Here is a 144179-nt window from a genome sequence, read left to right as displayed (position 1 = left end):
CTTCCAGGAAACCACAGCTCAGGTGGGAGTATATAATTTGCATACTAAAAGTCAGAGCAAGCAACTAGGTGAAAAGCAAGCATTTGAATGGTGCAGATAATTAGTGCTAGGGAAGTTGAATTCAATTCCACACATATTTGTCGAGCCCTTCAGTGTGTCAAGTACTGAGTCAGGCCCCTGGGACACAGGAATGAATAAGTTCAATTCTTTCTCTTATTGGAGCTAACTCTGCAGTAGTGATGATACAGTAATATTAGTCATATCAAATAACATTTATGAAGCCCTAATTATTATTATACATTTCTTTTTTTTTTTTTTTTTTGCGGTTGCGGCCTCTCCCATTGCTGAGCACAGGCTCCGGACGCGCAGGCTCAGCGGCCATGGCTCACAGGCCCAGCCGCTCCGCGGCACGTGGGAGCCTCCCGGACCGGGGCACGAACCTATGTCCCCTGCATCGGCAGGCGGACTCTCAACCACTGCGCCACCATGGAAGCCCTATTATTATACATTTCTATGTGCTTTCCATATAATAGCTCATTTATTGGTTAACTCTATGAGTAGGTATTAATATTATCCCCATTTTAGAGATGAGGAGACTGAGGCAGGCAAAGTAACTTTCCCAAGATCACAGAGTTAGTACGGTAGATAAGAGATTAATGAAGACTCTAACAGTTTATCAATTTTACCTGTAATAGATCTAGATATGGGAAAACTAGGTTCTTTAGGCAAAGGAGACGTGGTAATAAATGGACAGCTAGCCCACTATGGGACAAGTAGGTTAAATTGCCTACACATTCCCCCAGCACTGCTGGAACCACAGAGCCCCAGTGACGTCACTGGCCCACAGTTGTGCCTGCTGCTATGGAAAACAGAGAAGTCGGGAAAGAAAACTAGCAGAGCACCAGCTTTCTTCCATCCACATGTGCTGAGCTGAACTGAGGTTTATTGAGGACATTTGGGACATTGTGGGACACCTGGAGTTAGAATCCCATGGAAAATTACAATTGAACCAGGGTGTAAATCTCCCTAAATATGTAATCTAATTAAAGCCATCAACACCAGCCAATGAAAGACAGGAGGGTTGCTTGGCATTCTACATCAGGCTCTGCCTCCCATGGACCTGTAGGTAAATTGAGAAGTGCGGAGAAGGCAGTTTCTCATCTACATTATCTTCTCCTCTTGAGGGACTGAATACATCCCTCCTGATCCTAGCTCATCTTTTAAAAATGATAGGACCCATTAGCAGTCTTACCTTGAGGTGGCTGTGATATTGTGATTTGTAATAATAAATATATATTCAGCCTTCCTCCCCTTTCCTGGCAGAGTTCCTAAAACTCTTGGAATTCCCCCAAGTGACAAGAGTCATAAAGATGAAAAGAAAGTGTTTTGTTATTCACAAGGAGGTTCTTTCGACCACACCTGAATTTGTTAATGAGATGAGTTTGGGGAAAGCCCCTAGAGAACCACTCAACAGGTGCTGGCTGTCAGGAGAACTCACCACGATTAGAAGTTTGGAACTTTTAGCCCCTTCTCCACCTCTGTAGAGGGGAGGGTCTGGACTTTGGATCGATCACCAGTGGCCAATAATTTAATCAATTATATCTGTGTAATGAAGCGTCCATAAAAATCCCTAAGCATGAGATTCAGAGAGCTTGGTGAACAAGAATGCAACCACATGCAGGGAGAGTGGCATAGCCCAGACTCCCAGAGGACAGAAGCTCCTGTGCCAGGAATTTTTCTGGACCTCACCCTATATCTCTCTTCATATCTAAATAAGTCAGTAATAATAAAGTGTCTCCCTGAATTCTGTCAGCTAGTCTAGTAAATTATCAAACCCAGGGCTGGGGGGTGGGTAGGTCAGTCAGAGCCCAGGTGAAAACCTGGGCTTGTGGCTGGCATCTGAAGTGGGGGCAGTCCTGTGCGACTGAGCCCTTAATCTGAGATGTGATGCTGTCTCTAGGTTGATAGTCTCAGAATTGAGATAAATTGTAGGGCTCCCCTGGTGGCGCAGTGGTTGAGAGTCCGCCTGCCGATGCAGGGGACACGGATTCGTGCCCCGGTCCGGGAAGATCCCACATGCCGCAGAGCGGCTGGGCCCGTGAGCCACGGCCGCTGAGCCTGCGCATCCGGAACCTGTGCATCCGGAGCCTGTGCTCTGCAACGGGAGAGGCCGCAACAGTGAGAGGCCCGCGTACCGCCAAAAAAAAAAAAAAAAAAAAATTGTAGGACACCCAGCTAGTAGTGTTGGAGAACCACTTAGTGTGGGGAAGAACCCCTATATATTTGGAGCACAGAAGTCCTCTGTGAGTAGAGGAGGAAACAGCAGCATATGACCTACATTTGCTAGAGATTACAATCTGTCACCCGTACTAAACCACGGACAGCTCTAAAATGAGTAGTTTCTTTAGGCTGTAAGGATGTATTTCTGCCCTGGAACTGGACTCTTGAATTCAACATGATGCCCAACCTGCATGCTGTACATTTCTCTTCATTCCTGATCTATTTCATACCTCATTCTGCTGGAAGAAACCAAACCCCTACCTCATCACACCCCCCCCAAAAGTAACTTATCTATATCCCTATGTTTCTAGAGTCTTCTGATTAGAAGAATATGCTCCTCAGCCTCTTGGAAGGACCTGAGATGGACAAATAGGAAGGAGATTCAGAAAGCAAGTGATAAATTTCTCTTGAAGCATCTATTCTTCCCTCCCTCCCTTCTCTCTCTCTCTCTCTCTCTCTCTCTCTCTCTCTCTCTCTCTCTTTCTGTTTAGTGAGGCCCTACTTGGTGTGAAGCTCTGGGCCAGGCAATAGAGACACAGAGAGGAATAAGATTAACATGGTCTGTGCTCTCAGGGGTTTTCAGTCCACTGAAGGCAACAAAACGTTCAATTATAAATTAAAATAAGTGCTGCAAAGGATAAAATATAGATAATATGACAGAGACAACGAATGGGGAGCAAACCAACTATACTTTTGTGGTCAAGGAAGAAGGTTACATTTAAAGCAAGACCTGAGCCTTGACTAATCCGTTTTGGAGAATCTTTCCAGGCAGGGGAAACACTTTCCTTTGAGACACTGTGGCAAAGAGAAACTTGAGTGTTCAAGAAATTAACTAAGATGGGTTGAGGGGAAGGAGAGAATGAGGAAGTGAGACTGAAGAAGCGGGCAGGAGCCACGGGAAGGATTTTGCATTTTATTCCAAGTGCAGCGAGCAGTCCCAGGAAGGCAATGTGTAACGACACTCCCTCCTCAGAAACTACGTGACATCACTTCCAGAGCGAAGGGGAGAATGCTTGAGGGGAGAGTGATGATGGAGGAATATCTGGTTTCCTCTGAAAACTCTGGGATTTTGGAAGAACTCTGGCTATAAATGATGTTGTCACATGTGGGGTTTACAGTTCCAGTATTAGCACTATTAACGTAATGAGATGACCTTCAAAGAAGAACTTGAAGAACGGATGTTTTAAAAGGAAGTTCTGAGTGGAGTCATTGTGACATCTTCAGGTAGGACTCATTTCCCACGGAGCTTCCTCCACCGGACAGCCAGAGTGAGACAGGGTCAAAATAAATACATATGTATTGAGCAATTACTCCATGCTTAGCACTGTGGTAGATGCAGTGGTGACTCCAAAAAATGGTCCCCGTCCTCAAGGACTTTAAAAGATATTATAGGAAGGATGGTCGAAAGAGTCCATCAGAACAATCCCGTGAACAATCAGCCAAAATGTGTGTAACCTCCACCTTGGGTTTCTATTTGACATCTCACAATACAGAATTCAAAGTGGTCAAGGGATAAGGATCTCTGGAGGAGTAGTTTGCAAATCATTAGGGAGGCTTAGCCATGCACACAGGTAAGCAAGGATGCTAAGGTTCTCCTCACAGGCTGTCATTCTTTCCCACGGGATTATTCCAGACATCTGGAAGAGAGCAGCTAACTGGGGTGTCCTTTCCTTGCCCACCCTATGCTTTTATCATTAGTGGTAAACTTGTGCAAACATGCGGAATCCTGGCTTTCATGGTTACTTCCCAAACTCCGAAAGGCCAGAGGGAACAATCACTTTAGATTTCTCATAGGGATGGGGACGTGTTTCCAGTGTCATACTGCCCGTTTCTGATACCAACTCAGGATTAGGAAGAAGAAGAGGGTTGCACAGAGCTTGTGTAGAGAAACTTGGGTGCTCAGGCCTTAAATGCCACAGAGGTCGTAGGCTGGCATGGTAGAAGTCAGAGTCTGGGCCTGTCATCTCAAGAAAGACATTTGATCTCATTCTTATTCAAATGAACCATTTGCACCCGATAAACTCAGGCCAATGATGTCTCACTCCAACTAGTTCCAGATTCCAGGAGAAGTGGGGTCAACTGCTTTTCCCCTCTCCTGGTCATGAAGTAGAAAACTCAGGAGATGGCTATTAACAAAGAATTGAAGCTGTGACCCAAAGCACACAGTTGAGTGTTAAGACCGCTCTTGGAATCTCGGTTCCTTCACGTACTAGTTGTGTGATGCTGAACAAGTTAACCCAAAGTTTCCTGATCAATAGAATTAATTCATTGTCTATCTACTAGGCTATTAAAGACAGGAAAATGAAATAAAATACATGAAAGATCTGAGTAAGGCACAGAGTACTACACAGATGTGAAGTAGTCCTATCACACCTAGTGCTAAGGTAGGTGACCACTGTAACAGCTACCTTCCCCAAATCAACTACCACCAGCTCTCTATGTGGGGGTCCAGGGTCTAAAGATACACAGTTTCTCATCTTACCCATCTGATGCTGTAGGCATAGGGCCTAGTGCTTCGAATTTTTCACAGGTCTATTAAAATATTTGAGACAAGACATGGAAAAAATATACCTTCGAGACATGAGAAGGGCAATATGGAAAAAAGGAAGTGAATGTTTCAGTAAATGTCCACAGAAATGATTCTTTCAATTAGTCAACTGCAACACAACCTACTTCAAACAGAGCTGTATATCAATTGTTTAACATGTGATAAGGGTACATCTTAGTATGCTTAATATCATGTAAGGTAGGCTCTCTAAAAGGAAGTTCTTAGAGCCTGTGTGATATCCAGGCAGCCCTGTCTATGTCACTGGAGAATGTGAAGCAGGAACAAAGGCCTTTTTTTCTTTCTCTAGCTAAAACCCACATTCATCTGTTAAAAGCTGGCATCACATCTATTTTTAACTGCATCATAAATGCTCTTTTCATTTCTTTTCTTCCTCTAGTGCCCTGCAACTTATCCATAGAAGCTACAGAAGATGAACCGACTCCAGTTTTATTCAATCCAAGATTAGGCACGCCCACTTTCTGTATGTTTTCAGGAAGGTTTATGCTTCAGGAAGGTCACCTCCAATTTCCTTCTCCCCATCACCCCCTCTTGTCCTCCTATTCTTACGGTGTGTGGTACCCATGGGGCTCTGGTTATTTGCAGGTATTTATTGAATTGTGAGAAGGCTCATTGGTTAGGTGGGCCTGAGTGGGAGCTAAAAAGCTTTGAGAGAACAGGTGGACAACATACCAGGCTCCCTTCTTACCTCTGACACTTCACTGTCTGACCTTGGGCAAGGCCTTTCCCCGTCTGCTCTTCCATTGGCTTATCTGTGTAATGAGATGTGTAACATCTAAGAGAGTGGATGACCAACAAATCCAGCTTTCACGTACTGTGATTCTGATTGCAGTTCCGAATGACTCTGTCATCCAAGCGTGTGTCACAGACCCTAAGTAGGTAGACACTTCCATAACCTGCTCCATGGAACAGGTCAGGCTTCAGCTGACCTCGGCTTGTTTCTTTCTTCCAAGTTGACAAAACTTTTCAAGTTTGGAAAGCACTTTCAAGTTTGGAAGTGTTGCTTAAGTTGTATGATTAAACTCCAAATGTAATGAAACTCTTTCATCTCAGGAACCGAAAGCCACTTGACGTTTGTTTTTCCCGAGTTAATCAATCACCCGCTTTTCCTGCAGGGCTATCTGTGATGGGAGATGAGGGAAGATGGGAGTTCTGAGTTAGCCACACCATTGGCGGCCTCCCTGCTGATACCTGCTAGCTAGCTGCACTCTGCCTTGCTGACAGACCCCTGATTTGGTTTAGGTATTGGTGTCCACACTCTTCAGGGGGAAGACAGGTCCCTACCTAGCCCTGGGAGGTGGGAGAATATGGATTAGATAATTCAATCATAGTAATTCCATTTCTTTTGTCTGTAATTTTGTGCTTTAATTCCATCCAGTGCAATGTGAAGGGAAATCTGCTAGGGTGGGGGAAACCTACAGGGTAAGTTTCTCTTGTTTTTTTAAAAGGGATGCAAGGTACGATGCTCTTGATTTTCCTGCCTTCCCATGTCACTGTGTGAGTCTACAGGGCTTGGGACTGTACCAGTTATCTGGATACCATGAGCACAAATACCTACAAGCTGAGGACGGTAGAGAGAAAATGGAAAGAACCTGGGTCCTTGGTAATATCTTTGAACCACTCATTTATGTAACCTTGGGACTTCTCTGCTTTGGAAGCTCTTATGGTGAGAGAGAATCATTTGTCCTGTCGCTCAGGACCACGTCTGGTTGGGTTTGCTGTTACAAAAGCCTGCTAACAGCTGAACGAAGCTGCCTCCTCGGTGGTCACATTTCCCTTTCTGCTTGGACAGGGTTTGGAGAAAGTATCCCAAAGGCAGAGGTACCTCAGTGGGCAGCCTCACACCAGAGCTTTTCAAACCAGTCCACAACATAGGACGAAGGGGAGGGAGTCTAAATCCCTTATGGGAAGTAAAGCCTAAACCTGCAACCAAAAAGCTGAAATTTATTTGACCTCTTATGTCTTTAACTTTGAAATTCACGTGAAATTTTCATTCTGTTTCCTAATACCTTTATTTCCATGTAAAATCAATATTTTACCCACTTACCAGTTAAATTATTTAACTTCTCCTACCCTGCGAATTTTCAATGTAAATTAATGCTGGACTGACCCCTGGCAATGTGTCTCACATGATGCCAACAGGCAGAGCATCTGCTTCCAGAAGGTGTAGGTGGACAGAACCTGCAAAGGCCCATGGGATTATTGTTGCAAACGTGGAAGAGGTCAAAGCAAGAGGAAGTACATGGGGAAGTGTAGCAACTTTCCCTTCCTCTGAATCCTCAGCCTAGAAACTCTAGGCAGGCGATGGTGACACAAGCCACACACGGACCACATTCCTGCCTCAGATAAGGTTTGTGTAGGTGAATTCCTGGGCTGCGCAGGTGACTCCTGAGAGGCTTGAGTCATTAAGCCCAAGAACCCAAGTGACTTGCCCCAGGCTGCTGCTCGATTTCAGGGACAGTGTCTCAGTCCACTGTGCTTCACCCATCCTGACAGGCTGTCATTTCAATCAGATGTGAAAGGGCAAATCACTGAATCAGTTTGGGTAAGTTGTTCCTGTTTCCCTTCTGCCCAGGTCTAAACTCTCCTTTTGTGAAAGCCCCCTAGAGTATCAGCTCAGGGAAGCCAGGGACTTTGCTTCTCTTGTTCCCTGATGGATCCTCAGTGCCTCTTACTGTGTCTGGCACATAGTATATGCTTCATAAATATTTTTTGAATGACTGACTTTGAAGAAGTCGAATTAGGAACACTTGGAAGGCCATTCTATAGTAGGAGAGAGGAAAGTGCTTTGAGAGTTGAGGTGCTAGGAATGGAGAGGGACAACCAAAGATGGGACCCTGGAAACCCAGGAGCAGACCTCAGAAGGCATCCAGGGAAGGAGCTGCTGGAGGAGGTGAGGGTGTGAATCTAAGGGTGCCCCGTGGAAGAGGTGCTGCGCAAGTTCTCATGAGCCAAGCGGGAGAACTCGGTTCATCTTTACTTGTGTGAGAACCGCTGTGGGCCTGCATGGAGGGTCTAAGCCAGGCAATGCTTTTGTGGCCTAGGACAGAGCTGTGATCCATCCCCTTAGCACCCCACCCATGGCCCGGCGAGGAAGACTGAATCTGATGACAAGATTTCCTTGGTCTCTGTGCAATTAATTATCTCTTCCTCTTCAATTACCCAACAAATTCCCAGAACACCAGTCAACTCAAAGTGGGTGGTTTCCACACCCTGGCGGAAAGGTTTGGGGAATTATTGTTAGAGATCGTTTGCAGGCCCTCTGCGCCAGCCACCTGCTGCCTAGCTGTCTGTGTGGCCTTGACTTCCTCAGCTCTCTATCAGCAACAAACTGGCCTTTCTCCTCCCGGGTTCAAGAACCTCTTGAATTCTTTGGTTCTGTTCCATCTGCTCCCTCAGGTACCTTACTTCTCAAATTATATAAACCAAAGGAGGGAAAAATTTGGTCAAAGGTTCTCAGCTGATTATCCCAGCTAAGATTACCTAGGCGGTTGGGCACAGTGGTTGGACACGCAGCCCGTGGGGTCAGCCCAACTGGCTTCCACTCCTCCCGTGCCTTTCTAGCTATCAAACCCTGGGCAATTCACTTAACATATGTAGATTTTAGAATTCTTCTCCATAAAAGAGAGAGAACCTTACGGGGCTGTTCCAAGGTTTAAAAGAGATGATGTATGTAAGGCATTTAACAACAGGCTTGGCATGTAGCAAGTGATCAATAAATGTCAACTATTTTTATTTTTGCTTCTCCTTTTCATTCTTCCTTTTTATCTCTTGCCTAAATTGATAAATACTTTCATCTCCTCATGGGATGAGTGTGTTTGTGAGGAGTGAAGATAAGAATGGTAGGGGGGCAGAGACATTATTCTGTTTTATTTTTTAAGTTTTTTTTTTTTTGATGTAGACCATTTTTTGAAGTCTCTATTGAATTCGTTACAATATTGCTTCTGTTCTATGTTTTGGCTTTTTGGCCCTGAGGCATGTGGGATCTTAGCTCCCTGATCAGGGATCGAACCCGTATACCTCACATTGGAAGGCAAAGTCTTAAAGACTGGACTGCCAGGGAAGTCCCTGTCTTATTTTTTAAGTCATCAGATACACTAAAAAAATAATAATAATAGGGAGGAAGATGAAGATGGCAGAGTAGGAGGATGTGGAACTCACCTCCCCCAGCAAACACATCAGAAATATTGGGTTGGCCAAAATGTTTGTCTGGGTTTTTCCTAAGATGTCACAGAAAAACCCAAACAAACTTTTTGGCCAGCACAATACCTCTACATATGGAACCATTCTCATGGAAAACTAACTGGGAACTGGCAGAAGAATTCCTATACAACCAAAGCCGCAAGAAAGATCTCTATGTAACTGGGTAGGATGGAAAGAGGGCATTGGGTTGGGACCTGCGCCCTTGGGAGAGGTCTGAAAGGAAGAGAAGGTCCGCATGGGTGGACCCTCACCCTGGGGAGCAAGCAGGTTGAGCCACAATCTGGGCATCCCAGTCCTGGAGTCCTGCGTGGAGGAGACAAGCCACCTTGGCTTCTAGGAGAACCACTGGGGGAACTCCCCGGCAGTCCAGTGGTTAGGACTGCACGCTTTCACTGCCAAGGGGCTGCGTTCGATCCCTGGTCGGGGAACTAAGACCCCACAAGCCGTGTGGTATGGCCAAACAAACAAACAAATGAAAAAACAAAAACACAAAAAATGGTGAACCACTCGGACAGACAGAAGGGCTGAAGAACTTAGACTCTACTCACGAGGAGTGCACGTGGGCTGGTTTGCCGACAATCAGGATGGAGAGAGCCTTGCGCTGGCCGCGCCCCACCCCAATTCCTGAAGCCACAGCACCTCGGCTGCTCTACACCACAGTCTTGCACTGGATCTGGGACTAACACAACAGGGGGAGGGACACAACCTTGGGCTGCCTCTGAGCATAATCATGGACACCTGTACAGGTGGCATACACGTCCTCTGTGAGTGCACGGGCCTCACTTCCTTCAGCAATTACCTCCTTTGGGGCAGGGCACACACTCAAGGGCAACAGAGCCTGATTCAGGCTGACCCTTAGGGCTTCTACATCAACAACTGGAGAGCAGGCCTACCCCTGACAGGACAGCGAAGCTACAGAGCAGAGAGGAAGTCCCACCTCACACCCTGCACAGGCTTTAGATCCCCCCAACACCAACCATACCCACTATCAAGGGCGCAACAGCCAGCACACCCTGAAGAAAGAGGGGGTTGCAGCCATTCTGAAACCAGCCCTTGCACCAGAGATATTGGACACAAACAGTCTACACAGGGACACTGCCACATAAAAACACCCCTTGAAGACCACAGTGGGGTAACTGTTTCTCCTAAATTATACAGACAAAGTTAAGTAAAATGAAAAGGCAAAGGAAACCGTCAGTAAAACAAAAAGGCAACCTATGGAATGGGAGTAAATATTTGCAAACGATGTGACAAATAAAGGGTTAATATCCAAAATATACAAACAGCTTATGCACCTCAATATCGAAAAAACAAACAACCCAATCAAAAACTGGGGAGAAGACCTAAATAGACATTTTTCCAAAGAAGACATACAGATGGCCAACAGACACGTGAAAAGATGCTCAACATCGCTAAGTATTAGAGAAATGCAACTCAAAACTACAATGAGGTATCCCCCCACACCGGTCAGAATGGCCATCATGAAAAAGTCTGTACACAATAAATGCTGGAGTGGGTGTGGAGAAAACAGAAACTTCCTGCACTGTTGGTGGGAATGTAAATTGGTGCAGCCACTATAGAAAATAATATGGAGTTCCCTTAAAAAACCAAAAATGGAGATACCATATGATCCAGCAATCCCACTGCTAGGTACGTATCCGGAAAAAATGAAAACTCTAATTTGAAAAGACACATGCACCCCAAGAGTCATAGCAGCACTATTTACAATAGCCAAGAAACAACCCAAGTGGCCATCAACAGTCGATTAAGATGGCTTAAGATGAGGTTTATATATACATATATATATATATATATGCGCAATGGAATATTATTCAGCCATAAGAAAGAATAAAATATTGCCATTTGCAACAACATGGATGGACCTAGAGATTATTATACTTTGTGAAATAAGTCAGAGAAGGCAGATACTGTATGAGATCACTTATACGAGGAATCTAAAAAATACAAATGAATGTATACGCAAAACGGAAACAGACTCACAGACATAGAAAGCAAATTTATGATTGTCAAAAGTGGGAGCAACAAATTAGGAATATGGGACTAACAAATACAAACTGCTACACATAAAATAGATAAGGAACAAGGATTTACTGTATAGCATAGGGAAATATATGCAATAGCTTGTAATAATCTGTAATGGAATATAATCTACAAAAAAAAAATAACCTGAATCACTATGCTGTACACCTGAAACTAACGAAATATTGTAAATCAACTACACTTCAATAAAAACAAAATAATAATAATTGTCGTCACTTATTGAAGACCAGGCATTTCATATGCTGCAGTGCTTTAGAAGCACATCCAGAAAATTTTGACACTCCTTCTAAAGGAGGAGGGGTCTAATCCCTCTCCCGTTCGTTGATTTGGGTTGGCAGTTGTTACTCACTTCTAGTGGAAGTGATGTATGACTTTCGAGGCCAGACTAGTAAAGGTGATACAGTTGCACCTGTTTCTCTCTCAGGACATATGCCTTTAGAGCCCTGTTCTGCCCTGTAAGAAATCTAGTGACCCTGCAGGGGCTGTTTAGGAAGGCCAGGTGGGTAGGTCCCCTGGGGGGGTAGGGGGATATGCCGGGGGAACCCCAGCTGCTCCAGCCCCTGCCGTTTGTCTTCCCAGCCCCGGCACCAGACGTGAATGAGGAAGTCTTCAAAATGATCCCAGCTCTAGCCACCGACTGACTGCAACCTTGAGGGAGACCCCCAGTGAGAATAGCCCAGCTTAGTCGCTTTCAAATTCCTGACCTGCAAAAAGCACTAGAGCTAATAAACAGATATTGCTGTTTTGAGCCAGTAAATTTCGAGCTGATTTGTCATGCATCGATACATGATAAACATGGTATCAACTAATAACACTGGGTGATAGGTACTGGAATCTCAGTTTTACAAACAAGGAAACTAAGGTTTAGAGAACTTAAGAAACACATGTAAAGACACCACTTGGAACATGCAGAGCAGGGACACAAACGTATGTCCACGTGAGTCTAGAGTCCATGCTTGATCCACTGCACCGGGACTGCTTCATTTGACTGATCCTGGAGGAGGTTGAAAATAATGGGCAAAAATGCCTTTTCCTTATCTGCCCTACAAGCTTCTCAATATTCCAGGATAAAACACATGATCATATTGTGTTTGGAAGATCACCACCTGCTCCACACTCTCTTGGCTCATCGAAAGTAACTGGCAAAGTGAGTTTCCCAGAAGTAAACTCTCTCATTGTCAGGCATTGATCTCAGGTAAGCTTCAGAGCAGGGTTGCTAGCAGTAGTCTGCTGACCCAGAGGGCCCAGGGTGCCCCGGGGAGGCTTGTGGACAGTTAGAAAGCCTGAGTTCAGGGCAGGCAAGGAAAAGCCAGATGGTGTGTGGTGGAGGAAGACAGTACAAACAAGGCGAGGAGTGGGAGAACAGCTGAGAAGGAAATGAGAAGTGATACACTGTGACAGAAATTCCAAAGAGAAAAGAGAAAAATGTTCACGGACAGAACTGATGAGTGTTCCCTAGAGACAAACAACAAGGGCTCCTGCAGCTGCCGAAGGGACGTGATTGGCTTGATATGAGCCCCACGAGGATGTACATGCCACAGACTGCTTTAGAATCACCACCCTGACCCTTGCACCTCTAAGATGCTGCATCTCTAAGAAACAAATGTTTCTGAGAAGACAGGGTCTATTCATTCAGGTTTGAATGTCTATAAAGCACCTTTTGCCCATCAGGGACTCTTTGACAATGGAACGTATATAATATAAATAAAAACATGTTTTCTGCCCTGGTGGAGCTTGAGGTCTGGAGGGGAATACTACTTTTTTGAGACCTGTTGTGTGCCCGTCCCTATACTGGATGACTTTCTTGTTATCTCATATAATCTTGACACCAATCCTATAAAAATAGGCGTATTACCCTTACAAGAAAATGAGTGTAGAAAAATTAAATAACATGCTTAAAGTTATATACAACAAGCAAGTGCTTGGTATTTTAATCCAGGTTAGTTGAATTCTAAAGCCCATGGTTACTGTACTATAGACACTGCCTGCATCTCAGACCTTTGGGTTCATATTACCATTCTGTGTAATAGGAACTTTCAGACGGCAGAGGAGGAATAGGTTAGTTCTGCCTCAGAAGAGACCCAGGGAAGCGGTGCAGGGGTTTCACAGAAGTTATTAGATCTGGGCTGTGAAGCATGAGGAGGAGTTAAGTATTTAGAGAAGGGCATTGTAGGCAGAGGGAACAGTGTGCCAGGGAGGGAATGGAGGGAGACAGACCTGCAAAGACCAGCCGGGGCCAGGTTGTGAGGGACTCTGTTTCTTGTTAAAGGAATATGGACTTAGTCTGCAGGCAATGGGAAGCACGGAGGTTTTGAAGCAGAAAAGTTCCTTGATCAGATCTGCCTTCTAGAAAGGTCAGTCCCATAGCCTGTAGAATACTGTTAGGAACACAGAGTGCCTCTGAATTTTTACTTGGGTATTGCACTGATCCCTGAACTTCAAAATTCTCACAATGAAGTGCACGGTTCTCTTTCTCTTGCTTGCAAACCCTCACCTCCTCCTGGGGCCCCAACTTAGTGAACAGATCATATCATTCCTCTGCTCAAAACCCTGCCTTAGCCATCATCAAAAGTCTGTAAACAGTAAATACTGGAGAAGGTGTGGAGAAAAGGGAACCCTCCTACACTGTTGGTGGGAATGTAAATTGGTACAAGTCACTATGGAGAACAGTATGGAGGTTCTTTAAAAAACTACAAATAAAATTACCATATGATCCAGCAATTCCACTCCTGAGCATATATCTGGAGAAAACTACAATTCGAAAAGATACATGCACCGGAATGTTCGTGGCAGCACTATTTACAATAGCCAAGACATGGAAGCAACCTAAATGTCCACGATTGGATAAAGAAGAAGTGGTATATTTATACAATGGACTATTACTCAGCCATAAAAAAGAATGAAATAATGCCATTTGCAGCACATGGATGGACCTAGAAATTATCATACTAAGTGAAGTAAGCCAGACAAAGACACATACCATATGATATCACTTATATGTACAATCTAAAATAAAAAGATACAAATGAACTTATATACAAAACAGAAATAGACCCACAAAAGGGGAAAGGAGGAGTGGGCGGATAAATTAGGAGTTTGGGATTAACATATACACACTACTATATATAAAAGAGGTAACCAACAAGGATCAGTGCAGGGAACTATACTCAATATTTTATAATATTTTATTATAATATTATAATATACTTTATTAAAATATTTTTAAATAATATTTTATAAAAATATAATATTTTATAATAACATAATGGAAAAGAATCTAGAAAATTATATATATATATATATATATATATATATATATATGCTGTACACCTGAAACTAACACAACACTGTAAATCAACTATATTTCAATTAAAAGAGAAAAAGAACCTTGCCACAGTTTTCACTGAGAGCAAAACCCAAAATCCTTAGGATGGCCAATCCAGCAGGGCCACACGGAAACTGACCCATTCACGCTCTGAGGTTTTGCCCATCACTCTTCCATTTGCTCACACTGCTCCAACAGCACTGGGCTCCATGCTGTCCTTCACCACTGCAGGCGCACTCCCATCTCCCATCACAGGGGCTGTGCCCTAGCCTTCCCCTCTGTCTGCAGTGCCCCTCTCACAGTGCTCACCTCTTGCAAGTCTTTGCTCAAGTCTTCCCTTGTCAATGGGGCCCATCCTCAACACCATGTTTAATACTACAGCCCTCCCTTTCCTTTCCTTTCCCCTGCAGTCCTGGACCTCTTTGCCCAACTCTGCTTTTTTCTCCATTGCATCTATCACCTCTGACTTGCAATATAATTCGCTGGTTATTGTGTTTCTATTCATTTTCCATCTCTCCTCTCACTAGAATGTAAGCTCATGAGAACATGGATCTATTTGTTGTGTCTGTACACTGATGCAGGCATTATCCTTGATTTTTCCCATTTTCTTTCTCCCTCTATCCAATCCATCAGCATATCTATGGATTTTGTTCTCAAGAGCCTGGAACAGTGCCTGCTTTTTGACCATCTTGCTTACAGTTTTGTTAGCAATTTTTATCTGACTCAATCACAAAATGGTACCCAATTATGAAGCAGATAGCTGCCCTTGGGGCCAGTGGTTAAATGAAAAGGAGAAACTGCTCCAGTGGGGTTCAGCTCTCAACCCTGGCCTGAGAGGCACAGGAGTTCACGATCATACAATAGCAGTTCAACAGGAGCTCCCTTCTTCCCACCGTCGTCTCCACCCATCCTCCGCCTTTCCTTCCCACAGTGTATGCATCATCCTCATTCTTATCAAGGGCCAACCCCTCCTTGCTGCTCTGGGTCCTCAGGCAATGACCCCTATAAACACTCTTTTTCTGTCTTCTGTGTGGAGTGTCTCCCTCTCACAGGGTTGCGGCCATCAGAATGCAAACTCTATTTTCCATCTTAAATGCATATCTCGTATACTACCCATATACTTTTTCTAAATGTTTTTTTTATTGTGGTAAAAGTCACAGAATATAAAACATACTATTTTAACCATAGTTAACTGTACAGTTCAGTAGCATTAAGTACCTTCACATTGTTGTGCAACTCTCACCATCGTCCATCTTCCGAATTTTTCACCTTCCTAAACAGAAACTCTGTCTCCATTAAGCACTAACTCCCCATTCCCCCTCCCAACCCCTGGCCCCTGGCATCTACCAATGTACTTTCTGACTCTATGAATTTGACTATTCCAGGTACCTCATAAAAGTGGAATCAAACAGTATTTGTCTGCACCAAATGTATATTGGAATGCATTTTTAAGGTTAACATGTCCTGCAAGCAGATTGTACCTTCTTTCCCCCCCCCCTGTGTTATACAGTAGGCCCTCAGCAGCCTTCTACTTCATACATAATAGTGTACATACATCAGTCCCAATCTCCCAGTCCATCCCACCACTCCCCCCCCGCCCTTAGTGTACATACATTTGTTCTCTATGTCTGTGTCTCTATTTCTGCTTTGCAAATAGGTTCATCTGTACCATTTTTCTAAATTCCACATATATGTGTTAACATACGATATTTGTTTTTCTCTTTCTGACTTACTTCACTCTGTATGACAATCTCTAGGTCCATCCATGTCTCTGCAAATGGCACAACGTCATTCCTTTTTATGGCTGAGTAATATTCCATTGCAGATGTGTACCACATCTTCTTTTCCATTCCTCTGTTGATGGACATTTACGTTGCTTACATGTCCTGGCTATTGTAAATAATGCTACAATGAATATTGGGGTACATGTACCTTTTGGAATTATGGTTTTCTCTGGGTATATGCCCAAGAGTGGGATTGCTGGGTCATAATGGGCAGAAGGCCTAAATAGACTTTCCTCCAAAGAAGACATACAGATGGCCAAGAGGCACATGAAAAGATGCTCAACATCATTAATTATTAGAGAAATACAATCAAAACTACAGAGAGATACCACCTCACACTGGTCAGAATGGCCATCATCAAAAAAATCTACAAACAATAAATGCTGGAGAGGGTGTGGAGAAAAGAGAACCTTCCTACACTGTTGATGGGAATGTAAATTGATACAGCCACTATGGAGAACAGTATGGAGGTTCCTTAAAAAACTAAAAATAGAACTACCATATATTACCCATATACTTTTGGGTAAGACACCAGGAAAAAAAAAAAAAACTGACTTTAATTCATGTGTCCATTTCCTCACCTCGTGTCTCCTTAGCCAACTCCAATAAAGCTTTGTCCTCCCCACTGCACTGGAACTGCCCTTGTCAAACTCACCAGTACCCTGCATCTTGCCAAATGCAATGATCACTATTCTATCCTTATTCTATTTTACCTTTTGGCAGCTTCCTACACATTTGTCCCTCTTTCTTGATAAGCTTTCTTCCTTTACTTTCTGTAAATTTATTGACTGAGTTTTCTCCTTAAACACTGGCCATTCTTTTTCATTGCATTTTTGGGATCCACTCCCCGCTCCTTCCATCAGACCTCTAAATATTAACCTCCCCTCCCCTCTTTCCCCTCTGCTCTCTCACCTTTACCCGTTGGTTCCCCTCTTTCCACCCTCCCCACCTCTTCTCTTATCAACACCTTCTCCTTAGTAATCCTATCTAATTTGGGTCTTCAGATACCACCTATGTGCCATTAACTGCCTGACCATGCCATTGATCTCCAGAGCAGTTTATCCAGCTGCCTTTCTGACCTATCTACCAGGTTGTTTAATAAGCATTCCAAACTTTTCTTAGGCACCTTAACTTTTCCACTTAAACTCTTTTTCCCGCCATTTTTCCTCCATATCAGCGAATGGACTCTACCACCCCCAGGATGACTAAGCCCCAAACCTTGAGAATCAAGGCATATTTTTGATTCATCTCATTTCCTCTCTCCCTATAGTCAATCCATCAGCAAGTTGAGTTGATTCTACCTCCAAGATGTAACCTGAATCTGTCTGCTTCTCTCCATCTTCATTGCTGCCAGCCTGACCCAACTTTCACCATCTCTGCTAGATCACTCCAATAAAGGTTGAAACTCCAATAAGGGTTGATCTCTACTTTCTCTTTTGCCCCATCAGGAATCTAGTCTCTACTAAGCTGCTAAAGTATCATCTACAAATTTAAATCAGATCCCACCACTCACTGCTTAAAAATACATGAATGGCTTCCAATAGTGCTATGAATAAAATATAGACCCATTGGCACGGCCTACAAAGCCACATGAACTGTCCCTGCCTCTCCCTGAGCTCACGTCACTCACATGCCCCTGAACTCTGTGCTCCAGTAATCTGGCCTTCTTTCTTTTCCTTAAACAGGAACAGGTTTATTCCAGCCTTAAGGCCTTTGAGTTCGCTGTTCCCTCTTCCTGAAATTGCCGAATCCTTTTCAGAGTTCAGACTTCATCCTGTCTTTACCTCCTTTGGGGAAATTTCCCCCAACACTGTAACGAAAGTAGCACAACAACAGATCCCCAACCCCTGGAACTCTGTTTTTTATCCTGTTTTATTTTCTTTATAGCACTTATTGCTTTCTGAATTTGTCTTCTGTGTTTATTTATTTACTGTTTCTTTCAAAGAGTAGAATAGAAGTTTTGTGAAAGCAGGGATTTTGTCTGCCTTGGTCACTGCTATGTTCTCAGTTCCTAAAACAGTGCTTGGCACTTATTAGAGTCTCAGTGGTTTATGTGTTGAATGAATGAATGAATGAAAACAGAGATAGAAGAATACATAGCTGCTTATACGGATGGTGAAAAATTCATAGCTGCTTTGAAGGATGGTGAAAAGACCTTTCTTTCCCCACAAATCTTTCCATCTTGCCTCCTGCTAATATCTGAAGTTCCATTTTTAAAGAACAACAACTGACTTTTATTTCTGGTTATGACTTAGCTATACAGGACTCTCATGCCGAAAACATACATAAAACCTGAGTAAAATTTATAAAGCAATTTTTCTCTCTCCTCTTTGGTATTCTTTGTGTATCCAGAAGCTGAGGATTCATGCTTTTCACCAATTCTAGGAAAATCCTTGGTCGTTATCCATTAGATACTGTCTTCCCCATTCTCTCTGTCCTCTATCTTGTCGGACACATGTCGAAACTTCATATCCTAGTATTACGTTGTTTTCCTTCTCTTTCATTTTTTTTTATTTTTGGCTGTGTTGGGTCTTCATTTCTCTGTGAGGGCTTTCTCTAGTTGCGGCAAGCAGGGGCCACTCTTCATCGCGGTGTGCGGGCCTCTCACTATCGCGGCCTCTCTTGTTGCGGAGCACAGGCTCCAGACGCGCAGGCTCAGTAGTTGTGGCTCACGGGCCTAGTTGCTCCGCGGCATGTGGGATCTTCCCAGACCAGGGCTCGAACCCGTGTCTCCTGTATTGGCAGGCAGGTTCTCAACCACTGCACCACCAGGGAAGCCCTCTCTTTCATATTTTTAAGCTCTTTCTCTGTGCTGAATTCTGGATTTTGTCTTCAGCTCTATCTTGGTTGACTAATTCTTTCTGCGGGTGTGTTTAATCTGCTCTTTATTTTAGCTTTAAATTTAATCATACCATTTTTCCCTTCTAGGAGTTAAATTTTTCTGAAATTGCTTGTTTCTTGATAGTTACTTTTTCACGCTTTAAATGTTATCATTAATTTATTAATAATTTACAAACATTTTTATAATTTAACCAATAATTGCATTATCTCAATTCTTCGGAATCAGATTGAGCTCTTTTGTTTTTGCTGACTCTGACTTATGGTGGCTTAGTCACTCATGCTCTTTATGTGTTCACTTTTGAGCTCATGTTCAACTTGGCTTTATCTGTGGGATTCTGTGGAAACTGTGTTGAGTATCTATCCCTCCAGGTATGATTTATTTTGGCATTTGCTAAAAGTTTGATTTTGTTAATAACCTAGGATCATTTTATATTCCTTTCTTATCTTGGGTTTCTGAGACTATACAGATAGTGTAAACATGAACCCCTAATTCACATGAGGGCAGGTTGGGGTTATGAACTCTCAGAGGAGACTTTTTTCCAAAGAGTCCCGGACAATATGTCAAGTATTGTTTTATGCCCCCTTTGTCGGTGGGCAGATATTTTTCTTGTTCCCCTTCATTGAGGATATTTCAATGTTCTTGGCTTTATGCAGGGGTCTTGGATTCAGCCCTCCACCTTGTGCATTTCAAGGAATTGTCTCCTGTTCTCATGTTTTTCCATGGGTAAAGAGAATGAAAGTTATCCTCAGGATACTCTTTTCTTCAGTACTCTCTGGGGAGTTCCCTTCTTTCCATGGAAGGTCAGCTATACATCTCAGAGCCTTGCCATATGTGATCCAGCAATTTTAAGTGCTTTTTGTTGGGAAGATTTGTATAGTATATAGCCTACCATATTTTCAGAGATAGAAGTCATACATTTTCTGTAACCCATGTATTAGTTAATTCTTCATGTCTTTATATACTGTCTACCAATTATTGATAATAATCTTATCTCTTTAGATAATTTTTTTTTTTTTTTTTTTTTTTTACGGTACACGGGCCTCTCACTGTTGTGGCCTCTCCCGTTGCAGAGCACAGGCTCCGGACGCACAGGCTCAGCAGCCATGGCTCACGGGCTCAGCCGCTCTGCGGCATGTGGGTTCTTCCCGGACCGGGGCACGAACCCGTGTCCCCTGCATCGGCAGGCGGACTCTCAACCACTGCGCCACCAGGGAAGCCCCTCTTTAGATAATTTTAAAGCTCAAATCCTTTTCATACTTATTCTCCCATACGAATCATTGCTTTCTTTTTCTAAATATGAAAACTGGGCTCAGAGTTAAGTGAGTTGTCTAATAATAACTATCATTTTTTTGACATCTACTCTGTGTCAGGCACTATAAATATATTATGGAAAATGCTTACAGCAGACCCATGAAGTGGTTATCGTTTTCTGTGGTTGAGAAAGCTAAGTGTCAAATGTGTATGCAACTGGACTAAGGTCCCATAGCTCATCATACTCAGGCCTGCCTGATTCCAGAGCCTGTTCTCTTTCTAGTGCTGTCTCTGTTTATTCCATTTCCCCAGGCTGCTCTCCTAGATGTGGGCTTAATGAGGGCATTTATGCATTTTAGTGAGAATATTTACTTAGCAAGTTCTTTACTAATAAATGTGTTTAGTAGTAACAATGGTTCATTGGTTTGTTGCAAGTGTGCACTATGTACCTTTTCAATCTCAGTTACATCTTGGAGATAAGCTCTTTTGGAGTCTTAAATGACTCAAATGAACCCAGATACTACCATTTATTGTTGTGACCTTTTCACGGTGTAGATATCTCGTCTAAAGGTTACTAGCTGGTACCTCAAGCTGTGGTTTTTAATCCTTTTCTTTTTGAGCCATGAATTTATTTTTCAAATGATGTTTTACACAGAATCCTAATACAAATCAGAGAATTAGTGGCCCTTCCTGAGGAGTACATAAAGACCTGCCATCACAGTTCACTTCTTGAAAAATTAGTCACCTTGTAAAAAAACATGTATAAACAAGTACAAACAAATAAAAATCATCAGCTATGACAAATAAATTCAACTATCTGTGAATACAGCTCTTGATTCTTAGTTTTCAGTTTCCATTATTTTTGTCCATATAATTATGGGAGCCTGTGCTCTTGAAAAACCACGTCTCTAAGAAAAATGAAATTGTTTGTACATTGAACCTGATATGCTGTACCAGCTCTCTTCAATTCAGTCCAACATTCTTAATTTGTCAGTTTCAATGAAACAACATAGTGTCCATCAGCCAAAATCAAAGGAAGGGAATGTGAGACTTCAAAAGAAATCTCTCTTCCCAGTAGCCACTTTGTATTTTCTCCAGGAATGCATTTTTTTCTCTGCCAATCTGGGTACTTCCATGTAAAAGGTCTAGGAGGGCCTGCCTCAGGTTGGAGGTTTGAACTCTAAAACCAGGGGTCTTTCCACTGTACAACAGCCTTCCCTGGTCCTCCCTCTTTTTCCCAGCCTGGCCAAAATAATTCCATTTTTTATTTGAAACAAAAATCAAGTCTCATTTTCCTTCAGAAGCAACCCTTGGTTGTCTCTGTTCATAAAGATTTTTCTGTCCTTTGAACTTAGAGCTGATATAGGATTACAATTCCACTCAAAATATATATCTTGGATACCTTTTCTATCTATCTACCCCATTCCTTTAAAGGCTATATGGTACCTTATTATTTGTATAGTATACTTTGTTTAGTTCCATACTGAAAGACTTTTATTTTGTTATCACATTTTGGTATTACAAATAATTTTGTAATGATTTCATGGTACTTTCATCTTGGCATATTTGTTCCAATAGATATGTAAAATAAATTCTTACTATCAAAGCGGTTGGGTTAAAAGGTATAGACAACATATGTTTTTGATAGTTATTAGCAATTGTATGAGAATGACTGTGCACACCCTCACCATCACTTGGTGTCATAAAAATTTAGATAGAATAATTTGGTTTACCTATGTTAGGTTAGGTACATACACAGCTAGTGAGGCACTTAACAAATATATGTGCACCCTTCTCTTTTTTCTCTAGAGAAAGAGTTTTTTAGGTGTTGTGGCTTTGAACAAATTTCATCTAAGTCTCAGTTTTCTTATCTGAGAAATGGGGTTAACAAAACCTTAAGAATACATATAAAGTTGTTGTCAGGATGAAATCATACAAAGCAAATAAAGTACTTGACCCAATATTTGACAATGCTCACTACATGGCAGGAACTTTCTCTTTGTGTTTTCTGCAGTACTGGGTACATATGACACTCAGTGAAAACAAGGGGAGGAAAATTCCTTCATCATCATCATACCCAACATCTGCTAAATACTGACCACACGTGCTACCACTGTACTTCTTTACTTAAATTTTTATCCTATTTTACACCAACTTAAAGGTACAAGTTAATTAGGTGTGGATCAGAGATCTAAACCTACCCAGTCTGAATGTAGAAAGTGTTCCACCTTTTGGAAATCAGATGCTGTATGCAAAAGGTTGCTCACCTCTTGTTTCTCTCAGGCCGATGTGCTGTCCCTGGAGCTGCCATCTTGCTAAAGCCAGTCGGCTTCCTCGGCTGGCTTTACCATTCCTGCCTGGACGTGATAGCACGTTTATAAGGGTCACCTGTTGTGGTTCAACAAAAACACTGTAGTTAAAGAGGACAGACAGAGAAAACAATAAGCATGTTTATTTCAACAAAGTAAAAAAAAAAAAAAAAATCACAATTTATTTATCCAAAGACTGGTTTGATTTCTATTGAATACTATATAAAGCCCTACATCTAAAGATAAGCCCAGGTGGATCTCCAACAGCTAAAATGTTACACTAGGACTTTATCAGTGTGTGTTTAATAAGTCATGGGTTGTGTGTTTTCAGGTGAGTATTTAAAATGGCATTTTGAAATAAGTGTAAGTATTCATTGTTTGCTTCGCTTTTTATAATTTCTTTGCTCAGCGGCCATGGCTCACGGGCCAGCCGCTCCGCGGCATGTGGGATCCTCCCGGACCGGGGCACGAACCTGTGTCCCCTGCATCGGCAGGCGGACTCCCAACCACTGCGCCACCAGGGAAGCCCACTTTTTATAATTTCTGTGTTGATATCATCAGTGAAGGATTGTAATAAGAACTGGGCACCTTAATTTTGAAAGAGAAAACATCCCCTACAGCCCAACGGATATAGGTAATTTTGTTTTACATAAAGGTAGGCTGATAGACAATGGTGATCTTCTCATTTTACAAATGAACATTGAGGCCAGGAGTGTCAGAAACTTGAACTTTTGCTGTGCTATTAGGACAAACAGGGGTAGGTCTGTGGGGTGCAGCCTTGGGCTTTCAAAAGGGGTCCTGCTTTGTGCATTAAAAAAGTGTGTAACAATCACATAGAGAAAAAAATCTGGAAGGTTATACAGCACAATGTTAACTCCATGTGGTGGGATCAGAGAATATTTTTACATTTTAAAAGTATCTTTCTAAATAGCCTGAAATTTTTAAAAATGAAAATCTTTTATAATCAGGAAAATGAAGAAGCCATTAATGAATAAAGAAACAAATCTGACGGAAAGCAAAGAAAGCTCTGCCTTTCCTGGTTCCTCTGAAACTTGGGAATCTAGGCTGGGCTCCCTACTCTCCTGTCCGTCCTTCCAGATCTCATCCAGATTAGTGGGCATACTTGGGCTCTTCCTCTCACTCTGGCTCAGATGTGGTGTCTTGTTTTTCTGTTTCATTCTGTGAACTGAGGGGGGTCTTGGAGTTATCATTCAAATGAAGTTCTAGTCAGTTGTCCTCTGCTATCTGACCTTAGTCTCTCTCTCCAGTACTCCACACAATATCTCAGATGAATAACTTTTCACCCTGCTGCGTGGAATTGTGGAGAAGGAAGCTTTCAGAATTGGATAGCTGGGCATTCAGGTCATCTAACCAGCCTGAGTTTCAGTTTCCTTATCTGTAGAGTACAGATAATAATCCTACCCTCTTTTTGTTTGCTTTAAGTACTAGAGATGATATAAAAATAGTGTTCACCAAAGTACCTGTCATTCCCTCATTCAACAACAGCTATTTATTGTGTACCTATTTATGCCATGCACTCCTCTGGACACTGGTGATACACAGAATCTACATATTTTTTTAGATGAATATGTATTTTTCATCTCTTAATTTTAGTATAGAACATCCTCTATGACCTTTCAACTTACTAATTTTATAGATACAGAGCTATGCATATAAACTCTGCCCCCACCAACAGATGTTATCAGCAGTCCCCTGTGGCCATTATAGTTTTGCCATCAGTCATGGCTTAAGGTGCGTTTGCTGGGTTTTGCTTTTTTTGAAAGGCAAAGCAAAACACAAAGAGTGAGCTAAAAAACTGTAGTATCTAATACCACTTTGATATTATAGCCATTAAGTTTTATGAAAAAGATAGTTTCACTGTTCAGATATCAGAATCCTAACTTTATGAAAATGTCCATAGTTGTTGAGAGATTTATGTAAATGTCCACAGTTGTTGAAGACCTAGTCTCTTATAAATTTTATATGCAGTGAAAATAAAGATAAAATAAGAGCATCTTTTTAAGAGATCTGAAATGAAGAAGAGTTGGAACTGAAGCCATCAATATCTACAGTTCTCTGAAGAAATTTAAGCTTGTATAGCTAACAGTGTTGACAATTATTGAACACTTTTTAATGTGTCAGGTACTGTTCTAAGTGTAGGAATGAATTTAATTCTCACATCAAAGAGCTATTATTATCATTCCCCCCCCCACCCCACATCTTAAAGATGAGAAAACTGAGGCACAGAGAGTTTATGTAGCCAGGTTGCAGGTAATAAACGGCAGAGTTGGGATTTGAACCCAGGTAGGTGGGCTCTATTGTACTGATATATGCACATTGGTTACCATGTAGCTTCACTGTAGACTTATGTACAAATGGACTTATTAACAATTCTTTGAAATCTAATCTGCTCAGTGGTAGAGAAATTCCTGACTAGACACTTAACTACTAACTGCGGTTGTGGGGATGCCAGAGATGGAATTGTTGGGTCAGAATCATTCATGGGAAACCCAATATTCTATTTTTTAAAGATCTCCCAATACTTGGAAAATCTGAGGAAGAAAAGAGAAGAATTCGCTTTCAGTGGGGAATCTATTTCATACCTCCATTTAAAAATTTTTTATCAAACACTGGCTGATGTTTAAATTGAACTGAAATGTTAAACTAAAAAGAGCAAAGACCCTTTAGGATGCCTAGAAGGGACTGGTAGTTACTGAACTCACTGGTAGTCTGGGACTGAGAAAGAAGTCAAAGGAGTGAGAAATAAAACATAAACTGAGTTACCATGAGTAGTCCCTTTCTCACTGGTGAGATAATCAAGGGCAGGTTCTGCCTATCTGACTCCAGGTTCTTTGCTTTTCTTCCATGACTTGAACCATGAGGAGGGAATTTTTCTAATACTGATAGTTTTTTCAATACTGAGTCTATTGGTGCCTTAATTCTGATGCTAGTAAACAGCTAAAGAGCTAACATAATTGTGACCAGCTGGTCAAAGTCTTGTGACTCTCAAGCAAAACCAACTCTAGTTTTGATGTCCCATCAGATTTGCAAGACTTCTGCAGAACTGGGTTTAGGCTCAATGCACAACTCAGGCTTAGAAGACTTACTGAATTGTGGTTAAATTAGTAAATCTAGTGACAGAAAGCATTTGACCTTGATGTTTGTATTTCTTTAGTTCATTCTCCAGGTTTGATCTCTGTGTTTATATTTTGGGAATAAGTTAAATAGCTCATTGCCTTAGGTAAAAATAGAGGAAATCTGAATAAAGCACAGACTTTAGTTAATAATAATGTATCAATATTGGTTAATAAGTTGTAACAAATGTACCACACTAATGTAAGATATTAGCATTACAGGAAACAGTATAGGCTATCTGGGGGGCTCTGCATTATCTTTCCAAATTTTCTGTAAATTACAAGTTATCATAAAATAAAAAGTTTACTTTTTAAAACAAACAAACAAAAAACTCATTGCCTTATCCTTTATATAAACATTGAGTTGTATTTTAAAAAACAGTGGAATTTTTATTAAAATTTTTGACTTCAGAGGTAATAATCACCAAGCTTAAGATGAATATACCTAGAGAGCATGACTTACTTAAAGAAACAACTCTTAACTATAATTAAGTACTTTCCCCCCAAATCCTTAATCTAATGATTCTAAATTATTTCTCTTTCTTTCTTTTTCTTCCTTCCTTCCTTCCTTCCTTCCTTCCTTTCTTTCTTTCATTCTTAATGTAAGCCATCCATTTTGGAAACTTCTGAGACTATGATAGTGTCAAATCCATCATGGCTCAAAGCAGTTCCATTACAAGCATTGGTGACCTTGCTGTATACCGCACTGCATAATTATTCACCCTCTGCTCTTTTCCTCCTGTCACTGTGGAAGAGATGTTTCTTCTCTAGTTCCTGGGTATGGACCCTCTTTCTTCCCATACTTGCTGGGATGCTGCCTCATGCCTACTATCTTTTCTGGATTGTCCGTCTCTCCTTTTTTATTGATTTATTGCCCTGGTTTCACGCAGGCGTCTCTACTCTACTCTGAGCAACTTGGGAGAAGGGACGTGGATCACTTATTTCTGTATCTCCCAGCCTATCTAGCACACTGTAGGAGATCAAAATAAAATTATTTTTAACATTAAGATGTAATGATAAAGACAATAACCTTTTCTCTATTTTTCCTCTTATTCTGAGTTGATGAAGAAACAACAACGAACCTTAAGCAGAGCTTGGCTCCACGGTTCACTGAGTGTTCAAGTCCCTTCATGAGGATAGCTATGACTTAGTTTTAGCTCCTTTGCTACCACAGGATTGACTGTGTTGGTGTGGACATCAGGAGGGACGAGTAGACCAACCAGATCATTCCTTTCTGTCAATCTTGTGCCTAAATTTTTCCCTGAGGCAGAAGCAGAAAGAGAACTACCATCTCTGCATTGTCCATCCATATGTTGGCCACACAAGTCCCATGCTCTCTTACCAGTCAGATTTCTCTGTCAATTCACCTTTTCAGGTCCTCTACTGAGTGCTTACTGTACCACTGTGCTCCCTGCAACGTAGTTTTCCTTGGCGAGGAATCCTGTGAATATACCAGGCAAGCCAGGCAGTCTAGGACTGACCAAGAAGTCAAAGGAGTGAGAAATAAAATGTAAACTGAGTTACCATGAGTAATCTCTTTCTCATTGGTGAGATAATCAAGGGCAGGTGCTGCCTTTCCAGCTCCAGGTTCTTCGCTTTTCCCCTGCAGCTTGAGCTGTGAGGAGGGAATGTTTCTGATACGGGTAGCTCTGGAGTCTATTGGTATCTTTATTCTGATGACGGTAAACTGTTGTCAAGACCTTGGAGTGAAAGAATCTCAGCATATACCAGCCTCTGTTTCCTAGGACAGTTGGTATCTCTTCCACGACAAGCTATTTTAGTTAGGCTAACTGGAAAACAGATTTTCTAAAACTACTATTTAATGTATCACACATAAAATCACACATACGCCATGAGTTGTTAAAGCAAACTTGAAGGTAATCGCCTCTGACTAAAAGAAGCAAGAAGAAAAAAACGCAAACCTGATCCCTGAGTCTGGGAAGACAAAATGGGGATTGTAATATTTGGTTCACTTGAGAGAGAGAGAGGGAGGAGTACAATAATCTTATCTGTCTCTAACAGTCCTGTTCCTCAAGGTCATGCACATACAGAGATTTTTTTTTTTTTTTAATTCAACAGAACTACGCAACACTCTTTCGGCTCCACAGTGTCCTGACTGAGGCCACCTCTCTAGGCTACTCTCCCCAGGCTTTTAAGTCACAGTGAGATTTGCCACAGGCATGAGATCAGGTCCACAGAACCTGAGCTGAGCAGTGACCCACAGGTGCGGGATTGCTGGGATTTGCACCAGATGATGCATGCAGGTGATAAACGAAGGAAAGGAAAATGTGTCCTGAGGGACACTGAAATCTGAGAATCGTTCTGCTCTAGTGACTCCCTAATTTGGTGGTTGATGGCAGTTATTCCTAGCAGTGCTAACCCCTTGTCTTGCATTTCCCTTGGCCGAACATCAAACGAATGAAGAGAAATGCCAGAGAATGTCAACTTGAATTCCATTATCTTAGCACCCCTAATTTCATTTAATTAATTTATTTTTATATCAATATATTCTCTTCCGGAACTCATCTTTTAATCTACTGAACACACTAGTTAATGATGTAAAAAGAAGCAGAATCCCTTATTTGAATTTTCCTATTTAGTCAAGGATGAAGAAGATATTTTCACGTGGGTAGGAAAATTTTGGAAATTTGGGGGTGTCTGAATCTTTGGCTTTCTGGCTTCTGCTTAGTTGGTACCTTATTTAACATTTTTCTTTGTGACCTTGGGAAAGTTACCTCATCTTGCTGAGCCTTGCCAAAAATGGGTAGTAAAAAGCTTTGCTTCAGCCTGCAGAAAGGATGACCCAACATATCTGGGGGAGTGTTGATATGAATAATTAACATGGTACATACTACTCATTCTTTATAGTTGCGAATATTTTCTGTAACCCTTTCTAAAAAAATTCAAACCTACAGAAAATTTGCAAGAATAGTACAATGAATGCCCATTTACCCTTTATCTAGATTTACCAATTAACATTTTGCCACATTTGCTTTATCTCTTTCTTTCCACACGTATGCACATTCACACAAGTATATTTTTGGTAAGCCATTTGAGAGTTCTTTTCACAGAGAATTCAGTTACTATTATTCTAAATATCTTAACACGTTTTCTAAAAAAAGGACATCCTCCTACATGACAACCATAAAAGTATCACATTCAGGAAATCTCACAATTGAAAACATATTATCTACTATACAGACCAAATTCAAACATCCTCAATTGTCTCAATATTTAGAAAAGATACATCCACCCCTATGTTCATTGTACCATTATTTACAATACCCAAGATATAGAAGCAACCCAAGCACCCATCAACAGATGAGATAAACACACACACACACACACACACACACACACACACAATGGAATATTACTCAGCCATAAAAAAAGAATTAAATCTTGCCATTTGCAACAACATGGATGGACCTAGGGGGTATTATGCTAAATGAAATGTCAGACAGAGAAAGACAGATATTGTATGATTTCACTTATATGTGGAATCTAAAAAACAAATGAACAAACGAAACAAAACAGAAACAGAGTTCTAGATACAGAGAACAAACAGGTGGTTGCCAGAGGGGAGGGTGTGGGGCGGAGGGAAGAAAAAGGTGAGGGAGATTAAGAAGTACAAACTTCCAGATGCAAAATAAATGAGTCATAGGTATGAAATATACAGTGTGGGGAATATAGTTAATAACTATGTTATCTTTGTATGATGACATAGCATAGCTGGACTTACCGTGGTGATCATTTTGAAATGTACAGAAATACCAGATCACCACGTTGTGTAACAGGAACTAATAGTGTTGTAGGTGAGTTATACTTCAAAAACGAACAACAAACAGACAAACAAACTCATAGCAAAAGAGATTATATTTGCGGTTACCAGAGGTGAGGTGTGGAGTGAGGGGAAATTGGATGAAGGCAGTCAAAATGTACAAACGTCCAGTTATAAGATAAATAAGTACTCAGGATGTAATGTACAACATGATAAACATAATTAACACTGCTGTAAGTTATATATGAAAGTTGTTAAGAGTGTAAATCCTGAGTTCACAACACAAGCAATTTTTATTTCTTTAATTCTGTATCTATACGAGATGATGATCACCATGCTTATTGTGGTAATTGTTTCATGATATATGTAAGTCAAATCATTATGCTGTACACCTTAAACTTTTACAGTGCTGTATGTCAATTATACCTTAATAAAACTGGAAGAAAAAAAATTTGTTTTTCAATCCAGGATAGAATTAAGATCATTCATTCCATTAGTTGTCCAGTTTTTTTTTTAAATCTAGATCAGTTTCTGAACCTTTAAAAAATTATCTTATCACCTTGATAATTCTGAAGAGCTCAAGCCAGTTGTTTTGTAAAATGTCCCTCAATTTGGATTTACCTGATTGTTTCCTCACGCTTAGATTCAGATTAAATTTGGGGGGTGGGGCAGGAGTACTGCATATGTAATATTGTATCCTTTTCAGTACATCATATCAGGAGGTGTCAGATGGCAGACAGTCCCATTATCGATGCTGTAAACTTTTATCACTTAGTTAAGTTGGTATCCACCACATTTCTCCATTTAGAGGTTTTTTTTTTTCTCTTTTTAATAAATAAGCAACTTGTGGAGTGGTATTTTAAAATTGTTCACTGTTGGTGGATTCTCGTATGCTCATCTTTGTTATTGGAACCAATATTTCATTAATTATTTTATTCATAACAATACTGTTTTTTTCATCTACAACTCCAATTGCAATTCTATATCTATCCTCACTAGTGGCACGGCTTCTAGCATGCTTGGTCATCTTCATTAGTCCTCTACTTGAGCTTAATAAGAAAGTCCTATAGTCTAACTTGGTGAAACTTCGCTCCAAAGAGGGTTTGACTTTGACTTCTGCCCATGGAAGCATCACTTCCAGCCCTCCTTGTGGCTTTTGACTTTGAATGGAAAGGTGGGCTCAGCTTCCCGACCTCACTCCTCTTCCAAGATTCACGACCCTCACTGCAGAGAAGTTCTTAGAACCTTGCCTCTTTCTCTGTTTAATAATATGGCTTAAAAGAGTCTTAAGGGTGTTGCCCCACAGCAGCCTCACAGGGAGCTGAAGGTCAAGAAAGACCTATCTCCAAGCATTTGTGGCTGTGGCTTTTTGCCTAGTGGAGTAAATTATAAATCGATACCTAAAAGTTCACAGAGTTTTAAAAAGAATTGTATTGGCTTAGATTGAAAGTGACAAACAGCGTGAAATGAAAGAACTTTGGACCCCTCAATCACTATAGACAAGGAGCTGGTTGAGAAAACTACTCAGCTGCTAACTCAGACCAATCTTATTGCAACGGAATGATGACTCAAAGGGCAGAACCAGGAGCCCCAAGGGAAGAGCTAAGAGCCACAGAAAAAGCAGCAGAGCTGAACCCACAACAAAAACTGGCCCCATGTGCCCAGCTGGCTTTCAGGATTGCTTACAGACCTGTGATTGCTGTGTGCCTCTTGTTTTCCCCCCTTTTGCACAATAGTGTCCACATTGGTTAGATTCCCCTCATTGTATATTGGCTGTGTAGGGGCCAAAGCTAATTCTCTGGTATTTAGATTGGAGAAGTGGAGCCTAAATTGCTGCATCTGGGGAATTCACGCACACATGGACCTGAATGAAATGACTTGAGCTGGTGTCATGATGAGCTGGGACTTGGTGGTCTTGGGGGAGGGGATCGGTATAGTTTGCAGGTGGGAGGATGTGAATGAAGTATTGTGGTCTGAGGATGTGCTGTCGTGACTGTATTTTCCAAAGATGACCACAACAGTATTTCCTGTCTTCCTACAACATGATCTTGCCATTTCTCTTGCTGGGGAGGGGCAGGGTCTACGTTCCCTTTTCTTGAATTTGGGCAGATTTATGACCACAGTGGAAGTGAGGCTAGATCATACATGGTGATATAGTGTCCTGCCTGGTTCCCTTGGGATCGCATTCTTAAAACCCAGGCACTTTGCACTGAAGTCCAAGCAGCCACGTGGACAGGACACGTATAGGTGTCCCAGCCAACAGCCAGTATCGACTACAAGACATGTGAGCAGTGAGCCTTCAGATGGTTCTGATTGTTCAAGTCTTCCCAGCTGAGTCCAGACATTGTTGTACAGTGATAAGCTCTCCCTCTCTGAATTCCTGACCCACAGAACATGTGGGCATAATCAAATGTTTTTGTTTTGTTTTGTTTTTGCCATAAGTTCAGGGTCATATGCATCACAGCGAGAGTAACTGGAACGTTGAATAGAGCTTGCATCTCACTGGGGACTATTCCGCATTGTCTCTGCAGTTACTCTTGTTCTCCTCAGTGCCTCCAAATAGAAGGTAGCTGGGGGAGCTCTTTAATTTTTAGTAAACTAGAAGCAAGGAACGAGGCATTCCGGAGATGAGGCAGGATGCCAGATATTGCCTGAAGAAAAAAAAGTTGCGGGGAGGAGCAATCTTATTTCAAAGCTGGACTCAAGGAGTTTATCTCAAACATTCTGCTGAGCACCAGGGCATGGAACAAATGGAAAGGACGAGCCTGGGGACATATACCATCAACAGTTCAGCACTTCTTCCTATGTCCAACTGCCTGCTTCTTTTTATATTTTCCACTCCAAGTTCTCAAGAAGGAATATGATTTTTCTACGTAATTACCATTATTCTTCACTGGACAGAGTTTTCCTATCAAGCCACTTGATGGCCTGCTGACTAACCTATGGACTGTCTGCCTTTGGGTCAGCCATCTGCCCACTTTAAGCTTTTGTGATTGAGGTGATTGGAACTGTTTGGGGCTGAATTGTATCCCCTCAAAATTCATACATTGAAGCCCTTTATTTGGAGATATTTGGAATGTGACTCTATTTGGAGACAGGGCCTTTAAAGCAGCAATTAAATAAACACGAGGCCGTTAGGGTGGGCCTTAATCCAACCTGACTGGTGTTCTTATAAGAGGAGGAGATTTGGACATACAGAAGGGCACCAGGCACGCAGCAAAGAGGAAAGGCCATGTGAGGACACAGTGAGAAGGTGGCCATCTGCAAGCCAAGGAAAGAGGCTTTAGAAGAAACCAAACCTGCTGACATCCTGATCTTGCTTCTATACTTTAAAACATACATCATCTTCTTTGTAAGGAATTAGAGATACTCCAATAGAGAGGTGTGAAATATTACACATATAACTTAACAAATTGACATCAACTTCAAAGTAGGTCGTAAAGCACAAAGTTCGTTCTTAAAATGTGCCTTTAAACAGGCAAAACACTTCTACAGTCTAACATGTATCGATAGAGGAGGAAGGAACTGGGGGCAAGGTTTTTGGTCTCTGAAAACAGAATCTATCAGCGGGACCAGGATGGGCATCACATTTCAGGAGAATAGAAGGATTCTTCCAGGTGAAAGGATCCTTGAAGATTGTCTGACTTAACCTTCCACACCACAGATGAGAATCCTGTCATTCAGGGAGCCTCTGCCAGCCTCCCGGATTCCTGCAGAATCGGCCCATCTCTGGAGCCCAGCTTTTGCAGACATGGTCCAAGGCAGTTCAGTTCCAAAGCTGAATATTTAAAATGTCAAATTCTGAGAGTAACTGCCTCGGAGTCTTCTGTGCCACAAGGTGCCCCCCTAACAACAAGGGACAGCATTTCCCAACATCTTCATCAGAAGCTCTTGGGCCGTTTGTTAAAAAAGAACACCAACAAAACGGATTTCCAGGACACTGCCCAGATGTAAAGACTCAGAACTCTGGTATAGGAATCTGTGTTTTAACAAGCATCCCAAGTGATTTTTATTTACATTAAAATTTGAGACCCACTAGCCCAGGACAAGTACAGAAGTCTGAGATCGTCCCTGGTGATCATCTTTTCCTTTTGGTCGCCAGCCCCGATGTCTCTGGCTCAGTGCTTTGCTGGGCCTCCCCAGACCACACGCCCCCTGCAGCGTTCTTGCTTCCCCCATGCTCCTTTTCATCTTTCCACTGCCCAGGCATTTTCCTGTTCCTTTTCTCTTTCCTTCTTTTCGTTGCTCTTCTTTGCTCTTCTTGTTGTCTCCCTTTCTTCTTCCTGTATTTTATTTCCTCTCTCCCTGGCTTCTACCCACCCTACTCCCTGCCCCACCCAGCCCCTTCCAAAGTGGTGCTGGAGCACTGACAGGATCTAGAGGCAAGGAAGCTCCAGGTCACAGAGAGCAGAGTTCTGATCAGAGATGACAGCTCAGGAAGCACCTGGGGAGGCCAGAGACAGACTCTGTATAGCTGCAGGGGATGTGGGAGGAAAGAAGGGAGGGAGGGAGGGAGGGAGGGTGCAGATTTACAGCACAGGAAATGCCAGGAGGAAGTAGATCAAGGATCCCAAAGTGCCGGGCGGGGCTGGGCAGAGCGAACTTGTGCACACCTGCTCACTCTCTTCCTAGTGACCTGTGTGTGGGTGCGCTGATGAGCAACTGAGAATCAGGTGTGCACTACCGCATAGCCCCTTCACCAGACATGTTCCCAAGTGCTCACTCTACCTGCCAGGAGGGGTTTGTTCTCATTTTTCAGATTCAAGATTTTTTTTTTGTAGTATGTTGATTTGTGTCGTATTTTTTTAAATAGATTTTTTAAAAATTAATTAATTTATTTTTGGCTGCATTGGGTCTTCGTTGCTGCTCTCAGGCTTTCTCTAGTTGCGGCGAGCGGGGGCTACTCTTTGTTGCAGTGCACGGGCTCTAGGCACAGGGGCTTCAGTAGTTGTGGCACATGGGCTCAGTAGTTGTGGCTCTTGGGCTCTAGAGTGCAGGCTCAGCAGTTGTGGCACACGGGCTTAGTTGCTCCGTAGCATGTGGGATCTTCCTGGACCAGGTATCAAACCCGTGTCCCCTGCATTGGCAGGTGAATTCTTGCCACTGTGCCACCAGGGAAGTCCCACGATTTTTAAGGAAAGCCGTGAACACACTTTAAAGATGTGGGACCTTAAGCATATGGCAACTGGAGGCTTGCTCCACGCATCCCTCACGCACAGAGGCCCGGAAGGCAGGATTCTACCTGAGTGTCCGATGCACTCTGCCTTGGGTGAGATTGAGAAATGAAGTTGGTCTTGTTTATTCAGTATAATCTAACAAGCCGGTATAGAAGCACTTACAGTTATGTGTATGTGAATAAATATTACTTATACTCTGGCACGGAGTAAGTAAGCACTCACTGCATGTTGGCTATTATTTATTTTTTGCAAATAGTCTTATATCTGCCATACGCCAGCATTTACTTCCCACTCAGGGTGGCGGTAGGCCTAGCATTTTGAAAGCTCTCACGAGGGGGCCCAGAACACCTGGAAGGACAACTGGAGGCCATTTCTCCTTCTACTGGACAGACAAGATGCCATCCCCATCGGGTGTGGGCTGGGCTCTTCGGAGGCCCAGGAAGTACCACCGCTGACAAAAGAGACCTGCACCTGTTGCGTGTAGGTGTGGCATGTTCCATAAACCCCATGGGGCAGGACAGTGCCTCGGGAGCAGAAGGGTCCTCACCCAGGAGCCCTCCTCTCCAGGATGGAGCTCCCCCAAAAATGCTGTCTGGGTAGGTCAGCAGCACCTGAGGCAGGAACTCAGGGAGGCTCTCTTGTTGGTCTGGATCAGCCAGAAAGCAGCCTCATTTCCTTACTTCCTTTCTTTGGACTCCCAGGTATCTCCCCTCAGAGGGTTGTATTCCTTAAGGCTAGGACACCCTTGGTGATAGGGGCTGCCCTGCCATTCTGTTCTCGTCTTCCAGGGCAGGGGATCTTATTGGGCATTTCTTCTAGAGGCTGTATCTGAATTTGAATGTGAGTTTCTCCATCCTTTGTGAGCTGCCTTCTAGAATCACAGGGTGAGCCCTACACATTCGGGGCCGGCCTTAGCCTCCTTTAGCTGACCCATTCATTCTTTCATTCATTCCTTCTCCTGTGCCCGCCCTGATCACTCTTCCTAAAGCAGGAAGCCCCTGCTGATGCTGATCAAAGTACCTTGTTTATTTTCTTCTTGACCTTACTACTGATCTACAATTATTTGTCTATCTCCCTCATTAGGATACAGGTTCCTTGAGGACAGAGGTCTCATCTGTCTTTGCTCTAGTGTCTTCAGCACCAAGTACTGGGCCTGCTCCAGTATTTAGGGAATGAACCAATGAGTGAGCAAACGTACATTTCACTGGTTCTGGGTAAAGGACAGGAGGTACAAAAGAAGTGAGCCAGAACTTTTGTTTTCAGTAGGCTTGCTCACAAATGGGGAAGCTGATGATACCACAAGGCAGAATGATAAAAGCTGACAGAGCAGAACACAGGAGCTCATGGGAAGGCGGAGGACTAACCCAGACTGCGGAGGAGGTGGGTGTGGCTGGGAAGTGCCACATTTGTGTGGGTTCCTGAACACGAGCAAAAGTTGGCCAGGCCGGGCTTCCCTGGTGGCGCAGTGGTTGAGAGTCCGCCTGCCGATGCAGGGGACACGGGTTCGTGCCCCCGTCCGGGAGGATCCCACATGCCACAGAGCGGCTAGGCCCGTGAGTCATGGCCGCTGAGCCTGCGCGTCTGGAGCCTGTGCTCCGCAACGGGAGAGGCCACGGTAGTGAGAGGGCTGCGTACCGCAAAAAATAAATAAATAAAAGTTGGCCAGGCCAAGGGGGGTTGGGAAGGCCATTCTAGGGAGGTGAGGCACATGTGCACAAAGCCCAGTGGGAGAGAATGGGAGATGGAAGAAGTGCAGTAGTAGGCCACAGAGGAACTGGCCTCTTGCAGGGTGGCTGGCTGTTCTGGGTGGGCGGGACTCTACTTCCTTCAGCTCTGGGCCAACACGCAGACACCAAGGCCTGAAGAAAGTGAAGTGCTGCATGCCCGGATAACCCCAGTCTTTCCCCACTCAGGCTTTTCTCTCCGTGGGATCCCAGGAGGCAGAGGACAGAAAGGCAGTTCTAGGGCGACCCTGCCTAGCGGCCGTGCAGGCAGCAGGCTTTGCACAGGGCCCTCCCTGAAGGGCACACGGCTCTGAGGAAGCCGGTCCAGGGAGGGCAGTGTAAGGCAAACGGTGCTGAGTCAGCAGGAGTAAGAGAAACGCAGAGGAAGAACCAGGGCTCTGGTTCCTGAAAGAAGGCAGAGGACAAACTCCAGGAAGCTTCTTTTCAAGACTCTGTGGGATATACACACTACTATATATAAAATAGGTAACCAACAAGAGCCTACTGTATAGCACAGGGAACTCTATTCAATATTTAGTAACAACCTATAAGGGAAAAGAATCTGAAAAAAATAATGTATGTATAACTGAATGACTTTGTTGTACACCTGAAACTAACACAACATTGTAAATCAACGATACTTTGATTTTTTTTAAAAAAAGATGGAAAGAAAAAAATAAATAAGAAAGTAGGGGGAAAAAGTCTTCTGTGGATACTCTTGAGCTAGAACCTTCGGGGGCGCCGTTTGAGATGCAAGAGAGGGAGGGTGACAGCTGGCCTGTTTACTGCCCTCCTTTCTTCCTTTCCACTAATAACGGGTGTCTATTATTTGCAGGGAATGTTCTAGTCATTGGAAGTAGGACATCGAGCCAAGCAGTCAACGTCCATGCTCTCACAGAGCTTACATTCTAGGTGTGTGTGGTAGACACATATAAGAAAAAAACCACATGTGTAATGCATGTCAGGTGATACGAGTGATGAAGAAAAATAAAGGAGGATGAGAGAAAAAGGGTGATGAGGATGGGTGTGTGCTGTTTGAGAGACGGGGCCAGGGATGACCTCACTGGAGAGGTGACATTTGGACAGAAACCTGAATGAAGTGAGGGAGAGAGCTGTGTGTGTTTCTGGCTAAAGTGTGTAACTCTGTTAAATGAGGGTCTTGTTCTCTGTGGAGGTGGTCTGGTCTAGCAGGGTGAACAGGGCTGGAAATACTCCCCCATTCATGAATGACAGAGAAATATAATACATGATATATATATATATAATACATGTGCTGTTATAGTATTATAATAAATAATTATATTAATTATGTGATATAATACATTATCATATGTTATGATGATATATTATTATATAACATGGTAGTGCTAAGATTTATTTTTTTATTGGAGTATAACTGCCTTACAGTGTTGTGTTAGTTTCTGCTGTAGAACAAAGTGCATCAGCTATATGCATACATATATCCCCATATCCCCTCCCTCCTGAGCCTCCCTCCCCTGCCCCCAATCCCACCCTTCTAGGTCATCACAGAGCACCGCGTTGAGCTCCCTGTGCTATTCTGCAGCTTCCCACTAGCTATCTATTTTACACATGCTAGAGTATATACGTCAGTGCTACTCTCTCACTTCATCCCACCCTCCCCTTCCCCCCCTGAGTGGTAGTGGTAAGATTTAGAATAAAATACTTGAGGATTTTTCTCCCTTTGCAATTCCTGGATTTACGCTCTCTTCATTCAGTAGTGTGATTATATTGGGCAGGGATTTCCCAAAATACAGACAGCAGAGAATCAAATTCTTGGCTTTTGTGTTCCAAAATGGGCTGACTTCATTCTTATAATAATTTCCCTGTAAAAGTAAGTATAATTATGTCCATATTTTTGAGGCAAGAAATCAGAGGCTTAGGAATTCTTAAAACTTAAAGCAGAAACAGTGGTCTGAAAGGCCACGGTTTTGACTTGCAAGAGTCGAATCACTAAATAATCCGCTCAAAAACAACAGATTGTTAAGGGAAGCACTGAGCCACGAGGGGTCCTGGCCCTGGCCTGGAGACTAGTTGAGAGGGGAGTGAGATGGGAAGCAGGAGACCTGAGAGGCAAGGTCAGCGTCCCTGGAAAAGGGCTCCGTGTTGGCCTTCCCTCTCTGGGCTGAGATGGAGCCAGTGGCTGGAAGTCTGAGAGTCAAGGCCACCTTCTGCTGTAGGAGGCGGCCACCAAGCCTCTGCAAGGGGAGTAGAGGGAGAGAGAGGGTTTGCATAGCATCACAACGGATGGGTCTGATGCTGCATTTCAGTCTCCTGCCTGGAAGGTCCATCAGGAGGAAGGGCTCTGATATCCTTTGGGGCAGCGAGGAGGGGCTCAAATGTGCTGAGTGATGGCCTGTGTACCTTGAAACCTGGATGAGGGAAAACAGAAAGACTCCTTGTGGACCAAGGACTGGAAACCAGATGGAGTCTGAGACTTTCCAGCAAGCGCCTGTGAGAACAGGTGCCCATAATGGAATGATGGTAGCATAAACAGCTGCCACTTAGGCATGAGGAAGATGGAGGAGGGGGATGTGGAAATGACTCTGTTTAAACTTGAAGTGAATACCATTTTTCCCTCAAGGGACTGGATCGAGATTTCTGCCAATGGCCAGAATCAGTGCATGAAACAGAAGTTGAGTCATAGAAGAGTAAACAGAGCTTTTTTTGTTGTTGCTTTTTAGGGGCACATTTGAATCCTGTAGTTTGCAAACTAAGCATTTTTACCCACTCCACTAATGTTGACAAGGTAGCAGACAGATATGCAGAGTTCTCTAGGAGATTTTCCAGCAGAAAATCCATTAACAGTCTTTGTGTCCTCTGAACCCAGAAAATGTGATCAATTCTCCTCTGCTGAAAAAACTGTGAGAGTTTCCTCAGGCTTAAAAGCCTTGTGGTTCAGAGAGGGAAGTCGGTCTCCTTCTTGCTTTTCTACAAATACCGTGATGTTATTTATACCTCATCTGACTTCAGCAGCCCTGCTCAGTCTTGTGCCTTTGAAATCCCAGGCACAGGTCTTTATGGGATGCTCCCTGTTAATATTTTCATTTTCATGGGAATCTCCAAGCCTGGTGTTTTGGAACAGCACAAAGGAAGTTTCAGGGTTAGAATCGAGTGTGGCCTCAGGGGCCAGGTAGGAAGAAAAAAAGAGAAGTTAGAATCAGATAGATTTTGGCTTTGCCACTTGCTGGCTGTGTGACCTCTGGAAAGTTACTTTCCCTTTCTAAGCCTCTGATTCATCACCTTGAGAATGGACATTTATACCCACTTTTACATAAATATTATAAAAAAAAAAATGAGGTAGTGTATTAGTTTGCCAGGGCTGCCATGACAAAATACCACAGACTGGGAGGCTTAAACAGAGGTCACTTATTTTCCTCACAGTTCCTGAGGCCAGAAATCTGAGATCAAGTTGGCAGCAGGGTTGGTTTCTTAAGGCCTCTCTCCTTGGATTGCAGATGGTTACCCATCAGTCTGTGTCCTAACATTAATTTTTTTTAATTAATTTTTTTTAAATTGAAGTATAGTTGATTTACGATGCTGTGTTTCAGGTGTATAGCAAAGTGATTCAGTTATACATACATATATATCTATTTTTTTCAGATTTTTTTCCCTTATAGGTTATTACAAAATATTGAGTACAGTTCCCTGTGCTATACAGTAGGCCCTTGTTGGTTATCTATTTTTTTTAAATAATTCTACAGCATTTCCATTGATTTATTGACTGATGGATTGGCTGTGTCGGGTCTTCGTTTCTGTGCGAGGGCTTTCTCTAGTTGTGGTGAGCTGGGGCCACTCTTCGTCGTGGTGCGCGGGCCTCTCACTGTCGTGACCTCTCTTGTTGCGGAGCACAAGCTCCAGACGCGCAGGCTCAGTAGTTGTGGCTCACGGGCCCAGTTGCTCCATGGCATGTGGGATCTTCCGGGACCAGGGCTCGAACCCGTGTCCCCTGCACCGGCAGGCAGACTCTCAACCACTGCGCCACCAGGGAAGCCCAGTTATCTATTTACATATAGTAGTGTGTATATGTTAATCCCAAACTCTGAATTTATCCCTCCCCGCCCCTTCCCCTTTGGTACCCATAAGTTTGTTTTCTTTGTCTGTGGGTTTATTTCTGTTTTGTATATAAGTTCATTTGTATTGTGGGGTTTTTTTTGGTTGTTGTTGTTTGTTTTTGTTTTAGATTTCACATATAAGTGATACCATATGATATTTGTCTTTCTCTGTCTGGCTTACTTCACTTAGTATAATTATCTCTAGGTCCATCCATATTGCTGCAAATGACATTATTACCACCACATTAAAAAGAATAAAATACCTAGGTGCTGGGAAAACTGGACAGCTACATGTAAAAGAATGAAATTAGAACACTCCCTAACACCATACACAAAAATACACTCAAAATGGATTCGAGACCTAAATGTAAGACGAGACACTATCAAACTCTTAGAGGAAAACATAGGAAGAACACTCTTTGACATAAATCACAACAAGATCTTTTTTGATCCACCTCCTAGAGTAATGGAAATAAAAACAAAAATAAACAAATGGGACCTAATGAAACTTCAAAGCTTTTGCACAGCAAAGGAAACCATAAACAAGACGAAAAGACAACCCTCAGAATGGGAGAAAATATTTGCAAACGAATCAATGGACAAAGGGTTAATCTCCAAAATATATAAACAGCTCATGCAGCTCAATATTAAAAAAACAAACAACCCAATCCAAAAATGGGCAGAAGACCTAAATAGAACTCTCTCCAAAGAAGACATACAGATGGCCAAGAAGCACATGAAAAGCTGCTCAACATCACTAATTATTAGAGAAATGCAAATCAAAACTACAATGAGGTATCACCTCACACCAGTTAGAATGGGCATCATCAAAAAATCTACAAACAACAAATGCTGGAGAGGGTGTGGAGAAAAAGGAGCCCTCTTGCACTGTTGGTGGGAATGTAAATTGATACAGCCACTATGGAGAACAGTATGGAGATTCCTTAAAAATCTAAAAATAGAATTACCATATGACCCAGCAATCCCACTACTGGGCATATACCCAGAGAAAACCATAATTCAAAAAGACACATGCGGGCTTCCCTGGTGGCGCAGTGGTTGAGCGTCCGCCTGCCGATGCAGGGGACACGGGTTCGTGCCCCGATCCGGGAAGATCCCACATGCCGCGGAGCGGCTGGGCCCGTGAGCCATGGCCGCTGAGCCTGCGCGTCCGGAGCCTGTGCTCCGCAACGGGAGAGGCCACAACAGTGAGAGGCCCACATACCGCAAAAAAAAAAAAAAAAGACACATGCACCCCAATGTTCATTGCAGTACTATTTACAATAGCCAGGTCATGGAAGCAACCTAAATGCCCATCGACAGACAAAGGGATAAAGATGTGGTACATATATGCAATGGAATATTACTTAGCCATCAAAAGGAATGAAACTGGGTCATTTGTAGAGATGTGGTTGGATCTAGAGACTGTCATACAGAGCAAAGCAAGTCAGAAAGAGAAAAACAAATATCGTATATTAACACGTATATGTGGAACCTAGAAAAATGCTACAGATGACCCGGTTTGCAGGGCAGAAACTGAGACACAGATGTAGAGAACAAACGTATGGACACCAAAGGGGGAAAGCCACTGGGGGGGGGGGGGGTGTGATGAATTGGGAGATTGGGATTGACATGTATACACTGACGTGTATAAAATGGATGACTAATAAGAATCTGCTGTATAAAAAAATAAATAAAATTCAAAAATAGTTACAAGGATATATTGTACAAACTGGGGAACATAGCCAATATTTTATAATAACTATAACTGGAGCATAACCTTTAAAAATTGTGAAACACTATATTATACACTTGTAACATATAATATTGTACCTCAACTATACTTCAATAATAAAAAAATTTTAATTAAAAAAAAAGAAGTAAGGCCCTTTTAAAATAGATAGCTAGTGGGAAGCAGCTGCATAGCACAGGGAGATCAGCTCGGTGCTTTGTGACCACCTAGAGGGGTGGGATAGGGAGGGTGGGAGGGAGATGCAAGAGAGGGGAGATATGGGGATATATGTATATGTATAGCTGATTCATTCTGTTATAAAGCAGAAACTAACACACCATTGTAAAGCAATTATACTCCAATAAAGATGTTAAAAAAATAAAGAATACCTAGGAATAAACTTACCTAAGGAGGCAAAAAACGTAACCTCTTCTTATGAGGACACCCATATGACCTCATTTTACCTTGATTACTTCTGTAAAGCCCCTATCTCCAAATACAGTCACATTCTGTGTTATACTTGAAGTTAGGCCATTAACATATGAATTTAGTGGGGACACAATTCAGCCTTTGGCCATACAGGTAGTGTATGCTCTACCGTTAGTGTATGAAAGGGCTCAGCACGTCCAAGATGCTCAATTAATGTGAATTCCTCTCACTGTCTCTTCAGATTGCAGTATGAGACTCAGACTATTAATGACATCTGCTCTAAAGAGATGTTCCCCTCTGAGGTTGCCCATGGGCAAATGGCTTAGAGGCAATATACTGAATATAGGAGATTTAATAGTTTTAACAGAAAATGTAATTCCACTGATACTCTTCAGACGTTTGAATTTGAACCAAACCCATGATTTCACTTCCTGACAATAACAACTAGCTAACAGGGTGGATATCAAAATTATAACAAAGCGATAGCTCTGAAAGTGCCTAGTACACTGCTTGACTTCTGTTAGGTGTGTCATAAACATTTCTTCAGTTGGACATGGAGGTTTTTGGTAAAGTCCTCAGTGTTAAACAAATGTGAGATACTATATTCTCCTGCTGCCATGACTTTTGAGCTCCACTTTGGGAAGTGGAAATACCCACAGGTTATAAAAAACCCAGATTTGCTTATCTCTTTCATGCTGTTTCTCAGGCGACTGGCTCCCTAGATGTTTGGGGCTGGGTTTGCTCCCCCACAGGTACTACCTGAAGGGGATGTTCCAGGTAGTTGCTGTTCTCCAAGGTTCTGAGGGAGGAACTGGTGTGCTTGTTCCTTCTGTTTTCACTCCTATTGTGTGGGAATCAGTGGGAGAGCCCTGCAGGCCTCCTCTCAGGTTTCTCTGCACCTTCTCCTAAAAAGACACACACAATGTTCCACGCCCCTAGTAACCAAATGTGCTTCAAGCTCCCATACTGACTGGCTTTCTTGAAGGCAGAGCCAGGTGTGGACTTCTCACCACAGGTGCCTGTCATCCCGTCTGACAAATGGTTCGTGCTCAGTGTTAACTCAGTGGATGCCACCTTTCCCTATTCTCAGCTGAATGGCCTTCACAAGTAGTAGAAATCCCTCTCGGGCTTTCATAGTTCCCAGAACCTTCTCCATCTCCATAGAGATACTGTCCTGGTGAGGGCTTCCCTCAGCTGTCTGATCCCCATGGGAAGGGGGAGGGTTCATGGAAGAGAGAAATTTCAATTTGTGTGCTTCAGCAAGAAACTGCAGGGACAAGAGTCAGCCTGTAGTTGTCTGGTGATCTCATTTCTCTCCAAGCCAGCTCTTTTTGCTTTCTATTTTTGTTTTCTTTGTCCTCGGAGGCCTTACCCATCCAAATGCTCTTGTTATGAAGTCCAGAATGTGAGTCAAATGGCTGTTTTGGGCCCATAGGGGATTGCCTGCCCTTTCTTGATGGGAGATCAGCGTGGGGAATAAATCACAAATTCAGTTCTGCTTGGAAAGGCTGGCGTGGACATTCAGTGAGCAAACGCATTTGAAGGATATGATTGACCAGTCCCATTTGTTGAGGTTTTCCTTTACAGTCAGCAGAGATGCTTTTAGGCTCCCAGAACCATCTGGAAGGCCCAGTGACGTCAAAAGGAGAAAGATTTTATTGGATTTTTCCCTTCAAAGGAAAATTTGGTTTATGTGTGGTATCCTAAATAGCACTTCATTTTTATTTTTAGAAAAACCTCATTTGGTTATAGTGATTTCTCTGTAGTGGTCAATATTGACTCTCTTGAGTAGACAGGTGATTATTTTAATTTGTTAGCACAGGGGAAGCCATTTTTCCCAAAAAGTTGGTTTAATTGAGGTGATGTTTACATGCTGATATAGTGTACCTGGGGAAAAAAATGGGTCCCAATGAGATTTCCTGACACATGGTATATATAGATTATTGCTGTAGCTGGGTGGCCCTGCTTCTGCTCTGGAAATAGGTGTCCTTATTCTGAAAAGGAAAGGGATTTATTCCTATAGTGATGATAGCTAAATAGGAGGGCATATTATGGCTCCTTGCAGACAACGAAGGATATTAATGGCTACTTTGCTTTTAATATATTTATTCCCTGCAATTACTCAGTGAGTCCTATCAATTTTCCAATCACAGGCATACCTCAGATATTATGGGTTTGGTTCCAGACAACCCCAATAAAGGGAATACGGCAATAAAGCAAGTCACATAAATTTTTTGGTTTCCCAGTACATATAGAGGTTATGTTTACACCATACTGAAATCTATTCAGAGTGCAATAGAATTATGTCTAAAAAACTCAATGTACATGCCTAATTAAAAATAATTTATTGCTAAAAAATCACAGCCATCATCTGAGCCTTCAGTGAGTCATAGTCGTTTGTGGGTGGAGGGTCATGCCTCAATATTGATGGCTGCTGAGTGATCAGGGTGGTGGTTGCTGAAGGCTGGGGTGGGTGTGGTGATTTCTTAAAATAACACAATGATGTTTGCTCCATCAATTGACTCTTCTTTTCACAAATGATTTCTCTGTAGCATCAATGCTATTTGATAGCATTTTAACCACAATAGAACTTCTTTCAAAATTGGAGTCACTACTCTTAAGACCTACTGCTTCTTTGTCAACTGTTTATGTAATATTCTAAATCCTGTTGTCATTTCAGTAGTCTTCACAGCATCTTCACCAGAGTAGCTTCCATCTCAAGAAACCACCTTCTCTGCTCATCTGATGCAATTCCTCATCTGTTAAAGTTTTTTCATGAGATTACAACAATTCAGTTACAGCTTCGAGCTCCATTTCTTTTACTGTTTCCACCACATCTTCAGGTACTTCCTCCACGGGAGTTGTGAAGCCCTCAAAGTCATCCATGAGGATTGGAATCAACTTCTTCCAAACTACTGTTCATGTTCATATTTTGACCTTTTCCCATGAATCATGAATTTTCTTAATGGCACCTAGAATGGTGAATCCTTACCAGAAGGTTTTCAATTGACTTCGCTCAGATCCATCATAGGAATCCTTATTTATGGCAGCTATCACCTTACGAAATGTATTTCTTAAACACTAAGACTTGAAATTGAAATGTCTCCTTGATCCACGGGCTGAAGAATGGATGTTGTGTTAGTAGACATGAAAACAACATTCATTTCATTGTACATCTCCATCAGAGCTCTTGGGTGACCAGGTGCATTGTCAATGAGCAGTAATACTTTGAAAGGAATTTTCTTCTTCTGAGCAGTAGGTCTCAATAGAGGGGCTGAAAATATTCAGTAAACCATGTTATAAAACAGATGTGCTATCATCCAGGTTTTGTGGCTCCATTTACAGAGCACAGGCAGAGGAGATTTAGCATAATTCTTAAGGGCCCTAGGATTTTCAGAATGGTAAGTGAGCACTGACTTCAACTTAAAGGCACCAGCTGCATGAGCCCCTAACAAGAGAGTCAGCCTGTCCTTTGAAGCTTTGAAGCCAAGCACTGACTTCTATCTATGAGAGTCTTAGATGGCATCTTCTATCCAATAGAAAGCTAATTCATCCACACTGAAAGTCTGTTGTTTAGTGTAGCCGCCTTCATTAATTACGTTAGCTACATCCTCTGGATAACGTGCTGCAGGTTGTACATCAGCACTTGCTGCCCCCCCCAGCACTTTCATGTGATGAAGACAGCTTCTTTCCTTAATCCTCATCATTAACCTAGTTTCCTTGAAGGAACCTCTGCTAGCTTCAGACTTTTCTTCTGTTGCTTCCTCACCTCTCTCAGCCTTCACAGAACTGAAGAGAGTTGGGACCTTGCTCTGGATTAGACTTTGGTTTAAGAGAACATTGTGGATGGTTTAACCTTCTATCCAGAACACTAAAATTTTCTCCATATCAGCGACAGGGCTCTTTATTTCTTATCATTCATATGTTCACTGGAGTAGCACTTTTAATTTCCTTCAAGAACTTTTCCTTCGCATTCACAACTTGGCTAATTGGCACAAGAGACCTAGCTCTTGGTCTGTCTCAGCTTTTGAGATGTCTTCCTCACTGAGCTTAAGCACGTCTACCTTTTGATTTACAGTGAGAGATGTGTGACTCTTCCTTTCACTTGAACACTTAGAGGCCATTGCAAGGGTTACTCATTGGCCTAATTTCAATACTGTTGTGTCTCAGGGAATAGGAAGGCCCAAGAAGCGGGAGAGAGACAGGGGAAGGCTGGTGGGTGGAGCAGTCAGAACACACACAACATTTATCCCTTAAATTGGCTGTCTTATAGGGGCACGATTTGTGGTGCCCCAAAACAATTACAGTAGTAATATCAAAGATCAATGGTCACAGATCACCATAACAAATATAATAATAATTTAGAATCTGAAATATTGTGAGAATTACCAAAATGTGATACAGAGACATGAAGTAAACAAATGCTGTTGGAAAAATAGCATCAATAGACTTGCTTTACGCAGGGTTGCTACAAACCTTCGGTTTGTAAAACATGGAATAAATGTGAGGTGCAATAAAGTGAAGCACAATAAAATGAGGTGTGCCTGTCTACAGATGAGGAAACCTGCTTAAATACCCACAGCCAGAATATAAAGGAACTGAAATTCAAACTTAGGTCTAATCTGATTTTAAAGCTTTTGCCCTTAAGTGCTACATTCTCCTGCATCTCAATTTAGGGGTTATCTAATCAGAATGTCCCTACAGTAGCTCTCAAAGTATGGTCCCGAGGCCAGTATTATTAGCATTACCTGGACACTTGTCAGAATTGCAAATTCTCAAGCTACCTCAAGTGATTACATCAGAAATTCTGGGGGCTCAAGCTTGAGTATCACTGCCCCAAAACATTCCAAACAGGTAGTTATATAACCTCTCCGTGTGGCTCTTACATCCCATAATGCAGTCATTCTCTCTGCTCTGCTTGTTTAACTGCACCAATCATTAGAAAGTTCTTCCTTATACTGGAGTATAATTTGCTTCTCTTCATTGTTCACTCTTTGGTTCTGGTTCTGCTGTTTGTCTCGTCAACAAAATAGCTGAATGTAGCTATTGAAACTCACATGATCAACAACAGGAAATTGCTAAGGTATTAAAAAGAGCTTGTCTGATGGAACATGTGAAGTTTGAATGCCAGCTTCCTTTTTTTGTACATTTACAACAGATGCTTTATTCTTTGTCTCACAAATAAGATAGAAGCGGAACATTTTTGAAAAGGGGAAAAAAGAAAGACTGAGGAGTCAGGGTTCAAGGCTCCGCTATGTCTTTAGGATATAGCCCTTCTAGTAGCTCTGGACCTGGAAGATGTTCTGTTTCCTCCAAAGTCATAGGTCAGATATAAAATCTCTCATGATGAGCAAAGTGGATCACTGAAACTTGAGGGAGTTTCAGAGCAGGGTGAGACTAGTTTGGTTAGAGTTGCTGTAAGTCAGAGTGGAAGGAGAGTTTAGAAGACCAGAAATCATATGTGATGAGCAGATGATTGAATCTTTGCCCTTGGAACTAAAGGTGAAGTTCATGTACTTCTTTCTTAACTTGGCTACCCCAGAAAACAAAGCTTCCATGCTATGGCTGCATTACATGCTATCTTGGGGGGGAAAGGAGTGAGGGGAAAGGGATGTGATTCAAGAATAGAGGGAAAGCCAACACAACAATGCGTCACTGAGTTATCTTCTACTCCGTATGAGTACGTGCTTGATTCTGCTGGACCGGCTTTTCAAAGCTAGATTGTTATTCTTGGGGGAGAAAGAAAATTTATTCACTGGTTTCCATCTACCACCTGTTAAAAGTTCCACCCACAGAGTCTTAACTTCCCCAAACTCTGGGTCATGCATGTGTGGGCCCCATGTTGGGTCCTACACCATCCCATGCCTCATGGTCAATGGGATGGGAGGCGAGAGGCACTTGGCATAGGCATGAGATGAGGTACTGTCAGGTTTTACCTGTGTGAAATTGGTCAGAACCCAGGCAGAACTGATGGCCACAGTGGTGGCTAGAGCAAGAGTCAAGTGAGGCTGAGAGGCTCTGAAATTGCACAGAAGAGGTTTCTGATATAACACCCTTAAAGTAATTTTGAAAAAAAAAAAGAACATCCTTTTACATTATAAGGTCGATGTCTAAGTTTTTTTTGTCATTAGTTTAAAGAATGGCAAAGGATAGCATTCCTAGCTTATCATAAATGCTGATTAACATTTTAAAACAAAATTGGGTTCTGGTTTCAGGTATGATGACTAAGACTCTACTGGATGACCACTCAACTTCCATCCACGTAGAAAATAGCTGCAAAGTCTGGACCTAACACCAAACCAAACCAAACAACCAAAAAACCAGAAAATCAGTATCTGAAGGTACTGGAGAGCAAGTAGAAGTATACCAACTCTGGTGGGAAGTTCACACTTGTTTGGAGAGGGAAGACTGAATTAAATAAATAAATTTCTGTCTCTGCGGCATTTAGCTTGAGGCTAAGTACAGCCTGCATGTGGCAACAGCACACGTGACAAAACCTGCAATCTTTCAAGCCTGGAGAATAAGAAAATTGAAGTTAGGAAACTTACTAACTTTAATACTAAAGAGCGTGGGTAAATTCTGGAAGGGAAGAACCAGAGTGGGGACCCCCAAATGCTATCTATCCACATCTCTGATAGGACTCCTGAACTACGCATGGGCAGAACAGACTCAAAGCAGCCAGCTAAAGATGAAAAAGATCTGAAGAGACCCAAGTTGCCATATAAGAAACAGAGTTTGCAATTCAAGCCCAGCCACGGAAAAATACCTGCTAAAACAAATTTCCTCTTTGGAGAAAAATAACAGAATCCATATTTTCCACACTATGGCATTCATAATGTTCGGCATAGAATTCCAAGTTACGTTTCACATGAAGGAACAAGGAAATAAAGCATATTCTCAAAAGAAAAGAACATGAAGCGGATCCGACGCTGAGATTAAATGGATGTTGGAACTAACAGACAATGATTTTAAAGTAGCTATTATAATTATTCTCAATAAAGTAAAACAACGTATGTTTTTAATAAAGGAAAGTCTCAGTAAATACAAAATTATTATATCATTCTTTTCACCATATCCATTTGAATTTTAATATTATAGTGATTAAATATTAAAAAATTGCACAAACATTTCTTTTTTAATGGTCATAAATTTTACATTTTTTTCTCCTTGAAATAAAAATTTCATTTTACTAGTCCCACAGAATATTATCTAAATATAAAATAATATGGTTCAAATATTTTGATTATTATCATAATTCTCTTAAAATACATTTAAAATTTGCTTTTTTTTTTTTTCTTTTCTTGTAGTTTAGAATCTTTAGTCACACAACATCAAGAATAGGTTAGTTCCAGGGCAGTGCGCCATTCCATCACCTGAGACCTTCTCTCCCCCCTGCACACTCCACAACGCAGTATAATCAAACGGCGCCTTCGTCTAGAATAGAATGTTTAAATGATACCTGTTCAATAACTGTCCTTGCTTCTTTGTGGTGTTGGGAAAGGAAAAAAAAGAAACAAAACCCAAAAAAACAAGAAAGCAACAGAACCCAAACCCTTTGCAAGCCGCTTGGTACCTATATTCCCAGGGCATTTTTAGTGGAGTTTCTTCTGGGCCCTGACCTCTGCCCTACTACATCAGTGAGGACAGAGGCCGTGGGACAGGTTTGGGCATCCGTACTGGAGTAGAAAGAGAAAACAAACACAAGTCGGGCCACAAGTGGATTCTGGCACATTTTTAGATGAGGTTAAAAATGTCATGGCGTGCACAGGGAGCAGGCAAAGGACTTTTCCGTGGGAGGTAATGCCTGTAGGCAGAATAAACTGTCCAGTCTACTCTTGGGGAGGAGCTCCCTGCGGTAAGAACAGAGGAACGAGGGGGCCTCGAGGAAGGTGTTGGCTCGGAAGATGGAGGAGACGATCTTGCCGGTGGCGTTGATGGTGCCTTCGCTGTCTGAGCTGGACTCAGAGTCGCTGCTCCCAGAGTAGGCGCCCAAACCTGGGAGGATGCCGATACATACAGCAGCGGAGGGGCAGTCGACGGAGGGAGGGACCACTCAGAGATGTGCTTCCACGAGACAAGCAGGATGGGGCTTATTGATTCTTGTCATCTGGGTCAGGGTCCGATTGCAGTCTTTTCACACTGTTGCCACTCTCTGAGCTCTTATGCTTCAGAGCTCCTGCCGACAGCTTTGCCTGGGAGAACTTGGTCTTGGTTTCTGTGGGTTTCACAGCCACTTTCTTCTCCACTTCCTTCTTGTTTTCTTGAGAAATTCCAACCTTGTTGAGATTACTTCTGTATTCCTTCAGTGCTTTCAGTTCTTCTCTTCCCTGCTTTTCTATTAGTTCCTGCTGCCGAGAAACCTCATCAAGGAAGTTGGTCTCATCTTCGTCCAAGCCTCTTACCATGTTTTTCAATTTGAACTGTTCTTCATACTCTTGCTGCTTCCTATCTTTCTGTTCCTGTTAGCCTTTCATACAGAGACCGAGGATCATAAACGTCCTCCGGGCATTCTCCTGGATCTTCAGGTTTTCGAACTTTTCGAACTTTCTCCCATTCTTCTTGCCTCCTTTTGTGCCGTTCATCTAATTCTGCCTCAGACACAAACCTCTTTTTGATAACAAAGGTTACCATCATCCCCTCCACCTATAATGGAACAATCAGTCTACCAGCGTGCAGGAGGCGAGACCCCCTCACCTTGACGGTGCCCACCCCAAACTGCCACCACAAGGGCCGCTCGCTCTTAAGGAAAAAGAAAAAGAAAGTAAAAACAGCCATTTAAAATTTTTGTTTTATGTACTAGCATAAGGTTCTAGGTGTTAAAAGTCTATTTTAAATTGAATCATTATTCTCGATAGTATTACTATAGAATTGGTCAAAACAATGCAAGTATATTACACATTTTTATAGCTATTCAATGGAATACAATTTTATTGCAAATGCATATCTTGATAAAACAGATGAGGTTATTTTATTTTTTCTGTTTGTTTCTGTGTTCTTGGATGGATATTACTTACTGCTAGTGTAAGTTAATGTTTTTATTTTTTATAGGTATAAATATTGAGAAACTGCATTCATATAAGTAAGTGGACAGAACTGAAAGGGGGATTATATCAGCAGCAGTCAATAGTTATTGTTCACTAAAAATGATTCTTAATGAGCCATCAACTAACATCTTCCATTTTGTAGAAAGCAAAGCATTGGAAACCACCTGATTTATGAATATTCTTTTCCCTAGTTCATTAGAGACACTCACTTTCTTATCACAAACACAATATTTAATTGTTGCATTTTTAGTGCCCTGTTTTTTTTTTTTTTTTTTTAACACTCTGGGGCAATGCATTGAAGTAAGTTTAGAATGGATGAGAGGTGAGTTTTTCTTTCATTAAGTTGGACAGGGATAATTAGTGGTCCAGGAAAACTCAGCTTGAGCAACTATGTTGTCACCCATATCAATGAGGAATGAGTTTAAACAGAAATTGAAGATCTAGAAACTGATCCTGTTGAAATTGTGCACTAATATGTACTTCCTGGAAACTCTTTATGTATGTGAATGCGTGCTCTAGTTTGCAGATCACTGATTTAGATAATCAGGGTGCTGGAAACCACCCACTGGTTAAGAGACCTCAAAGGGAGGGAGTGTAAGAATCAGTTTTTTCTTTTTTACCTGAAAAGGTGAGAAAGGATCTCAGACTAACACTAGCCAACAGATTAATGTGAAACAGGAAAAACTTGAGGTGGTACAGACTAACACAGTATCCAAAGTGCAGCTAACAACAGTGAAATCTTGGATTTCTCAAGGAGCTGGAGAAAAAAATTTCTCATCTGAGCAGTGTAATGCAGTGAATACGTGCATAAAAATACAAAGAAACAAAGATGGAGAAGATCATCAGATGTGATAAAAGTAGCAGTACCAGCAGCACTTGTAGTTAAGGATAGAAAGTCATTTTTAGTAGATGCTGGATTTGAGTGAGTGCACTGGAGTCTGAGGAAGCCTGTGGAAATAGCCTACTTCTAGAGGTATTAATAATAACAGAACAAAACCGTCAGTTTCAGGCAGGTTCAACTGAGGACTTACTTAAATACAAGGTGAAATAAGAAGCTATTTAGAACTGAAATAGTGATGGCACATGACTGAGTTCACTAAATGTAGTTACTTTTGACAGCACTGGTGAAGAAAGCAGGGTTCAGTCTTATGCTATCACATCCTTTCTACACCTGCCTCTTGCTGTATCATGTGACCAAAGAGTTTAATGGAGATTAGACCAGATAATTGCTAAACTTCCTTCTAGTTCTAACATCCTATGGAAGAACACTCTGCAAATGTTCATAGCAGCATTATTCATAAAAGTAAAAAAGTGGAAATAATGAATGGGACAAAAATAAAGGTGGAATAATGAATGGACAAATAAATGTGGTATATCCACTCAATGGAATATTCTTCGGCAATAAAAAGGAATGAAGGGGGCTTCCCTGGTGGCGCAGTGGTTGAGAGTCCGCCTGCTGATGCAGGGGGCGCGGGTTCGTGCCCCGGTCTGGGAGGATCCCACATGCCGCGGAGCGGCTGGGCCCGTGAGCCATGGCCGCTGAGCCTGCGCGTCCGGAGCCTGTGCTCTGCAGCGGGAGAGGCCACAACAGTGAGAGGCCCGCTTACCGCAAAATTAAAAAAAAAAAAAAAGGAATGAAGGGCTTCCCTGGTGGCGCAGTGGTTGAGAGTCCGCCTGGCGATGCAGGAGACACGGGTTTGTGCCCCGATCCGGGAAGATCCCACATGCCGCGGAGCGGCTGGGCCCGTGAGCCATGGCCGCTGAGCCTGCGCGTCCGGAGCCTGTGCTCCACAAGCGGAGAGGCCACAACAGTGAGAGGCCCAGTACCGAAAAAAAAAAAAAAAAAAAAAGGAATGAAGTACTGATATATGCTACAATATGGATGAACCTTGAATACATTATAATAAGTGAAAAAAGCCTGACAAAAAAAGACCACATATTGTATGATTCCATTCATGTAAAATGTTCATAACAGGCGAATCTATATAGACAGAAAGTTGATTAGTAGTTGCTTCAGCTTAGGGGTTGGGGAGAAATGGGGATGACTGCTAATGGGTACCAGGTTTGTTTCTAAGATGATAAAAAGTGATTGTGATTATTACACAACTCTGTGACTATAGTAAAAAAACAACTGAAATATACTTTTAAATGGGTAAATTGCATGGTATGTGAATTATATCTCAATAAAGTTTTAATTTTTTTTCAAAAGAACATTATGAAAGAATTTTTAAGAAGAGAAAAGAGCTTGGATCCTGGCACAGACATAGGACTGTTCTGTTTTGACAGAGATTCTAAAAGGAGAAAAAGGCCAGGAGTAAGTAGGGATGAGGGGCTAATTAGGGAGGTTAGGGCAGACAGCCAGTAGCCTGAGGAGAATGGGCATTTGGTGGTAGGGGAGGATGCTGGCGAGATGTCCTGAAATGGAAAAGGAGGGTATCTTAAGGCAGACTCTCTGCCTCAAGCCTTGTCTTTTGCCACATTTGCACCTGGGCATGTCTTTCTAAATGGACCCCGCTTGGCCCTCTACCCCCATATTCATATCCAGGCAGCTAAAGACACAACTTTTCTCTCAGTTCTTTTAAACTCTTGTTAAAATGTCTTCATCTTCCCTAGCTTCTGCCTCTTTTGACATAAAGTCCTTCTCCTCTTTTCATTGGGTGCATACCGGGTACTTTCTCTCTCCTAGGTTTTGACTTTTATATTTCATTTATTCTTCCCTTGGGTCTTTTGTGACCTTATCATAAGGTTTATTACATATAAATGTGAAGATTCACTAATACACTTAAGATGAGGGAAACCAATGTAGCAATTGCTGATAAGATGAAACACTGTATACAATAAAAATAAGAACAAAGCTATCTGACATTTATTTTCAATAATTTACACAATAAAGAAATTGAGAGCCACCTTAAATTTTTTTTTTCTGTATTCTCATTTATTCTCTAACCAGTAAGGACACAGTTTTATGTCTTATCCAGGGTTTAGCCAAAGTATCATCTAACTTTTTACACAACTAAAACTAATGCTAGATTTCACATTCATTCATTAATCTAATCATTCATTCACTCATTTAACAAATATTTATTGAGCATCTACTATGGACTAGGCATCTTGCTAGATGCTAGAAATATAATGATGAAAAAAGGGGCAGAGTTCTCCTGGCTCTTGACACATACAATCCAGCATGAGAGACAGACGTTAAGCAAATAATCACACAACTTCCATAAATAATGATATAATTTAAATTATGATGTTTTATAAAGGATAAATATAAGGTAATGTTATATATTGGGTTGGTCAAAAAGTGCCTTCAGTTTTTTTTTTTAATTAACTAATTTATTTTTATTTTTGGCTGTCTTGGGTCTTCATTGCTGCTCGCGGGCTTTCTCTAGTTGCGGCGAGTGGGGGCTACCCTTTGTTGCGGTGTGCGGGCTTCTCACTGTGGTGGCTTCTCTTGTTGTGGAGCACGGGCTGTAAGCTCACGGGCCTCAGCAGCTGTGGCACACGGGCTTCAGCAGTTGTGGCTCGTGGGCTCTAGAGCGCAGGCTCAGTAGTTACAGCGCAAGGGTTTAGTTGCTCCACGGCACGCGGGATCTTCCCAGACCAGGGCGCGAACCCATGTCTCCTGCATTGGCAGGCGGATTCCTAACCACTGTGCCACCAGGGAAGCCCAGTGCCTTCGGTTTTTAAGTAAAAATAAAAGACACATTTTTCATTTTCACCAAGAACTTTACTGAACAATGTATTCACCCTTTTGTTCCACTACCTTCTGCCATTTTCCAGGCAACTTCATAATTCCATCTTCCCAAAACTTTTTATCTTTTTCAGCAAAGAACTGTTCCAGGTGCCTTTTGCAGTCTTCCAGGGAATTGAAATGTTTTCCATTAAGAGAATTTTGTAAAGACTGAAATAAATGGAAATCCAAAGGTGCCGTATCCGGTGAATATGGCAGATGAATCAGAACTTCCCAGCCAAGCTGTAACAGTTTTTGCCTGGTCATCAAAGAAACATGCAGTCTTGTGTTATCCTGATGGAAGATTACACATTTTCTGTTGACTAAGTCTGGACACTTTTCATCGAGTGCTGCTTTCAGTTGGTCTAACCGGGAGCAGTACTTGTTGGAATTAATCATTTGGTTTTCTGGAAGGAGCTCATAATAGAGGACTCCCTTCCAATCCAACCATATATACATCACCTTCTTTGGATGAAGACTGGCCTTTGGTGTGGTTGATGGTGCTTCATTTTGCTTGCCCCGCAATGTCTCCTGTTCCACATTATTGTACAGTATCCATTTTTCATCACCCGTCAAAATTTGTTTTAAAAACAGAATGTTTTCGTTACATTTAAGTAGAGAATGGCATGTGGAAATATGGTCAAGAAGGTTTTTGTTCTCTTAACTTATGTGCAACGCAAACTTCAAAGTGATTAACATAACCAAGCTGGTGTAAATGATTTTCAGTGCTTGATTTGGACATTTTGAGTATGTCAGCTATCTCCTGCATGGTATAATGTTGATTGTTCTCAGTTAATGACTCAATTTGATCACTATCAACTTCAACTGATCTACCTGACCATGGAGCTCTGTCCAGCAAGAAATCTCCAGCACAAAACTTCCCAAACCACTTTTGACACGTTCGATCAATCACCACACCTTCTCCATACACTGCACAAATCTTTGTGTTTCAGGTGCATTTTTACCTTTCTTGAAATAAAAAAGCATAATATGCTGAAAATGTTTTCTTCCATCTTCAATATTAAAATGGCTACACAAAAATTCATGAATTTTGATGTTTTTTTAAAAAAATGCACGTTGATATGACAGCTGTTGTAATAAAATCTAACAAAATTGTTTCAAATGAAGTTCGAAGAACTAAGCACTACTAGAGCCATCTTACGGGAAAAAATGAACGAAACTTTTGGCCAAACCCAATATAACAGGGCTCCTTCTTTCTTGATTTTCTTCCTGCACTTATTTGATAAAGAAGCCCATGAAAATATGGGAGGGGATTTTCAAGTTACTGAATATTTTAAAAGATATTAAAATTTAAATCTTTCAAGTAAGTGCTTTAATTAACTCAAGTAGAGCTGGCTTTAGTTTAGTGAATAGATCACTCACTTGTAAAGCAACATTAAAAAGTTTTAATAACTTTTAATTTAAGTATAACCTACGTAGGGAAAAGTATGGAGATCATATGTATACAACTCAATGATTTTTTACAGACTGAACACACCTGTGTAACCAGACCCTAAATCAAGAAACATTATTAGAACCTCAGAAGTTCCATACATGCCTACTTTTCTTCACCAAATTCAGTTTACAAGAGGACTAGTAGCTTTGAGCACTTGTTATGTGCTAGGCTCAATGCAAAGTCTTTTATAGACCCCATATTATGTGAAGAGCAGTTTTTTTCTCTCTTTTGTTTTAAATTATTCCCTGAGAATCTAATTGACATCCATCATTTAATTAGCAAATTCATCCTTTTCAGATAGCCAGAACAGTATCCTTCAGCCCAGCACAGATAGGACTCTGCAGTTCTGCTTTCCTGGAGACTTTCCACAAGTGCAGGAAATTTCCATGATGGCAGTGGCCTTGGAGCCCATGAATAGAAGCAGGGAAGTAGCAGTTTATCTGGATGGCTGTGTGCCAGGCCCTTAAGCAATCGGGTGCCAGGATTTCTTAATTTGCTGTTCCATATCTCTTCCTTCCCCAAGGAGAAGAGTCAGCCTGCGTGCCTCTCTCCAATCCCCTCACCATAAAGTCCTCCTTAAGGATAACTAAGATTGATTTGCTAACTTCTCTGAATAGTGAAGGTCACTGTAAGGTGAGCATCTCTTAGCCAACTGTAATCACTCAAAGCTCTGAAGAAATTTATATCTAGTATTTGGGACACCATCTCTTTGAATTCTAGGGGCTTGTGGAAGGGGATTGCAGTGGGGTTTTAAGGAGTCTGGCTGGAAAAGAAAAACAAAGGAATCCAAAGGACTCTGGGAGAAATAGAGACAGAAAAAGTTACCTACTGCCCAAAGGAGGTTTGGACCTCTAGGAACAATACTAAGAAAGTTTACAAGCAGTTTTGTGGGGTTTTTTTGTTTTTTTGTTTTTTTTTTTGCTTTAGAGACCAATCTAGATGAGAAAGCAGGAACAGGAACCAAGGACTTAATATTGTTATCAATTATCCTAGGAGCTATAGGGGACAAAATGTATTGGTGAGGTTATACCTACCAGAAACTGTGCTGGTGAGACCTAGCCTATTTAGATGATAAGGTGGCTGCATACTTCTTATTATGGTACATGCTAGGTTGGGAGGAGTAGTGTGATCTCTGGAGATTAATAAAGTACCATGGGCAGGACACGCCTTGGGCACTGGTGAAAGGGAAAGCCATCTCTGTGGTTTCTCCAAGACATAATAAACATCTCCTTATTATAAAAACAAATATGTGAACAAACAATAAGAAAACTACTTCTAACTGATCCTGACAAGTTCCAAAGTCCCCTAATAATTTGCCTCTTTGTGCGAGGCACTGAAATCCCCAGAAACAATGTGGGTGTCTTGTAGCTGGTGAGATCTCAGAATTTCTGACTAGGTCTTCTATAAAACCTAGGCTTCTCCTAGGCCCTTGGTGCTTTTTGAGTATGTGCTGATTTTCCACCATTGTTCTTTCTGGCGATGTGAAAGGCTGTGTCATATCTCTCCCACCTCCACCCCAACCTCAATCTCATGTTTTTTCCATTGTGGGGAGACAACTTTGCTTTTCCTTTGCTGAGAATCTTGAGGTCACCATGCAAGGTCTTCCTTACTTTCTCTCACTTCTCTCCTCTGCCCCTCAGCACAGTCTTTTCACATGGGCTTTGTTGATTTTTCTCCTGTTTCAAAGGACAAAACTCCTTCTTGCATCCCAAAGCCATTCTCTGTGCTTCTTCTCTGGGACTGTGTTCCTCAATAATTTCATTTCTCTCATAATTTTGTTTTAAACTTTTATTGTAACATTTTCCAAACATATACAAAAGTAGAGAGAATAGAATGATTCCCTCATATACCCTTCACCCACATTCAAAAAATTATCAACATTTTTGCCCACTTACTTTATCACTTTTTCCCTTCTCTCTTTGCATCGTATCTTGAAGCAAATTCCATCATTGTCTCAGAATGTCTTTTTACAATTGGTTTGTTTAAATTCGGATTCAAACAGGGCTTACATATATTTGAGTGCTGTGTCACTTCATTTTTATCTAATCCAAACATTTCCCCAGCCCCCTTCTATTTTCTGCCATGTTATTGACTAGTGAGGAAAGCAGATCAGTTCTACAAAATGTGCCACAATCTGAATTTTTCTGATTGCTTCTTGGTGTTATTTAACTAGGTGCTCAATCGCCTGTATCTTCTATAGCCTGGAAATTAGACTTAAAGGCTGATTAGTTTCAGGGTCTCCCCTACCCTCTTACTTCTCTTGTTTTATGATCTCTGTCACGCTCAAATAGCTCATGACTATTCATTATAAAGTGTTTGCTTTTCTCTCTGTGCCCAGACGGCCTCTGTCCCATCATTGCTCCATATATAGAGCAAACAGTCTGCATCAATTTTCTCTCCTATTCACATACATTTCCCCCCTAACGCTTTTATATGGCCTCTGCCCCTATCAACTACAGAAATAATTCTTTCAGAGATCACTGAACATTCTTTAACACAAAACCCAATGACTTCTTGTTAGTATTATAATTAATGATTATCATCATTAGTTGCCAACTCCCATTTGTAGCCTTATAACAACCTATAAAATGCTTTTTGTCACTACTCTTTTTTTTTGGTCCTCCTCCTTTATGACCTCATTCCTCTTTCTTGACTTTTTTATTTTCACTGTTTAATACTATTTATTTCTTTTTATATAATGCTAAGGGCATTTTTTTCTGTTTTCCTTTACTTATTGCATTATCTCCTCCCACCAACAAACATCCGTGATTGTTTTTCAAAGTACTGTCTTTTTCCGTTATTGGTTTCAGGAACCTCAGGGCTTCATTGCTTAACTTCACGTGATGGCTCTGCATCTCTATCTGTAGCTCTGACCAAATCCAATGAGCTCCAAGCCCACAGCTCCTTTTTCCTAATGGGCAATTTTTCCTCTAAATGATTCACCAACACTTGAAACTCAGTTGATTTCAGTCATGTCATTTTCCCCTCAAATGAACTGCTTCTTCTAATTTCTCATCTTTCATAATGATATTGCTGTAAGTACTTCTGCTTGGAAGTCATTTTTACTTCTTCCTTTTTTTTTTTTTTTGCTGCCATTTCTAATCTATTGACAGCCTAGCCCAGCCTGATCTGCAATATCTGTCCCAATCATTTCTTATTTTCCATCTTTTCGGTGCCCATTTTCTCCATTTAGTCTTCTCTACCTAGTTAAGACATTGTTAATCTCATGTCCTGCATATTCTATTGAAAAGTGAGCCACCACTACATTTCATATCCTTTTCCATGCTTAATTTTTCTCCATAGCATGTAACAAATTTGTTTTACTATGTATTTTGTATATGTTTTTTAAAATTGTCTGTCTCCCTTGACGGGAATATAGGCAAGGTAGGATTTTTGTTTTGGACAGAGAGGAGGTACTCCACAAATATTTATCAAAAAGACAATGTAGAGCCTGAATCATATAATTGGATTCAATTTAAACAATCTTTATTATGTAAACTTATGATAATGCTAAACTGATTTTCTGAATCGTAAGCTCCTTGAAGATAGAATTCATATCTCATACGTTTTTGGTATTCCACCCGACCCTCTCCTTCCTCATCCCCATTTGAATACACCTATATCTCTATGCTTTTTGGTGGTTGGCTTGGCAAATGTGACATAGGTGGTCTTCCAGACCACCTATGGTCTGTAGAGAGAGAAACAGGAGTGAAAGCAGGAGCCACAAGAAGGAAAAAGGGATAATGATGGAAGTCTTATCAGCAGGAATGAACTAGAGAAGGGTCTTGAAGACTAGTGTGTGTGTTGGGAGATGGTGCAATACAGAATCTACAGAATGGCAATGGTATTTTGAAAATGGAGTTTCCATCTGAATAGGTCCATAGATCTTGCTATTTTCTAGCTTATTAGTCTCATATAATTAACATTACTCAAATTGCAGAATAAGTCTTTGGGCTGCGCCAGTAAAGTTGTTTGCAAATTAATCTAAAAAGAAAAGAGTGATTAGAAGCTTCTGTTGATTTCTCGCGTATCACTTTCATCCTGATTAAAAGACTTCTTGTAACATCTCTTATGCCATGAGTTTCCTGATTATAAATTCTTTTAACTTTTTTTTTATATATCCAAAAAGCTTTTATTTCATCATGATTTTTTGAGAGACATTTTTGCTAGGTATAGGATTCTAAGTTGACAGTTTTTTTTCAGTACTTTAAAGATATTGCTCCATTGTCTTGTTGCTTTCATTGTTTCCATTAGGAAATCTTCTGTCATCCTTATCTTCTTTTTTCTCTATGTGTAATATGTCTCTTTTCTCTGACTCCTTTTAAGATTGACTGGTATTTTGGTTGTTACAGGATGGTAGGTTAAATCCTTTTACTTTATCTAAGAGAGATATTGTCCTAAAGCAGCTTTTTGCAAATTTTTCTATTTGGAGATTATGTTTTAGAATTAAGTATTTTTGCCCAAAAGATCAAGGATAATGACACTTATATTGATTTATTTTGATTTGGTGATATGACATTTAGTTAATATGTATTTAATAAATGAATTTAATTCAATAGGCATTCTTACTTTTTATAATGCATTGTGATATATGTACTACAAAGAGAAATAAATCCTTATCTCTATCCTTGAGGATATCTTGGAGTTAATATATGCACAAAAATAACAATGCAAGGAAAAAGTATTAAGTGTCACAAAGGCATGGCATATACTTTTGTGGGAAACATGATTGAATCTTCTTATAATAGGAGGACTTTGCTTCTAATTGGGAGAATGCAGGAGACTTTGTGGTTTTGAGGTAATCTTATATGATAGGTTATTTGAAAATGAAGTGGTTTGTGAGTACATGAGGAGGGTGATTCTAGAACTGATAGAAAACGTTGATCAAGTGCCACATAACAAGATATACAGGGTATGTTAAAAGGCACACAGGTCAGTTTGGACTGGATCCTAGGGTGTATGTAGGAAAGTAAATCAGGCTTGCTTGCAAGGAAGGTTAGTACCAATTCATGAAGGATTTTGAATGCCTAGTTAAAGGTATTTTCCCTTTTATTTATTAAGTATGGGGCATCTTTGAAAGCTTCTGGGCAAGAGAGTGAAAAGACTAGAGAAATGCTGTGGAATTCTTGAAAGTAGTGAGAGTGGATGGGAAGGGCAAATATGGAAACAAATTAAGAGGCAATTGTTTAAGAAGTCATGAACTTGAACTAATGTAGTGACCATGGGAAAGAAGTGGGGATTGAACTTATTTTCAAGTGATGTTTCTTGGATAATATCCACAGTGTATGGAAACAGAATAAAAGGGTGAAAGAATTTGAATTCTCAAATCTTCATAATAATAGCTAATATTTGTTGTTTACCATGCAATAGTTTGAGTGCTGTACATCAGTCTGCATTCTCTGTATCTCCACTTGGATATCTAATAGTCATCTCACAGTTAACATGTATGTAACTCAGCTCCTGAGATTTCTTCCCAAATCTGCCTATGTCTTTTCCATTTCAGATAATGGGAAATTGTTTTATCTAGTTCTCAAACCAAGATTCATCCTTGACTCATTTTCTGCTCATACTTCACTTCTAATTTGTCAGCAAATTTGTTGATTCCATTTTCAAAATATATGCAGAATTCCACCACTTCTCACCACCACCACTGTCATCACATCTCACTAGGGTTGTTTCAGTAGCCCCCTAACTGGTCTCCTTGCTTCTGTCTTCGCTTCCCTTAAGTCTATTCTCAATACAGCAGAGTGATTTACTTAAAGCATAAATTAATTTTAAACCTGTGCTCAAAAACTGTCCAATAAGAACTAGAGTCCATAGAGTGTCCTACGGTGCTCTCCATGATCTGCTCCCTGCCCACTGCATTACTGCACAGGTATTTTCTTTTCTTCTCTCTTTCCCTCAATCCATTCTAGCCACACTGGGGTTCCTTGTTCCTCTAGTTTGCCATCTCAGGGCTTTTGCACTTGTGGTTTCTTCTGCCTGGAACAATTTTCCTCCAGTATCTGCAAGGTTCACATTCTTATCTTTTGGAGCCTTTGCTGAAAGTCACATTATGAGTAAGGCCACCATACTTAAAATTACAACCTATCCCTCTTGACTTCACATTCTGTTTCCCCCATTAAACTGCTCTGCTTCTCCACCCTCACACCCTTCAGTTAACTTATTACACTGGGCCCCCAGTGGGAACATGCCCTACAAAGGGGAAGGAGGCAGGCCTGGAAAAACAGGTGGAGAGACTCTACATATTTCCCTCTGTATTTATGGAGTCACAAAAACAGAAGTTTCCCACACCTGTGCCTCATCTTTAGCCTGCCTGCTTCCTTATGTTACCATCTTGGAGTGAATAAGATGGGAGGACAATGAAAAATTTCAACACAGAAGAACATTTGGAGGAGGAATCTGAATCACAGGCTCTTCTAAGGTGTGATCTTCAAAACTTCTTTGAACCCTGGATACCCCTCCCACTCTACCTAGAAACCATTTCTACATTCACACCTCTGATAAGACATATTTCCTCTGTGCCTTTGCAGCTTTTCCTCAGCTCTTTGAAAAGCAGCAGTAAAAGTCTCTTAAGTGTCAAAGAAAATTGGTCATGACCTCCCAGCCTGTGGGAGCAATGCTGCTGAAAACAGTCAAATGGTGTGGCACACTGCCTGCAAATAAACACACACAGGGTAGCTTTCCTGGTCACTGCTGCGCTGCTTGCAGCTGAGGCTAAGGGGAAATTATAGACTGTCCATCTCAGCGCCAGGTCCAGAGGAGGCTGATGAATTCACCTTGGCCTTGACTGTCTTGATGACTGTGCACAGATGTCTCTGGTCGGGGGGCTACCAAACATGCCCACACAGAAGAACCTCTTTGGTGAGTTCCCTGGTGGTCCAGTGGTTAGGACCTGGCACTTTCACTGCTGTGGGCCTGAGTTCAATCCATGGTGGGGGAACTAAGATCCCACAAGTCTCTCAGTGCAGTAAGAAAAAAAAAAAAAAGAGAAGAATCTCTTTGGAGTCTTGTTAAGCATACTGATTTCTGAATGTTCTGAATCTGAACCTTTGGAGGTGGTGGGTCTAGAAACCTGTATTTGTCCCAAGCTCCTCAGGTAGTTTTCTACAGCCCACTGATGACTGCTCCACAGACTAATGTATGGGATTCAGTGCTCTTCTCACATTTCTTTAAAGGTTACTTATACGTACTTTTTTTCCTTTTATTGGAGTATAATTGCTTTACAATGTTGTGTTAGTTTCTGCTATACAATGAAGTTAATCAGCTATATGTATACCTTTATCCCCTCTCTCTTGGACCTCCCTCCCCTGCAACCCACCCATCTAGGTCGTCACAGAGCACCGAGCTGAGATTCCTGTGCTTTATAACATGTTCCTGCTAGCTATTTTATGCAGGGTAGTGTGTACATCTCAATCCTAACCTCCCAATTCATCCCACCCTCCCCTTCCCCCACTGTGTCCACATGTCCGTTCTCTATGTCTATGTCTCTATTCCTGCACTGCAAATAGGTTCATCTGTACCATTTTTCTAGAGTCCACATATATGCATTAATATACGATATCTGTTTTTCTCTTTCTGACTTATTTCATTCTGTATGACAGACTCTAGGTCCATCCACATCTCTACAAATGACCCAATTTCTTTCCTTTTTATGGCTGAGTAATTGGCCGAGAGGCACATGAAAAATGTTCAACATCACTAATTATTAGAGAAATGCAAATCAAAACTACAATGAGGTATTATTTCACACCTGTCAGAATGACCATAATAAAAAATCTACAAACAATAAATGCTGGAGCAGGTGTGGAGAAAGGGAACCCTCTTGCACTGTTGGTGGAAATGTAAATTGATACAGCCACTGTGGAGAACAGTATGGAGGTTCCTTAAAAAACTAAAAATAGAACTACCATATGACCCAGCAATTCCACTACTCGGCATATACCCTGAGAAAACCATAATTCAAAAGGACACATGGACCCCAATGTTCATTGCAGCACTTATATGTACTTTTGACATTTGGTTTTGTGTGAACTAATTCTTAACCACAAATAACCTTGTCCTGCATGAGTTGGAGGTGGTGTTTTCTCCTAGTTCCTGAAAACCTGTCTTGTGTGGAAGATCCATCCCTCAGGCATACTCTGTGTACTTACCCAGCGAGTGCCCACAGTCATCACTGTCTCCCTGACATGACCCCCAGACATGGGCACTTCCATTTTCTCTCTATAACAGTGGGATAGGGGTATGTGGTGCTTGGGGTGTGACAGCTCTGAGAGGCATTCAATTAAGAGGGAACTTTAAATCTGGCAGTGTATGGAACAAGACCATGACTTGTGTTAGGATTTAATAAGGGAAAGTACAAAGTGTAGTTTGAAAGGTTATTTTGGTAAGTGGCCCGGAAAGAGGGTGACACACTTTAGAGTCATGCTCCAGTAATAACAGATGTTTATCAGTTGCATTCTTAACGGCTGGGGCAAGCTTGGATACCTTCAGGGTTTGGGTGGAAAACTGCTGTGTGGAATCTTCATGTCCGAGGCTTGGGTCCCATTCATTAGGGAATGAATGGGTCCTTTCTCTGACTCCCTTTCTCCACGTGGCATTCATCATTTGTTCTGAATAGAGGTTGAACAAATACTATCTGCCAGGTGAGACACCCCAGTAGGGAGTCAGACAATACAGACTTTAGGTCTGATCTCACTGTCAAGTCTCCTTGGTGTTATCCTCTCTAATCTTTCCAGGAAGAATTAATACCTCCCTTAGCATCTCATACTATTGTTGTACGATCTTCTACAGATTGACTCTTGGTATAGTGGGTTGCGTATGTGTCTGCTTCTCCTACAGACTGTGAATTTCTTAAGGACAGGACTCATGTTTCATGTACCAACTTGTTAATTAATTCTATGTGTTATTTGGTGTCTGCTATAGCCAAACACTATACTTTGTGGCCTTTGGATTTGAAACAGTAAAACCATAGAACAGGCAAAGGGTCAAGGGAGCAACAACAACAGTAAACATTAGCTAACACTTATTAAAATTATTTCCCCTTTAAAGGATTTTCATTCAAGTTTAAAGCAAGTTTAATTCATTTGACCATCACTCTAATCCTATGAGGTAGTTACTATTATTAGGTTATTTTACAGATGAGCAACTGAGACACAGAGACATTAAGAGAGCAGCCAGAGTCCCAGAAAGACACAGGAAGCTGTCAGGTAAGGCATTTCTGCCTGGCCATTAAGTGGAGTCTGGTCTTCAGTAGAGTTGAGAGAAGAGACGTATTTTTAGAAATCAATTGGTGAGGACACTTAAACTAGGAAATTATAGCAATTATGGAAGCAGAGACCAAGAATTTAATTTTCTATAAATTGTAATGTAATACTAAGAAGTTCAACCACCTTCGGTGGTATTTTCATAAAGTCCTTAGTTAAAATACCCTTCAGATAGAATTATAAATAACTTTCTGAATCTGTTGAGCTCTAACTGAGAATTATAGTCAAAGTTTTATCCAGAGTGGGCAGATCAAGAAGACGACCTACTTGGGGAATGCAGTTTCAAAAGATGTGTTCTGTATTGTACTCAAGGTTCGGGGCTGAGAAAGGTGACAGAGGGAACACAGAAGAGAAATTTCTGTGAGGGATGGGGTTTTTGTCTTGTTTTGTTCACTGTTATATCATTTGTTCTGAACAGTGCTTGGCACATGGTATGTGGTTTAACCACGATTTGTGAATGAATGATTGAGTGACCGGTGAGAGATATAGATAGAGCATGGTGGAAATATGCATAACAGGTGCTCAATAATTATATGTGAGGTTGAATGGAAAAGACAGTTTACAGAGAGGTCTCACTAAGGCAGGAAATAAAGTAAAAATAAAAACAACAACAACAAAAACCCTAAACAAATTAACACAGAGGTAGTGTAAGCCAGACTTTCTTGACTTCATGGGTACTAGTATGTAATAACCTGTGAAATATTTTAAATTCTGCTTCTAGCATAGAATCTCTTTTCAGATGTCCCCTCTCCATGCCCCTCACGTCATCCATGATATTGTGATTCAAATGGAAAAAGCCTAAGGTTTTTGTTCTCATCGTTTCATCAAGGAGAGCTGGGTGATAAAGAGAAGAAAGAAGACTCAGTCCTTAGAGAACTTGGAACAGGTTGCTGAAGGAGAGAAGAGGTGGAAGCCTTCCCAGAAATCTTGGGCTCTCTTTGGCAGGACCTCATTTGAGAAAACTTTTTTAAATTATTATTTACAGGGTCACGTCTCTTTACGCCACCACTACATTTTCTGCTGTTTGGGTCCAGTTTTGCTACTTGGCTTAACTTGCCTGTGACGGGTGTACATTTGTCCTGCTGGCATTTTCTGTACATGTGGGAAGGTATGTCTGCACATAGAACAAGACCTTTCCGGTCTCTTTTGGTGCCTGGCGTGGGGAACCCCATCTCTTTAGAATGACTTCCCTGGGGATAATTTATACCTCTAAAAAGCTCTACCAGGGTGCCATCTCAACTTTAAAGTTCTTACCAACCTACTCAGGTAGAATTAATGACACTATTGCTATTTGTTTCTTGTATCGAGTTCCATTTATTGTTACATCAATGGAGGAATGAATGAATGAATCCAGAACTCTCATCTTATTCTTTGTAACTCCACAGCTCTGCCCAGCACCTGACCCAATAACCACAAAATCACGGCATATCATGGAGGATCAACAAATGTGCAACTGTACTGAACTTCACCTTCCATTTTTTTCCTTTTTTCCTTGATATGATGATCATAAGAAATTAGAATTAGTGGGAACTTCAGAGATCATCTGCTCCTTTATACTAATCAATTTAGAAATCCTCTCTAGAGTGGGTTTTATTGCCAACTTGAACATCTCCAGTGGTGGGACAGTCACTAATCCATAATACAGTGTGATCCATTTTGAACCACTCAAATTGTTAGAAAAGTGTTTTTATATTGAGCTGAAAATTCCTTCCCTATAACTTTTACCTATTGGTCCTATTTCTCTCCTCCCCCCCCCCACTGGGGACTATCTAAAATAAGACTGAACTCCCCGTATATGGCCATTCTCAAGTGTTTGAAAACAACTGTCATGTTCCATTTAATATTCTCTGTTCCCAACTTGGGCCATTATATGCTAAATCAGACTTCAACACTCTCTCATATCATATGGTCCCTAGGCCATTTCTCTTCCTAGTCTTTCTCATTTGACATCCAGTTAGTCAATGTGGTTTCCACAACCTAATACCCAGGACAGGTGCAATGGTACCCAAAAGTTCAAAGTTATAGTTATGATCCTTGTTAACCTTTTTGAGCCTTCTGAATGCCAGGGCTGTGCCGGGGGCTGAGCATTCAGAGTTGGCAGGGTCTGCCCTCAACAAACACCTGAAGGAAAAGACAGACTTCTCACTGAACTTCTGCTCCAACACCCTGTTTGTTTAGTTCCTGTTGCTATGGCAGAAGCCAGGTGCTCATCTCTTGTTGGCCTTTCTTAACTGAGGTGATCTGAAATGAATGAGATTGCCTGGAGCGGATGAGGGAAGGAGTGGTCAGTGGTGGTATTTGGGCCTTAACTACCGCTGGCAGGGATGAGGAGGCTGTGTATGAGGGCCTGTGGTGGGTATCAAAGCCAGGGGATCCCTGGATGACGGGAGAGATTGGCATAGCATTGGGTTGATTTCTGAGACTTGCTGAGAGCCCACTGAGGTGGGGGCTCTTCACTTTGGGAAAAGCAACTTCAGTTGTACGGACCCTCGGCTGCAGTCTGGGTGTTCACCTGCAAAGTGGAGGAGGCACACAAACAGTGTGGAGTAGCTGCCAGGTGTTAAGCACTGAGAAGTAAGTGGGAGAAGACTGGGCCTTCACTCTCCTTCCCCTCCCCTCAGTACCTACAGTAGGTTTACAGACATGCAAAGGGTTCGTGCCAGACAAGAACTGACTGGATCAAGCAGTGCTTTCAGAAAAGTCTTTCCTCCTTCTCAAACTCCAGGTGGGACCTCACTGCCAAACATCTGGGGAAATCCAGAGGAGGGCAACATTTGCTATACCTCTGGGGTTCCTATTATCAGATACCAGATTGTTGCCCGGAATTTATTATCAGGAAGCTTCTGCAGCTGGCAATACATTTCCAAGACTCAGAAGTCATTCTCAGCTTAAAGACATGCACACTGAGAACCCTTAAAAAACAAAATGGTGTCACAGAAGCAAGATATAAACATTAAAAAAAAAAAAGTAGATGAAAGGAAGCCGACTGTACTGAATGGAGGTCATCTGATTAATACAGAACACAAAGGAGTCATGAGTTTCAATGATTGGGTCTGGCCCTGTGCCCAGAGAAGAGCAGATCAGGGGTTGGAGGACACAAAGGGATAAAGACAGTGGGAAAAGGCTGAATTGGGACTCTGACAGAAGCTGTGGTGACAGATATTTTGTCATTCTTATTAGGTGTCGCATTTGAGGGCAAAGGCCCATGAGACGGCTTGTGTGGGACTCTGAGCAAGCTTGTGTCTGCAGGGAGAGGTATGGTGTTGGGCATGGCAGGGTTGTGATACTGGAGAAGGAGCAGGAGACAGGAGGCTCTGGCTCTGGTTTCTTCTTGGGTACTTGAGAGATGACGCATGGATAAGCTGGCCGTAACACAAAGCTCCTCACAAGTAGGTCCCATGTGGCATGAAGGGCCACGGCGAAATATGAGTGACTACCTCCACTGTTCATCTGCCAGTGTGAGTCCTGTGGGAGCAGCCAGATGAATGATCAAAGCTGGCAGCAGACTCTGTCGGTAAAGGACACACTCAGAGCAGTACAGGATCCTGCCTAAAGACCTTAGCCCCTGTTTCTACCTCTTCTTCTTCTCTGATTCTGAGCGAATCATTCTTTGTCTTTCTCAAACATGTCACCATGAACAAACATCCATTTGTTTGTGAACTGTGTCCCCAACTTAAGTCCTACAGCCCTCACAAGACCTAGAATTCTCTCACCTCAGTACAATCACTCTGATCCTACTTCAAGTCAAGTAGGATCAACTGATGCGGATGCCAGTTCCCCCTAGTCTCAGTTTTCCTTCTTTTCCTGCCAATGATTTTTCTTGGACCATAAACTAGTGCCAAATGACCATTCCTTTTTCTTACTCACTGCATCCTTGCCCAGGAAAGTTACACTCAGCCCTGGTTACTGCAGTTGAGAAGAGTAGAAAAATAACTAAACTGTCTTTCGTGAAAACCATTTGGTCTGGAGGACCTTCAAGATGGCAGAGGAGTAAGACGTGGAGATCATCTTCCTCCCCCAAAATACATCAAAAACACATCTACACATGGAACAACTCCTACAGAACACTTACTGAACACTGGCAGAAGACCTCAGACTTCCCAAAAGGCAAGAAAATACCCACATACCTGGGTAGGGTAAAAGAAAAAAAGAAGAAAACAGAGACAAAAGAATAGGGACGGGACCTGCACCTCTGGGAGGGAGCTGTGAATGAGGAAAAGTTTCCACACACTAGGAAGCCCCTTCACTGGCGGAGATGGGGTGTGGCGGGGTGGGGGGGAAGCTTCAGAGCCATGGAGGAGAGCACAGCAACAGGGGTGCAGAGGGCAAAGTGGAGAGATTCCCAGACAGAGGATTGGTGTCAACTAGCACTCACCAGCCTGAAAGGCTTGTCTGCTCACCAGACGGGGCAGGCTGGGGCTCGGAGCTGAGGGTTGGGCTTCGGAAGTCAAATCCCAGAGAGAGGACTGGGGTTGGCTGTGTGAACACAGCCTGAAAGGGGCTAGTGCGCCACAGCTAGCCGGGAGGGAGTCCGGGGAAAACTCTGGAGCTGCCTAAGAGGTAAGAGACCACTGTTTCAAGGGTGCACAAGGAGAGGGGATTCAGATCACCACCTAAATGAACTTCAGAGATGGGCGCGAGCTGCGGCTATCAGCTCAGACCCCAGAGATGGGCATGAAATGCTAGGGCTGCTGCTGCAGCCACCAAGAATCCCGGGTGCAAGCACAGGTCATTATCCACCCCCCCACCCCGAGAGCCTGTACAGCCTGCCACTGCCAGGGTCCCATAATCTAGGGACAACTTCCCTGGGAGAACACATGGCGCACCCCAGGCTGTTGCAACATCACTCTGGTCTCTGCCACCGCAGGCTCGCCCTGCATTCCAATGATAACTACCATACCTCTCCCTCTCCAAAGGCCTGATTCAGCAAGAGCCCCCTAATCAGCCACTGCTTTAACCCCCTCGTGTCTAGGCAGGGAACAGATGCCTTAGGGTGACCTACATGCAGAGGTGGGGCCAAAACCATAGATGAACCCCAGGAGCTGTGCGAACAAAGAAGAGAAGGGAAATTTCTCTGTGCAGCCTCAGGAGTGGTGGATTAAATCCCCACAATCAACTTGATGAAACTTGCATCTGTGGAATATCTGAATAGGCAACGAGTCATCCCAAAATTGTGGCGGTGGACCTTGGGAGCAATGGTAGACTTGGGGTTCGCTGTCTGCGACTGACTTGTTTCTGATTTTTATGTTTATCTTAGTTTAGTGTTTAGAGCTTGTTATCATTGGTGGATTTGTTTATTGGTTTGGTTGCTCTCTTCTTTTTTTATTATTAATTTTTAAATTTTTTATTTTCATAATTTTTTTAATTTATTATTATTTTTCCTTCATTTTCTGCTCCCTTTTCTTCTGAGCCATGTGGCTGATAGGGTCTTGGTGCTCCAGCCTCATGTCAGGCCTGAGCCTCTGAGGTGGCAGAGCCAAGTTCAGGACATTAGACAACCAGAGACCTCCTGGCCCCATGTAATATCAATCAGCGAGAGCTCTCCCAGAGATTTCCATCTAAATGCTATGACCCAGCTCCACCCAAAGGCCAGCAAACTCCAGTGCTGGATGCCCCATGCCAAACAACTAGCAAGACAGGAATGCAACACCACCCAATAGCAGAGAGGCTGCCTAAAATCACGCTAAGGTCACAGCCACCCCAAAACACACCACCAGACGTGGACCTGCCCACCAGAAAGACAAGATCCAGCGCAACCCAGCAAAAACACAGGCACCAGTCCCCTCCACCAGGAAGCCTACACAAGCTGCTGAACCAACCTCTCCCACTGGGGACAGACATCAAAAACAATGGAAACTACAAACTTGCAGCCTGTGAAAAGGAGACCCCAAACACAGTAAGGTAAACACAATGAGAAGACAGAGAAATATGCAGCAGGTGAAAGATCAAGGTAAAAACCCACCAGACCAAACAAATGAAGAGAAAATAGGCAGTCTACCCAAAAAAGAATTCAGAGTAATGATAGTAAAGATGATCCAAAATCTTGGAAATAGACAAAATACAAGAAACGTTTAACAAGGACCCAGAAGAACTGAAGGGTAAACAAATGATGAACAATGCAATAAATAAAATTAAAAATTCTCTAGAAGGAATCAATAACAGAATAACTGAGGCAGAAGAACGGATAAGAAACCTGGATGATAAAATAGTGGAAATAACTACCTCAGAAGAGAATAAAGAAACAAGAATGAAAAGAATTGTGGACAGTCTCAGAGACCTCTGGGACAACATTAAATGCACCAACATTCGAATTATAGGGGTCCCAGAAGAGGAAGAAAATAAGAAAAGGTCTGAGAAAATATTTGAAGAGATTATAGTTAAACACTTCCCTAACATGGGAAAGGAAATAGTCAAGTCCAGGAAGCACAGAGAGTCCCATACAGGATAAAATCCAAGGAGAAACATGCCAAGACACATATTAATCAAACTATCAAAAATTAAATACAAAGAAAAAATATTAAAAGCAGCAAGGGAAAAGCAACAAATAACATACAAGGGAATCCCCATAAGGTTAACAGCTGATCTTTCAGCAGAAATTCTGCAAGCCAGAAGGGAGTGGCAGGAAATATTTAAAGTGATGAAAGGGAAAATCCTACAAACAAGATTACTCTACCCAGCAAGGATCTCACTCAGATTCGATGGAGAAATTAAAACCTTTAGAGACAAGCAAAAGTTAAGAGAATTCAGCACCACCAAACCAGCTTTACAACAAATGCTAAAGGCACTTCTCTAGGCAGGAAACACAAGAGAAGGAAAAGACCTACAAAAATAAACCCAAAACAATTTAGAAAATGGTAATAGGAACATACATATTGATAATTACCTTAAATGTAAATGGATTAAATTCTCCAACCAAAAGGCACAGACTGGCTGAATGGATACAAAAACAAGACCCATATATATGCTGTCTACAAGAGACCCACTTCAGACCTAGACCATACAGACTGAAAATGAGGGAACGGAAAAAGATATTCCATGTAAATGGAAATCGAAAGAAAGCTGGAGTAGCAATTCTCATATCAGAAAATATAGACTTTAAAATAATGTTACAAGGTACAAAGAAGGACACTACATAATGATCAAGGGATCAATACAAGAAGAAGATATAACAATTGTAAATATTTATGCACCCAACATAGGAGAACCTCAATATATAAGGCAAAGGCTAACAGCCATAAAAGAGGAAATCAATAACAACACATTAATACGGGATTTTAGCACCCCACTTTCACCAATGGACAGATCATCCAAAATGAAAATAAATAAAGAAACACAAGCTTTAAATGACACATTAAACAAGATGGACTTAACTGCCATTTATAGGACATTCCATCCAAAAATAACAGAATACACTTTCTTCTCAAGTGCTCACGGAACATTCTCCAGGATAGACCATATTGTGGGTCAAAAATCAAGCCTTGGTAAATTTAAGAAAATTGAAATTGTATCAAGTATCTTTTCTGACCATAGCACTATGAGACTAGGTATCAATTACAGGAAAAAAAAACTGTAAAAAACACAAACACATGGAGGATAAACAATATGCTACTAAATAACAAAGAGATCACTGAAGAAATCAAAGGGGAAATCAAAAAATACCTAGAAACAAATGACAATGAAAACATGGCAACCCAAAACCTATGGGATGCAGCAAAAGCAGTTCTAAGAGGGAAGTTTATAGCAATACAATCTTACCTCAAGAAACAAGAAAAATCTCAAATAAACAACCTAAACTTACACTTAAAGTAATTAGAGAAAGAAGAACAACAACAACAGAAAAAACCCAAAGTTAGCAGAAGGAAAGAAATCATAAAGATCAGATCAGAAATAAATGAAAAAGAAATGAAGGAAACAACAGCAAAGATCAATAAAACTAAAAGCTGGTTCTTTGAGAAGATAAACAAAATTGATAAACCATTAGCCAGACTCATCAAGTAAAAAAGGGAGAAGACTCAAATCAACAGAATTAGAAATGAAAAAGGAGAAGTAACAACTGACACTGCAGAAATACAAAGGATCATGAGACATTACTACAAGCAACTATATGCCAATAAAATGGACAACCTGGAAGAAATGGACAAATTCTTAGAAATGCACAACTTGCCAAGACTGAACCAGGAAGAAATAGAAACTATAAACAGACCAAACACATGCACTGAAACTGAAACTGTGATTAAAAATCTTCCAACAGGGCTTCCCTGGTGGCGCAGTGGTTTGGAGTCCGCCTGCCGATGCAGGGGACACGGGTTCGTGCCCCGGTCTGGGAAGATCCCACATGCTGCGGAGCGGCTGGGCCCGTGAGCCATGGCCGCTGAGCCTGCACGTCCGGAGCCTGTGCTCCGCGGCGGGAGAGGCCACAACAGTGAGAGGCCCAAGTACCGCAAAAAAAAAAAAAAAAAAAAATCTTCCAACAACAAAAGCCCAGGACCAGATGGCTTCAAAGGCGAATTCTGTCAAACCTTTAGAGAAGAGCTAACACCTATCCTTCCTAAAGTCTTCCAAAATACAGCAGAGGGAGGAACACTCCCAAACTCATTCTATGAGGCCACCATCACCGTGATACCAAAACCAGACAAAGATGTCACAGAAAAACTACAGGTCAGTATCACTGATGAACATAGATGAAAAATCCTCAACAAAATACTAGCAAACAGAATCCAACAGCACATTAAAAGGATCATACACCACGATCAAGTGGGTTTTATCCCAGGAATGCAAGGGTTCTTCAATATACGCAAATCAATCAATGTGATACACCATATTAACAAACTGAAGGAGAAAAACATATGATCGTCTCAACAGATGTAGAAAATTCTTTTGACAAAATTCACCTTATTCATTATTTATGATAAAACCTCCAGAAAGCAGGCAGAGAGGGAACTTTCCTCAACATAATAAAGGCCATATATGACGAACCCACAGCCAACATCATTCTCAATGGTGAAAAACTGAAAGCATTTCCTCTAAGATCAGGAATAAGACAAGGTTGCCCACTCTCACCACTATTATTCAACATAGTCTTGGAAGTTTTAGCCACAGCAATCAGAGAAGAGAAAAAATAAATAAAAGGAATACAAATTGGATAAAAAGAAGTAAAACTGTCACTGCTTGCAAATGACATGATACTATACACAGAGAATCCTAAAGATGATACCAGAAAACTACTACAGCTAATCAATAAATTTGGTAGAGTAGCAGGATTCAAAATCAATGCACAGAAATCTCTTGCATTCCTATACAGGAATGATGAAAAATCTGAAAGAGAAATTAAGGAAACACTCCCATTTACCAATGCAACAAAAAGAATAAAATACCTAGGAATAAATCTACCTAAGGAGACAAAAGAGCTGTATGCACAAAACTAGAAGACACTGATGAAAGATATTAAAGAAGATACAAACAAATGGAGAGATATACCATGTTTTTGGATTGGAAGAATCAACATTGTGAAAATGACTATACTACCCAAAGCAATCTACAGATTCAATCCAATCCCTATCAAACTACCAATGGTATTTTTCACAGAACTAGAATAAAAAATTTCACAATTTGTATGGAAACACAAAAGACCCCGAATAGCCAAAGCAATCTTGAGAAAGAAAGATGGAGCTAGAGGAATCAGGCTCCCTGACTTCAGACTACACTACAAAGCTACAGTAGTCAAGACAGCACGGTACTGGCACAAAAACAGAAATATAGATCAATGGAACAGGATAGAAAGCCCAGAGATAAACCCACTCACATATGGTCACCTTATCTTTGATAAATGAGGCATGAATATAGAATGGAGAAAAGACAGCCTTTTCACTAAGTGGTGCTGGGAAAAACCGGACAGCTACATGTAAAAGAATGAAATTAGAACTCTTCCTAACATCATACACAACAATAAACTCAAAATGGATTAAAGACCTAAATGTTAAGGCCAGACACTATAAAACTTTTAGAGGAAAACATAGGCAGAACACTCTATGATATAAATCACCCGAAGATCCTTTTTGACTCACCTCGTAGAGAAATGGAAATAAATATAAAAATAAACAAATAGGACCTAAAGAAACTTAAAAGCTTTTACACAGCAAAGGAAACCATAAATAAGATGAAAAGACAACCCTCAGAATGGGAGCAAATATTTGCAAATGAATCAACTGACAAAGGATTAATCTCCAAAATATACAAGCAGCTCATGCAGCTCAATATCAAAAGACAAACCACCCAATCCAACAATGGGCAGAAGACCTAAACAGACATTTCTCCAAAGAAGATATACAGACTGCCAACAAACACATGAGTGGATGCTCAACGTCATTAATATTAGAGAAATGCAAATCAAAACTACAATGAGGTATCACCTCACACTCGTCAGAATGGCCATCATCAAAAAAATCTACAAACAATAAATGCTGGAGAGGGTTTGGAGAAAAGGGAACCCTCTTGCACTGTTGGTGGGAATGTAAACTGATACAGCCACTATGGAGAACAGTACAGAGGTTCCTTAAAAAACTACAAATAGAACTACCATATGACCCAGCAATCCCACTACTGGGCATATACCCTGAGAAAACCATCATTCAAAAAGAGTCATGTACCACAATGTTCATTGCAGCTCTATTTACAATAGCCAGGACATGGAAGCAACCTAAGTGTCCATCGACAGATGAATGGCTAAAGATGTGGCACATATATACAATGGAATATTACTCAGCCATAAAAAGAAGTGAAATTGAGTTATCTGTAGCGAGGTGGATGGACATAGAGTCTGTCATACAGAGTGAAGTGAGTCAGAAAGTGAAAAGAAATACTGTATGCTAACACATATATATGGAATCTTAAAAAAAATGTTTCTGATGAACCTAGGGGCAGGACAGGAATAAAGATGCAGATATAGAGAATGGACTTGAGGACACAGGGAAGGGTAAGGGTAAGCTGGGATTAAATGAGAGAGTAGCATTGATATATATACACTACCAATTATAAAACAGATAGCTAGTGGGAAGCAGCTGCATAGCACAGGGAGATCAGCTCAGTGCTTTGTGACCACCTAGAGGGGTGGAATAGGGAGGTTGGGAGGGAGATACAAGAGGGAGGGGATATGGGGATATATGTATACATATAGCTGATTCACTTTGTTATACAGCAGAAACTAATACAACATTGTAAAGCAATTATGCTCCAACAGAGATGTTAAAGAAAAAAAAAACTCTTTATCCTCCTGAGCAGAGATATGCCCCTTCTCAAACATGATGACTGTTACTGAATGTTCTGACATTTACTTAAATTCTTATGGTTTTCGTGGGGATGGTGTTACGTCCATTCCTGTTTCTTCAAACAACACTGCACAGAAGTGTGTCTGCAGTATGTCTATATATGGGCTATGAAATCACTGGGGAGAAAGTAGAGACACAGAGAAACAGCTAGCTGCCATCCCAGTACACCTGTTTCTCTTTATAAAACTGCCAAGTATATAATATGAGAACAGCAGAGATAGTATTATAAATTTAAGAAATACAACCATCCTTCAACTTATTCTAGAATTTTTAAATGTTGACACTCTACCATATCAACTTCTGGGCTTTTTATTTAGTTTTTTTAAATAAAGCAACAAAATTATATACACATACAAAAGCCATACCTTTCACATCCCCCTCAGTTCTTGTTCTCCCCTTCCTAGAGACAACATCACCTTGAATGTGCTGGTATCCCTCATGCATTGCTTTATGGTGTATATGTGTTCAAAAAAATACATTGATAAAAGGAATCAACACAGCAGAATGGAGAAATAAAACATGATGTAACTTGCAAAAAAAACCCAAACATTTGCTCTCAATCTCCTTGTGTTTGTGGACCATTTTACCAAGGTAATGCCCCCCTCCCCCTCCCCCTCCATGAGATCTTGTATTACATAAGAGTTTAATATATAAAAAGGAAGGTACTGAAAATCACAGGAGTAGGAACTGGGTCTTGTTGTCCATTGAATTCCCAATGCAAAGCACTGGGCCTTGTACAGAGTAGGCATGCAAAAAATATGTGTAGTACAATTAGGGACGAATGAACAATTACTCAACAAATAATCATTTGATAATTTTTCATTGGCATATAGTTGATTTACAATGTTGTGTTAGTTTCAGGTATATAGCAAAGTGATTCATATATATATACATATATATATATATATATATATATATATACACACACACACACACACGGCTATTTGAAATTTGAAAAGAAAATCCATTCAGAGAGCCATCATCTCATAGTATACAATAACAGAAATTCCAGGTTAATTAATATTTTAAAGTAAAAAAAAATTAAATCTTAAAAAAACTAGAAGAAAACATAGAACGTTGTTTATTTGATATAAAGAAGGATTTTCTAAGTTTAAGGCAGTGGATGGAATTACACAGGAAAAGATTGATTTGACTAATTAAAAAATTAAAAGCTTCTGTATTAAAAAAAGGTGAAAGGTAAATTTGAAATAGTATTTGGAAAAATATTGTTGAGGTTTCAGGGGACTCATAATTAATATTCCTTTCTTTCCCCTTCAAGTTTGGAACCAGTTTAGTAGTAGACACAGAAATTAGACTGAGATCAAAATATCACCTTATTGGTGATAAAAAATCGACTGGAGTCTACAGTTTAGATTTGAGGCTGTACCAGATTTCCTAATACTTTACCCAAGAAATAAAGTTGCTTGCCTTGTCACAGGCAGAACAGGATGGCTACAGAACTCCCCAAGGGCAAAGCTTCTCTTGGTCAGTTTATTTCATGGCAGAGAGTAGGTAGATCAGAGAAAGAGAGATAGAGAGACAGACAGATGCGTTGAAAATATTCCGTTCCTTCTCTAACTCCTTATGAGTCAGATGAGTCAAGGGATGGAAAGAAGCCATGAGTGTTACTCCAGGGCAAGAATTTTTAAGTGTTTGGTGCCATGGACCACATTCACAGTCTGGTGAAGGCTATGGACTCCCTTTTCAGAATAATATTTTAAACTCATTTAATAAAATACATAGAATTATAAAGGAAGCCAACTGTACTGAAATGAAATTATACAAATATTTAACAATTTTTGTGGTTAAGTAAAATACACCCTTCTTAATTACCCCATTACATATCATGACCTAACAGCAGACCTAAAAACTACTATAATTTTGGTGTGATAAATCATAATTTGATATATGCAATGTGACATAAAAATACCTATGATTTCTATTGGTGGCAAAGTCACAGGTACTGCTAACATTAGTTAAAGGAATCCTAATTTCAAGTTAGGGTTCATAAAAATAAAGATGTATTTTTTCCCATTCAAGTTCAAAAACAACACTCCCCCACCCTCTACTACTTCTATCGCCAAACCTGATAGACTTCAGGTGAAGAATCCTTTCTCTAAGGAAGTGCCTTCGTCCTAACATGAGGTCAGGAACTTCAAAGTTCTCCCAAATATTATGCATATAAATGCCTCATACAAATTAACAGGAAAAGCTCCAAAAGACGGACAGGCCATGGGCATGATGAATAGATAGACGATCATAAAAAAAACTGAAGAAAAATTCAACTTCAAAACAGAGAAGCAGAAATTAAATTTTTTTGGCCTATTAAACTAGTCAGGTAAAAACATGCACCCACACAAACACTTACAAATTCTGCCGAATGGCACTGATATGACTATTCTCACTGCTGTTTGAATTGAAAATTGGTACAGTTATTTTGGAAAACAGATCTTAAATTATTCTTTTTTTTTTTTTTTTTTTTGCGGTACGCGGTCCTCTCACTGTTGTGGCCTCTCCCATTGCAGAGCACAGACTCCGAACGCGCAGGCCCAGCGGCCATGACCCATGCGCCCAGTCGCTCCGCGGCATGTGGGATCCTCCCAGACCGGGGCACGAACCCGTGTCCTCTGCATCGGCAGGCGGACTCTCAACTACTGCGCCACCAGGGAAGCCCCAATTATCACATTTTTGAATCAATAACTTATTAAATCAACTTGAATTATTGTCTTTTATAATGGCTAAACTCTTAAGGTTTTTCTCATAATACTGACTACCCAAATCTTAAAGGACCCACTGGGTCATGTATACCAACAGCTCCCGCCATCACTAATATTTCCCCAGTCCCAAAACCATATATGTAATAAACCCCACCACATTCCATTATATATGCTTAAACCTCAAAGAGGCTGGTTACTTATGCTGAACTCTCCTCTGAATCTGCTGAACTCTCAGAATATTCCTGGAGGAATGGCGAACTGCCCAGGAGAGCACGTATTTGGGTCCAACGGTTAATTTTATGTGTCAACTTGACTGGGCTAAGGGATGCCCAGATAGTGGGTAAAAAATCACTATTTCTGGGTGCATCTGTAAGGGTGTCTCTGGAAGAGATTAGCATTTGAATTAGTAATCAGTAGACTGAGTAAAGAAGATTATCCTCATCAGAGCAGGTGGGCATCATCTAACACATTGAGGGCCTGAATAGGAAGAAAAGGCAGAGAAAGGGTGAATTCACTGTCTCTGCTTGAGCTGAGACATGCATCTTCTCCTGCCCTCAGACATCGATGTTCCTAATTCTCAGGCTTTCAGACTCAGATTGGGACTTGCTCCATTCTCAGGTCTTTGGAATCAGATGGAATTATACCACTTTTCTTGGTTCTCAGCTTGCAGACAGCAGATCACAGGACTTCTCAGCCTCCATAAACATGTGAGCCAATTGCTTTAATATATCTCCATATATATAATATATATTATATATCATATATGGTATATGGAGATTATTAAATGAATTATATATTAAATATACTAATTATTAATCAATATTGCTTGATATATTATGTTAATTAAATTATATATTAAATATATTATATACGTATATATACACACAGCTCCTACTGGCTCTGTTTCCCTGGAGAACCTGACTCATTGGGCATGGACATTTGGGCACAATATTTAGCGGCCTATATTCAATTTTTGCTCAGATAGTTTTCTTTGTTCATATTTTTACTATTATCTTTGTTTTCCCTTTGGCCTTTCTACCATTAAGTCTTTTGCCTGATCCTGGCATCACTGTCCCATCCATTTAATAAGTATTTCTTGACAGCTTATTATGTGCCAAGAATTGTACTAGGTATTAGTGATTCAATGGTGAATAAAATAGACTTATTGCTATCCTCATAGAGTTTACAATCGATTGCTGGGTCAGCAAACTACAGTCCATGGGCCAAATTCAGCCTGTCATTTTTTGTACATTTTAAAATGTAATAAAAATCAAAAGAAGAATAAAGTTTTACCGAAACACACCACACTAATTTGTGCATTATTTATGGCTGCTTTTACACCGCAGCAGCAGAGTTGAGTAGTTGCAACAGATATCGTATGGCACAAACCTGAAATATTTACTATCTATCCCCTTACCGGAGAAGTTGGCAGATTCCTGAATAATGGGATAGATAGAAAAGAAACACATAATCAAATTATAAATAATCACAGATTGTGGCAAGTGATATGAAGGGGAAAATGAGGCCAAGATTGAGAATGTCAGGAGCACCTGTGTGGATGGGGTGGTCAGAGAATGCTTTCAGGTGCAAGTGACAGTGAAGCTGAGATGGGAAGGGTGAGAAGAGTCCAGCTATGCTAAGAGCAGGGGCAGTTCTGTTGCAGGCAGTGGAGAGGGGGTGGGTGATGGCAAAAGGACTGATATGGGAAAGATGTCAGCCTGTTTGAGGAGGTGAGACGCCTTCATGTCTGGAGAATAGTAAGAGGGGAGCCTGACACATAAGTACATGGGAAATCAGTGAAGAATTTTAAGCAAGGGAATGACATGGTTTGATTTGCATGTATCAAAGATCACTTCAGCTGCTCTGTGGAGAATGGATTGCAAGAGAAAAAGAAAAGAGAAGGAGAGAGTATTTAGAAAGGGAATGCTCTAGCCTTTCCTATAAGGCCCCCTCCCACACCTTTCTCCCATGAACATGTACTACGGTCAACTCCATAAACCAATCAAGGTGAGATGCTTCAGGATTCTGTAATGTTTTGCAATTCTTTTTTTGAAAGTCAGTTATCGAGGTTTAGATGTGTAGAATAGCAGCTGCTAAAAATTTCTGAAGAAGCGTGTGTTTTCTATCAGATTTTACTCTAATAAGAACTCATTGAGGAATATTTTCTTATGAAAAAATAAGAGTTTTCAAATATGATGCAGTAGAATATAAACACTGTTATTAGAAACCGTAACTAGTGGTAGTCACTTTAATCTTCTGGCAAGCTGTATAACACTTCTCTGGAGTAGATACCTATACTGGGAAGGAAGGTGAGGCCAACACCGATAGCTAAACATCTGTGCACAAGAAGTGAACAGTAATCTGGCTGATGCAATCAGGGAGATGGAAAGAGTTTGGAGAAGGTAAGATAGAGGCTGAGAAACATGGCTGTGGAGACCAATGGGGAATTTCTGGAGAAGGATTAGCCTGAGGACTTTTAAGAACTCTGGTATCTATTGTTTAATTGTGTTACATTTTGCAGTGCTGCCATTTTAAAACGTTCCTTTTTTTTTTAAAGACTTCAGTGAATATCTTATACAAGTGCACAGACTTGGGTTGGTGGTTTTCTGAAAGTAAATGGGGTGCTATCTCACAAAATATGAGATAGTATAGAGAAGAAATCACGTGTGTGGGGTGGTCGGGTGATCTATAAAATAAAATAGGTGAAAGCAGAAATTCAGAGTCAGATGGACTAGGAGAAAATTTAAGAAATATAAGAATTCTAAGAAAGACCAGGTGAGAAAACAAGTTTCTCACCAAAAGTAATAGGGATTTTTGAGGCCATTTTATTTGAAAGTTTAAGGACACTACAGCTGCAGCTTACATGCGGGTTACAAATCATGGCCTCTCATTAGTTCTATAATTTACATAAGGTCAGTAGTGTGTTCATTTCAGAGACTGGGAAGAGCAGCCAGAGAGCTTAAATAACATCCAAGGGCACTGACATTCCCAGGGATAGAACCCCTGTTGTTCCTCTGGCCACTGGGGCCCTTGATAAAGCCCGTGCTTCTGGCTACTTGCTATATGAAAGCCAAGGTCAAAGAAAATCCAAAAAGAACAAAAGTAAATGTTTATGGAAAAACACAATCCAGCATTTATAGGAAGTATTTGCTTCCTCGTGTCTCTTGTCCTTTCTGAATTCTGGGTTTCCCTAAAAGAAACAGTTCTATTTTTAGGATCTGTCTCTCTCTCTCTCTCTCTCTCTCTCTCTCTCTCTCTCTCTCATAAGGGCCAGATTTTGCTGAGCCTTTTTCAGGAAGCATTTTCCCACCAATCTGTTTCTGGGTTTCACACACCAGCTCAGAGAGTGTGAAACATGATGTTTCCATAGTCTCTTCCAGTCAACTCGGTATCCAATAAAAAGACACAATTAAAAGGATAGTTTTGTAATTTAAGAAAGATGAGGTAATTTAGCATTGAGGATCCCAGTAGGAATCTGCCTAAATCTGCACAACATGAAGAATAATGAGGACTTTAGTCAATTCAGTCTCATGAAGAGCTTCTTTGATATGCTTTTTACTTTCCTAATCTTAGGACTGACTGACAGTGTCCTGGAGACTAGAGTGGGCCTCTTGTTACCCAAGAACCTAAGCAAATGACCTTAGCTATGAGGTATCTGGTGCAATGGTGTGGATGAACCTTCAGGATGTGAGTGGGACTCCAGGGTCTTCCCTGGAATGGCCAACAGGAGTTGAACTGCCTCACTTCCTCTCTACTATAAGTCCTACCAAAAAATTCTGGAAGAGCCCCTCTCTCTTTCCCACATGTCTTGGATGAAATCCTGACCTAGACTCCTAGTAGAGATAGGAGCAGGCCAGATAAGAGGGCACAAAACCCTCCTTCCACAGACCCATAGAAATGGGAGTCAATACATGGATGAGAAGTTGTCTTGGCTTTCCTGACCCTGCTTCTCTCCATTTTTCCAGACTCAAAAGAATGTTCTTCTTCCTTCTCTCTCAGAATGCAAGAATGAATAAATAATTGTCTACAAAGCCTCTTGAGTTTCTTGAAGAAAAGTACTGTCTGAATATAAAAGTAAATGTGCTAGACAGCTATCAGAGCTCAAAGCAAGAAAGTTGCAGACTGGGAAGAAACTTGCAAAATATAACTTAACATGTCAAAGTCAAAATCTTGTACAAATAACTCAGTAGCATTTTTTTTTTGAGGTCAAGAGAATCTGCAGAGCCTGCCGTTCCCACTAAATAATAATCACCACCACCAATCCCTGTTTAGTGATTAATAGTTTGCAAAGCACTTTTAATACATGGCCCAATTTCTCATCAATGAGACATGCAAGTAAAACAGAAACATTGTGAGATAATATCTATTCTTACCACCAATTAAGATGAAGAGAACCTAAGACTCAGGAATGGTAAATTTTGCTCATTTCCTCAGTTGATAAGCGGTAGAATCAGCAACTGAATCCAGATCTTGTGGAGCCCAAATCCGTGCCATTTCCACTATATGGGACCACTTCTCCAGAGAGTTAAATATCCCTTTCCCCTCCAACTTCCTGTCTTGTTATGAATAGTCCATTAAAATATGATTCCTGACTTCTTCAGTGAGGAATCAGCACTTTAGATACCAGAACCAGCCTAGAGTGGCTCACAGGGGCAATAGAGAGCTACTTCTAAGGTGATTTAAGTCAGGTCCTCCAGATCCAAGATATTCCTTCCTCTCCAAGCTGTAAAGTTTAAATTCTAAGTCACCAAGTGAAATAAGTTCAAGTTCTAGATCACCAAGAAAAACTCTAGAAAGCCTTTCTTTTCCACAACTACCCCTCAGATATATCGTGTTTAGCTATGATTTATTGCCCCTTCTTGTGCTAGACATGAGCACTTTACATAAGTCGCCTCAGCCACTCTTTCAGCATTTGTGTTTATGAGTGTTTTGGGCATATTTCTAATTGCTGCACATAAAGTAGTGAACAAAATGGTCAACCCTAACCCTACAAGGGGTGGGTGGGTGGCACAAACAATATGCAAAATAAACAAGTAAGTAATATGTCAGGGGGTTGATAAGCTCTGTGGATATAAATTAAGTAATCAAGAGGGACAGAAGTGTCAGGGTTGGGTGGTACAGGGGTGGCAGTGGGATATTGCTGTTGGGATGTAGCTGGGTCTCTGATTTAAACAGCTCTCCCAAGGACATGGGAAAGCAAACCACATGGTTATCTGGGGACAGAAGTTTCCAGGAAGAGAGAAGAGAGTGCGAATGTCCTTGGGAAAGAATGCTGGGTGCGTTTGAAAAACATGTAGTAGAACAGTGTGACTGGAGCAGGGGGCACAGGGGGAGAAAGGTAGAATATAAGACAGGAAAGGCGTTGGGTGAGAGGTCCAGACAGCTTGGAGGCCATTGTCTGAACAGAGATTTCAGATGAATCTTCACAACAAATACGTTTACTGACCCCCCCCACCTTTTTATTTTTTACTATTTTTTAAATCGAAGTATAGTTGATTTACAACATTTCAGGTATATAGAAAAGAGATTCAGTTGTAATAAATATACATATAACTATTCTTTTTCAGATTCTTTTCCATTATAGGTTATTACAAGATATTGACTATAGTTCCCTGTGCTATACAGTAGGTTCTTGTTGTTTATCTGTTTTATGTACAGTAGTGTGTACCTGTTAATCCCAAATTCCCAATTTACCTCTCCCATCCCCTTTCCCTGATTTTAAAGTTAAAGACACTCAAAGAGAAATTTCATAGTTACTCAGGGCTACTGCAGGGTGGTCAGGAGTTTAAATCCAGAATTTCTGATTCCAAAGTTTGCTTTCTGTTCTCCTTCTTCTCTATCCTGAGGGTCCTTTTGCTCCCATGTTCCTGAATATAGACTTTAGGCAAATAGCTGTGTCCACAACACATAAATTTTGATGCACATTTCTAAAGTGTAAACATTAAGAAAACTTCATACAGGACATTTTAATGAGAGGCAAATTACATTCTAAATTGTTGCATATATTAAGTTGGGATTTATAATCTAGGTAATCTAATGCTTTGTTTGTAACAAGGGGAAGAAAGGCAGAAGAGAGGAAGCTATGGCTGCAAGTCTCAGAAATGTTGAGCACAAGGGCATACTGAACAATCAGAGATCAAAGAGGCCAGTGGAAATGCAGCCAGCGTGAAATGCCAGGCCAATCCCCTGAGGATGAGACAGAGATGCTCTGCACCTGTTATCTAGGAAATCTTCTGAAATGCACACAATGAAAATGCTGTCCCATGCTTTGGTTTGAGTCCCTTTGACAATGACTACAAACTCGAGAAAATGTCAAATCTCTCTTTCCCATGTTATTTCAAACTTCCAGTAAATATGGTTGGTCATTCACATCGTACCACTAAAAGCAGTGCTCCTGTGATTATATTTTTTGATGAGCCCTAGGGCCCCTGTGCAGACCCTCTGGAGCATATCTCATTTGGGGTCTGCTCATTCATGTCTTGACTTCCGAGCTGTGTGGGACCGTCCAGACCAGGTTCATCCTTCATGTCAGATACATGCATCCCTAGGTATGATCCCCTGTAGGTCCAGGCAAAGTCACCTGGTTTCATGTGGAAACAGATGGATAGTAAACCTTATTGACCCACACAGGCAGGTTGGGTGTTTAGAACACTGGAGCTCACTCCCTTCAAAGGAGCAACTTGATAAAAATCCTACTGCAGCATCGGCTCTCAGCAATTATGATGCTCTGAGGAATTCCAAGGTAGCTCAGGAGTTCTATCAGAGCAGATGACTTACTGGAGGTTCTGTATGTCCTCATCCAGCTGTTCCCTGGCTTCCCGACAGCCATCATTCGCATGTGGAAACCAGGTAAGAGTTCTGAGACCACACCCCTGGAGGAATCCCCTCACCAGCACAGATGGAGAAGGCAATGTAAGGCTGATGAAAACAGTTAAATGAGAGTTGTAGGAGGTCCAGGAAAAAGAAAGGTATCATTCTGGTAGGGAGGGCAGGGTGCTGCTAAGGAATTCATCCAGACAGATCCTGAGAGACAGCCATGAAGTCTCGCTTGTGAAAAGGCTGACTGGACCTGTGGCTTCCTCTGTGGTATAATTTCAGAAACGCCAGGAAAAAAACATCATGTTTTCAGAACACCTTCTTGCTCCTGATTGTTGCTGCCTACAATTCCTTTCACTTATAAGCAGAGGAGTGAGTATAATTTGAGGTCAAAACCCAAAAAATCTAGGAACAGCAACATCTCAGTGTAAACTCACCTTAGTGTGCAACTAACTGACCCTTCGAGAGGAGGTTGAATGAGGAGTAGTGGAATGAGGTGATATTCGTTTTCTATTGCTGGAAAACAAATTAGATCAAACTTAGTGGCTTAAGACAACACACATTTATTATCTCACAGTTCTGTAGATCAAAAGTCTGGGCAGCTTGGCTGGGCTCTGCTCAGGGTTTCACAAGGCCAAGATCAAGGTGTTGGCGGAACTGCAATCCTTACTGGAGGCTCTGGGGGAGGACCTACTTCCAGGACCTCTCAGGTTGTTGGCAGAATCCAGTTTTTTTAGTTATAGGACCAAAGTCCCCGTTTCCTTGTTGACTATAGGCCAATGTTCTCAGCTTCTAGAGGCCGCCTGCATTCCCTGGCTAATGGCTCCCTCTTCATCTTCAAAGTCACCAGTGCTGGTTGAGTCTTCATGTTCCACATCTGTCTCATCTCTCCTCTGCCCCATCTCTCCTGCATCTTCTTCCACTGCATCTCTCTGATTCCAACTGGAAAAATTCTTTGCTTTTAAGAGTCAAGTGATTAAATTGGGCCCATCAGAAATTCAGGATAATCTCCCTGTCTTAAAGCCTATTACCTTAACTATATCTGCAGTCTCTTTTGCCCTATAATTTAACATATTTATAGGAGCCAGGGATTAGAGTGTGGACATCTTTGGGAAGAGGGCCATTATTTGCTCTATCACAGAGGTGAAGGGGGACAGGTCAGGCTTTTTACACACATTATTTCTTTTAATCCTTACAATTACAATGAAGTACCAGAGGCTCAGAGATGTTAAGAAACTTAACCCAGGTAATATGGCTAAACCTTGGCAGTGTTAAAATCTGAATACAACTATGTCAACTCATAGACAAATAGACTGTTGGATACAGAAGGGGCCTTAGAAATTATCTAGACCGGAAATTGTTACCCTGGGTCTGTAGATTTGAAGTCCATGGGTCCATCAGGGAGTAAGAGAGCCAAGAGAAATTGAAAACAAGGAGGTATATATGTAAAAGCATGTTTTTGTTTTTGTTTGTTGTTTTGAAAGAAAGAGAGGGTTCATGGTTTTCATAAGGACCTCAGAGGACTCCTACACAAAAAAGGATTAAGAAGCACCAATCCTCATGCTTCATTAATTGAGTTTATTTAAACATCGCCAACAACCCATTTTGTTGTAGCTGTGAAGAACAGACATCTAGACTCAGGAGATTTCTTCTGCAGATCTCCTTACATCCATCAGCATCATTCAATTTCTATCCTAACATTCACTGAAAACAATGCAATCCTACAGGGTTATTTTAAAGGTTGGTGTAAAGCTGAAAAGATATTAGCATCTCACCTAGGGCTTCTCTATCATTGTTATTCATGAATATTCATAAACCCTGGAACACTGGAGATACTTTGATAGAGGAGGGAGGTATAAGAAAACGGAAAGCTGTGTGGTTGTGAAATTGTATAGAATCTCTTTCAAAGGTCAGTAATTTTAACCTTCCTCTCAACCAAGCCTTTTTAGCTAATTTTCTTTGCTGTTCCTTTGGTGTTCTGTGCCAGCCTTCTGCACTTCATTCATTGCTTACCTTTTCCTACTCTGGATTTTGACACCCTCAAGGTCATGCCTACACCGTGCCAGGAACTGCGCTTAAATCCATGAAACCAAAGAGACACGTTTTCCATAGAGCTTACAGACTAATGTTTCAAGAAACGTTTTTCTTTTAAACTGAATATTAAACAGTCAATATACAAATATTGGTTATATTATTTCTACTGATAATAAAGAGATTGATTTAAATTGCTGACTAGAGATTTCAGCCATGATATTGATTCAACATAATGTTTTAACTAATTCAGCCAAAGAGCCAAAAGAATTATTAAAATAACATATTGACCACTGAAATAGAAACAGAGGGCCATTTTCTATATTTGTTCAATTATGGAAGCAGAGGGGAAAATATGAAAACGTTATGATCCTTATAAATGAATTTCAAGATATTACATACTAAGAGAATAACAAAGTAGATTTTCTTTGATTTTTCTTTTAATTGAGGCAGAATAAAATGGAAAATAGACAATAGAAGAAAATACCCTATGGTATATATATGAAAGTAAGAAAAGTGACAGCAAATGAAAAGATACATTCAAATAAAATTATCAACCACTAGCTTTGCAGAGTGGAGACAAACAGAACTGTATGAGTTTAGACAAGTAACTTAAAAACTATGAGCTTCAGTTTTCTCATCTGTAGTCATGACAACAATAACTGTCTTTCTATATTTTTAAAGAGTAAATTTAGAAATTAAATTATATTATGTATATTTATAAGTAATCACTATCTAAATAAGAATGCATATGCCATAGTAAAATACCTTGAAAACAGTAGAGTTTTAAAAGTGTTACTAGTGTTTGATTGTATTGTCTCTTTGTTTAAAACATCAGTGAAAAGAAAACTATGAAGGACCCAAGATGTATTATTGTTCTTAGAGGGAAAAACAAAGAACAAAAAAACACTCAAGGCACCTGCTGTAAATGGTAGCACAGGAGGAACCAGACCATTTTTCAGTTTTATTGTGACTTTCTAATGGAGTCTTTGGCTTTGGGGATTTTAGCTAATCATTCCACTCATACTTGTGTCTACCACAATGATAAGGGTCTGGGTGTAAACACAGAAAACAAGTAATTAACTTAAGGAGGTTGCAGGGGAGCATGACTGTGGTTTGTCCTCACTTGATGTGCCTACGCTTTTGTGTGAGGTTTAAAGAATGCTATTAGAGCAGGAAGGCTGATGGAACTCAAAGGACAGACCTGCAACATTGCCTGCAGAGAACCTCCTCTTGCTATTGTCGCAGAGCCTGACAAATGTGAGAGCCCCTACTTCACACGTACCTATGAAAAGCAGTGACTGTGGTCCTCATTACCACTGCCTCAAGGAATAACTTCTCCGTGGCATAACTCTGCAGAAGGCTGTCTTGTTCCTAACAATATACTGGAGTCCACCACGGAGTTTAGCATAGGATAGGTCTCGGTAAATATTTGTTGTATGAATATATGACTGAGCTTTTTTTTTGTGTGTGTGGTACACAGGCCTCTCACTGTTGTGGCCTCTTGCGTTGCGGAGCACAGGCTCCGGACGCGCAGGCTCAGCGGCCATGGCTCACGGGCCCAGCCGCTCCGCAGCATGTGGGATCTTCCCGGACCGGGGCACGAACCCGGGTCCCCTGCATCGGCAGGCGGACTCTCAACCACTGCGCCACCAGGGAAGCCCATGACTGAGCTTTTATGTAACTATATAAACACACACAGAGCCTGTTTCTCGTTAAGACCTTTCGCACCCAGCATAGAGTTTAGTAGTGCTCAATAAATACTCCTTGAAGGTGCAAAAAAAAATTCCACTCTCCATGATATTGTGTCATCACAGACCCTAATTTACACTAGAGAACACAGCAAACAGGGCAAGACCAAAGCCACTACCCAGTCATAAAGTTCAGAGCCCTCAAGAGGGGAAAGGAGTTTACCAGAGGCTGCTATGGGTGGGCCAGGGTGGAGAGGCCAGCCCACCCAGGTAAAGCTCATTCCAGGGTCTACTGGCTTCCCAAGAAGCCTGGCAGGGGGCACTCCTCAGCAAGCATGCAGCCTAACACCATCCTTTCCCGCTGAGACTAGAGTGCCTTGTGGGATGGGGATTGTAAGAAATGTTTAGAGCAAGCCTGGCAAACTGGCAGTCCACCAGTCAGATGTAATTTTTATTTTGTTTTGGTTTGGTTTTGACTTTTTCATAGTGTTTTCCAAACGCGTGATTTCAAATGCTTTATTTTTGATGCAAGGGCGCAGGTGTGCCCCAGGTGACGCTGCCCCACCTCTTCCTAGTCTTCTTCCTGGCAGTTTCTCTAATTCACATAACCCCCAAATTTTGGGTTTATAACCTCTGCTTGGAAGGAAGCCATAGGAAACATTTAGCCTAATACTGTAGAGAAGATAATAAAAGTATTAATTATAGTAGCAAACATCCGGGTATGTGCTTACTCTGTGCCCGATTCTATCTTAAGGGTTTTTTGTTGTTGTTGTTGTTTGTTTGTTTGTTTGTTTTTGCAGTACGCGGGCCTCTCACCGTTGCGGCCTCTCCCGTCGCGGAGCACAGGCTCCGGACGCGCAGGCTCAGCGGCCGTAGCTCACGGGCCCAGCCGCTCCGCGGCATGTGGGATCCTCCTGGACCGGGGCACGAACCCGCGCCCCCTGCATTGTTAGGCGGACTCCCAACCACTGCGCCACCAGGGAAGCCCTATCTTAAGGGTTTTATAGGCATGCATCATCTAACCTTTAGAGCAGGCTGAAGCCAACACTGTGGGGTTGTGTTCAGATCTCAGAACTTCAAAGAACTGCAAGGGAGATCAGCTGACGTGTTCTATTTCCACATTCACTGGAGTGACAACTAAGCTTGAGGCTGCTACAGAGGTGGGCTAAGGGCTGAGGTGGGGCAGCTGGGAGACAGGGCTTGGAATTGAAAGATTTCCAATGACCGGATAGCAGCATCAAACCCTTCTCTTACAGCTTCTTTCAGAAAACAAAAGATACCAGCTGAACTCTCGGGAGTGTTTTGAGAGGCAAGGCAAATGGCACATTTGAGAACTGAATTTGGCTCCATTTGTTCAAGGGAAGGTGGGTGGCTTCAGCTGCCTAGGAAACAGGCTTTGAATATGTGCTTCCTGGAATTCTTTATGCTTCTCTCCTGAAAGGGTTCCTAGTGTTCCTGATGAAGGATTCTTATTATTTGGCATTTGCAGGCAGCCTAGTTTTGGCAACATTCTGTTCAATTCTTTATGTTGGTGAGCTCTTACAAAGCCCCGTATCTCTTCAGAGCTAGGCCAGAATTCTCCCTTCTCCCTGCCTCTTTCTCCTTCCCTCTCTTTGCCTCACTCCCACCTGCCAAACTTGTGCATACTTTTATTTTATTTCCAATCTGAGAGCTGAAACTCTGGCACAGCTAGGTGAAGCTACACACAGAGCATCTGCTTCAGTGTTTCAGGCTGCTGCCTAGGAGAGTAAATAGCATATGCAAGGCAGGGGTGCTGTATTGGAAGTGAAACAAGCATCACCGTGAATGGCTGAATGTTGACCGTGACACAAAACCCACGAACAAAACCTCTAAGACCTTGCACTCGAAGAAGCAAAAATAAGCCTTGGCCTGTCCTTTCATGTCATCCAGATCTAAGGTGTAGAAAACAAAGGGAATGAGAGAAGAAGGTCTAGGAAGAACAGCTTCATTCTTCATTCATTCACTTGTATGTTCAGTAAATCTTCACTAAGCAAGTATTAGTTTCAGTATTGTTCACTTATGAGAATCTGAGTAATGGAGCGATACACTTCAGTTAAATGAGATAACGTACCGAAGGACCCAGTAAAGCACTGGGCACACAGTAGGCATTCTATACATATTAATGATAGCTAACATATTCTGGGCTTCCTACTTGCCAGGCACTATTCTAAGCATTTTATATGTAATAACATATTTAGTCATTGAAACGATCTTTTGGAATAAGTTACCCCAATATTACAGATAAAGTTAAATAACATGTCCAGTATCATTTACTTAACTCCTTTGTCTTACTTATATGTAGTGTACATCTCAGGAGCCCTGCCCTTCTCAGCAAAGATTAGCTGAGCACTTGACCAGACTAGGGAAGCAGAACTTCTTTAGGAAGTTTGGGACTATGTATCTTGTCGGGAAAGATGAGAAAGAGGAGATAGCTGTAATCCTAAGAGACTATTACAGCCTAGGAGTCTCACCATAATCCTATTGGTTCAGCATGCTGGTAGAGGAAGGTAAGCCACAGTAAGTAGCAATAGGGGCAGAGACTAGGGATCCTGCCACTATTTCATCACACATACACATACATGCGTACACATGCATATGCACACACAGAGTTTCTGCATTCAAGAGGCTTGAAATCTTTTGTGGATACAAATCACATATACCTGAAGAGACTTACAGTATAATACAAAACAACAACTAGATTTACCATGCTAAATACTATAGGGATATAAAATTAAGTGTTCCTTTCCTCAAGAATTTTGTGATCTTGTTGGTTATATCTGTACATGATTCGTAATTTTTGGAATTCAGACCAGTTGATGTCTACCCATGTGAGCTATTCACTGCAGCCTGAGTGCTCTGCTCAATGACATTCCAGGCAAGGCTTACACACAGCTATATTTGTCACATGGTCTGTCAAAGAAACACAGTGGATGGTTCAGTAATAAGCTAATAGGCAACATATTGCATTGGGATCATGTGTTATAACTGATACTTTCATTGCATATTTTATGTTGGACTTGTTTGACTTTTATCTTCATGATAAGAAGTTCCTACTATTGTTAGATATTGCTAGCAAAACACTATTACTCCTCTTTAAAGCATTTGGATCCATGTAATTGAAGCAGAGCCTAAGACTGCAAGGGATGCTGTTAAAAACAAAATTATACTGAGGCTGATATAAAAATACAAATACCATGGATAACCCCTGAATTAAAACTTTTGTGTTCGGGCTTCCCTGGTGGCGCAGTGGTTGAGAGTCCGCCTGTCGATGCAGGGGACACGGGTTCGTGCCACGGTCTGGGAAGATCCCACATGCCGCGGAGCGGGTGGGCCCGTGAGCCATGGCCGCTGAGCCTGCGCGTCCGGAGCCTGTGCTCTGCAACGGGAGAGGCCACAACAGTGAGAGGCCCGCGTACGGCAGAAAAAAAAAAAAAAAAGTGTTCATCATTAGTTTTTGTGTTGAACTTTTGTGTTCGTCATCATGAACGCTCCATTGTTCTATTTAGTTGACAATTTGCATTCGGCTTTATACAAAGAAATGCATATAGGGAGGGTTCAAAATAAAGGAATATTCTTTTGAAATCTTTTGTGCAACAAATGACCATCTTCTGATCTATCCTTTGTACAAATCTTTCATATATAGTGAACTTCATCTGAAACAATTTCATACCATAAAAGCAATTGAAAACCCCTGACGTAGAGTATCAGCTCTGTGGGAAAAATGAGAGAGAAGACTTGAAAGGCAGAGTGAAGTCTTATACATCATAGAATGATATTAGCAGCTATGACTGTAGAGCCAGATATAGGTAGGAAATAGATGCAGAACACAATCAGATACTTAACTATCTATGCAAAATATGGCCCTTCCAGAGAGGAGGAATGTGTAAAGAATTCTATGGGGTCAAGTGGCCGATTTATTAATTGAACCAGTTGGGTAGTAAATCAACCTGCACGAGCATATGGAATTTTTTCCCACATCAATCAGTCAACAAAGCTAAAATAGATGATTAAAGAATTAAATTAAAAACATCATTAGAAATTTGAGAGTGTATTTGTGGAAACAACCCCATTTAAGGCAAATGGCCAGGATCTCCAACTGGCAAAGCATATTATGAATAGGTCTCAGCTTTCAAAGAAGTATGACTCTGGATATGGGCAGTTTTAGAATTCACACCCCAGCCAGAATCATTGGTTGGTAATCAACCTCTTTTAGTTGAGCATTATAATCGTCTCCTGTGAATTCTAGTTCACTGAGGTGGTCTTCCTGTTTCTTTTGTGAGTTGTCTTTTCACTCTGAGAAACATTATACAATATGCATAGATGAGACGCTATTTTCTATCCATCGAGAGTGGCAAAAGTTCATAAGCTTTTGACAAATTATATTAGTGAAGTTGGGAAACAGGCATTTTCATACATTGCTGATGAAAACGTAAAACGTTACAAACTCTATAGGCGTTGTAAATGTTAGTGTTTACCCTTTGATCCTAGGGCCTACCTTGAAGATATACTTCTAACAATAAAAAAACATATCTGCAAAAGGTTATTTATTGCAGCACTGTTTATACTGCAAAATTTTGGAACTACCTAAATGTCCAAGTATAGGAGATTGGTTGAGTGAATTATGGTACAGTCACATAATAGAATGCTATATGGCTGTAAAAAAAAATAAGAAAAGTCTCTATGAAAGTATTGAGTAGTGATTGCCAAGGGACAGTATTAAGTGAAAAAAAAGTACAAAAGAGCATATAAATATAGTATGTTACCCTTTGTGTAAAAAAGATGAGGAAGTTTAAAAAAAAAATATGTATACAGTTTCTTTTTACAAAAAGAAACGGGAAGAATAAACCAGAAAACGATAAAGTTGGCTACTTACAAGGGATGGTGGAAGGGAAATGAGGTGGAAGGGATATGGAAGGGAGTTACATAAAATTATTCTTAGAGAATAAAAATATCTTTCTGTTTAATTTGCCTTTTGGAAGCGTGTTTATGCACTACATATTTAAAATATATACAGTTGTCCCTTGCTATCCACAGCAGACTGGTTCCAGGACCACCCCGCAGATATCAAAATTCATATATGCTCAAGTCCTTTATACAAAATAGCATAGTATTTGCATATAACCTATGTACATTCTCCTGTATAATTTAAATGATCTCTAGATTACGTCATAATACCTAATACCATGTAAATGCTATATCAATAGTTGTAAATACAATGTAAATGCTATGTTAATAGTTTCCAGCATGAGGCAAATTCAAGTTTTGCTTTTAGGAACTTTCCGGAGTTGTTTTGAATTTTTAATCTGTGGTTGTTTGAATCCACGAATGTGGAATCTGAAGATAACTGGGGGCCAACTGGGTATAAAATATACATTAATTAAATCAGCAGGGATGGGAAGGGGAAAAAGAACCTAACACTGAAAGCAAACTGAAACATATGAACCTTAAAGAATTTCAAAGAAATTCTGAAGCTACTTCAGGTGTATTCTAGGATTAAGCAAATGAGTAAATATATAAATATATATTTTGTTGGGGTCCAGATATCTCATTATGGAGAAGGTACATATATGGAATGGGAGTAGGCAAGAACAAACCCTGTGGGGATAAATTGTATTTCATATTATCTGTGTGAACTCGTTATTTCTAAATTATGTTTATGTATGCATAAATATATACACATTTATGTACATGTTTGTATATGTATATATATAAACATTCCTATATTTTCTAGCTTTGTCTGCAACAAGGATCTAGAAGCAAAATCACCCCAACAACACCTGTAGCAATTAGCTCATCTTGGTTTCTAAATACTGCTTCCCAATAAATGGAATCAGGGCTCCTTAGAGAAATGGCAAATCCCAGGGCTGGGATAGGGTAGGTAGAAAATGAGATATTTTGTTATGTTAGAAAATAAGGAAGTTAAAACACACAAAAAAGACACAGATCCTACTTGAAGGGTCTCTCACTGACCAAATCTGGGACAATGTCAACACCAAAATAATTAACGGCAATAAGAAGGTCACTGATAATCAACAGATAAGTAAACAAATAAATAAATGGGTGAGAAGAGAGGGCTCTTGCCTAGAGTAAGTCTGAGCACTGACTGGAGGAAATGCTGGAGTTAGAAATCTATCATTCTGCAAGCATCCTAGTTAAGATTGGTTCAGGCAAGAGCCAGTAATGGATACTAAACCTAGTGGGGCACTCGGATAGGCCAGGCCTGGAAGTGGGGCCTTTGGCACTTCCATGCGCATCCTATCAGACCAAACTCATTGACGGGGCCACACCTAATTTCAAAGGAGGCTGGAAAGTTTGGCGTGCCCAAGGAAAACAAGGAGAACACAGATATTGGTGAACACTAGTAGTCCTCATCAGGGTTTAGGAGATTTTGGCATACTGGAATATTCAGCTGTGATAGCTAGTCTCTAAGGAAGGTCCCCCAGTGAACCACACGTCCCGATACTTGATGCTCTTGTGTGGTCCTCTCCCACACTGAATCAGGGCTGGACTCCTGTTAACAAATAGAAGGAAGTGGAAGTGACTCTGCTCCAGTTCTACGTCTGCTTAGACATTAAGAAGACTTGTAGCCCTCACTGTTGGAACCCTCACTTTTGGAAGCCATGTGCCGTCGTGTAAGAAGCCTGGCTTTCCTGCTGGAGGGTCCATGTGGAGAGGCCACGTGGAGAAGAGACATGGGACTGAGGGGGAGGGAGGGGAGGGAGAGAGAGAGAGAGAAAGAGAGAGAGAGACATAGCTGTCTAAGCAATTCCAGTGAAGTCTCCAGATGATACCAGACAGAGCTCTGGGCCCAGAAGTATGACAGCATGTTTGGCACATAGATCGTATGACCAAAAAAAAGAGAGGAATTTCAGAAACCTGACCTCAGAATTCCCAAATTCTAAGTTAGGGATAAGATTTTCCATGACGGGTTTTGTTTTTCGGGGAAGTGGAGATAAGTCATGAACGCTCTCCTAATAAACGCTTTACAAAGTCTTACTCTGGGGCAGTTGAGGAGAAATGATCTTTATGCATGATATGTAAGTTTGGCACCGTGCAGACTCAATCTCTGAACTGGCAGAAATGTTTCAGGCAGCCAGCTCACAGATAAAGCAGGCCAGGAAGCTGGTCCCTGGTCCGAATCCTCTGATTGGGACATTCAGACCCAGGGATGGTGTGAAGGGGCCCCTGAGGCACAGATGACGCAGTCCTTCCAGGCCAACCACGTTAAGAGAAAGGCCCAGTACAGATTCAGTTATGGAAGGAGGGTGCTGTATGCATCTTTGAGTTCTGCCAGTTTAGTCCAGAAGAGAGAGAAGCGCTCAGGATGAAGTTAAATCCTGCTAAAAAGCTCACTGATTGTTGAAAGGGGTGGGGATGGAGGGTAGAAGTTGCAGATGTGCAGAGAACGAGAAATAAAGGAGGAAGGAGAAGAAACAGGAAAAGAAAGGAGGAGGAAGGAAGTTTTATGTTAAGCTCTGTCAATATCTAAATTTGGGGTCTATGTTTAGACAGCCAATAATTTATTTCCGGATCACTTATTCTGCCCTGCTGTCTCTGTGAAATCTCACACACTCTTCACAGAAGTGGATTAGATTACCGCGGGTTGGGGTTTGGGGAGAGAGAAGATTTTAACCCACGCTCCTTGGCAGTGGAATGTCAGTATTTCTGTGTAGGAAGTACTCTGGATAGTAATGTAGTTGGAAAAGGGCTGGCTAGGAGACTTGCGTTGAAACTCTGCTCAAATGTGAGAACTTTTTTTTTTTTAGCTTATATTCTACTGCTTATTTGTGATGGATTGAAAAGGGGTCTAAGGTGTCCCCAAGTCTCCCAAGTCTCCACCCCAACCCCATCCCTGGCACCTCTCACAAGAGACCATGGCAATTGCCAAGCTGTAAGAGTGCCTCTCTGTTTCCGTGGCTGAGCTGGCTGACAGGACTGGTGGATAAGCTGACCACAGACTGGCAGCCATTCCCCCAGCACTCTCAGGATCTTTGTAGGTTCGAGAATCTCCCTTTCGTCTAGTGACATAGATCCTTTATCCAAGCCACCCACTTAATTTCTGTTTTCCTACCGGTTCTTTAGTGATCTTTCTACTGCAGGAATACGGCTAACCTTAGCTTTTTACACGTTTCACTCATGGCATTTTCAAAGGCCCTACATTTACATTGCGTCTAGGACAATGGACAGTTTTCATCAACTCGTCTCCATTCTTTGGGCATTATATTCTAAAATAATGCTACTGGAAGTGTAGTTGCTGGGCTAGCAGCATCACTCGGGAGCCTGTTAGAAATGTGAAATCTCAGCCTCACCCCAAATATACTAAATCAGAATCTCTGAGTCTAGGGTCCAGGAATCTGTTTTAACAAGTTCTCCAGGTGATTTCATTGCTATCCAAGAGTCTGAGAAACACTATTCCATTTGTCATTTTGTATTTTTCTTCTTTCTCTACTGTTTATTACTGACTGAGATTTTATTTTTGAATATAGGGATAAAAAAATAAATATCTGCTCAAGCAAGTTGATTTGAGACGTTACATAAAATTTTACATGCCCAAAAGACATCCCTAAAACGTGATATTGCCATGGCGCTGTCTCTGCTTTTGTTAGTTTCTGGACTGAGAATGAGTGAATGAAAGAGAATCTCTAATGTGCTTTGGATATCAAGATCCAGGAGGAAAGGGCATTGTATTAATTAGGATTTTGTTTCGGCTCTATAACAGAGAGATCCCAAGTAATAATGGAAATGGATTAATCATAGTAAAAGTTTATTTCTCTCTCACATAGAAGTCTAGGTGGGCAGCATTGTAGTTCCACAATGATGAGGAATCCAGGCTTCTTCTGCTTTGTTGCTTTGCCATCCTCAGACTACATCATTCATTTTGTGGCCCAAGGTGGCTGCTCCAGCCACTGTCATTACATCTGCATTCCAGCCCATAGAAAAAGAGAAAAGGGAAGCGAATAATACTATAAATAATACTACGAGACAATATGGCCAGAGCCACAGAAGATGTGGATCCAAATTGCACTGGGTGCTGTTTTGGTCTTGGTCCTCTTTGACCTTAGACCCTTTCCTCCTCTTTTTTCTGCTTTTCTCTGTTTGGACAAAGGGCTGACCCTTGGAGGCTGTATCCCCCAAGCTCCCTTGCCAGCTGACTTTCACTGGATTCAGTCATTGGGAAACACTGGTGAGAGATTAGTAGGTAGCAGGAAGGGAGCAACTGAGGTATTTTTTTTCCTGTCTCCTTCTGTCTTCATGCAGCGATTCCAAGGATGACTGTGTCTGTCTGAGGTTCCAGCTCCTACAGGCCCCTCGGCTCTAGAAACACTACCTCCTTTCTTCATCTTTCCAGTCCTCTGGTGGTAATGGCTTCTTGCTGGTGTTAACCTCTGGATTGCTTCATCAACCTGTTTGGTTTTTAAGCTCTTCCATCTCCTGAAATCAACTCCTTGTATTAAAATCCCCCAGTTGTAAGTAAGGTGGTCAAACGCTGTCCAGCATAGAAGGGGATACACTATCTAGGGGAGAATTCACAGAGGAAGTGACATTTGTTCTGGATCTTCAAGGTTTGCTGATTGATTTCTATTAATTAATGCCAATTTGGTCTTTCTGGACCCTGGGTGTAGGGAAGACACAAAGGAAGAAGTGGTTTGGGGCTCAGATAATTCAGCACAGGATTAGCGGAACTCAGAGCTATGGGTTAGAACTGCTTCCAATGCAGGGTTTCTTGAGCTCCACACTACTGACATTTTGGGCCAGATAATTTTAGTTGGAGTGCTGTCTTGTGGACTGCAGGATGTTTAGCTGCATCCTTGGCCTCTACCCATTAGATGCCGTAGAACCCCCGTCCTGGTCAAGTTATGATGACCAAAAATGTCTTCAGATCTTGTGAAATGCCCCTTGGTGGGGTGGGGGTTAGGGATTGTAGGTGAAATCACTCCAGTTTACAAACACTATTCTGTGCTGATGGCTCAGCATCTAAGCACTGCACTGGAAAACATTTTAATTCTAAAGGTCAGAAAGTCACTACCTTCCAGAGAGAGCAGCTGCCACCCTGCCCCTCTCCTTCATCTCCACTTCCCTCAGCTGGTGAGTGCCTTCAATTCTGATAAACACTGTCCACTAGAGAACAATGATCCCTTAGTCTCTAAGGGAGTGTCAGGGCCAAACCACTGTCTTCTTGCCAAGCAGGGGTGACACAGGAAATGGGGAGTCATCACCATTACAATATTATAATTCTTCTTTGAATTTTGAGATGAAAGTTGCAGAGCTCTGAAGGATATTTAATTTTATCCTTATGATAACCTTTCTTTCGTAAGACAAATTTTGTTCCTCTCACCTCCAAAGGCACATCAATCCTGGCCTATTGCACAATAAAAGGAACGAGGAAAAACACATCCTCTCTGAGAAAAAAACAACACCCTTACTGCTATCATCATTCCATCAAGAGCTGCCCATCACAAGTCAGACAGCTTACATGCATGCCAATATATGATTAATCCTTATAACAGCCCTGTAATGTCAACATAGGTTTTTCCTATATTACAGATAAAGAACTAACTTCCGTAAAGAAATACAGCCAATGTTGATGAAGGCATTAAAAGCTCTCCTACCAGTTAAAGATAACAGCAATTCTTTACATTTGCATCGTGCTTTCCAAATTTTTGTTGGGTTGGCCCAAAATTTCGTTCGAGTTTTCCATAAGGTGTTATGGAAAAGCCCGAATGAACTTTTTGGCCAACCCAATAACTATTACTTTCACATATGTTATCTAAGTTGTACTTATAGCTCAAGTACTGTGAGAGTTCAGAAAAAGTTGTAGAATGTTTGGTGTGGTTGGAGGGAGCTTCAGAAAGAATTAGGAAGTGAGTTGGTCTCAGAGAGTGAAATGGGTCTGAGAATGGTTGCTGGTGTTATTGGTGGAGGTGGTAGTAGAAGGTTCATTTAGACAGAACATGTGAGCAAAGACCCAGGGTTAAGAATAAGAGGGTGTACAGGGAAAAGCAAGGGGGATAGGTTACCTAACAGGAGCAGATGATTTGTGATGGCAGGGAGAGAGATGGGGTGGTTATGTCTGGTGGGATCAGATTATGCAGGACCTAGAAATCCAGACAGGGGAGTTAGGATATTATGAAATAGCCATAGAGAGAAGTTGGAAGTTTATAAACACAGATGAACATATTGCACTGTACTGAGTATCACCTCCCCTCTGATGCTCTGCTTTGGGTGTCAGTCTTTTAGTATCCTGGGGCTTCCCTTGATCATGGCCCTACAAGACTGTAAGCTCTTTGGGGGACAAAGTTCTGACTTACCCACACTTGTGTCCCCAAGGCCTGGCACATAGATGCCCTCACTGAAGGTAGTAAATGGACAGAAAACCATGTGCTTCTCAGTGCCCTGAGAAGAGGAAGGCCACTAGACAGATGAAATCACAGATTTTGAAAGCAGGAAGGTATTGTGAAATATACAGATGGACTCTCAAAGGGATTCACTTGCAGAGAGCACAGTTGGAGAGGAGATGAACTGATGAAACTCCAGGTTGTGGGGGACAAGGATATGGATGAGAATCACCAAGGTAATCAAAATGTATTTGAGAAGCATGACCATCTTCACCCATCCTGAAACATGGTACCTTTCAGACATTAAGAGAGAATTAGACATGACCACTACTACAACGAATGTGCACTGCCCTGCTGCACGAAATGAAATACTCATACTCTTGATCTAAAAAACTGAAAATCAGAAAAGGGAGCTTCAAGATGGTGGAAGAGTAAGACGTGGATATCACCTTCCTCCCCACAGATACATCAGAAATACATCTACATGTGGAAAAACTCCTACAGAACACCTACTGAATGCTGGCAGAAGACCTCAGACCTCCCAAAAGGCAAGAAACTCCCCACGTGCCTGGGTAGGGCAAAAGAAAAAAGAATAAACAGAGACAAAAGAATAGGGATGGGACCTGCACCAGTGGGAGGGAGCTGTGAAGGAGGAAAAGCTTCCACACACTAGGAAGCCCCCTCGCGGGTGGAGACGGGGGGGTGGTGGAGGGAAAGCTTCGGAGACGGAGCTGCGGAGGAGAGCACAGCAACAGGGGTGCGGAGGGAAAAGTGGAGAGATTCCCGCGCAGAGGATCAGGGCTGACCGGCACTCACCAGCCCGAGAGGCTTGTCTGCTCACCCGCCGGGGCGGGCGGGGCTGGGAGCTGAGGCTCGGGCTTAGGTGGATCACAGGGAGAGGACTGGGCTTGGCACCGTGAACACAGGCTGCAGGGGGTTAGTGCGCCACGGCTAGCCGGGAGGGAGTCTGGGGAAAAGTCTGGACCTGCCGAAGAGGCAAGAGACTTTTTCTTCCCTCTTTGTTTCCTGGTGCGCGAGGAGAGTGTGGATTAAGAGCGGTGCTTAAAGGAGCTCCAGAGACGGGTGCGAGCCGCGGCTAAAAACGCGGACCCCCGAGACGAGCATGAGACGCCTAGGCCGCTACTGCCACCACCAACAAGCCTGTGTGCGAGCACAGGTCACTATCCAAACCTCCCCTCCCGGGAGCCTGTGCAGCCCGCCACTGCCAGGGTCCTGGGATCCAGGGACAACTCCCCCGGAGAACTCACGGCGCGCCTCAGGCTGGTGCAACGTCACTATGTCCTCTGCCGCTGCAGGCTTGCCCTGCATCCGCACGCCTCCCTCCCCCCAGCCTGAGTGAGCCAGAGCCCCCGAAGCAGCTGCTCCTTTAACCCCGTCCTGTCTGAGGGAAGAATAGACGCCCTCCAGCGACCTACACGCAGAGGCGGGGCCAAATCCAAGGCTGAACCCCGGGAGCTGTGAGAACAAAGAAGAGAAAGGGAAATCTCTCCCAGCAGCCTCAGAAGCAGCGGATTAAAGCTCCACAATCAACTTGATGTACCCTGCATCTGTGGAACACATGAATAGACAACGAATCATCCCAAATTGAGGAGGTGGACTTTGAGAGCAAGATTTATGATTTTTTCCCCTTTTCCTCTTTTTGTGAGTGTGTATGTGTATGCTTCTGTGTGTGATTTTGTGTGTATAGCTTTGTTTTTACCATTTGTCCTAGGGTTCTGTCTGTCCGGTTTTGTTTTTTTTTTTACTTAAAAAATTTTTTTATCTTAATAACTATTTTTTATTTTAATAACTTTATTTTATTTTACTGTATGCTATTTTATCTTCTTCTTTCCTTCTTTCTTTCTTTTCTCCCTTTTCTTCTGAGCTGTGCGGATGACAGGCCCAGGCATCAGTGCTGTGCCTCTGAGGTGGGAGAGCCAACTTCAGGACACTGGTCCACAAGAGACCTCCCAGCTCCACGTAATATCAAACGACAAAAATCTCCCAGAGCTCTCCATCTCAACACCAAGACCCAGCTTCACTCAATGACCAGCAAGCTATACTCCTGGACACCCTATGCCAAACAACTAGCAAGACAGGAACACAACCCCATCCATTACCACAGAGGCTGCCTAAAATCATAATAAGGCCACAGACACCCCAAAGCACACCACCAGACGTAGACGTGCCCACCAGAAAGACAAGATCCAGCCTCATCCACCAGAACACAGGAACTAGTCCCCTCCACCAGGAAGCCTACACAACCCACTGAATCAACCTTAGCCACTGGGGAGAGACACCAAAAACAAAGGAAACTACGAACCTTCAGCCTGTGAAAAAGAGACCCCAAACACAGTAAAAGTTAAGGAAAATGAGAAGACAGAGAAACACACAGCAGGTGAAGGAGCAAGGCAAAAACCCACCAGACCTAACAAATGAAGAGGAAATAGGCAGACTACCTGAAAAGGAATTCAGAATAATGATAGTAAAGATGATCCAAAATCTTGGAAATAGAATGGAGAAAATACAAGAAATGTTTAACAAGGACCTAGAAGAACTAAAGAGCAAACAGAGATGAACAACACAATAAATGAAATTTAAAATTCTCTATAAGGGATCAATAGCAGAATAACTGAGGCAGAAGGACGGATAAGTGACCAGGAAAATAAAATAGTGGAAATAACTACTGCAGAGCAGATTAAAGAAAAAAAGAATGAGAAGAATAGAGGACAGTCTCAGAGACCTCAGAGACAACATTGAACACACCAACATTTGAATTATAGGGGTCCCAGAAGAAGAAGAGAAAAAGAAAGGGACTGAGAAAATATTTGAAGAGATTATAGTTGAAAACATCCCTAATATGGGAAAGGAAATACTTAATCCAGTCCAGGAAGCACAGAGAGTCCCATACAGGATAACTCCAAGGATAAACATGCCAAGACACATATTAATCAAACTATCAAAAATTAAATACAAAGAGCAAATATTAAAAGCAGCAAGGGAAAAATAACAAGTAACACATAAGGGAATCCCCATAAAGTTAACAGCTGATCTTTCAGCAGAAATTCTGCAAGCCAGAAGGGAGTGACAGGACATATTTAAAGTGATGAAAGAGAAAACCCTACAAACAAGATTACTCTACCCAGCAAGAATCTCATTCAAATTTGATGGAGAAATTAAAAGCTTTACAGACAAGCAAAAGCTAAGAGAATTCAGCACCACAAAACCAGCTTTACAACAAATGCGAAAGGAACTACTCTAGGCAGGAAACACAAGAAAGGAAAAGACCTACAATAATAAACCCAAAACAATTAAGAAAATGGTAACAGGAACATACACATCGATAATTACCTTAAACGTAAATGGATTAAATGCTCCAACCAAAAGACACAGACTGGCTGAATGGATACAAAAACAAGACCCATATATGTGCTGTCTACAAGAGACCCACTTCAGACCTAGGGACCCATACAGACTGAAAGTGAGGGGATGGAAAAAGATATTCCATGCAAATGGAAATCAAAAGAAATCTGGAGTAGCAATTCTCATAACAGACAAAATAGACTTTAAAACACAGATTATTACAAGAGACAAAGAAGGAAACTACATAATGATCAAGGGATCAATCCAAGAAGAAGATATAACAATTGTAAATATTTATGCACCAAACATAGGAGCACCTCAATACATAAGGCAAATACTAACAGCCATAAAAGGGGAAATCAACAGTAATAGAGTCATAGTAGGGGACTTTAACACCCCACTTTCACCAATGGACAGATCACAATGAAAAAAAATAAGGAAACACAAGCTTTAAATGATACATTAAACAAGATGGACTTAATTAATATTTATAGGACATTCCATCCAAAAACAACAGAATACACTTTCTTCTCAAGTGCTCATGGAACATTCTCCAGGATAGATCATATCTTGGGTCACAAATCAAGCCTTGGTAAATTTAAGAAAATTGAAATTGTATCAAGTATCTTTTCTGACCACAACGCTATGAGGCTAGATATCAATTACAGGAAAATATCTGTAAGAAATACAAACACATGGAGGCTAAACAACACACTACTTAATAACCAAGAGATCACTGAAGAAATCAAAGAGGAAATAAAAAATACCTAGAAACAAATGATAATGAAAACACAATGACCCAAAACCTATGGGATGAAGCAAAAGCAGTACTAACAGGGAAGTTTATAGCTATACAAGCCTACCTGAAGAAACAAGAAACATCTCAAATAAACAACCTAAACTTACAGCTAAAGCAATTAGAGAAAGAAGAACAAAAAAACCCCAAAGTTAGCAGAAGGAAAGAAATGATAAAGATCAGATCAGAAATAAATGAAAAAGAAATGATGGGAAACAATAGCAGAGATCAATAAAACTAAAAGCTGGTTCTTTGAGAAGATAAACAAAATTGATAAACCATTAGCCAGGCTCATCAAGAAAAAAAAGGAGAAGACTCAAATCAATAGAATTAGAAATGAAAAAGGATAAGTAACAACTGACACTGCAGAAATATAAGTAACAACTGACACTGCAGAAATACAAATGATCATGAGAGATTACTACAAGCAACTATATGCCAATAAAATGGACAACCTGGAAGAAATGGACAAATTCTTAGAAATGCACAACGTGCCAAGACTGAACCAGGAAGAAACAGGAAATATGAACAGACCAATCACAAGCACTGAAATTGAAAGTGTGATTAAAAATCTTCCAACAAACTGAAGCCCAGGACCTGATGGCTTCACAGGCAAATTGTATCAAACATTTAGAGAAGAGCTAACACCTATCCTTCTCAAACTCTTCCAAAATATAGCAGAGGGAGGCACACTCCCAAACTCATTCTACGAGGCCACCTTCACTCTGATACCAAAACCAAATATGTCACAAAGAAAGAAAACTTCAGGCCAATATCACTGATGAACATAGATGCAAAAATCCTCAACAAAATACTAGCAAACAGAATCCAACAGCACATTAAAAGGATCATAAATTATGATCCAGTGGGGTTTATCCCAGGAAGGCAAGGATTCTTCAATATATGCAAATCAATCAACGTGATAAACCATATTAAATAACTGAAGGAGAAAAACCGTATGATCATCTCAATAGATGCAGAGAAAGCTTTTGACAAAATTTAACACCCATTTGTGATTAAAAACCTCCAGAAAGTAAGCATAGAGGGAACTTTCCTCAACATAATAAAGGCCAAAAATGACGAAACCACAGCCAACATCATCCTCAATGGTGAAAAAGTGAAACTATTTCCACTAAGATCAGGAACAAGACAAGGTTGCCTACTCTCACCACTGTTATTCAACATAGTTTTGGAAGTTTTAGCCACAGCAATCAGAGAATAAAAAGAAATAAAAGGAATCCAAATCAGAAAAGAAAAAGTTAAGCTGTCACTGCAGATGACATGATACTATACATAGAGAATCCTAAAGATGCTACTAGAAAACTACTAGAGCTAATCAATGAATTTGGTAAAGTAGTACAATACAAAATTAATGCACAGAAATCTCTTAAATTCCTAGACACTAATGATGAAAAAATCTGAAAGTGACATTAAGAAAACACTCCCATTTACCATTGCAACAACAACAAAAAAATATCTAGGAATAAACCTACCTAAGAAGACAAAAGACCTGTATGCAGAAAATTATAAGACACTGATGAAAGAAATTAAACATGATACAAATAGATGGAGAGATATACCATGTTCTTGGATTGGAAGAATCAACATTGTGAAAATTACTCTACTACCCAAAGCAATCTACAGATTCCATGTAATCCCTATCAAACTACCACTGGCATTTTTCATGGAACTAGAACAAAAAATTTCACAATTTGTATGGAAACATAAAAGACCCCGAATAGCCAAAGCAATTTTGAGAAAGAAAGATGGAGCTGGAGGAATCATGCTCCCTGACTGCAAACTATACTACAAAGTTACAGTAATCAAGACAATATGGTACTGGCCCAAAAACAGAGATATAGATCAATGAAACAGGATAGAAAGCCCAGAGATAAACCCACGCACATATGGTCACCTTATCTTTGATAAAGGAGGCAAGCATATACAGTGGAGAAAAGACAGCCTCTTCAATAAGTGGTGCTGGGAAAACTGGACAGCTACATTTAAATAATGAAATTAGAACACTCCCTAACACCATACACAACAATAAACTCAAAATGGAATAAAGACCTAAATTTAAGGCAAGACACCATCAAACTCTTAGAGGAAAACACAGGCAGAACACTCTGTGCTATAAATCACAGCAAGATCCTTTTTGACCCACCTCCTAGAGTAATGGAAATAAAAACAAAAATAAACAAATGGGACCTAATGAAAGTTAAAAGCTTTTGCACAGCAAAGGAAACCATAAAGAAGATGAAAAGATAACCCTCAGAATGGGAGAAAATATTTGCAAATGAAGCAACTGACGAAGGATTAATCTCCAAAACATACAAGCAACTCATGCAGCTCAATATTAAAAAAACAAACAACCCAATCTAAAAATGGGCAGAAGACCTAAATAGACATTTCTCCAAAGATATACAGATTGTCAACAAACATGAAAGAATACTCAACATCACTGATCATTAGAGAAACGCAAGTCAAAACTACAATGAGGTATCATCTCACACTAGTCTGAATGGCCATGAAAACATCTACAAACAATAAATGCTGGAGAGGGTGTGGAGATAAGGGAACCCTCTTGCACTGTTGGTGGGAATGTAAGTTGATACAGCCACTATGGAGAACAGTATGGAGGTTCCTTTAAAAACTGCAAATAGAACTACCATATGACCCAGCAATCCCACTACTGGGCATATAACCCGAGAAAACTATAATTCAAAAAGAGTCATGTACCAACATGTTCACTGCAGCTCTATTTACAATAGCCAGGACATGGAAGCAACCTAAGTGTCCATGAACAGATCAATGGATAAAGAAGATGTGGCACATATATACAATGGAGTATTACTCAGCTATAAAAAGGAATGAAACTGAGTTATTTGTAGTGAGGTGGATGGACCTAGAGACTGTCGTACAGAGTGAAGAAAGTCAGAAAGAGAAAAATAAATACCATATGCTAACACATATATATGGAATCTAAGAAAAAAAAAGAATGAAAATGGTCAGAAGAACCTAGGGGCAAGACGGGAATAAAGATGCAGACCTACTGGAGAATGGACTTGAGGATACGGGGGCGGGTGTGGAAGGGTAAGCTGGGACAAAGTGAGAGAGTGGCATGGACATATATACACTACCAAACATAAAATAGATAGCTAGTGGGAAGCAGCCGCATAGCACAGGGAGATGAGCTCGGTGCTTTGTGACTACCTAGAGGGGTGGGATAGGGAGGGTGGGAGGGAGAGAGAGGCAAGTGGGAAGAGATATGGGGACATATGTACATGTAAAACTGATTCACTTTGTTATAAAGCAGAAACTGACACACCATTGTAAAGCAATTATACTCCAATAAAGATGTTTAAAAAAATAAATAACTGAAAAATATCCTTCCAAATGCTTCCCTCTTCCTGCATCCTCCACCCCCACCCATTCACATGGGTCTGTTGGATATATTCCCACCAAATTAGTCAGACAGGTTAGAATATTAGTCTATGTGAGCAGATGTCACTTTAAAAAAACAACATTGTACCATTACACAAAGCTTACCATAATGTCTGTCATGTAGCCACGGTTCTGATATAAAGAAAAAGAGTAATTTTGGTGAATTCAAAGGAGATAAGATTACTATAATTATGAGGCACTGCTTCTAGATAATCTCAGAAAAAAGAAAGGCTGCTTTGTATCATGTTGAGATATGGGAAGGAGGAGAGAAAGCCTGGCAAGGAGGTAGGCTGTCAGAGGGGAGCGGGTGGGAGACAGCAGTATTTCCTGGTTGTATTCTTGTGGCTGACTTAGCTTGCCTTGCTCTGAACACTTCCCTAAGAGAAAACAAGATCTCTGAAGGTCACTGGGGGAAGAATCCAAAGGGTTTGCTCAGAATAAACTACACCTCTCTCTCCTCACAGGTTGCCTAAATCAAACTCTTCTTTTTCAAAGCCCCACTCAAATCCTTTCCCTTCTGTGAAACCATCCAATTTCACTTCGGTCTGCAACACCCTTTACCTCCTGAATGGCAGTACCAGTCATAGGGCAATTAATTGGGGTGAGTATTATGACTTCAGTGGTGATGAACCAATATCTTCTATTATTATTTAATCTTTCTTGTGTTCATATACAGATTCCCTAACCATACTGCCACCTTTTTTAAGAAGGCACGGTGGCGTATCCCACCCTAGGGTCCCTCAGAGTGCTGTAAATAAAGTATATCCTCAATGCATCCTGGTTGGTTGATTAGTTTGACAAGTTTCTGGTAATTTGTTACAGCAGCAAAAAGAAACTAATACATGAAGCAAGAATAAATTGGTGTTTGTTCCTGTTACAAACCTATGGAAGATTGAAGGGCTTGAAGAAGAGAACAGGAATCCACTGAACTTACAAAGAGGTGGAGAGAAAGGATAACAAAAGCCAAAATAAAAGGGTATAGCAGAGGTCAAGGATGAGGATGGGAACTCCTGGAAGGTGGGAATCATGTTCGTCTGCCTTGGCATCCCCAGTGCCATGCATGGGGCCTGAGATATAGCAAAAATCATTGATTCAACAGAATGAATGAATGGGTGGAGGAAATGATGAAGGAAGGAAGGAGAGAATGACTGGAGAAAAGGAGAGAGAAAAGAAAGTAGGTAAATGGGTATGGGGATGAGTGGCACCATAAGAGAGAAATAAGGTGGGCGAATAGCTGGACTGAAGGTTCTGGAATACATTTATGCTAAGGCTACCCCTTCAGTGAAGTGTGCAACCTATTCTGGAAACCCAATAAACAGTAAAATCCTTGTAAGCTTCTCACAAATATCATCACTGGCTCTGTTTCTTGACCCATTATTTCTTTTTTTTTCTTTGTATCCTTATCTTTATTTTTTTTAAACATCTTTATTAGAGTATAACTGCTTTACAACGGTGTGTTAGTTTCTGCTTTATAACAAAGTGAATCAGCTATACATATACATATATCCCCACATCTCCTGCCTTTTGCGTCTCCCTCCCACCCTCCCTATCCCACCCCTCTAGGTGGTCACAAAGCACCGAGCTGATCTCCCTGTGCTATGCAGCTGCTTCCCACTAGCTATCTATTTCACATTTGGTAGTGTATATATGTCCATGCCAGTCTCTCACATCGTCCCACCTTACCCTTCCTCCTCCCCATGTCCTCAAGTCCATTCTCTATGTCTGTGTCTTTATTCCAGTCCTGCCCCTAGGTTCTTCAGAACCTTTTTTTTTTTTAGATTCCATATATATGTGTTAACATGCAGCATTTTTTTTCTCTTTCTGACTTACTTCTCTCTGTATGACAGACTCTAGGTCCATCTACCTCACTACAAATAACTCAATTTCGTTTCTTTTTATGGCTGAGTAATATTCCATTGTATATATATGCCACATCTTCTTTATCCATTCGTCTTTCGATGGACACTTAGGTTGCTTCCATGTCCTGGCTATTGTAAATAGAGCTGCAATGAACATTGTGGTACATGACTCTTTTCGAATTATGGTTTTCTCAGGGTGTATGCCCAGTAGTGGGATTGCTGGGTCATGTGGTAGTTCTATTTATAGTTTTTTAAGGAACGTCCATACTGTTCTCCATAGTGCCTGTATCAATTTACATTCCCATCAACAGTGCAAGAGGGTTCCCTTTTCTCCACAACCTCTCCAGCATTTATTGTTTGTAGATTTTTTGCTGATGTTCATTCTGACTGGTGTGGCGTGATACCTCATTGTAGTTTTCATTTGCATTTCTCTAACATTAGTGATGTTGAGCAGCCTTTCATGTATATCTGGCAATCTGTGTATCTTCTTTGGAGAAATGTGGTCTTCTGCCCATTTTTGGATTAGGTTGTTTGTTTTTTTTTTGATATTGAGCTGCATGAGCTGCTTGTAAATTTTGGAGATTAATCCTGTGTAAGTTGCTTCATTTGCAAATATTTTCTCCCATTCTGAGGGTTGTCTTTTCATCTTGTTTATGGTTTCCTTTGCTGTTCAAAAGCTTTTACGTTTCATTAGGTCCCATTTGTTTATTTTTGTTTTTATTTCCATTTCTCTAGGAGGTGTCAACCCATTATTTCTCATATATTATGTCAAAGAAAAAAATTAACTAAATAGAAATACAATTCTTCAGTATGACAGTCAAAGGGGAGTGGAGCAGCACTGATGAAGAACAATGGTTTTTCAGGCAATGGATTTTTTTTTAAAAAATGTTTTTTTCCCCCGACATCTCAACTTTTCACTCCAGTGAAACTTCATTCAGAACACATACTTGAAGGATCAAGTGATAATTTCCTTTTCACTTAGACTTGTCTTCATTAACCTTATTATTCTATTGGAAAGCTTTAAACATGGTGTTAAAAGTAGATTCCTCATCGCTAATTCTTAAATCCTCTCAGTTCCCATAAAACTGGAGACAAAATCTCCAAGACTGACAATATCCAAATACATGTGTTAAGTTACCTCCCTCTCAGCAGTCTGTCCAACAGTTTTTTAAAAATATGCATAATATTTATTGTCTTGAGTCGTAATATGGAAATTGATGTTTACAGACCCATTTTCTCTGAGCATTAGAAATATTGATTATATAAGAACCAGAGTCTCAAGTTCAGGATATGAAAGCTGTTAAATATTTGTTCTTTGCTACTGTTTCTTTCTCTTTAATCCTTTTATATTCTCATTCTTCTTCACTCTTTCTTTTTCACAGATACATGGGCATGCACATTTGCGCACACACACATATCTACCTCTAACACCTAAATTTTAATCTATGTGCATTAAATAATCCATAGAATAACCACAGTTAGGGGTCATCTAATCCAGTCTCCTTCAATAGATAATGAGATGCGATTCATGGCCAACAGAGATAACCAGTAAGTGATAACAAGAAACCCAGATCCAGGTCTCCTAATTCCCTTCAGACCCATGTGTTTTCCACTATAACAAACCATCCCTAAGTGCAATAAATCTGACTATGAAAATACTCAGAGCCCCTGTATCCAGTCTCTTCCTCCTCCTTTCCCTCCTTTCTCCTCCCTCTGCTAGAATTAATTCTTTGTTAATCAGGTCCATCATCATTTTCTTTAATAAATTTATCTATTTAATTAATTTATTTTTGGCTGCACTGGGTCTTCGTTGCTGCACGTGGGCTTTCTCTAGTTGTGGTGAGCAGGGGCTATTCTTCATTGTGGTGCGGGGACTTCTTATTGCGACGGCTTCTCTTGCTGCAGAGCACGGACTCTAGGCACGCAGGCTTCAGTAGTTGTGGCTCGTGGGCTCTAGAGAGCAGGCTCAGTAGTTGTGGCACACGGGCTTAGTTGCTCCGTGGCATGTGGAAGCGTCCCGGACCAGGGCTCGAACCTATGTCCCCTGCATTGGCAGGTGGATTTTTAACCACTGCACCACCAGGGAAGTCCCCATCATCATTTTCTAAACCTGGTAGGTGGGGAATCAGATGTCTTACTGTCTTGGAGTGGCCCTGCCAAAATGATGAAAAAGGATGACTGGGGCGAATGCTGATGTTGGTAGAATTAAAGAAAAATTTAAAAATAAAAATATTCACTAGTTGGGAAAACTGTTACATGTATTATATCAATACTATGAAAATGAGTGCCTCAGTTAGAAATAATAAATTAGCTTTATACATACTGACATAGAAAAGGTGTCTCTGGTATGTTAAATAAAAAAATTTAATTGTAGAGTGCGATGTATAGAGTTATATTTTTGTTAAAATAGATGAAAAATATGTGCAAGGGTACACACCAGGTTGATTTTATTGATTATATGTGGAGTGGGATTATGGAAAAGGTGAACTTTTACTTTTTTCCTTTAGGAACTTCTGTTTGAAGTTTTTGCAAGGAGCAGGTCTTCTTTTTGTAATTTAAACAGCATTAACAGAGAAGTGAGTTAGCCTGGGGCATGGATCTTAACTGGACAAAAGGTAACCACAGATCCAGCAGTGGAGCTGCAACCTTGGTGACTACCATGATCGGGCTCATCCTGTGTCACACTGCCTGCTTTGGCGTCTGAGCCAATCCTCACAGAGTTGAGTCCAGATCTTTATTAACGCTTAGCCCCCTTTTCCTTTGCTTCCTGTCTCCTCAGGCACTGTCTGGTAAATGAAGTCTTGCCCTAAAACCCAAACTCAAGTGGCCCTGCCAAGATTTCTGGGAACCTCTGTTGTCTCCACAAGTCTGCTTCCCTGACACCCAGCCCCTGGCTCTGTGCGCTTAGTCAGGGCAGGTGTGTGGGCCCTTACACAGCCCTTGCATACGGCCTTCTGCATTAGCCTCACCCACAAGCCTGGGCTTTTGTGGATGGTCTCCTCCTATCCTTGAACACCAGCCTGCTACATCTAGCATTGCTCATACGAGTCACCTCTTTGGGGTTGGATGGTTCCACCATAGCCCCAGCTTGAGGCTGGCCGCTATGCATGGACAGATCTATGTAGAAGGTTGCCACTGTCTGGGCTGACCCCTTGCTGTGGCTCTGCCTTACCTGCAACCTGGAGTACTTCAATGTGGTTAGTTTCTGGAATTCAACAAATTACGTTATTGTGTCCCATTTGCGCCCTACACCTGGACCTTAGAGTCACTTTTTATAAGGCCAACCTCCACTCTGTACTAGATTTTTCCATCACCATGCCATGTGATATTCCTCCTTGACAAACACAGACTGGGATGTGACCTGTAAAGCCAAGTTATCCCATCAGACCAAGCTTCAATAAAATGGTTTGGCTCAGTTTCACTCTGATGAATTCTTGAATAGTCTCTGCCTTCCAGCTGGACAGGGTCCCAATCTGCAGGGTGCCATTGTAAGTTTCCAAGACTCCTGAAGAGCTTACACTTTGTCATTTGATTCTCTCCTCCAGAGGAGACTGAGTGCGCAGATATTGAGCTAGAGGACAACCGTGTCCCTGAAACATCAGAGCACTCCATCTCCCAATCCAGGATGTAGTGAGACAGCATGTCATTCTCCATCAACTCTTCACTGGATAATGGAAAAGCCTCTAGCTTTGGAGCTCAGGAAACCTGGCCTTGAATCCTGGGAGTTTTACTTGGTGGGCTTATGCAGTCACTTTGCCTTTCTGAGCCTAAATTTTTTAGATTAAGATTGAGGATACCCCCTTGGCAAGGCTCTTGGGAGGGCTAGAGAGAATGTTTGCGTAAACTGAGTGAAAGTAGAGCTGCTGAGGTTGAGGCAGAGGTTGCAATCCTGTAATTCTGCCAGCTTTGCCCTTATCTACTCTTCCCATTCATACCAGCTTCCCCATCTCAGGTCTGTCCAGAGCTCTTGTTACTGTACTACTTCTCTGGACACAGTGCAAAGACCACTGCTCTAGATAACATGGAGTCCCTGACATTAAGCTCAGAACTAGAAGCTATTAATATGCCTTAATACTGAGTCCATAAGATGCCTGTGACCTCAGAGATAGGTGAAGGTATTCTGACTAACTGTCCTGATGTTCCTAGGACTATCCCAGTTTTGGCACTGAAAGTCCTGCATCCGAGGAAACTCCTCAGAACAAAGTAAACCAAGACAACTGGTTACACTAAGAGAAGAAGGCAGATCCAAGGTAGGGGTCAATAGATACTGCCCATCTATTACAGAGAAGATTTGTATACAAGCATGTTGATCAGAGCATTTATTTAAAGTAGAAAGGAACTAGAGCAGGAAAAAAAAACCAAATTCAATCAAAGAGGAATGGTTAAAATGACAGTACATTTAGTTACATGGGTTATCAGGTAGTCACTAAAAAACATTTTGATGTACATTTAAAAGATAAATTTTCATGATATACTGCTCAATGAAAAAGCACAGGGAAAAATTATTTATGTAGCATAATGGGGGTATTATTGGTGATTTTTCTTCTTTATAAATTTTCAACAAGCAGTTTGTATTACTTTTATAATCAGACAAAAAAGTCAATGATCATTTTAAGATACTATGGGTAATGAGAAGATTAAGCTTAGGTAGACCCAATTCCTAGAGCATCAGGAGCCCCAAGGATGCCACCTGGGGTGACTGATCATTTATTTTACCTGGGACGAGGGGGTTCTTGGATCACAAAACTTTCAGTGTGAAAACTGGGAAAGTCCTGTTTACACCAGGATAAGTTGGTCACTTTAACTTCACTATCTCTACCAACGCATGTCTTACAGCTTCTCTATAATTTGTCGCTAGCAGTGTAAGAAGCAGCTGAGACTATCGTTGAGTCTAGTGGGTAGACTCATAGCCTGTGGAAAAATAGCTGGACTTCTCAACACAAGCATCTGCTCAAGATTGCAAAGATCTCCTTAACTGGTAGAACAACTCGAGAGCAGGTATCATGGACCTTGGATCCCTAGGACTCCACCCAATACCTCAGCCAGGATTTATGTAACAGGTGAGTTTGGCTGGCTGAAATCACAATGCTAAAAGCTACAGACAGAGCAGCGATCCCAGAAAAGCCCCATTAGCCTCGTGGGAAGAGACTGTTCCTCAGAACCGGAGGCAGAATAGCCACATGAAAAGGACTTGTTCTGATGATGAGTGCTGACCAGTTTCCATAAAATTTTCAATTGGGCAATAGAAAAGGAGCCCCACGAAAGAGTTAAAAAGGAGCACTGGATCTTCTGCACCCCTAGCCAATAAGTCCTTGAAGGACATTTCCATTGATGCTCCAGATGCTATGGTATTAGCTAAGCTCCATGGTAACCCCATTCAGTATCTTCAGGTTCCTAATCCTTAGGAGCAAATAACATTAGTAAAAGTGGAACTCAGATGACTTGGTGTAGGGCGCGGTCAGCTAACTGCCACGCAGCAGGAAGCTGAAGCAAGCTGAATCATCCTTCCTGTGGCCACTGCGCTTGCGCTAAGTATACTAATGAGGTTTTAAAGTAGCGACCTATCCGATGCTGGCTCACAAGTCGCACCATCAGCGAAAGCCAATCACAGAGCGACACATGTTCTTAATCCCTATATAAGCAGACTGCTATAGGATTGCGGGGTCTTCCTTCCATCTTTTCTTTAACCAAGCTGTGCTCCAATAAAGTGTGATACGAGAAGAATCTTGCGTGTGGCGACTCGTCATTCTGCTGGTCGGAGGCGGCTCGCCGCAACTTGGACTAAGGTAACACTGCCAGCATCATCCCTGGGTGATTTTTGCCAAGCTCTTTTCCTAAAAATAATACATATACATGCGTGTGCGTAGTTTGAGATAAAACCTATGTATATAATAAAACGTCCAAGTCTCAAGTATAGAGGCTCAATAAATTTTGACAAATGGTCACACTCATGTAACCAAGATCAAGATACAGAATATTTCTACCATTCCAGAAAGTTCCTTTATGCTTCTTTTCCAGTCAAAACTCAACTACTCATCAGAGGCAACTGTTCTGATTTGTATTTTCATAGACTAAATCAAAATTAGATACACTCAGAAACGTGGGTACAGAACTTGGGAAAGAGCTTGAAATTTAAAAATCATTTGGAAATGAAAACTAAACTAGAAGGAACACAAGAGTGGCTAAAACCAACATATAATGCATTCGAGAAACAGAAGGTGAAAATGTAGAAGAATTTAAAAATCAAAAAGAAATGAAAAGATAAAAAGGATTTGAGAGAAAGCGACAAATATTGAAAAGAGGTGAAGACCTAACATATGGATACTAGGAACCACCATAAAAATACTAGCTATTTGCTTAAATAATTATGTCCCATCTCCCTAGCTCCTCTCTGGTGGGTTCCCTGTCTTCTTTGAGTTCACTCATTACCCACCACACAGTAAATACAGTACTTTAAAAATAATTTAAAATCGAGGAAAGGAAGGAATAAAAGATAAAGAGAATGTAAAGGAGGGAAGAAAATAAGGAAAACATGTAAAATCCCTTCCAACTCTGAAACTGGGTATATTTGGCAGGGAGAAGAAGGCTGGCCCTGAACGTTTCTATAAATCTACAGGTGACAGTCCCTAGAAAATAGTTTTCATTTTTAATAATAAGTCTCTGAGTCCTATAATCCCTTAGCATACCGTATGCACGGCAACATTTGGATTGGAATAGTGTAAGATTTCGCCGTCATAAATCATGCCTCCCATTAGTAAGAAAAGTTTTGAGAACCCTGCTTGTGCCCCCATCAGGAACGCAGTGGATCCAGGGCATTGGTGGATACTTATATCCCTTCTCTCCAACTATCAATTGCCCATCTTGCCCCTTGCTCCTAAAGAAGGCCCACCTACGTAAAACATGTGTGATGGTGTTGGTATTCTGCCCAGGCTCAAGGTGAGGACTGACAAGAGGACCTTGTCTCAGCCTCTGTTTTGCTGCTTCGCTCGAGCAGCCCACTTGACCTCTCTCCTCCACTGCTGGCAGATGCTTCTTCTTGCTCAGACTGCTGAGCCACCTGGACATTCTTCTGTTTCCACAGTGTCCTCTCCTTCTTTTGCTTCATTTTCTAATGCTGGACACACTCCTGCTCAGTGAATATCCTGTGGTATATTGGTGGTCTTTGGGAACAGGCAGTATGGTGTAGAGAAAAAAGAGATTAACCAGATCTTCATTCAAGTTCTGGCTTTACCATTTTTAAGGTGTATGATCTCAGTTCCCTCATCTGTTAAAGGCAAATGGAATAACAATATCTACCCCTCAAGATCGTCATGGGCATTAACACAAGATAATGCATATGAAAGAGCTGAACACATAGTTGGTGCTCCGTAAATAGCAGTTTCTTTTCTCCCACTGGATGGACTGTGGGCCGGTTGATCTCTAGATGAATTGATGTTTGTAGGATGACAGTATCTGTGCCATCTGTAGTAATTTAGCACTGATTAGGAACTCAAACAGAATGAAAGACACAAATGTATGGCACAGATGTGGTCTGAGATTTTTGATATCCCAGTTTTGTTTTGTTTCAGATTTAGAAAACGGATAGGTTTTGTTCAAATTTATACTACTTTTTAAATAAACAACCCCATGTTAGGTAGTGGCACAGGACAAGAAAAAATGCCTTCTTCTTAGAATTAACATTATTTATGTCACTTGATTTTGGTTCATATGAATCTTTTAAATCCCCTTCTCCTTTATCACACACACACATACACACACACACACACCCCAATATTGCCAAAGGTAAATATAACTGGATTTCTTATTGAACTGGTGCCTTCTCTATAATGATTTTTAAATCAAAAGGAGTGATTGTCTTTGATGAAGAAAAGCCTGTATAGTTTTTTCCTATAATAGTTTTTAAGAGATGAATTAGTCAGATAATCAGAGCCTGGCTGCTTGGGGCCTAAGTAAGAGGAATGGTCAGATGGCAGGTGTCAGGGTAGGTCAGTTGTCATCAGCAATTATTACCTGAAAATCGGCAATTTTCCTATGACAAGGAAGTCAGGATGATACCCTTGAAAGAGTGGTTCCATGTCTGCTGCCATTCCTATGACCTTGGGCAAATCGTATCACTCCTAAGAAGCTATAGTTTTCTATTTATAAAATGAGGCATTTCTTGTAAATGATTTCTAGGATCTCTTCCAGCTCTATAATTCCATGGTTCCTTGAATACAAAAGTGATAATACAACAAAATCAAGTGCCAGGAACAACAATGGAGGCCAAATGAGCTAGCCTGAGAATACTAATGCAATGAACTTAAAATGGGCCTGAAAAGCAAAGAAAAATATGCTGTGGCCTGAGAATGGATAAATTAAAAGATGAGGGAAATACTGATTCAGACAGAACAATGTATAATTGACAAGGGGGATATTTCATCATAATCTCTTCTAGCTTTTGATCTTTGTACTTTACTGTCCCACGGTTGGAACCCAACAAATCTCATGGGTTGCATTTGAAGGTGAGCTACTGACATGCTGCTAAAGAGGAAGTATTAATATTATAGAGTGACAAATGTGGGAACAATGACATGTCCAAATAGGGTAATTAGAAAAAAAGCATGACGGGGTCCAAGTTACTCTGGACAGTAATGAGGCATGTACTAAGCAGAGAAAAGTCAGGAAAGATAATTTTCAGAACATGAAGCAAATATTGCAGCTCTTTTCCTATAGAGAAAGATAGGAGGTACTAGGGAAAATAACAGAACACATGAATTACATGATATCTTCATGGTACTCATGGCAATGGCAATGTGGCCCAGAAGTGTTGTGGTGTTTGTGTGTGTTTACTGAGTGAGATGGCATCTCCATTAACAAGAATCTTCCTACCACCTCACACAACTCATTCCATTTTAAGTTGAATCTGGTTTTTAGTTGTTTCTTCTATGGGCTAAGACACAAATTTCTGTAGCACTGAATCATTGGTCCTTGTTTTATTTCCAGGACTACAGAGGCTAAAACTCTGAGTCTGTTTAACTTTGAAGACAGCTTGTGTGCACCTCTGGCATCTCTTTTCTTCATTTGTAACTTCTGTTTCCCCTTAATGGTCTAATACCCACAGGTTTCGCCCTCCTTTCCTCAGAAGTTTTGTTACCTACACCTGGCTTTCTATAGCAGTCCTAGATCTCCTTATTTCTGTCTCCATGTCTGCCCCAGGTTCTCTGCTGAGGTTGCATTTCCTTGTTTGGTTCTTTCATCACATAAATTTATACATCCTGACATATGCAGGTTTCAGCCTGTGAATCATGTAGGTAAGGTCCACATCTCCATCTGCAGGGAAAGCACTATAGTGTAGTTGCTGAGATCTAAGTGCTATCTCCATCATTTCCAGATTGAAAATATGGGTTGCCCACAGCTTTCTTCTTGAAAAGTTCATGGACTTGCAGCTCTGGTACCACCAAGCAATTGCTGACAGTCCCATTAAACACATTTTTTTTTTTTTTTGCAGTACGCGGGTCTCTCACTGTTGTGGCCTCTCCCATTGCAGAGCACAGGCTCCGGACGCGCAGGCTCAGCGGCCATGGCTCACGGGCCCAGCCGCTCCGCGGCATGTGGGATCTTCCCGGACCGGGGCACGAACCCACGTCCCCTACATCGGCAGGCGGACTCTCAACCACTGCGCCACGAGGGAAGCCCCTAAACACATTCTTTAACACTTCCACAGATTAATTTGCCTGTATTACCTCATTACAGCAACCACATCATATATCTGGTACAGCATTAGACTCTGGGAAGAAAACTCAGAATGCCTTATTAAAGGCAAATTTGTCAATATATTATTCAATATATTAAAGAGTTTAGTATAGTAGGATGACCATGGATTTGGAATCATGAACTGAGTTCAAGTTGTAGCTACCACTGACTCTTTAGTGACCTTTGGCTTTGGGAGGATTGAATCAGATCATAATGTTAAAATGTCTGGTAAATTCTATGATACCTGGTAGTTGCACAGTAATTGTTACTACCTTTATTCCTTTTCCTGGGAACCAGTCCTATGTTGCATTTCCTGACACTCCTTAGAAATCTCAAAGCAATGCATCTTCATATCTTCATTTGAAATAGGATTTCCTAGCTAAGAAAAATATCCTGTTATCCAGGACAACTGCCTTTCCTTAACAGTGCATTTTCTTAAGTGTGATTACTGACTCTGGATCACTGGAGTGATTTTTCTTCTTTGGGCATGTACTCAGTCTGACTACCCCACTGCACACACCATCAGCTCTTGCACTTAATCATCTGTGTCACTCTCATGACTTTGAATTAACTGCAGTGGAATAAACAGAAGGTTGTTTGGCATGTGGCTGCGGCTGAGTGAGCATTTCTAATGGGGGCTGAGCTAGGGCTGCTGAACTTTCAAAGTTCTTGTAAACTGAAGAAAGAAAGCAAATGCCAGTTTTTGATAATGTTGAAAATCTGGAGGAAGGCCAAAAAAAAGAAAAAGTAAAAGAGGTTTTGGTTTTTAATTAGTATTTTTAATATGGTCAAAAAGGATTTGTTGTTTCATACATCTAGTGTCTTATATCTTTTTTTTTCTTTTTTTTCTTTTTTTTTTTTTTTTTGGCGGTATGCAGGCCTCTCACTGTTGGGGCCCCTCCCGCTGCGGAGCACAGGCTCCAGACGCGCAGGCTCAGCAACCATGGCTCACGGGCCCAGCTGCTCAGTGGCATGTGGGATCTTTCTGGACCGGGGCACGAACCCGTGAACCCCGCATCGGCAAGCGGACTCTCAACCACTGCGCCACCAGGGAAGCCCTAGTGTCTTATATCTTGTATTGTGGTAACTTACAAGCACTTTGTTTAATAAGGCTAAATGGTCAGCATTGCTAACACAGATTAAACATAACCAAAAATAAGGTGGGTGATCTGACATAAACAAAAATTGAACTAATATCCAGCGTGATCTGAGACTTGTAGAATGTAGCAAAAAAAAAGCACTTAATTCACCTCTCATAAGTTACTGGACTCTATTCTAGCTCTTCTCTGCCAGATGGAAAAGTGTGGTGGTTGAAACAGAGACTCTAGAACCAGGTTCATTCTGTTCAAATCCTGGCCTGACCACTCATCTTTGTATGACTTTGGGCAAGTTATGCAATCTCTGTGTCTCAGTTGCCTCATCTATAAAATGATACAACCTACTTCATACAGTGGTAGTGAGAATTCAATGTAATAATATGTGTAACATAAAACTGAATAAGCACTACACTATTAAAATACCTAAGCTCAGAAGGGATCATTAGCTTCCATTCCACGACTGAACTACAATAATTGCTGGGCTGTTCTTTCTTATTTCTATTAATGTAACCAATATCATTGATAATTTAGAAAGTTCAAGCACTCTTCCAGGTGAACGGAGGCAAATAATTCTAGCAAAGTCCACGTGTTCAGCACTCAGAATCTGTCTCCTTGTAAATTCCACATGTTGGTCTTAATTTTACATGTGGAAACATATGGAATAAATTTCCTCCCTTTTCTGCATGGCTGTATCCCTTTAATGTGAGGACAGTTCTAACTCTTCAGGCTTTGCTGATTAAACAGGTGCAATTCTTTCAACTACTCCTGATATGCTAGATGTTTTCCAGCTGTGTTCCTGGAACTCTTTAAGGAGTCACGAGAGGAAAGCATGAACTTTAACCGAGGCAACACTGAGGCTCGAATCTTGTTTTTGGCAGTCCTCCAAGTTTTACCTGCTTTCACTCTTAACCTTCTTGCTCCTGCTCTAGAATTAGCTTTCTCACTTTGTACCTTTAATAGGACTTTAGCTCATGTCTGTTCTCTGGTTCTTTCTGCACCTGCTTGCTTTTATACCATCTTGCTGCTGGGACCCTACTCAGACAGGACCCCAACTGTCCTAATTAGGTCCAACCCAGTTCACAAACTAATGGGTTTTAGATCCTGTAAATTTTCATTTTTTGTAAATGCTTTTAGTTGTCCTAAAGCCCCTGACCTCTGAGCTAAACTTTCTCATAATAAGCAAGGGAACAGAATTAATGGGCCTTATGTTAGTGAATCCAACAGGCACTTGATTGTAAGATACACCAATATTTTATGTAACACACACACAGAGTGTGGTCAAGTAAATCATGACACGATGCTTTCTTATCACTTAGAATTTTTATTTATACTTACTGAAGGAGCTCTTTTAGACTTATTTAGCAAGAGACTTTTTAGTCCCATGTCACTCTTGTGCATAAATAACCATCAAGACCCATCGTGTCTCAAAAGTTTATTTTTAAACTGTTCATGATTAAATATCCATAAGGTGATTAAAGGGTCAACATACTAGGTTGGTTAGGTAGAGCTCCTGGACTTCTACATTTATCTAGGCCTTCAAAAGCTCAGAGATCATTGTTTCGGTGTTCTCTGTATGCATGGTAACATCTGAGAAACATCTTATTTTGAGGCAGAAGTGGATTTATTTGTAGCTAATGAATCTTAGGATTCAGGGCTCCTCGCTAGCGTAAGTCCCTTCCTATTTCTGTATAGACTATGTTATCACAGAATTTTGTCATATGAAAAGATCAAAAAATACGTAGTCACAAAATCTAGGGAAACATGAAGTCACGCCAAGCATCTAATTAATAAAAATATTACATTTTGGGGGATTATTGTATTTGCCAGCTTTAAAAAATTTGTAATTTTTCATGATTTATTTTCTCTTTCTTAATCTTCACTGTCATACCTTATTTTTATTCATAATTTTGTATTTGTTTTTTCCTAGAGTGGGGGTCTGTAAATTGCATAAATCTACGGACCAGTAATACCTGGATTAGCCCCATTTAAGTATAACTTTTAAGTTTAAATCTGATGGCAGCTCTAGGCCATTGGTAATACACATGCCATCACAGTGATATGCTTTTTTATGACCCATCCTTCAATTTTATGTGTGTAGCTCCTTTAACATTGATGGAATTATTTTGAGGCATGTTGAAGTACACCATGATTTCATCAGCATTTCCTACTTGACTAAGCCCCAGTGTTTTTTCCTTAATTGAATTACATGTTGTTGGAAGTTAAGAAGTTTCTGTTCAAAGTTAGCTGGAAATTGCTGATGAATTGATGTTCTGCCCAGTGTATGAGTTGGTTATACCAGCCTCTCATTGTTTTAAAATCCTTTTACGTATTCCCAGAGATTTGGGTGTTTTTCTCCTGCCTTTAGTTGATATGTTTTATTGATATATGATAGTAAATCATTTTAAATTTTGTACTTTTAATCATTTCAAGCTTATAGAAAAGTGGCAAAAATTGTGTGAAGAATTCTTGTATACTTTTCCCCAGATGCCCAAATATTTTACCACATTGATTTCTCATTCTCTAACTCCCTATGTTTATACATAGTTTTTCTCAACCATTCAAGAGTAAGTTAGAGATATGATGTCCCATTACACCTTAATGCTTCAGTATGTATTTTCTAAAAACAGGAACACTATAAATAACCATAGTATAACCATGGAAACCAGGAAATTCACAATGGTACAAGTAACATGCAATCCATTGCCAATTATCCCATTAATATCCTTTTTAAGGTCTAGGATCCAATCGAGAATGATGTATTTACTTGTCATATCTCTTTAGTCTCTTTTGAGCTGGACCATTTCCTCAGGTTTTTCTTTTTATGACTGATATATTTGATGAGTCCAAATCAGTTACTCTGTAGATTATCCTTCAATTTGGGTTTGTCTCATGTTTTCTCATCACGGAATGATGCTGTGTTCTTCTCATTGCGTTATTTCAGGTGACACATGATTTCTGGTGTTGTTAATCTTACCACTTGGCTAATAACCTGTTTTCCAAGCTTCTCGACTATGAAGTGGATAACTACATATTAAGCATGTATGTGTGTTTTGTGGGAGTATACTTAGAGATTATGCAAATATCTTGTTCATTATCAAACTTTTAGCTACTAGTTTTAGCTTCCATTGAATGCTGGTGGACTGCTTTTTGTAAAGTTTCATTGAAACACAACCATGCCTAGTTTTTATGTAATGTCTGTAGTTACTTATTTGCTACAACAGCAGAATTTAGTATTTGTGACAGAGACAAAATATCCCCCAAAGCTTAAATTATTTACTCTATGACCTTTTATGGAAAAACTTGCTGACCTTGCTCTTATGAGCATGGTAATCTAGATTTTAACGAGTGTGTAAATATTTAAAAACATGGCTGCAGTATATGGTTTTTCATTGAACTTAGTCTATACTTGATAACTTACATATCTTTTCAGCTTTATAGCCTATTTTGTCCTTTTACATTGTATTTTGTAATAAAACTATGAGATTTATAAAAGCAGATGAGATTAATGTATCTTTGAAATACCAGCTGTATAAACTGTACAGAGTGGTATGCTAACATGGATTTTTAATAGATACTCTTTCATATTATGATTTGTTGTAAAACTTCACAATTTTGAGTAGAAAGAACCCTGATAATAATGTTGAGCTTGATTCTGACTCCCTCGTCTTCCAATGTCTTCAAATAATGCTGTCAGACTAGCCTTCCTAAAGGACAGCTTTGGGTTTCTCATCCCTGGTTAGAAAAGCATAAAGCATTTCAGACTCTCCCCATACCCTAATTATCAGGAGCAACATTTCTGAGGCTGGCACTGAAGAGCCATCATGAACTGGGCCTAACCTAGGCTGAAGACGGGAAGAGGGGAAGACAGAGGTGGTCTTAGAAATTAGAGGTCTTTTCCAACAACATGGTCCACTTCTAGCCACACCTTTCTTAATGCTTTAGATAGCTCAAACGATCGACCCTTACCATAAGTAACTCATATTTAGATTTCTCTTCAGCTCTCTCTCTCACACACACACCCATCACATACCTAGCTTGTAGCCTGTGTTGGTACAATCCCTTGATCTGTCCTTTAAAACTGTCTCCATGGATCCAAATCTTATCTGCTTCAGTTTAAATTCTCTCTTTAAGAAAGCTGCTCTTCCTGCCATGCGTTGGAAGTCATCTTTCCCACCTTTGGACACACTTTATACTTTCTCTGTACTTCCCCTATGGAACTTATTTTCTATCTCGACTTATAATTCACTGTGCACATAATTTATCCTGCCACTATTTTATAAAATGGGAGAGGATAAGATTTATATCTGATCTCCCTTTGTAGTACAGTGTTTCCCCCTTAATAGATCCTCAAAAAGCAGTGACTGAGGGACTCACAGGTCTGTCAGTGTGTCCACCCTCACCAGAACACCTGATTGTGAGTAGTGTAGCCGAGTACACAGGATCTCTTGGGACCTATGAGCTCCACTTGCTGTAAGGAAAGAGGCTAATCTGAGAGGTTCTGGGCCACTTTGCAGTCCTATTCCTCGTTACTCCACCTCTAAAAGCACATATCGAGAGTACTGTGAGGTGTAGGAGTTGATGTCTCCATCACAGGTCACTAACTATGTTACCAAGCCCAAGTTTGTACTGCTCACTGCATGACAAACCAATAAATGGAGACAAGTTATTAGGGCAAGGAATAGGGACTTTATTTGGAAAGCCAGCAGACCAAGAGGATGGCAGAATCATGCCCAAGAACCATTTTGCCTGAGTTAGAACCCAGGCTTCTTTTATACTAAAAGGGGAGGGAGTAAAGTCAAAAATTTCCTGGTTCCAATCTGCCTCCAGAAGGGAGGTGTTAATTTCTTCCTCCCTGCAGTCATTCACAGGTGGATCTGGTCAGGATGTTTCATGTGAGCTAAACAAAGATATTTTAGCATAATGCTCATTACCTGGGAGGCAGGGTGCCCAGAGATGGGCCATTATGTATAATTTAAGATTATTAGGCAACATCCCTTTAGTGATTAACCTGTAATAGAATACAAAGTTTCTTCCCTATTACAACTCCTCACTTTCAATCTCCATTCCACAGTCTTGTGGGGAAAGGACAAAGACCACTCTGGCTACTTCACGCTGAAAGCGGGGGGTGGGCAATGAATATTCTTTAGAATCTTTAGTCAGTAGTAACATTTTTTTAATCTACAACTATTTGAACCTGATGAAACCACTTAGCACATTGTCGTCTAATTTATAATTGAAATTGGGGTTGTTTCCAATTCCCAATACATATACTAAATTCCTGTGCCATTTGGATAAAATTAAAAATAGGTTGACCCTTCACTAGCTACAATAAAATTACCATTTACTTCAGTTGGATAGGCAGACCTGTTCGAGGCAAACTCATGAGCAGAGGTTGGTATAGTGTCCAAAGTTTCAACACAATTGGCAACTGCTCGGTCTTTTAGAGCATTTACAGATCCTCCCTCCTGGGCAGATACCTGGAATGGCCTATGATACAATATTTTAAAGGGGCTTAATTTAAGCCTGCTTCTGGGAGCCACTATTATCCATGGCAGGGCAACTGGAATGGTCTTATTCCAAGTTAAATTAGTCTCGACATATTTCAGAGATGTTCCTTTTTAATGTATGATTGATTCATTTTCTTGGTTTTACCCATCGATTGTGGTCTCCAGGACGAATGTAGTTTCAATGCTTTAATCCAAATCAGGGGATAAGTTCCTTAACCACCTCAGATTTTCTGCCCAGGTAGGATATGCTTCCACCCATCCTGAAAAAGTATCAACACTAGTATCTACAAACACTAGCAGGTTATCTAAAATTTCCTGCAGCTTGAGGCATTTAAGTCTTTTTTCCAGTCCTCGGTGGGGCAAGTTCCCCTGTGTCGAGTCCTCATCTGGGGAGGTCTGACAGCAGTCTGAATTATTTTAAGCGCGAGTCATGCAATTCTGAGTGACTTGCTGGATGGCCTTTTGTAGGTTAGGCCCCGTTATAGAAATTTTTGAATCCATTGTAAAGTGGCACCTCTCCCATAATTGGCATTATTATGAGTGTGCTGCAGCATGCTGTCGAGGAGCACCCCAGGAATCAAAACAATTGTGCATTACATTTTCAGTGAAGTGTGATCCAAGTGAAGCCCCACTCTTTTTGGCCCTCTTTGTCCTCTTCTGAATACACTGGCTGGTATTTGGACCAGTCAATCTGTGGGAGAAGTGATACCCTTGCCTCAGAGGATACTGTTTTAGTTTAGGTGTCCCAGTATACTTTTTTAATGGGATTCATATCGGCCGTATGTTTTTGGCCTTCCCTGGGGTGCAGCTGGCACACATTTCCGGTCTTACCTTTTCACAGACCCAAGGAGGTGGGGAGAAGGGGAAGAGCTCTCCCCTTCTGGGGTTTTTACAAGTGCCATTTGTAGGCCTAAAGTGTGTTCTGGGGGGGAATCTGATATCAAGCTGTTCTGGTGAAAAACTTCAGGGTGAGGTCTATCAGAAAGTTAATCAGCTCATTCCCCACTGTCAATTTTACGTGGGGCTCCTGTGGGGAAATTGGAATTCATGGCTCACGGGCCCAGCCGCTCTGCGGCATGTGGGATCCTCCCGGACCGGGGCACGAACCCGTGTCTCCTGCATCGGCAGGCGGACTCTCAACCACTGCGCCACCAGGGAAGCCCAGTTCTTGTCTTTTTATTGTTTTTCTTACGTTTTAGCCTAGGGCAATCTGTTTTCCAATGTTCTTCCTCCTTACAGTAAGCACATTGCTCTTTCCCCAATCGTGGCTTACCTTCCTTCGGTTACTCCCCTTTCGAGAATCCAATGCTGCTGCCAGAAAAGTGGCATTTCATTTTGCTTCTTCTTTCTTCTGTCATTGTCCCCTGTTGAACACTTTAAAAGCAACATCTACCAACTGAGAAGGGTTCATTCCAAATGCACCGTCTAATTTTTCAACTTTCTCCTGATATCTGAGGCACTTTGCCCTCCCAAAAGTTAAATATTTTCAGGGACCTCAAGATCTGCATTAAGATGACATCCATAGGCCTGATAAATACTTTCCAAAAATTCAGTTTTTTTTTTTTTGCTGAGTTTCTTGAATTTTTTTCAAACTCCTTTGCTTTGTTTCCTCTTTTCAAAGCCCTACTGAGATGCACCAGTAAATACTGCTGTAACAAGGTCATTCCTCTCTCACTGGGGTCCCAGTTTGGTTCAACTATGGGTCCTGCCAAGTGGGCTTCAGGTGTAGGGGATCCTCCGTATAAGGAGGGTTGTGATCTTTCCAAATAAATAAGTCTGAGAAATCCAGCTGGCTGATCATTTGCATTTAGCCCCATATGAGATAACAGCAGTGGAAATTACCCTGGCCTGGGAGTGGCTCCTGGCCCAAATTGGGAGTCCTGTCGGGTCTTAGATGGTGATACTGGACCAAGTCCCTATACCCCAGAAACTAACGCAGGACTTTCTAATTGATCTCTAGAAAGAGGGGAAGTCCTTAGTCCCAGTGTCAGGAATTGGGGCTGGATAGGAAAGGAAGGGGTAGATATATTGGCATAACAGCCAGCTCAGCTGGGACAGCCAGCTCAGCTGGAGGAGTTAAGGTTTGAAGCAACATATCTTCTCTCATTCCTCTCCTTTTCTTATTTTCCCAGATGTAACGGCCCAAATGCTTGCTTGCATATAAAGGATTTCATCATTCTTTCCCGCTTCATCACAAAATAGCTACAGAATCATTCAAAAGCCACTGTAAAACCATGAATATCAATTGATCATCTCTAACCATTAAAAAGAAGCCTTTTAGCTTTGGCATCGACCAACTGGGATTACAATGCAATTGAAAAGAAAATTGGTTACTGCTGTGACATACAATTTAAGATAATTATGACTGATATCATTTACCAGGATGTATCAGAATTTTAGGAGTTCCATATAATTTCTAGAGTGTGTATATTAATAATGTTTACACATATGATACAAGTTTGTTTTTGTTTGTTTGTTTGTTGCGGTACGCGGGCCCCTCCCGTTGCGGAGCACAGGCTCCGGACGCGCAGGCTCAGCGGCCGTGGCTCACGGGCCCAGCAGCTCTGCGGCATGTGGGATCTTCCCGGACCGGGGCACGAACCGGTGTCCCCTGCATCGGCAGGCAGACTTTCAACCACTGCGCCACCAGGGAAGCCCTGACACAAGTTTTTAATCACCATTTATTTGACAATGCTTCCCACATAATTTAACATACCAAATAAGCCTAATTACTTTAATATTCCTGATATGGAGAGAAAACAAATAATTTGAGGTGTTCCAGGGACCCTTTGGAAAACCTCAAAGTTAGCTAGAGGTCAAATGAACTTCATTTAGAATTTGATCTTTGGGAAGTCTGTCAAAAATATCAAAAAGTTTTAACCAGTGATAATAAAAGACCTCAATGGCAAATACAGATCACGTAAAGAAACTCAAAATTTATTACCAAAAGCACTTTAATATTTTAAGAAAACTTTGTCCTCTTAGAGAACCAAATTCAGGTTGTATACCATTTTACCTTTAAAAGTCATTTTCTTAATTAACTTTAATCTTAGCCAATCCTGACCATGCACAAAACTTTCAGTTTTCCTTCTCCACAAACTTTCCATAATTTTCTGTATCCATATTATCTGTCCCACACTTTCTTTTCCATTCAGAGACAACCGATTCTAGGACCAAACCACGATTTTCCCTTTAACAAAATGCATTTTCATTCTTCATACCTTCTTTGATGAAAACACACAGCCTACATCTTTGCATACTGATATGTTTCCCTTATAATTCTTAACCTTAAAACCTTAATCTCTAGTGAAAACCAAGAAGCAAGTAATTGTAAACTGTCTGTCATACCAGCATTTCCTAATTGACAAATTTATGCTTTAGTCTTCCTCTTCTTAGGAGAGGAAGATAGGTAAACTTAGACCTGCCCAGCAATTAGCATTCTAATATTTTATCATATTTGAGATGACCCAGGTACTCAACGAATTCTCTTCAACTAACAGTTTCAAGTTATGAAAACCTGGAGAGACTATTTTACATAGACATTGCTAGAACATAACTATCCCCAAAACATAACTATTCCTATAGAGTTTACCTAAAACTCTAACCGCATTTATCTCTATTTTATTTACTTAAAAGCTTTCTCATATTGTTGTTTTCCTTGCTGATAAACTTAGTAATGGAAATAATAAGGTCTTATTTGATTTCTAGCAAACCTAGATACTTCTATTGTATTATACTTAATGTTGATGACTCTAAAGATGTGTATTAATCAGACCAATAAGCTTAAGCTAACTTTAATACCAGATATTAATCAATTACTGAATATTTCCCAGACCATGTGAACTCAAAATTCATTCCGGCCAGTCTTGTATTTGAGTATTTATATAAGCACTTAATTTCCTTTAAGTTAATTAAATAAAGCTCTTTTACAAATTAATTTTGACAATGCCACACATGTACAAACACATAAAAAAACAGGGACCTCACAGTTGTCATTCCAAAATTTCAGCCATGAATCAGCTACAACAATGTAAAACCCATCAGTTGCTGAAGAGGTTGGATTCAAAGCATGTTTCTGACAGACGGGACAAATCAAGGTCACTGTCTAGATGGCTACACCATTTATACTAATGTTTACGGAAAAGATACGTCTATATCTTTTTGTCGCTTGTGGCGATTTTAGGAACTAAGTGGAACATTTCTCTTCTTCCTGGGAATGTCCTATTCTTGGACAAGAACAGACAAGGTTTTTGTTTGTTTGTTTTTTTCCTGTTCCTTTCCTCCATTTGATATCAGTAAAAGTTTTAAATATCACAAAGCTGATTTGGCTGTAAATGGAGAGAGTACCGAATGAAATGAAACAAAAAACCCATAGGAAAAACAGAAAATCCTAAATAAACGCTCAAGTTTAGACTTGGGGTTTTACATATACCAACCACACAGTTCATAAACGATATCATTAACACTGCAAGGGTAGCCGTACGTGGTGCACAGGGTCCCGGGATAACCCTGCTAAACCCCTTGTGGAGATCCTAACAGGTACTGTGGTCACACATCGTTACAATAAAATATCATCTCCCTCTCATCCATGGGTTCATAGCTGTAATCAGATCACTTATTCAAAAATGCACCTCAGAGAACTTTCTTTAGGGATAGTTGAAACATTCCCAATTTTTAAAGACAGAAATTCAAGAAAACAAAACACAAACTGCATACACAATCTCAAATATCCAAAGAAACAAACCGATTCACAAGTCAGGTAAAAGTCCAACAACTCTCTCCTCTCTCCAGAGGGTACCGCACCCAAATACAAAACAAATTGGCTTATTCCAGAGAAAAAGCTCCAGATGGAGAGGAAATACAACTATTTCCTCTCTCCAACAGGGTACCTCAAACAAACTGGCTTATTCTGGAGAAAAAGCCCCAATTGGAGAAGAATAAAGTTTCAAGCTGTACATACTGGAGTGACTTACCCTACTGTATAGCGCTGTCAGCTCCCAAATGCTGATTCCCTGCTCCTACTGCCAAGCGCTGGGGCAGCCGGTGCTGCTTCGGGGAATTTTGAAGGGAAGATGTCCCAGGACAAGTGGCCCCAGCAGCTGCTAGGGCTTGACGTGAACGGGCAGCCATGAGCAGCAAGGCTCCTGGTGGGTTGTGCCTAAATTTGTTATCGCGTCTAAGCTCAAACTGCTCGCTGCACAACAGGCCAATAAATTGAGAGAGGAGCTGTCGGGGGAAGGAATAGTGACTTTACTCAGAAAGCCAGCAGACCAAGAAGATGGTAGACTCGTCCCCACAAAGAACCATCTTACCTGAGTTAGAATTTAGGCTTCTTTTATACTAAAAGGGGAGGGAGTAAAGTCAAGCATTTCCTGGTTCCGGTCAGCCTCCGGAGGGGATTTGTTAATTTCTTCTTGCTTGCAGCCATTCACAGGTGGGCCTGGTTAGGATGTTTCACATGAGATAAACAAAGGTACTTTAGCTTAATTCTCATTACCTGGGAGGCAGGGTTCCCAGGGATGGGCAACTATGTATAATTTAAGCTTATAGGCAATATCCCTTTAGTGATTAACTTGTAATAGAATACAAAGGTTCTTCCCTTTTCCTTCACCTTGGATTCCTGAAGGAGAAGGCAGGATGAGGTCAGTCTGAGTATTACTGATTCCTTCTGTTCAGAGTTCTTGAACAAGTTCTTTGCCTTGATAAGTTGTTCTTCCCACTGCTATCAACAGTGCCTTAATCTGATTTTTTCCAGGTGTAAAGAGATAGGAACAGGAAAAAAAATGCATTGTAGGTCACGGGATGATGATCAATGCAAAGTAGCAAAAAGAAGAGACAAACTTCAGTGTGGGGAGACCTAGGTTCCAATCCCAAATCTGCCAGTCACTGTGGAATGTTAAGTAACATATAACTCTGCCTGAGATCCAATTTTCTAAGCTGTAGAATGAGAATAATAATAGCTACCTTATGTGGTAGGTGTTAATTAATGTGCAACACCTGGTATAGGTGTTCAGAAACTTGTTAAATGGAACCTTGGAGAAACTGGACAAAAGGACTTTTTAAGGGGTCATGTTGATTATGAATATACTAATGAAAGATGCTGCATCCATAATTGAATAAATTACTTTAAAATTATTAAATAAAAATAATTTTAATGTGAAAAAATACATTTAAATGGAAGCTGGAAGGTATGCGATATAAAGCACTAGTGAAGGAATGCTCAACTAGAGAAAGACAACTTCTACATTGGAGAGGAAATTAGGTAACAAGAATGGGTATTGACTGACGCAGGTAAGATTGCAGGTGGGATGGCAAAAAGTCGAGGTCATTTCCACTACGTGACTTTGTTTTTAAAGATTATTTATTTATTTATTTATTTTTGGCTGCACTGGGTCTTAGCTGTGGCCCGCGAGATCTTTGTTGAGGCATGCACGATTTTTCGTTGCAGCACGCAGGCTTCTCTCTAGTTGTGGAGCACAGACTCCAGGGCGCCTGGGCTCCAGAGCACGTGGGCTCTGTGGTTTGCAGCACGTGGGCTCTAGTTGAGATGCGCAGGCTTAGTTGCCCCCAGGCATGTGGGATCTTAGTTTCCTGGCCAGGGATCGAACCTGAGTCCCCTGCACTGCAAGGCAGATCCTTTACAACTGGACCACCTGAGAAGTCCCTACTTTGTGACTTTTATATTCTCCATCAAGTAAAAGGCATGGTCATCTGGCAATGAGGCAGGATAGGGTTTAGGAGGATGATTTGATATAGACTACAGAAAGTTAAATAAAATTTGATATGGGTTAATTCAATATTAGGCTACTACCATATGAGAAAATTGGAAAGATTTTGAGGCAAGGTAGCAAAAGTTTTGGCAAGATAGTGATTCAAGTGTTGGGATATGGAGTCTAGATTGAATAAGGAAAGATGTGAAGATTGGAGTAGTCATTGCAAGGGAGAAGAGGATTGGAAGGCTTGTGAGGAATAAGAGCAGAGGAAGTGGGAATAACTGGAAGAACCAGGAGAGGAGATTATGACTGGACAATAGTGTGTCTGAATGGAAGATTTCAAGAACGGAGTGACAAGGGACTAAAGGTTCAGGATGTGCCTGTGGGAGTGGGTAGCTGGAGTTGGGTGGAGGAGAAGGCCATGCAGATAGTGAGACAAAGAAACTGATTTGGAAGCCTTGACTATGTGGCACAAAAGTCTTCTTGAGCAATGGCAGTACTTTAGCATGATAAAAAGAGAGTTAACTAAGTACCAATTCTTAAGGAAATATTGAATATTGGGTGTGGTGACCCCAGGAGGTATTTGTAGATGAAAGGAAAGGACTACTTACACAGGTCAAGAGTCAACACGCTTCTCCACCCCACCCACCTGCAAACAATTGTACTTACATTGTCTGATTGACTTTAGAATCTTGGTCGGAGCCAGCCATCACATCACTCTGCGAATGGCCTCTGTTAAGAGAATAGATGTTTCCACGCACCCCAGATCCTAGTTGGTAAATTACTGTCTTTTCCTTCCTGGCTCTTGTGCCTGAGGCAATGGCTGATTGGTGTCTGATTTCTTCTTCCTACCCCTTGTATCCAATATTGTATTTAATTCTATTGTCCACTGGCAGCTGCTCAGGTTTAACTAGAAATCCCAGTGACTTGTAACTGTTTGATTCTAGTAAACAAAAAAAGCCCCAGAACAAGAACAAAACTATGGAAGAACACAGACTCCAATAAATCTTCTTCTAGCAATGGAGAGGAAGATGTGTCAGTATTTACTGAAGGCAGAAAATATGCCCCAGCAGGTGCATAATTAGTTTTTTGAATGATGCCTGGGTCTCACTCATTCCTGCCCAGACTACTCAGGATTGCCTCTTCATTAGCTTGCGATATTATATATATATTTGCATGAAGGTCATTTTGAATGTAATGGCCAGAAAAGTCAAATGGAAAAATCTGAAAAAGCCCCCACTCATGCAGTTGTTAACATAATAAAGTTTCAAATTGGATATCAAATAGCCCTTCCGTGTTTTGTTTCTTAAAATGATATTGTCTTGTGGGAAGCTGTGTGTATATTTTCTTAAGATGACTCTGTCCCATCTTGAATATCTCTTTTCAGCAGTGACTATCCTTAAAGATAGAAAGAAATGCTCAGAGTGTGCGGTAATGGTTCTGAGAGCACTCAGGGGACTCACGCTCACTGAGCACTACACAAGGGACTAATGATTTAAATGCAGTCTGTCCACCAAGTGCTCTGCTTATGATAATCCGTAGAGAACTAACTTCACCTAATCTGTGGCATCCCATGCATCGATCTGAAGGACTGATTATCATCCTCTCCATCGCCAGAAGGCATTCAAGTGTCTTTGGGGCAGTGCATACAGTTTGAAAAGGGATAACCACTATTAAAATGTCATTTTTGATGGATTAAAAACTATGATTCTGTTATTTTTATAATAAAAACTTCCGAGAGAAAAGTTCAACAGGGTCCATTCGGCTGGCAAGGCCACATCAACACGACTGTTTTATTTATGTGTCAGCGATTTTCATGAGGTGCTGTAATACAGTTTTTACTACAATGTTGGACAGACAGTATTCACTAAAATCAGCACATAGGCATACAAATACCGTTAATACAATCCACATGGCTGGGGAATGACCCAAGTCTAATGAAGTACACCATTCTAATAGGGAATAGTAGGCTGCAGGTCAAAGAAGGACATGTTGATGGCATCCCTCCACCTGCCTGAGCTCTGGGGCATGTCTTATTGCTCGTCTACCTTTTCTGAATTGGACATGCTCAATCACCTTTCTGTGTCCTAACCCTGACTTATTAAACTGTACAAACTTCAGAAGTGTTTCCTTCAACAAAAATTGATGTAAATTTCTTTTTTTTTTTTTTTTTCTGCGGTACGCCGGCCTCTCACTGCTGTGGCCTCTCCCGTTGCGGAGCACAGGCTCCGGACGCGCAGGCTCAGCGGCCATGGCTCATGGGCCCAGCCGCTCCGCGGCATGTGGGATCCTCCCCGACCGGGGCACGAACCCGCGTCCCCAGCATCGGCAGGCAGACTCTCAACCACTGTGCCACCAGGGAAGACCAAGAGGTAATTTCTTACCAAAGTTTTCAAGGAACATTTGGGACCCCTGGAGTGAGCAAATGCTGCATTAAAGTGTTTTTTTAATAAGGATGACAAATAGATCCTTTGTGTACCAGTATACTCTGGTTATTAAATACCTGGTTAGTAATAGCCAATTAGAGTAAATAGAGATTTGAAATTTTAAAAAAACTCATTTTAAGTGAAAACCATTGATCTCTTTAGAGGCTAAAAACTCAGATGACAAGGAGGGCCACACAGTAACATAAATGAATGAAGCAAATTGGGTAAGGACTGTGGTGAACTGGAGAGCTCTAAAAGAGGCAGCTACTCCTCACCTCCAGACTCCTGTTAGCAGAGAAAATGTGGGCCATACATTTCCACCGTATTTTTTCTCAAGAAAAGATGGACAAAAGTTGGACATCTGAATTTTTTTTTTTACATCTTTATTGGAGTATAATTGCTTTACAATGGTGTGTTAGTTTCTGCTTTATAACAAAGTGAATCAGTTATACATATACATATGTTCCCATATCTCTTCCCTCTTGCATCTCCCTCCCTCCCACCCTCCCTATCCCACCCCTCCAGGCAGTCACAAAGCACCGAGCTGATCTCCCTGTGCTATGTGGCTGCTTCCCACTAGCTATCTACCTTACGTTTGGTAGTGTATATATGTCCATGCCTCTCTCTCACTTTGTCACAGCTTACCCTTCCCCCTCCCCATATCCTCAAGTCCATTCTCTAGTAGGTCTGTGTCTTTATTCCCGTCTTAACCCTAGGTTCTTCATGACATTTTTTTCCCTTAAATTCCATACATATGTGTTAGCATATGGTATTTGTCTTTCTCTTTCTTACTTCACTCTGTATGACAGACTCTAGGTCTATCCACCTCATTACAAATAACAACCCAATCCAAAAATGAGCAGAAGACCTAAATAGACATTTCTCCAAAGAAGATATACAGACTGCCAACAAACACATGAAAGAATGCTCAACATCACTAATCATTAGAGAAATGCAAATCAAAACTACAATGAGGTATCGCCTCACACCAGTCAGAATGGCCATCATCAAAAAATCTAGAAACAATAAATGCTGGGGAGGGTGTGGAGAAAAGGGAACCCTCTTGCACTGTTGATGGGAATGTAAATTGATACAGCCACTGTGGAGAACAGTATGGAGGTTCCTTATAAAACTACAAATAGAACTACCATATGACCCAGCAATCCCACTACTGGGCATATACCCTCAGAAAACCATAATTCAAAAAGAGTCATGTACCAAAATGTTCATTGCAGCTCTATTTACAATAGCCCGGAGATGGAAACAACCTAAGTGTCCATCATCGGATGAATGGATAAAGAAGATGTGGCACATATATACAATGGAATATTACTCAGCCATAAAAAGAAATGAAACTGAATTTTTAATATGAGAAAATAAATTTAATTATTTGCAGACTAACTAGGATATTGTTGAAGTCTAACCTCAGCCTGGGATCCCCAGTTTGTGTCTTCTGATTTAGGGGTGAGCAAAATGGCTGAGCAGGAAAGGGTAAATTAGAAGATGCTTGTCCAAAAATAGGTGGATGTTGAGAGAGGAGATATTTGCTCTTTTCAGTCAATATGTTTCATAACTGATGGGGAACTATATTAGGGCTTATGACTGAATTATCCAAAGACCTCAAAGTATCAATAAACTGGATTGTCACTCTATCTAGACTTCATCATACATCATTGTCCTTCCAGCTCTCTTCCTAAGAAAGGGAAATTTTTGCTACAGGAGTTTATATATTTCTCAAAGTCCATTTTCATAAATATCTGAAATGATTATGATGCTGCATTACATTTATTTTTTATATTTTGAACTTGGTAATTTATCTGATAGAACATAATTTTCATAAAGGTACCTCTCTGAGCCTTGAAAATATTTTAGTTCTTTTTGTCCCTTATAACTACTAAAGTACATTTGGTTATCAATTTATTTAATCTTTTAATTTTTTCCAAACTTCATTTATTCCATGCGATTTTTGTGCTAGGCAATATGCTAGGTGCTGAGAATACCACAGTGAAAAAACATGGTCTCAGTTTCTCAGATGCTTATGATCTAAAGAGAGAGTTAGACTTAAGTCTGACTTTTAGGTGAAAAAGTATGATTTTCGGAGAGAGGCAGAACAGACAATAATGATATAATTTTCCCTCAGTGATGCATACCCATGATTCTTTACCAGATAAGTATATACTTTGAAAAATCCAAAGATCACACTAAAAAAACAAAAAGTTATTCTTTCCTCTTCCCCACAGAACAAAGTTCTATTGAAATAATATGTGCAGAGATGGTTAATAAATTTATTTTTAAGATAGCCAATTAAATATATTACCTTGAAGATAAGGACTCTCCTCATCTTCTCAGACTCAGTCTTTAGAACTTTCTCTTCTCTCTTCCCTGTTTCCCTCATTGCCTTGGGCATTCATCTATCTCATTGTCTTAAATGCCCTACAATTATCTACATTTATGATAATGTTTAATTGACCCCATCTAAGACAGTTACAAACAGAAGCTTAATGCGTGGTTGATCAGTTTGTTTTCTTTTTCAAGAAGAGCTATTTCAAGATGAAAAGCCTGAGACTGAACTGAGGAGTCTGAATTTCTGAGGAGATATTTTAGTTGCCCTTCTAATCACGCCACACAGATAGAAATTCCCTGATCACATCTAGATTACAATAATATGGCAGCCACCTCATTCATTACCCTAGCAGTTAAGTACACAGCCTCAGAGAGTAACTTTGAGGAATTATTTAGTGGTAAATTGTCATTGTCTTGTGAATGAGTTTCAGTAGAGACTCAGTTTATCACTTACTTGGGAACACCATAAAATTATTTATCTTCCATGTAATTCTAGGAAGACTTCTGAAATCCTGAGGTACCAGCAGCTGGTCTGATCTTTTAAGGTTCTTAGCCAATTATCAGCACAAATGTCACATTTTATTTATAAGGTGAAATTTTATTTTTTATAGTAAAGCCCATGATATGGGTGATCCTTGTGTTTTATGATTTGTGATTCACCTTTTCACATCATCATCATTTAGGTAGCCTTCATCATTAAAAGAAAAAACAACTTGGGGAGGAAATAGACTTAACTCATTGCAAATGAATATTCTCCCAACTTTTAAATGAGATTTTGTTCTGGTATTAATGTCAAACATGAAAGCTTATCACACCTTTACTTATATCTGTGTTGAAAAGAAAGTATTTTAAGAATTCAAAGCAGTGGCTTATTCATTTACTTTTGGAAACAAAGACAACAGGACGAATTTCTATTTCTACTTATTTGGGAAAGTGAGGATGATTGTAACTGGTACTATTATATAAGTAGACAGTTCAAACATCAAAACAGTTTGTTGTACCAATGCCATTCTTTTGAGAAAAATCTATATTTAAATACAATAGAGTAAAAATTAAATGTTATTTTTAATATAACAAGTGGATACTGAACAGCTCTAACCTCCTTGGCACTGTAGATGGATAAGCCCTATGCTTAATAATACTCAGGGACAGACATGGGTTTTTGGAGCCTGAAATATAATTTGGGGAAATGACACAAAAACATATTACTTTATAAATTTAATAGTAACATGTGACCATATTGCTAGGGCCTTTCTCAAGGGTTTGGAAGGGCCCATGCAAATGTGGGACCTGACACTTGAGTTTACTGCTGCTGCCAGGAACATTTTAAGAAAAGGAGTGACAATATTAATTATGTCTTCATGATAGAAAGAGGAAGGCTTTGGGGTTCCTAAACTCTGAAGGTCTCCGTCAGGAGCCTGTAGTCTTCATATGTTCACATGTGGGTCATACAGAGAGTTAATCAATGAAGAATTGCAAAATTATGACTCAATCTAGAGAGATAGGTTAGAATCATTTTATCCCTCTCCAATAGGATGTATTAAAGGTAGAATAGGTCGCCTCATTCATCGTCTTTTCCCGGACCCAATTCCTAATCTTGACCCTGGATATCTCACCATTTTGTTGGGGAGAAACAAGACAGAAAGAAAAATACAGAAGTGAGAGAGTTTCTTCCTAGAGTCAAGGGGATAACTGCCTTAACGCATTCTTTTAGATCTTCCCAGGGTAAAGGATTCTCTTCTGAAAGGGAGGTAACTTCAGGTCTGTCTTACACTCAGTACAAAAAGAAAAAAACAATTCAAAGAAGAATGTGACTCTACAAGCAGGAGCACAGAAAACAGGCTTAGAAGAGCAGGCCTTAAGGATGCAATCATCCCTGTATCTCTTTTCTGTTATGCAGTTTAATTGCCTTCAAAGCTCATTTCACTCTCTGAAATTCTTTGTTTAGTTCATGTTTTTCTGTCTTCCTCAATAGAATGTAGTCTCCATGAGAGTGTGAACCTTGTCTGTCTTGTTTACCTTTGTAGTCCATGTGCCTGAAATAGTGCCTGATACATAATAGACCTTCCTTAAATATTTGTTCAAAAGTTATATAAGTATTCTAATGCTTTTCTGGTCCTAGACTATGGGGCTGGGAAGGGTGAAACTTCGTATAATATCTAGAGATAAGTTTCCTCATATGCTATCTCACTGTTACTATATTTGTTGATTTCAGAGTCTCTGGCAGGATAACAGAAAACAGACTCTGAATCAGAGAATAATAAGAGATTTTGTCAACCTCATATTTACTACTTCCATTTTATCAAGCCCAATTCTAAAATAAATGTCCCTGAAGCTTATTTTCTGTGTTTTACCACTTTGTAATATCCTCTTTAGTTTTTTCTCAGTTGTGTTCCTTCCATGAATATAAAAATTTGCAACCCATAATAAGCAGTGGCTTCACTTTGTGTTCCCTGGAGCCCCAGGGTTGCTTTAGAGGTGCCTCCAGGGCTATTAGGGACGATGAGGGTAGAAGTACCTGCAGCCTCAAGCCATCTATCCTTTCTTTTGATCACAATAGCTCTGCTTTGAGTTGTTTTATGTTTTGTCCTTCTCTGTATGATTTGACTTGATGCCACTTGATTCCAAGGTTTAAACAAAATATTTGAACACCATTCATCTTTGACATCATCTTCTGGCTATGAAGAATCCCAGATGCTTCTACGTAATTCTAACCATCTGAGTCCCCTGAAAGACACTTCAAATCTGAATGTTTCCTCCCACGATATTTGGCCCTTTTGCATTAGAATTCAATTAATTATGCAATTCTATTTCAAAAATAAAGAAAAGATAGCATACGTTTGCTTATTTGTACCATAATCACAAAGGAGGTATGACTAGTATCAAGAAAAAAGTTAAGAATGCCTCTACACTCTTTCTTAGAAATTAAAAAAATAAGTACAGAATGTGAGATAATATATTATCTAGCATGAAACTTTTAACTAGGGGAACAAAAATAGGCAACAGAGTTACAGACTATCTGGCTTTATTTTTATTCATCACCATGGCTTTCAGTTAGGATACAAAAGGAGAAACCCTGAGCCATTCAAGCTGGGAGCCCCGTTGAGGTCACTGTATTTCTGATTAAGCATTCCCCTTTGAAAACCTCCTCCACAGATGCCAGGTGATCTATGAATACTACTTACCTACAGATACCTAATACGCAAGGTTGACGTGCTTTCTTACTTTACCAGTTCAGTTATTTGAATAACATGACTTTCCTTAGCTCATCAATAGCTCTTGTTTTTTACATCAGAAAAAAGTGCCATTATTCAAAATGTGAACAGCTTGATTTGTTTCTAATAATTCTGAAAATTTAAATATTTAACTCTAAAAAAGTACAATGATTAAAAAAATGCTTCAGCATGTTTTATGTGTGTATATGTGTGTGGGTGTGTTCTGCTTGACACTCAAGGCCTCAGTGCTCTTCTTGAAATAGACAAAAAATAAAGAACTATGAATTTATCAACTGCTGATAAGATCTGAATGATGTCCTTGCAGTTATACCTTACATTCGGCATCATTCAGTCTGTATCAAGCAGGTCTGGTCCGTATGGAATCACTGACTGGTGATTCTTAGCTAAGCAGATGCTATTTTTCCTATGCACCGTACTTTAGTAAATCATATTTTATTCATTATATTGGCATAACTTTGAAAGTGGGTGATCACAAAAATGATCTATATGGAATAATCCGTATTCAACCATTTTGTTGTTGAACACTTCTGGTGTTTTCATTCCCAGATAAACACTATCTACAGTATTATTATATTCAATATGGGACGTTTTGTAGCCAGTTTTCTTTATATCATCAAAATGTCTATGTTACCTGCCAATTATATGTAAGTCCCTTGATGGCAGGAGTCCAGGTCTTAATACCTGGATAGCCCCCACAGTGTCTAGTTCAAGGCTCACGTTTGGTCAGGCTTCTGGTGGGTTAGAGTTAGCCTTGTAGTAGGCAAACATCACTAACGAGAGATTTTCCTGGTCTTCCTGATTCAAGGAGACAGGAAAAATGAATAAACTAGTCAGGAGACAGAACTAGAGCCACAAAGTATGGAGGCCAAGAACTACATGGGACAGTCTTGGATGTAGGAAACCTTTTGAGGAGGGGTAGAGAGGGAAGATATTGAAAGCCAAAATGAGCCTGATTGAAAGGAGACTGCAGAGGAAATCCTGGGGTCTGATGGAGTCAGGGGACACAGGAGAATCACTCTTTACTAGACTGAGGATGAGCAAAAGCATGGAAGCCAGGGACCAAAGCTCACCAAGCTGATCGTGGAACAAGGCTGGGTTAGGGCAGGCCCAAAGGCTATAGGGTCATAAAGGAGGAGGATTAAATGTTCCTCCTCATAAATCTGGAGGAACACGGTGGGGAGTGAAAGAAAAATGAGAATGAACATGAAGAGGGGCCAAGAGGAAAGCAGATGTCTGAGTGCCATCTCAGCTATATTTCTTCCTGATCATCACATGTCCCTGAGCCTTAGAGGCACCAGGCAGAGCCTATGACAAATGCACATAATCAAATATGGTTTCTGTCTCCAGACTTTGCTTGCCCTCATTTGCTCTCTCATTCTCCTCCCCTCTACCTCCCTCACTTTTGTTCTTGTTCACTCCTTCTACAGGGCCATACCAGTAGAGCTAATATGAAATTCAAGTCCTTACTGTCATAGATAGTTAAAATCAAGAAAAAGGTTCAGCAGGCTACATGAAAAAAAAGCAACGTGAATATAAGATACGTGGTGTGGTCCAGGA

General features: G+C 40.9%; 1 pseudogene; it reads right to left on the bottom strand.

Moving 5' to 3' along the window:
- Window positions 1-50388: 50388 nt before the first annotated feature.
- On the bottom strand, window positions 50389-118311 carry LOC137209314 (PSME3-interacting protein pseudogene; annotated as a pseudogene).
- Between the last annotated feature and the right edge of the window lie 25868 nt (window positions 118312-144179).

The sequence above is a fragment of the Pseudorca crassidens genome, chromosome 2 (genome assembly GCF_039906515.1).
Source record: "Pseudorca crassidens isolate mPseCra1 chromosome 2, mPseCra1.hap1, whole genome shotgun sequence".
NCBI lineage: Eukaryota > Metazoa > Chordata > Mammalia > Artiodactyla > Delphinidae > Pseudorca > Pseudorca crassidens.
This window is presented reverse-complemented; position numbering and strand designations above follow the sequence as displayed.